General features: G+C 40.5%; 2 protein-coding genes, 2 long non-coding RNA genes, 1 other non-coding gene and 1 pseudogene across 7 annotated transcripts; 2 read left to right on the forward strand and 4 right to left on the reverse strand.

Annotated features, from left to right (window-relative positions):
* Positions 1-14,726: 14,726 nt before the first annotated feature.
* On the reverse strand, positions 14,727-22,346 carry LOC113604057 (uncharacterized). Of its 2 annotated transcripts, XR_003425859.2 has the most exons (4): positions 22,102-22,346; positions 20,178-20,211; positions 17,293-19,646; positions 14,727-14,866 (listed from the first exon to the last, which is right to left on the reverse strand). It is a non-coding gene; the product is annotated as an uncharacterized LOC113604057 (long non-coding RNA). The 2 variants fall into 2 exon arrangements; XR_008296805.1 differs by having other exon boundaries at positions 20,178-22,346.
* On the reverse strand, positions 20,056-20,127 carry LOC113604276 (small nucleolar RNA SNORD93). Its single transcript, XR_003426151.1, has one exon. It is a non-coding gene; the product is annotated as a small nucleolar RNA SNORD93 (small nucleolar RNA).
* Positions 20,894-50,609, forward strand: LOC113604058 (uncharacterized). Its single transcript, XR_003425860.2, has 3 exons — positions 20,894-22,408; positions 35,552-35,665; positions 50,472-50,609. It is a non-coding gene; the product is annotated as an uncharacterized LOC113604058 (long non-coding RNA).
* LOC106982285 (heterogeneous nuclear ribonucleoprotein A1-like) lies at positions 39,679-40,958 on the reverse strand (annotated as a pseudogene).
* A 151-nt stretch (positions 50,610-50,760) lies between the features above and the next one.
* TOMM7 (translocase of outer mitochondrial membrane 7) lies at positions 50,761-109,550 on the forward strand. 2 transcript variants are annotated; one of them, XM_053218313.1, is made up of 3 exons: positions 50,761-50,944; positions 54,783-54,831; positions 109,372-109,550. In XM_053218313.1, the coding sequence occupies exons 1-3, from the start codon at positions 50,842-50,844 to the stop codon at positions 109,409-109,411; spliced, it is 192 nt and encodes a 63-aa protein (XP_053074288.1). In that variant the 5' UTR covers positions 50,761-50,841; the 3' UTR covers positions 109,412-109,550. The 2 variants fall into 2 exon arrangements, with proteins under 2 accessions (XP_053074288.1, XP_014935944.1); XM_015080458.3 differs by lacking the exon at positions 109,372-109,550 and adding an exon at positions 59,428-59,644 and having other exon boundaries at positions 50,768-50,944.
* Positions 109,459-114,550, reverse strand: IL6 (interleukin 6). Its single transcript, XM_015080435.3, has 5 exons — positions 113,262-114,550; positions 112,919-113,097; positions 111,701-111,814; positions 110,839-110,985; positions 109,459-109,626 (listed from the first exon to the last, which is right to left on the reverse strand). Exons 1-5 carry the CDS (start codon positions 113,353-113,355, stop codon positions 109,459-109,461), a joined length of 702 nt encoding a protein of 233 aa, XP_014935921.2. The 5' UTR covers positions 113,356-114,550.
* Positions 114,551-144,179: the final 29,629 nt, after the last annotated feature.

Genomic DNA, 144,179 nt, shown 5'->3' on the forward strand with positions numbered 1-144,179 from the left:
GGTATAACTACGTTGCATTTTAAAAATATTATAGCTGTACTGCTATGTGAGCGGGGGAGGGGCAGAGAGAGAGGGAGACACAGAATCCAAAGCAGGCACCAGGCTCTGAGCCATCAGCACAGAGCCCAACAGGGAGCTCGAACTCACAAACTCATGATCTGAGCTGAAGTTGGACACTTAACCAACTGAGCCACCCAAACACCCTTTTAATCTTTATCCTTTAACTGGAATATTTGATTCATTTATATTTAATGATAACTAATTTTATATTTAGGTTAAATAAGCCATGATGTTTTGTGTTTTCTATTTGTCTGGCTCATTATGGCTTTCTCTTCTTTTTCATCTTCTGTTCTTACCATTAAAAAAGTGTTTATTTTGAGATAGAGCACACGCATGCATGTGCATGTGAGCAGGGGAGGGGCAGAGAGAGGGAGAGAGACAGAATGAATGAATTCCCAGCAGGTTCCATGCTGTCAGTGCAGAGCCTGACACCTGGCTCGATCCCACTACTGTGAGATTGTGACCTGATCCGAAATCAAGACTTGGATCCTTGACCAACTGAGCCACCCAGGAGTCCCCTGTTTTTACCACTTTTTCCCTCAATTTGTCTTTCTGTGTTGTATTGTGGATTTCTCTTCACAGATATCTATAGTCAACTGATTTTTCTTTAGTTATAATGTGCTATATAGAACCTATCAATTGCATTTTTAATCTCTATTGTTACATTTTTCTGGTTCTAGAATTTCTATGGAGTTCTTTTTCAAACTGGCTATGTCACTTTTTATAGTTTCCAATTCCCTGTTCAGACTTTCAGACCTGGCATTTATTTCTTTAAATATAATAATCATTATTTTTTTACAGCCTATGTCTGATAAGTTAAATGTCTGAAGTCTCAATAGGTCTGTTTCTATGGTCTGTCTATTCTATTTGTGTAGATCTTCCTCATGGTGCTTCATTTCCTTGTATGACTGGTTATATTTGATTATGCACTGGGCATTGTATTTAAAAATTATCGTAGGAGTATTTTGAAGCCTAAGGTGATAAGCTTTAAAGAGAGTATTTTAATTGGCTTTTACCAGATACATGGTGGGGACTACCATTTGGGCCAGTTTAACCCAAGTTCAAGGCTTGTGATTTCCTGGACCATCCAGATAAGGTAAGGCCTACACCACAAGTCCAGGAATGAGCTGGTTTTCTTGTAGTTTACCCTTTCTTACCTTTAGGGTAGAGTTATATGGGATCTCAGTTTAAAGCAGAAACTATTTTGTCTTTGTCTCATCTTTGGTGGGCATGGGTTTCTATAACCCGACTTTCTGATATCACCCAAACTGCACTTGCATTTTATAGCATTCTTTTGAATCAGCAGATACCTTAGGGTGACCTGGGCTTCCTTCTTCGGGCTCTCATCTTCTCCGAAGAGTTTATCTGATATTTTCTCATGGGGTTCTTGGCTCTTTTTAAGGTTTTAAAAATAATCTGTCCAGCTTTTTAAGGTATAACTACAGTGCATTTTAAAAGTACATTATAGCTGTACTGCATAAAAGTATAATTTTGATATTCTGATTTTACATCCTGCATGTTACATGTCCTTTAGCAGAAATGCATCTTTCTGGATTTTAAGTTTGTTCCATCTTTTAGGTTCAATAATTAAGACATGATTTGCTTCATTGCCTTGCAAGGAGACCAAATGTGGCACTTTGCCATTTCTGTGTTCCTGATAGAATTATATGGACATAATCTTCTTCTAATAGTATTGTTTGACTTAGTGGTGGCTAGCTCTCTATTAATATTTGGGGTCTTAATTGGTGATTAGATCAACAGGAAACCAAGAAACAAAGGTAATACTTTCAACTATGATGTATAATGATGAGGTAAGTTATGATCTCACGAGCTTTTTTGGTTTATTTAGTGAAATAAAATACAGATATAAACTTAAGAGAAAGAGAGCATAACTTTTAAAAACTAGAAAAAGAGTTATACACTTTTGTATAGTCTCTGATATTATGTTTAAAATATTTTATTGTAGTTCTTAGATTCTTGCCCATCACAGATTTTTAATATCAAACTCCTGGAAAACAAGCTTTCTTTTTAACACTCTGGTACTACCTAGGTATAATATACTTGTGTTATTATTTTTTTTATTAAAGGCAGTGTCTATGTGTAAAAAGTATCTTTCATACCTAGTAATCTATCTAAATTAGGACTTAATATCTGGAGACTTAGTCATTCAAATGTAGATTTACTTTTAATTTTGGGCCCTAATAGCTCTTTAACCCTCCTTTACCGAGGAAGAATGTAGGATTTTTAAAGTTTTTCCTATTCTTTTGATTACTAGTGGACATGACTGTTTCCATTCTGGCTAGGAGGCTTGGAAAGCATTCTCTGAAGCCATGCTGTTGGAAAAGTTAATTTATTTGAAGTTGGTCCTTTGGCCATTTTGATAACTTCAGTCACAAATTAAAGTATGATGTATCAATAGAAAAACTTTATGTTCTTTTTTTTTAAATGTTCTTTGATGTATCTAGTATCTTGCTTTTCATATAATTCTTCTCTCCAAGTGTGTTTTCATTTACTTATAGAGCTCAGTTTTTGTTTTGTTTTGTTGTTTGTTTTGTTTTGTTTTCCTTTGGTTGCAAAGGCTTTGCCTTTAGTGAGCATATCAGCCTGCTCTTTGCCTCCTACTCAAACCCTTGATTACTGATGAAAACAATGACTCTGGTTGGCCCAGAGATTTGGCCAAATGTAGTTACTCTGCATTAAATGATGAGGTAGCCCTAACCTGTCTCTTAAAACCAAGTTGCTCACACCTTGCTCTTCACTCAGAATGCCTCTTTCATGGCCTGCTGTGTCGTCCTGATGTTTGTGCTCTCCTACAGAAGGGAGAAGGAGCAAGTCTGGCCTGGCCAGCTCACTGTGCATGCTGTGCAGTAAGAGTGAGTGTCAGAGACGAGCCCTGAATACCCTTCAGTGAGTCGTCTCCGTATGGCCCCGCTGACTGGTTTTGGATCTGGCTAATCTTTAGTCAGTGTTCTCCTTACCCCTAATTTGTGAGTCAGAGCCTAAATCCCACAGACATGAAGGCAATAGAACAGCAGAGTCTGTGTCTGCAGGGTACAAATTAGCATCAGATCTGGTGCTAATGGAGATGGGAAGAAGAAAATGAGTAGAAACAACACATAACACTTGGCTTCAAACCTACATTGAACTTCTTTCTCCCAAAGATCTATTTTTTTAAAAATTTTTTTAACGTTTTTTATTTATTTTTGAGACAGGGAGAGACAGAGCATGAACAGGGGAGGGTCAGAGAGAGGGAGATACAGAATCCGAAACAGGCTCCAGGCTCTGAGCTGTCAGCACAGAGCCCGACGCGGGGCTCGAACTCACAGACGGCGAGATCATGACCTGAGCCGAAGTCTGACGCTTAACTGACAGAGCCACCCAGGCGCCCCCCTCCCAAAGATCTTTATGTTCATTGTAGATGTACTTGAGCTGTCAGATAAATAACTGTGGAGTGTATCACAATGGGCTGATTCCAAACTCCCTTTACCACCCTTCTGTAGGTGGCCTGCTATGCGGCTGTGATACCCATGGTGGCCTTGGCCACCTGGCCAGGACAGCACTGACCATCACCATTCAGAGGGCCTGGATTGTGAGCCTCATAGGTGACAACAGAGGCCACCTGGCTGGTGAGCTGGGTCACCCTGGGCATCACGGTCCTCTAATCAGTTGAGAAATAGACCTGGCTTAGTGAACAGAATTGATGAGTCAGTTAGGGCTCTGAGAGGGGCAGTAAGTAGCCCTTAACAGAAATGTATCTAGAGACAAACAGACCTAGATTTGAGTCCAGGTAAAACCAACTATGGCTCTTACCAGCTGCATTTACTTAGCTTCTCCAGATTCTACTTTCCTCATGTGTAGAATGGGAGAAATAGACCTGATGCCCACATCCCCTGCCTGCTCGGTTTGGAGAAGAATTCTGTGAGATAAAGGATTTGTAAGGCACTTAGTAGTATATCTGTGCACAGGAAGAAATGGATAACATTGTTATTACCAAAAAGATATATAAACTGTACTTTCAGGAAGGAGAGAAGCCCCTCAGAATACATAACAGAAGTTCCGTGGCAATTTTAGACATGGAAAATAAGTGAATTAAAAATTTTCTTAATTCTGGCCAGTGATAAGCTTCTACTCCCGCCCCCAGAAAAATTCATCCCCAAATCTGACTGTTGATTACCACTTATCACTGACAGTGAGAGGTAGAATTTTTTTCAACAATGGAGCTAAATGGAAGAATCTGGCATCATCTTTGTTTTTTCTTCCGTTTATAAAACTTGGATCATTCACATTGTGATATATTCAAATTGCCAACTTAAAGCTGGAGATCTTGTCCAACCCTCTATTTGTGTGATTGGTACGCTCTGCTAAAAAACGTTTGGAATTGGTAGCCAAGATAAAGGAAGCTCTCATGGAGAAGTCTATTAAAATATACTCCTTACAAAGAGTAGAAGCCCCTTAAATCATGTTTTCGTGGATGTACTGTGGCTTCAATAACACCACCTAAAACACAATGGCTATGTGGGTAAAAGCCAGGTGACATGGTGTTGAAATTGCCCTCTGTCTCTGGGGAAGAGAAAATCTTCCTAGCCTCTGTTAATTAATTTCAAAGAAATCTAAAGTAAAACGCAGATTGCGGCTCGAGGTTCACTATGATTTTTTAAGCAATCCCGCGAATATGTTCTTCAGTGGTGGTGGAATAGTTAAGAGAGTAAGTTTTGGAGTCAGACTGCCTGGGTTTGACTCTCAGCTCCCCCACTCACCTTCTCTGTGACCCTGAGCAAATAAGCTCACGTCTTTGCGCCCCTACTTCCTAATTTGTGGACGGCAGCTATTGTCAACCTCTTAGGGTTGTTGTGAGGGTTACGCGAGCCGGATATCTGGAGAAGGCTTAGAACTAGGCACCTGGCACTGAGAAGCTTTGGTCATTCTGTCCTTCATCCTCCTCTCCTCATTAGCATGTTGTCGTAATAACATTACGACTAGTTAATATTGTTGGGGTTAAGATGGCAGGATGTGATAGAAAAGAGAAGACAGGAGACAGGAGTTGGAATAATTAGCTCTGAGTAACCTTGTCCTCAGCTTATTCATCTATTAACTGTTCAAATTCAATAGGACTGATCTTGAAGGTTTTTTTTTTCAGGTTGAAAATCCTATGATTAAAAAAAAAAAAAAAAGAAAGAAAATCCTATGGCGAATTCATTGTTAGACTGAAAGGGATCTTTTCTGTTTTGACCTCAGTTCACCCAGGGCAAGGCTGACATATCTAGCAAAAATGCACGACGTTACGTTCACCAGGAGGAAGGACTCCGCCACTGAGTCGCAATGTTCCTTTCCCCTCACTTACAGGGATGAATGCAGTGGTCCGGTGGCTGGACCAGATCATCAATATATTTGTTCTCCTGTCCGTGGGCCAGGTGATGACATGGGCATCTCATGTGATCAATTGAGGTTTCATTCTTGGATGGAACTTGCTTTCACTTCTTGTGGAGTTTCTATTTCGGTCCAGGATTTATCAACTAGTTCCCCATTTGGTTGTAAAAACCCAGCGACAAGCAGAGGGGCGCTTCCAAAAAAGGCAACAGGAGGCTGTGAATATTCAAGGTAATATAAACTCAGAGACAGCTCTCGTTCTTTTTTTCTCCTTTATGTCAGTGTTTCATTTCTTCTTTCCAGAGCTTATGTCTGATTATAATCTCCACATTCTGTCTGCAAATGTGTCTAGAAACAGTGAAAAAATGAGAAGGTTCCAACTGTGCCTTTGGTCATATAGTTCATATGGCTGATTTCATTGGTGGGGCAGGTGGGGCTGTCAGGTGCAGTTACACAGGTTTTACACTGCCCAATTCCAGGAGCTGTTTTTAGAGAGACTCCAATGTGAGTAGCACTCCCATGGGACTGTGGGGTAGTCAACCTGCACAACCTATTTCATGGTCCTGGGGGCAAATTACTTCTCCCTTTCTCACTCATAATCTTCCTTAAAGATGCTAAGTTTGAAAGACAACCATCTCAGTGAGTATGGACTGGTCTTTGGGTCAAAAGAATATAATGAATGAACCATCTCTGCTATCAGCAGTGTTTTTTCAATCAGAGATTCCCTAACATTAGGGTGAGGATGGGAGGAAGGAGACCTGCCAATAAATATGACCTCAAGATAAGAACTCTCCTGCCTGCTGACAGTGTTACCCATTTGCCTGTCATAACACCAGGCCTTACTTCTGACATCAGTTTCTTTTTCTGCGCTTCTTTTTCTGCACCTTTTCTCTCAAGTTGTTTTGCAATTGAAGCCCACCAGATCTCACTGCCTGAATAAAATATATGTATTTATAGAGGTAGATAGATATACACAAATAGATAAATAGTACAGTATCTTTCCGTCTGTCACTTTTAGCTGTGTACCCATGCAGAGTCATTCTACTCAGACTCGCTGTCTCACTATCTGTACAGTAAGGATAACAATAGCAGAACTGATTGCAGGAATGCTGTGACAGAAAGATTGCCTAGGCAAAGCCCCGTTTTACTCCCTAGCATCTAGTAAAACAAGTTGATAGCTGTTTTTCATCATTGTTATTATTATTATTAGTTTTTTTTTTTCAAAGCTGCTCTGGCAATAATTTCTTTTCTATAACCAAGAGCTTCCCCCTCCCCATAGTTCCTGGGCTAGAATGGATTGGCCTGACCCTCTCTCCTTCCTTCACAGACCTATTTGACTTCTGTTGTGTTTCTTTTCTTTTCTTTTCTTTTTTTTTTTTTTTTTTTTTTTTTTCAGAGCTTGTCTTAATTTGTGCTAAACACCTCTCAGGATAATGTCTTTTCAATCTGCTTATAGTCATTGCCTGTTCCGTCCTGGAAGACTGAAAGCTATTATCATTCACTTTTTCTAAGTATTTGTTTCTTCAGAAAAATAACCAAAGAAAATATCCATCACTGTTTTTAAGAGTTTATTACCATGTTTCAAGCATGTGAAAATGTGTCTTTCATGCTTTGCTATAATTTCTCTCCTGTCAGTGGCCACCTTCCTGACTTCACTGTGTGTCTTGATTTGGGTTCTTTCAAAAGCAATTATTGAGAGGAGGAACTCAGGGTGGAAAGTAATCTTTTTGGAAGGTGACCCTAGGAAGCATGGAGGGGGGATGGGCAATGAGACAGGGAAGGGAAGAGAGCTGATAAAGAATGTGTTGATGGACAGGTTACTGCCACTGGGGCTCAGTCTTGTTTGGGTCCTGGGACACACTGTGTAGGATTTACCTCAGGATTGTCCCACCAAAGGCCAGGGAAACTGGTGTGTTTCTCCAAGTGGTGTCATTTATTAGTGGAGGATTGTTCCCAGAGGTATGAAGTCTGGGCACTTACAGCCTGCCCTTGTGTTCCTGAGGCTGGAGAGAGACTCTCCATTAGAAAGACATGAGTGCTTGGGATAGGAAGCCATTGTTGCACATAGGAATTGTGCAACAAGGAAGCGGATGTGGTTGGGGACAGGCCGAGGGCATTTGGGCGGGGCACCAATGTAAAGCTTATTGGATTTTATTTTGGGTAAAAAAGACTCTTGGGAAATCACTGATGGATTCATCAACAAGCCCAAAACTTTGGGAACACGGAAGGACCACGAGTCTACCCCTGCAGGACAACAGGCCTCAACTACCGGCTTTCCTCTCTGCCTCCAAAATGCACGAAGGCTGCTGTGCATGTGCCAGGAGGGATGGGACGCATACTGCAGGCGGACTGTCTTCTTGGCTGGCTTGGGCTTGGGCTTCCTCCACATGACGGTGCTGGGATTCAACTGCATCACCACCGGCTATGTCTACACCCAAGGGATTGGAGACTCCCTGCTTAGCATCCTCAGGGCCCTTTCAGCTTTATCCGGCCTGCCGGGCACAATGCTCTTCAGCAGGTTCAGGGGCACTATGGCTTGATCAGCACAGGAATCACATCCAGCTCGCCCCAGGTAGGCTGTCCGACACTGTGTCTTCTTTGTCTTTGCTACCGGAAGTCCTTTAGATCTGACTGTTTTCTCACTTTCACTAAGCCAGAATTCTTCTTCCAACCACGAGTTGCTAAAAGAGGATGAGGTACATGTTTATTTCTTTGGAAGAAACATGAACCAGCCTATCCTTCTGGACTGCTCCTCCATCCATTGAACCAAATCACATTTCTGTTTGAAGGCAGGCAGGACCTGGAGCACCGAGTCTTACATCTCCACCATGTCGTTACTCTAGGGTATGATCCTGGCAAGAATCGGTGAGGATGGGTCATGTGTGACATGGGATCCTGCAGACTGTGATGATGTTGAGGAATCTTAGAGGCATTTGATGGTTTCACCACTGTGCACTGTAAGTCTTTATCATTCATTCACCTAGAACATGTTACATGGAAAGAGCTGTCCTAAGACACTGGAGATACTAGCGTGGTTTCATCAGACAAAGTCTTAGCCCCACGGAGCATACACTCTGGATGGGAGGCCATTGAGTAAATAGTTAACTACAGTCAACAATATGAAGTGATAGGAGCCATGTTGGGGGCAGGGCAAAAGATTGAGGACATTTGGGAGGGACACCAAACCTGGTCTTTGGAGTTAGAGAAGCCTTCCTAGAGGGAGGCACAATTGAGAGATCCCTGAAGAACAAGCTGGACAGGTGACATGGAGAAGAAAGAGTGCTCTAGACCAGACAGGCAGTTGTACAGTTGCACAAAGGCTTTTTGAAATGTGAAGACATGGAAATTTGGGGAAGTGAAAGCTATTTCCTAGCTGTCAAGCACATAAATGCTACAGATGGCATCTACATGAAAGGAGGATTTTGATCTGGATCCTTCTCCATGGAGCTGGGGTGGAGGGACGGGAAAGAGGGCAGCTTGGTGGAGTTCAAACCTTCCTTAGCTGCCTAGGGGAGTGGAGGGGAATCCTTTCCCAGGACAAGGTGCCTAACTTTGAGGCTCTACAAGCTTGCCTGCTCTAAGAAGCTGGTCTTGGAACTTTGCCACCAACCACATGCCGTTCATATGTGGCAGTGAGAACTTACCTAATTTGGTAAGGGTGTTTAGATTAAAAAAAAATTTTTTTAATGTTTATTCATTTTTGAGAGACAGAGAGAGACCTGAGCGGGGAAGAGGCAGAGAGGGAGACACAGAATCCGAAGCAGGGTCCAGGGTCTGAGCTGTCAGCACAGAGCCCGATGTGGGGCTCTAACTCACGAACTGCGAGATCTTGACCTGAGCCATAGTTGGACACTCAACCGACTAAGCCTCCCAGGCACCCCTAAATTTTTATTAAAGTTTGATCAGTTGATGCATGGTGACTCCATCAGTGACATGTTGGGATCAGCAGTGATGGCAATGGAAACAGCTTAACAGCATAAGGTGTTTAGACCCAGCGATTAGACCTGCAGATTCCCAGCCTGGGCAGAATCTGGGCCTTGCTCTTAGACATGGGATCCCTGTTTCCACCCAAGCCTTGTTCTATCCCCCAAATCCAGAGTCATCACCTTCAAAGCCCCTCCCTGAGGTTGCAGCCCAGAAACAGTGGATTCCTCAAGCAGGTCAGAAATGCAAGGAGTGGAACGTGTGGTAGTGGGTGGTGGAAGGTGTGGATCGAAAACCAAATCTATCTTCTTCATTCATTCAACAAACCTCATCTGCTAACTCTAGGTCCTAGGTTTCGGTAAGGTCCCTGACCTCTAGGGACTCAGAGCTTTACCTTCTCACCTCTGGAGCCACAGTGGAGTGAGAGCATGGGGCTGGGGGATATTTGCATTATTTTTGCCAGGGAGACCCAGAAACCCTTGGTCCACAGAAGCTTTGGAACACTGGGAGAGGGGAAATGAGGTTTTTGTAGATCGGATTCAAGAGATTATAGAACCATGGGCTAGCCTGGGAACCTCATTCCTCTGATGTAAAATATGTGTGTGAGAAAGAAATTGTGTTCCTAATTCTAAATGAGTGATTAGAAATCTGTTCATTCATCTGGAGTTTACCTAACCTCTAAAATATTTTAAGGGGGACAGTGCCTGAGCAGCTCAGTCAAGTTAACTGTCTGACTTTGGCTCAGGTCATGATCTCACGGTTCGTGGGTTCAAGCCCATGTTAGGCTCTGTGCTGATAGCTCAGAGCCTGGAGCCTGCTTCAGATTCTGTGTCTCCCTCTCTCTCTGCCCCTCCCCTCCTCACACTGTCTCTCTCTGTCTCAAAAATAAACATTAAAAAATTTTTTTAAAAAGATATTTTAAGTGAAGTACCTGACAAGTAGATTATTATTTTTTTTAGTAGGGCATTTGGCTTGCACTTTTAGCCTTTAATTGCATGAACTACTGAAAGCAGATTGGCCATTTAAGATTTAGGCAATTCACATTGTGAAAATAAACTAGTTCGAAGGGGGGTGGTGGAGTGAAGTCCACTTGACTCTTCCTGAATCAAAGGAAATGATCACATTTGGAGAATGTGAAATATAATCAGAAATGCCTGTAATCTAGAGAGGCAGCATGACAGAAGCTTCCGGCTTTTCTCTACTGCAATAGTGGTTCTTTTTTTTTTTAATTCTTTAATGTTTATTTTCGAGAGAAAGAGACAGAGTGTGAGTGGGGGAGGAGCAGAGAGAGAGAGACACACACACACAGAATCTGAAGCAGGCTCCAGGTTCGGAGCTGTCAGCAAAGAGGCCAACGCGGAGCTTCAACTCACGAACCGTGAGATCGTGACTTGATCTGAAGTCAGATACCCAACCAACAGAGCCACCCAGACACCCTCACAATAGCAGTTGTTTTTTGCTAATCCTTGATGAGGATTCCAGAGACACAGAACACTCTTGACACTCGTGAAGGAGACAGTTTAGGACTTGAAGCCAGCCTGCCTGATGATGTTGGAAGTCACCTACGTTCCCTGTGTCACCATTTCCTTCTCCATCAGACAGGGTGGTAATGAGAGTGCCTACCTGTCAGGGAGGTGACAAGCATAGGAGCTACTTATTAGAATGAATATGAGGTCTCATCTTCAGTCGTCATCATTACTCTATTTTGGCTGTAATTCTGGTGCTTTCACAAGCATTGCTGTGTAAGGGTGGGTGTGGGCTGGGCCACGAGACGGAACCACAATGCTGAGTGAAATGGATGCTGTGTGGTTCCTGCACACTCACTGCCCACAGGTGCCCTTGACATTCATTCCTAGCAGAATCACAAATGACCTTGGGGTTGTGTGCTGTTGAAACTGCACACGTGAAAAGCACCAGTGCCCAAAAGTATACCTTTCTTGTGTGTGGGTTGGCATGGTCAGCACGGTCAGGTCTCTGTGGTGACTGGTTCTCTCACCAGGACGGGTGGCCTGTGGACTGCCTTGGCATTCGACTGGGTATCCCCAGGCCAGGTTCATCCGAGGCATTTGTTCAGTAAATACTTGTTTCCATTCTGATGGAAACTAAGTTACAGAACTCTGGCTGCAACAAGACTGGGCACATTGCCCAAAAGTCACTTTGCTTTTTAAAATCTAGGAACTGTAACTCTTTATGCCTTCACTGTAGAAATAATTCTGTCAGTGCATAATTAGCTCTCACTTCTGTGGGCGCTTCCCATTGTACCACCGGGGCATTTTACAAATGTTTTCTACCTCTGTAAGCACTGCTTGCTAAGGGCTGGGGCTGGGGATTTGACTGGTAAGTTCTAGGTCAGAGTCTAGGGCAGGGCAAGGCCTTTGGCCTTCTACACCCCCAGAGACTGAGAGGCCATGCTGGGTGGTCAGTGTATCCTTGAGGCTGGGGGGGCTGGCCACAGCCAGGTGGTGGCCACAGCAGGATGGCAAGGGCAGTGCAGGAGGACAGAAGGTCTGGCCAGGGCTTTGCAAAGGCAGGTACTGAAGAACACAAGCATATTCAATCCAAATAATTCTTGAGTTCAGAGCTAAGTCCAGGAATCAGGGCAGGGGCAACCAGGAGGCCTCTATAGAGTCAAGGCTGGATCTCTGGAGAATCTAGAAGGCCAGCTGAGTGGAAGACCTACCAGACAGACAGCAGCTGTGACAGTGCCCGTGCAGGCAGGGGTGAGAACCCCTAGCGTCGTCACTCACAGACAGCAGTGGTTAAAAGTGTGGTTGAAAGTGGGGATACGAGGAGAGAGGAGGCTAATCCTTGCTGTGCTAAACCAGGAGCAATGAGGGAAAGTCTGGAATTGGAACTAGGTTGGAAGGTGAAGATGTTGCTCTCTGTCCTAACCATTTTTGGAATGGAGGCATCAGTAAATACACCCCACATGAAATTATATTGCTAGGTAGTGATGATGTGGTGATGGTGATTTAAAAAAATACTTACAACACCACAAATTATGACAGTAACATGCAGAAATGGCCAGGCATGATGCTACACACTTCATAACACCGTTTCATATAATCCTCCAGTGAGACAGTGCTCTAAACGTTCCCATTTCACAGATGAGGAAATAGAGCCACAGAAAGCTTCATTTATCCACAAGACAATGCCATTCAGTGTCAGAGCTGAAATTCTGTCCGCGGTCTCTGATACCTGTTTACACTTACTCTCCCCCAACACTGCTTCCCTGTAGGTCTCTGGTCCTTTGACCTCACTGTGACCCAACTTCTCCAGGAGAACATTCCAGAAGCAGAGCGAGGGGCTGTGAATGGTGGGCAGTGCTCCCTGAACTACCTCATGGACACCATTCACTTTGTCCCTGTCGTATTGGCCCCACGGCCTCAGCTGGTTTGGCACACTGGGGTTGCTATTTGTAACCATGGGGCACGTGCTGTACTTTTTTTTTTATGGGAGGAAGTATAACGTTACAAATGGCTATTCTCAGAAGACAGCGAAGAAGGGCACTTCAGTCTGACAGGTAGGCAGCACCTCTGAGTGCTCAGAGCTCTGGCCCGGTCTCATTCTGAGCGTTTGCAGTGATGTCCCCGCCTTGCTGCCGGGGACCTGCCTTGTTCTACTGCCCCATCGGAGAGCACCCGCATCAAATGCACCTTTGCAGCGATGGGTAGTTGGAAATGGGTCTGACTCACCGCGTGCCTGTTAAATGAACCGAGATTCCACTCCAGACAGCTGGGAGGGGCTTGTTTTACTTTTGCCAACAGAGCAACTCAGTGTTCCCAGGTTTGTATTGTTCTTTGGGGTCTAAAATTAGTCAAAGTCTTTTGGACAATCTTAGAACTAGAGAGAGTGGAGCATGTTTGGTCTCAATTCCTTGGATATGGGGTTTTATTTAAAAATTTTTTTTAAAAGTTTGTTTATTTTTGAGACAGAGACAGAGCATGAATGGGGGAGGAGCAGAGACAGGGAGACAGAATCCGAAGCAGGCTCCAGGCTCCGAGCTGTCTGCACAGAGCTGGATGCAGGGCTTGAACCCATGAACCGTGAGATCACGACCTGAGCTGAAGTCAGACACTTAACTGAGTGAGCTACCCAGGTGCCCCTAATAGGGGTTTTTTGTTTTACAGGTGGATTGAGAATGTTCTTTGATGTGGTAGGGGCTCCTCATGAGGCCTGAAGCTATTTATTGAAGAAGTAGATCATTGTAACAATCTAACTAGGGATCCAAACTAGGGATCTGATGGTACCGCAGCAGACTTGGGCAGGTTCGGCCTCAGTGAGCAAGCTAAGACTTCCGGTTCGGCCAACTCTGGCTAAGAAAAGCACAAATTTGTGATGAGCAAATTTTGAATTTCTGGCTGCTTACAATCAACAGTAAAACTAGCTTTTGAGAAGCTTAAAAGAAAAGAGAAATTATATATATATATATATATTATATATATATATATATATATATATATATATATATATATATATGCTTAAAATAACACTGAATTGCTGTTTTGTAAGTGTTGTAACATACAAGTTCACCTAGAAGTGAAAACAAGGAAGCTGGCAAATAAGCCTCTACAGGCCTGTATGTCTATCTGAGAAGCTTTGTGCGTGTGGGGTCTGGCCTGTAGCACACTCAGTAGCACCTAAGCAGGCTGGTATTGTTGGGAATGACACGTTCTTTTCTTTTTTTTAAAGTTTATTTTGAGAGCTAGGGGGGAGGGGGATGGGAGCAGGGGAGGGGCACAGTGAGAGAAGGGGAAGAGAATCCCAAGCAGGCTCCGCACTGTCAGCGCAGAGCCTGATGTGGCTTGAACTCACCAACTCTGAGATCATGACCTGAGCTGAAATCAAGAGTCAGATGCTCAACTGACTGAGCCACCCCGGGAATGACATTTTCTAAGACAGGGTTTCTTGGCCTCTGCACTATTGACATTCTGGTGCAGACAGTCCTTTGGGGTCTGTCCTGCACATTATAGGATATTTTGCAGCATCTCTGGCCTCTGCTCACAAGATCCCAGGAGCACCCCTCACCCACACAATTGTGAGAGTCAAAAGTGTCTTCAGACAATACAAAGGTCTCCATCCCAATACAAAGGAGGGGGAAAATGTCTTTCCCCATCCCATCTCCTCTAAAGAATCACTCCTTTTTTTTTTAATTTTTTTAATGTTTATTTATTTTTGAGAGAGAGACAGGGTGTGAGTGGGGGAGGGGCAGAAAAAGAGGGAGACACAGAATCCCAAGCGGGGTCCAGGCTCTGAGCTGTCAGCACAATGCCTGATGTGGGGCTCGAACTCACAAACTGTGAGATCATGACCTGAGCTAAAGTCGGATAACTGACTGAGCCACCCAGGTGCCCCCCCCACCCCTTTTTAAGCTTATTTGTTTATTTTGAGATAGAGATGGAGAACCAGCGGGGAAGAGGCAGAGAGAGAGGGGGGAGACAGAGGATCCAAAGCGGGCTCAGTGCTTGACAGCAGAATCACTGCTTAAGAGTAATGTCTCAAGGGAAGAATCCACCTATTGTTAAGAGACAAATGATAAAAAGTCATTGTTACCAGTAAGGAAACTACGAAAGGGGATTTTACACACAGATCTGCTTTTTAGACCTAAGTGAAATGAGGGAAGGGGAGAATTTTGTGGAACATTTTGCTAAACCTAAAGTAGTTTTTAAAAACTGTACTTTATGTAAAGTTCTGGTAATAGTTATGATGTCACCTCCCCCGCCCAGTCTTGACTCTTCCATTAAAAGTGAAAGATACAAGCGCGTGCGTGCACACACACACACACACACACACACACACAAGCCCCAAACTAAGTAGGTCAAGAAACCAGAAACATATGGACCTAGAAATCCATATGTCCTTCATATGGATTCTTCATTAAGGAAGTTTTATTTTGTGGACCTGTAGCACACCAAGTCCCTGGATGATTCTAATGAACACACAAGTACTTGCCCATAGTCTTAGAACAAAAGTATTTAATAAATACATCCTGAAGCCTTTTATTTACAATCCCCAGAAGTGCTAGCAGCCTGAGGGTAGAATTGACGTCAAGTCTGGTAAGTGGCACTGGCTCCCTCCTCCTGCACCCTGGAAAGAATAGCTGCCTACCTATTGTCAGTTCTGTGTTGTAAGTGGTAATTTTGCTCTTGCTTTTCCGCCAGGTCCTGTAATAGGATGGCAACATCCTTCTCTCTATTGGATTGTGGAACCACTATCCCTGTGGTTCCCATGAATGTTTTGATTCATGTTTAAGAAACAGAAATATAATGCAAATAGCATTTATGTAATTTTCATAATACAGTTCCTTTAACCCAGCATCCAAAATATCATTTATAGTCAATATAAAATTGAGATATTTTACATTCTTTTTTTAATGTGAATTCTCCCAAAGCTGATGTTTTTTAGACCTCAGTGCATGTGAGTTTGGAGTAGTCATGTTTCAAGTACTCGGTAGTGACATGTGGCCAGTGCCTACTGTATTAGACTGCAGTTTGGACTCTATGATGATTCCCAAAGTTCCACATATTTCTCCAGCACAGAAGGTCTATAAATAATACAGTGTGCTTTACTCTGCCTTAAAGAGTGGGGGTAACATGCCAGGGCATTTGTTCAACCGGGAAACCGATGGTATGAGGCTCTGATCCATTAACTGCACCATTCTGCTCTGCTCCCAGAAACAAATCATTGTGACGTCCATCAGCCTGATTTGACTGGATTTAGTCTCTTTAACTCTGAAACAGATTGATGTGGAGCTGTCCTTCTGGAAATGCAGATGGCGATGGTGGGGAGTACCTCAAGAAATTAGCCCCTCACAATACAGATAAACTCCACTAGGGGGCCCTCTAGTCAATGGTTGCATAGTCCCCTATTGGAATAAATCACAATTTTATAACAATGTATCTAAATCAGGACTTTTCAGTTCACGAATACGCAGTAAATTTTGGAAAGGGAAACTTTATGAGTGCAAAATAAAAATAAGCCTTTCAAATACATATCTGGCTGTTTACACAATCTCAACATGGCTTTTCTCTGAAGAGGTGTTATCCCTTTGGCTTGGCAAGGAGCTGGGGTCACTGGCCGACTGACCTCACAACTCAGATCCATCAGTCTCTACCATCTCTGTATCCTTGTTTAGTCATGCAGACACCTTTTCTGTTCTACTTTGTTCAAGATACTTGAGATCATGAGGGGGAAAAAGCATTAGGTTTTTTAGGTTTAGGTTCCAGGTTCCAGGGAGCCTAGAATGCAAATGACCCCACTCCCTCCTCCTTTTCCATTTTAAATTTATATTTAAGTGCCAAATAACAAATTTGCCAACTGGCTCTTTTCTCCAGCTCCTAGGAGGCTCAGAGCCAAGCTGGCAGGAGACTAATGCAGGAGGTCTAATGGCTTGGCTTTATAATCCTCCTCTTCCTGCTGAGCTTTTATCCCTTTTTCTAATTATTGTATTGTTTGCTGTTTATTTAGAAACCACCCTAACATTCAGGGAATGTGGTAGTGATGGGGGGGGGGGGGCGGGTAAAAATAGATATAATCATCTCTTCATAGCTTGTCCCAACAATTGAATCTTTCAGCTATTGACTCAGATACTAAGTGAAATTTTTCCTTCTAACAGAAGTTAACGGGGGCACATTCTAACTGGCTTCATCTGACATAGCGATGTGGCTAAGTCATACCATGAAAGCACCATAAAACAGGAATCATCTTTCACAGGGCTTAACCAACACACAAGAGAAACACAATAAATATTTGCCGAATTGTGAAAATATCTCAGGTTTCGGAAACCTCAAAAGTACTTGAGTTTGGAACACTCACTTGAACTACAAACAGTTGTTTTTTTTTTTTTAAGAACCCAAAATTACTTGTAGTAACACTATAGAGTGTCTAGGTCAAAAATGGGATAAACCCATTCTTGAAATCAAATTATGGGGCCCTACCTACCTGAACCAACAAGAACAACAGAGTAACTGTGATATTGGGCAAGTAATATCTGAGGATAGCGACTGGAGTTCTTAAGATACTGCATTTTCAGTGAAAGCATAACGATTGGCATAAAGTTATATTTCAATCTCATCTTCTTTTGTAGTCATAAGGAAAGATTCTCTTCAAGCCCAGCCTCCTCCCTTGGAGTTAATAAGCCCTCTTTGAAAACATTTCATTCAACTCCAGACTTGCTTCACTTCTCAGAGCACTTGAGCACAAACTGGCTGGAAGAACGGTCCTATTGGCCTCGGCCCGTCTTAGCTGTGCTCAACACGCAGGTGTGTGCTGTGCCAAGGAGGGCAAGGTGACTCTGCAGGACTGTGGGGTAGGCTCCAGCTCCTCAGCCCATCTTCTTTGGGTTTTACTAGACTCATTTAGCCAAGGTATTGGGCAACTGTGTTGTCATCATGGAGGGGGTTTGGGGGAGACAGAGCAGGGAATGTTCTCAAGCCTGGCATCTGAAGAGCATTGCTGGCTCTTCCTGCAGGCAACACATCACAGCAACAGCTGTCAGAAGTACACGTGGTCTCAGGGCAGGGCGCAACAGGCTCTGAGATTACACCTCCTCATTATTACCTACAGTAAAGAACAATGACTCACAACCAATAACCCGGCCCATCCTTCCTTTCAAAAGCGTCCTTGAACATCCCCAGAGAAAAAGGGAGAGCTCAGACTGGTTTTTTTCAGGAGTAAACCGCATGACTTAGGCATTAAGCTTTGAGACCAACCCAAGCCCAATAACTTAGCAGCTAGAACCTCACTTCATTTCCCAAATCCCTTGGCTAGTCATTTATCAGTCAAGGCCATTCTAAATTTTCTTGGAATGGGAAATTGCCAGTGTGGAAAGCAAGGCTATCAGGAACCTGAAATGGTGCCGAGCAGGTTACAGGGCAAATACAGGGTAGCAATTTCCACACTCCATGTGGGCCACTAAGAATGAACAGTCCAGAGACTGAAGGCAAAGTGCCATGCCAGACTCAGTGAGACTGAAAATGCAGCTGTTAAGACAAGGAATGTGTTGTTGTCTGGAATATCCATAAGGAGAAATTCTATATCCTTGACAGGCGAACCAACATATACCTTTTGATTTTCTCAGGTATTATATTGTGTGCACAAGTCACTTATGTGACTTACACCCCAAAATGTTTTGATGTTTTTGCCACTTTTAACACCTCCCTAACTCATTCAGGTGCTGACCCAAGACCATCTTTTCGTAGATTTCACTGGAAATGTCATTAAGATGCCAGAAAAGTTAAGTTTTAAAAATCACATTTATTGAAGTGTAGTTTACATTTAGCAAAACACACCCCTGAAATTTGACAAATGCGAGTGCCACCATAATTAAGATATAAAACACTTCCGGGGCTCAGTTGGTTAAGTGTCCGACTTCAGGTGAGATCATGATCTCAATGTTTGTGGGTTCGAGCCCCGCATTGGGCTCTGTGCTGACAGCTCAGAGCATGGAGCCTGCTTGGGATTCTGTGTCTCTCTCACTCTGTGCCCCTCCCCCCTCACACTCTGTCTCTCTCTCAAAAATAAATGTTTTAAAAAAAGATATAAAACACTTCTTCAAAACTCACTCATGCCCCTTTGCAACCTACCCTTGCTGATCGTTACTAAGCCATTAATCTGTTTTCTGTCAAAAGGATCAAATTTAATCGCTGAAATAATGTATTATGGAAAAATTTGTATGCATATAAAATTATTTTTATTTATTAAAAAAAACTTTTTTAAACATTTATTGATTTTTGAGACAGTGTGAGTGGGGGAGGTGCAGACAGAGAGGGAGAGACAGAATCTGAAGCAGGCTCCAGGCTCTGAGCTGTCAGCACAGAACCCAACGTGGGGCTCGAACCCACGAACTATGAGATCATGACCTGAGCTGAAGTTGGATGCTTAACTGAGAGAGCCACCTAGGCACCCCTGAAACTGTATTTTTAAAAGGATGCTTTGAAATGTATCTTTAGGGCAGTCAAAGGAATAGGATTTAAAAATAATCTTTGCAAATTAAGGCACAAGTGACAGTGTTGTTAAGACAGTTGTAGAATAGTCTAGTTACTATGTCAAACTTCAGGCTAGGGCTGGTTGGCAGAAAGGCTAAATAATAGAACAGAATTCTACAAAATTCTCTATGGTGCTGGTAGATATATGTTCTTACAGATATTTGGCACCTTCTCAAAATTCACCCCTGCTACTACCATGAAAGGGACAAAGAGAGCAAAAGCCTCTATTCAATCACCATATGTTCAAATACACTGTATCTACTTGAAAAGCTTCTTTCAAACACCATGATTGTCTTTCGAGCACCAGACCTGTAAAAGAAGTATCACAACAGGTAGTTAGATCGGCAATTATGAAATAAGATGTGCTATTAAGAAAATAAACAGTGGTTTCTAGACCATGTTTACAAAAGCTGTGCAGCAGGTAAGTTAATAGAATTCCCCAACATACTATGCATTGTCAACTCAGACTTAGTAATGTTCTCATATAAAAGTGAATTTTTAACTCAAACCCTATCTTACTAAAAGCTCAAAATGGTCACCATAGGGAAAGATACTTTGAAAGATTAAATGCCAATTACTTAAAAATCCATTAAAAATAACCTTTTCTTGGCATAATAAAGTACTGCCTATTTATTACAGGCTTTCCCCCCTTCATATCTAAGACATACTTTCTAAAGGGAGGAGGGATGTGACTGCAGGTAACTAATTCCTATGAAGTTGGCCTCAGGTAAATCCTTTAACCCATCAGAGAAGCATATCCAATCAGATTAAGAGTTCTCATCCTTGGCCAAGAATTCGATTCAGCTATTTAATAACAAATTATCTCCATTTGGTCCATACCTGAAGTTCATCAGCATCTTGAACTGGACTGTGCCTGATAGAAAAGTGAGAAGAACAACGTTAAGAATATCAATGAACTCTTTATGATTTGGGTTTTTTTGTTTGTTTGTTATGTAAAGAGCATCTTTTATTGTGGTTACCTACTAGTTACCTCGAAGACTAAAAAGCTACCTTTGAATAGAATTCCCATATAAAGGCTTTCTCCAAATTTCCTCACACTTGGGAAATCTCCTTGGTAATTTCCAGCCAGGAGTAAAATAGAACAGTGAATTAAGTTCCTATCATCTGGAATTCTATGTAATATAATGTCAGCACCCACGACATGTCCAACTTGACCCTTATATTAGCATGGAACAGTATCAATTTTAGAAAAACAAAACAAAACAAAACCTGAAATGTTACTGGCAACAGTTTGTACCTAGGAAACACTAAAACAAGCTCTAAACAGATTTAAAAACCAAAGGAAGCCTGAAACTTGTTGACCACGCAGAAGCAGACAGAGCCCAGCAAGTTGAGAACAGTTCTCGGCACTTGCTCAGTTTCCACTACCCTTAAATAGACACTGGCTCAAGCTGCTGTTTCCTCGTCATGGTGCCTGGCTCCCTCAGCCCGTGTTTCTCTCTCACATGGAACTGTTGAAACAGTTTGGCTCAAGAGGAACCCCCCACCACATAAAGCAATTGTAAACCAAAGCCTGACCATTACATTTCCCCGTGTTGCAGTGCTAGTCACCAGACTGAGGGACTCAGGACAGGGAAATCTGTCCCTGTGCTCTGGGGTAATAGATACGGCTGGAAAAGGGATGCCTACAGCACAGCTTGCTCCCCCCGCCCCTTTAAAAGCACGATAAAATGGGATGTCCCATTCAGTTTCCTGGTCAGTAATATCAGTTATTTCCTAATAGGTAAAAAGGTCTTTCATAACTCTACGGGCCAACATGTAACCCCCAGAAGCCTCACATTTCAAGAGATTACTAAGTGATACTCAGGATATCTACAAAGATTCCTTCATTCACTCAACTCTAAATTTAGATCTTTACAAAGTTTACTAAATCCGGAGAACAACCGTTTCTATAGCATGGGTGCCAGCGTCTTGGTGGACACAAATCAGAATCCCAATGGTTCATTTTTTCCCGGGACAGAAAACCATGACGGGCTTCGCACCCTGAAAATGTTGGAAGAGGGTCCTGCGCTGCATACGGTACTGGTCGCTCCAGGAAAGGTGAATCTGGGGCAGAAAACTGCAGGCAGGACTCACAGCAGTTATCAGCCCCCGCAAGACGAACCCCAGACCTTTCAAAAAGCCAAACCACCCTGCAAAGTGGCAACTGAAAGGCATTTGTGGGGAGTGGCTGTCAGAGAGCAATTGCCGCCGTTTGTTGCTAGCACACTAATTAAGCTGCTCCGCACGCAAAGTTAAAGCGCTCAGATCCACGATCTGGCTCATTTTCCAAACTGGTTACGTCGGGGTCATGGTAACACTAGGCAGGCGGGAGCCCGGAGCGAGCCAAGAGCACCGACTCCGACCCGGTTGGGCGCCTTCCGCCCCGCAGCTGCATTCTCCAAAAGTTATTTTTTCTTTGAAAAGGGCACTTGAAACTCCCAGTGGCTTGGAGCCCTTGAGCATCGAGGCCACAGGCACCAGAGATGAGGGGACCGGGGGCGCGGTAGGCTGGGGGCCAGGGGAAGGCGCCACAAGGGTGCTTCCCAGGAAGTAAGGGTCCCCGACTCCACGAAGACGTCCTCACCCCAGAGGAGCCCTCACGGGGGCTCCTTCTCCGGGATCGGGGGCCTCTCCCGAGGGGGCGCCAAGCTGAGGCCGAACCCGCGTCCTGGACGCCCGGGCGAGGCGGGCACAGGGACCCAGAGAGAGACCCCAGACCACGTGGCCGGTTCCGGCGTCGGGCCGGTCCGAAGACACTCACCAAGTCGCACACCGCGTCGGAAAAGGGAGGGCGCTGGAGAGACGAAGTTTAAAAGGGGCTTGGGCGGTCGGCACCCTGAGGCAACCAACCAAAAATTACCCCCAGCGCCCCTCCCGGCCTAGTAACCGCCCCGCCTGCGCCGCCCAGAGGCTCGCGCGCGCCCCCTGCCGGCGACTCACGTACCCCAGCCCTGGCCTCGGAGCCGGTGGACTCAGCACGCTTGCCTGAACACCTCTCTGTGTGGGTGTTCATTTATACCACGCTGCAGGTTTGATGAAGCTCCTGGCATCAAATCAAATAATGTTAGGTATGTAACCGCCCGCCTCGCCCCGAATTCCATGCCTTCCCCCAGGGTGGTCTGCAAGTCAAGAAGGCACTGCCGGACAGGACCCGCAGTCTCCAGCCTTGTGCTTACGTTGAGTTTTATCCTTAATTTGTTTTTCGAATTTTGAGATTTGAGGCTTCCTAAACTGGGGCACTTGAGATTATTTTGGTTGGAGGGACTGTTTAGTATGACAGGTATGTTTTGAGTGTTTACTGTGCCAGGCAATGTGATTGGTGCTGGGGGGTATAAAGTGGAATGAGAAACTGCACCTGCCCTCAGAAAACATAGAGTGACGTTCAATTGTTGATAGAAGCCCACTCACTGTGCCCATGGCACAGCGCAGACCACTGAGCCCAGCCTGCTAAGGGGTCAGGGAGGGCACCTTGGAGGAGGGGTACTGATGGTGCGTCTAGCATTACCAGCAGGAATCTGGCTGCACCTCGAATATTGGAGAATATTTGGTAAAAATCAAAGAGGCCAAGAGAATTAAAGAGGAAGTATAGAGTAGAAGGGACCTAATAAGTCAACTAGAGTTTTCTCTAGTGGAGTAGAGCCAGCCTTAGGGTGATCTCCAGAAGCTGAGTTGTCATGATGGTGGAATGTAAGCTCCATAAGGACTCCGTTTCCTTCTCTGCTGGCTCCCCAGAACTGAGCATAGTGCCTGGAATATACTTGGGTCAGGAGGAAATTACTACAGGAAGAGACATTCGCCATTTATCCCCCCAAATAGTTGAGTATTCATGCTATCAAACTCTTGAAGGCTCATAACGGTGGTAGTGATGGGGTCTTATCCTAGGCTGTAACTTTCCTGGGTCACCTTGAATGTGAATTCATCTCTGCATTTCCAGTACGTGGCCAAGGGCTTGGTGTGCTGTAAGGGCTTGATAAAACATGCTGAATTTCCTTTCCTGGCATGTATTTGGCCTGTCGTTCAAACACACTTATAGAGAAGGTATCCTGGGGCCTCCGGAGGTGTTGGGCATTTCTCTGGCTAGTTTTGCTGCTGCTAGAGGGGAACCTTATCCCCACCACCGCCATGATTCTCTGTGGAGAAACTTCTGCTGGATAATGCCACAAACCTCTACCTATCCTTTTCTCATTCCTTTTCAGAACAAGAAGGAATTTCAATAAAATCCAGTGTTAATATGAATTTTGAGAGCATGCAAATTAGGGTAGGCTTGTTAACTTTCATTCTCTACCTGTCCTCTGTTCTCAATGGAAGAGTCTAAGATTCTTCTCTGATGGGAGGGGAAACAGGGGCTAAGAAGTGACCATTGGAAGCCATTGAGGGTTTTCTTGGTTCAGTATACAATCAATTGGGTACATTGTAAGTGTCATTACCTTTACCTCTGTGCTTTCTTTATAGTCCTAACTAAATGAAAGGTAGTATTTCTCTGTAACCGTGCAGTAATGATCCTGCATTTTACACATTTACAATTTTTGGCTCCCAAGTATGTCATGGCAGATAACATCCAATGGCTCATTCTCTTCAAGGAAGAGCAAATCCATTAGAAGGCTATAAACTGAAGATTCGTGTTTTTTCTTCCCTCACTGCCCAGGATCGGTGTAAGGGAATGGTGACTCAAGGTCTAGACTGGGACCCTGAGAAGAACAGACTAAACTCTGAAGAACTAACATTAGTAAATATTAGTAGTAAAGCCAACACTTCAATTTCCATTCTATGTTTTATTCTGTGTTGGTTCTGGATGCAGAAGGGGCAGAAAGCAACTTATTTATCACCCTCCTCAAATCCTGCAATTGCCTGATCCTATCCCCAGGAGATCCCAAGTCTTACTTGTTCGCAATGAACTGACATCAGACACAGATCTAGGGCATTTGCTTTCACAAATTAATTGGCCCATTCATTTACTTTCATCTTTGTGTTGAATGCACATTTTATTGTGTTGGAGAGTCAGGAGATAAAGCAATTGCAGACATTATTTATGATTTGAATGATTACTCTAGTTGGGTAACATTTTAATTGGCATCATTGGGCCAGTTGCCACATGCAGGTCTCTGCCTATCAGCCTACCTTTTCCAAGCAGCTGTAGGCTTGTTTTCAAGCCAAGAGAGAATGTCTACGCCCACTGAAGTTTATTGGTTTCATCTGCCTAAATAAACTTGTGTGGCTGATTTTGGCAATTAAAAGGTGTACTTGTACATGTCCTGGAAGCACTGGGATATAGATGCACTTGTTTCTTTCCCCACATGGTTACAAAACAGACTATTAAAAAAAAAAAACCCTTTTAGGCTGGATGGTGACATGCAGAAAAATAAAACTGGACCACTTTCTTACACCATACACAAAAATAAATTCAAAATGGATGAAAGACATATATGTGAGACAGGAAACCATCAAAATCCTAGAGGAGAACACAGGCAGCAACTTCTTTGATGTTGGCCATAGCACTTCTGACTAGACACATCTCCGGAGGCAAGGGAAACAAAAGCAAAAATGAACCATTGGGGCTTCATCAAAATAAAAAAAAACTTCTGCACAGTGAAGGAAGCAATTAAAACTAAAAGGCAATCTACAGAATGGGAGAAGATATTTACAAATGACATATCTGATAAAGGGCTAATATCCAAAGTCTATAAAGAACTTTTCAAACTCAACACCCCAAAAATAAATAATCCAGTTAAGAAATGGGCAGAAGACATGAACAGACATTTCTCCAAAGAAGACATCCATATGGCTAACAGACATGTGAAAAGATGCTAAACATCACTCCTCATCAGGGAAATACAAATCAAAACCACAATGAGATACCACCTTGCACCTGTCGGAATGGCTAAAATTAACAACTCAGGAAACAACAGACGTTGGTTGGCAAGGATGTAGAGAAAGGGGAACCCTCTTACACTGTTGGTAGGAATGCAAACTGGTGCAGGCACTGCGGAAAACAGTATGGATTAAAAATAGAACCACCCTGGGACCCAACAATTGCACTACTGGGTATTTAACCAAAGGATACAAAAATACTGATTCAAAGGGGGCACATGCACCCTGATGTTTATAGCAGCACTATCGACAATAGCCAGATCATGGAAAGAGCCCAAATGTCTATCAACTGATAAATGGATAAAGAAGATATATCTTGTGATACACACACACACACACACACACACACACACACACGCAATGGAATATTACTGAGCCATCAAAAAATGAAATCTTGCCATTTGCAACAGCATGGTTAAAACTAGAATGTATTATGCTAAGCGAAATAAATCAGTCAGAGAAAGGCAAATATATGATTTCACTAATAGGTAGAATTTAATAGTTCTAATCCACTAATAGGTGGATGAATATAGGGGAAGGGACAGAAAAATAAGATAACAACAGAGAGGGAGGCAAACCATAAGAGAGTCTTAGCAATAGAGAACAAACTGGGAGCTGCTGGAGGGGAGATACGTGGGGGGATGGGCTAAATGGGTGATGGGCAGTAAGGAGGGCACTTGTTGGGATGAGCCCTAGGTGTTATATGTAAGTGATGAATCACTGAATTGTACTCCCAAAACCAATACTATATTACATGTTAACAAACTTGAATTTAAATAAAATCTTGGAAGGAAAACAAAATCCCCTTTCAGGTATGTTACTTACAAACTTTGGCATTGTTCACAATACTTCTAACAAGTACATGAATAAATGTATAAAATAGAGTTCTACTTGTTTACATTTCAACATATCCAATGTATTACCTTTATTGCTAAGAATGATCTGGTTAGTTGTAAAGCAAAGAAAATAAAAACATTCTTTACTTTAACTCCACATACTTCTGTAGGTCTTTGTTTCTCTTTATAGTGCAACTCCTCAAAAGCGTTGTCTATATTGGTCTTTAATTTGTCTCCTCCTTTCATTTCTCAATCTAATTATATTGGTCAGCCTCTGAGATGGTCTCCAATTCCCTCATCTCCTGTTATTCTTGCCCTTGTATAGTCCCCTCCCCTTCAGTGTGGTCTGGACCTAGTGAATTTCTTCCATTGAATAGAATTGAACATAAGTTATAGGTCGGCATGTGGAGAGATGCCCCACACCATATGTCATTAGGGAATTGCAAATTAAAACAATGAGACATCATTATGTATCTACTGGAATGGCTAAATTCCAGACGGTGACAATATCAAATGTTGGTGAGGATGTAGAACATCAGTAACTCTCACTACTGGTGGAAATGCAAAAAGACATAGCAATTTTGAAGGACAGTTTGGCAGTGCTTACAAAGCTAAACATACTCTTACCATATGATCCAGCAATCATACTCATTGGCATTTCCCAAAAGGAGCTGAAAAAACTTATATCTGCAAAATAACCTGTACATGGATGTTTATCATAACTTTATTCATAATTGCCAAAGCTTGGAAGCAACCAAGATGTCTTTCAACAGGTGAATGGAATGTGGTACATACAGAAAATGGAATATTATTCTGCACTAAAAAGAAATGAACTATCAAGCCATGAAAATACATGGAAGAAACTTAAATGCAAATCTGAAAAGTTTATCTACTATATAATCCCAACTATATGACATTTTGGAAAAGACAGAACCATGGAATCTATGAACAGATCAATGGGTGCCAGAGGTTTGGGGGAGGGAGGATGACTAGCTGGAACACAGTGGATTCTTAGGGCAGTGAAACTGTTCTATATGATATTATAAAGGTTGATACGTGTTATTATGTATTTGTCAGAGCCCATAGAATGTACGACACAGAGTGAATCCTAATGTAATGGACTTAGGTTGATAATGATGTGTCAGTGTTTGTTCATCAACTGTAAAAACTGTTTTGCACTGGTGGGGAATGTTGGTAGTGTAGTGGGAAATCTCTCTAGTTTCTGCTCAATTTTTTCTGTGAACCTAAAACTGCTCTGAAAAATAAAGTCTTTTTTAAAAACGGATGGGATGTCACTTCAGAGATTGTGTTACAAAAGACTGGAGCTACCATCTTGGGCTGCTGTCTCTTACCTTTTCTCTCTTAGAGTCTTTGCTTTAGGGGAAGCAGGCTGCCATGTTGGGAGCTGCTTTATGGAGAGAACTAATTGGCAAGGAATAGATGTCTTAGGCTAATAGCCAACTAGGATCTGAGGCCTGCCAATAGCCACGTGAGCAAGCTTGGTAGTGAATCCTCTCACATCAGACCTTGAGAAGACTCCAGTCCTAGCCAATGTCTTGACTGCAGCCTTGTGGGAGACCCTGAGCCAGAGGCAACCAGGAAGCCACACCCAGATTCATGACCCACTGATGCTGTTTGATAACACGTGCTTATTGCTTTAAACAGCTAAAGTTTGTTGTAATTTGTTATGTGGCACCGGATAACTGATGCATCAATCCATGACTCCATGGAAACAACTCTTTTCAAGGGCCAAGGTGCTTTTAGTCTTGACCTTAGTTGTCTTTTCAGTTCAAGTGTGATCATTCTCTTCTTGAAACATTTCTCTTTTGTCTTCCAGGTCACCATACTTTGTTTTTGTTTGTTTTTCCCAACCTCATGGCTGCTTCTTTTCAGTCCCTGTTCCTGGATCCTTTTCATTTGACCACCTTTACTGTGCGGAGTTCTCCAGGGCTTAGTCCTCAGATCTCAACTCTCCTTGATCTACTCCTATCTAGGTAATGATGTCATCTAGATGTACAGTTTCAAAAACTGTTTTGACTTTGCTTTGTGACTCAAATTTCTCTTCTTTTTTTCTTAAACAATAGAATTTTGTATTCTCACAGTTCTGAAGGCCAGAAGTCCAACATGAAGGTGTCAGAAAGGTTGGTTCCTTCCAGAGGCTCTGAGGGAGAATCTTTGTTTCTTCCAAGCTTCTGGTGGTGATGATCGATCCTTGGCCTTCAGCTGCATTATTGCCCCAGACTCTGCATCTGTCATCACATGGCATTCTTCTGTGTGTCTCTGTGTACCTGTGTCTTCTTCTGACCTTCTTATAAGAACAATAGTCACAGGATGTAAGGTGCCCTAATCCAGTATTACCTAATCTTAACTTTGTTAGATTTTTAAAAATCCTATTTCCAAATAAATCCCCATCATAGGTGCTGGGGTTAGAACATCAGTGTAACTTCTTACACCCACAACACAAAGCAGTGCTCTTTTTGTCCCTTTTCTCTCATGCTTGAAGGTTACTGGAAGTGGTTTTTGGATTCAAAATTTCACTTTTCTCTCAAACTTTTCCATAATGTGTGGTAGAATTGACAGGACATGGTAACTAATTTGAAAAAGATGGAGATAAGAAATGAAGAGTCACATGACTTCAAGTTAATGTGACCACCTCAAAAGCCCACCAATCCTTGGTGATAGGCTTGAAAAAGTGACTGTATACAGGGCACATAACTGAGGTACTCTACCTAGTGACCCTCCATTCAAGCAAGGCATTATTCTAGGACCATGTGTTCCTGTTTTCCTTTTTTCAATTACTATCTTCTACAACTACCTAAATGAGTTACCCCTACCGACCTCTCCATACTCACTTCCTGTGACAGATTTCTTGTCATATAAACTATACAGCTCCTTTTTATTCTTTTTTAAAAAAATAATTTATTTATTTTTTAATTTACGTCCAAGTTAGTTAGCATATAGTGCAGCAATGATTTCAGAAGTAGATTCTTTAATGCCCCTTACCCATTTAGCCCATCCCCCCTCCCACAACCCCTCCAGCAACCCTCTGTTTCTCTATATTTAAGAGTCTCTTCTGTTTTGTCCCCCCTCCCTGTTTTTATATTATTTCTGCTTCCCTTCCCTTATGTTCATCTGTTTTGTATCTTAAAGTCCTCATATGTTTTGTGACTCAAATTTCTGTCACAGGCTTAGACCATTCCCTGACTTACAGTCTTATATGTCCAATTGCACACTCAAGGTTTGCACTTGGGTTTCTAAAAGGCATCTTGAAATGAATGTGCCTGAAACTCAACTCTTGATATTTCATCACTCACAACTGATCATGCCACCATTAATCCACTGGAGTATATAGCAGTTTTATTCTTCCAGTGCCTATGGCAAAAATCTTGGAGGTGTCCCAAACTCCTCTCTTCTCTTGCGCATTTACACACATCGATCCACAGCGTATCCCATCATCTCTGCCTCAAATCTGACCACTTCTCAACCATCCTAGTCCAAGCTCCATTATCTCTCTCCTGGTTATTTTAACAGGCTTCTAGCTGATGTTTTGCTTCCATCTTTGTACTTATAGCCCGTTCTCCACACAATGACCGGAGGGAACTCTTTAAAACATTAGGAAGATCATGTTGCTCATTTGCACAGACCTCTTGAGTGGCTGGCCCCTCCTTTCTTTCAGTGTAAAAGGAAAGTTTTTCAATAGTCTACAAGGCTATACAGGATGTAGCCTCCATTTCTTTTCTGTCTTCCCCCCTGACCATCTCCCCCTGCAGCTGCACTGGCTTCCTCACTGCCCCTACAACATGCCAAACGTACTCTGCCACCGGGCTTAGCACTTGCTGTTCCTCTGCCTGAAATGCTCTTCCCCCAGTTTTCCTTTTGGCCTTCACTGTCTCTTCCTTTAGGTTTCTGTTCATAGGCTCCTTGTTATAGCTGAATTGTGTTCCCCTAAAATTCATGTTGAAGCCCAAATCCCCCATTGTGATTATATTTGCAGATAGGGCCTTTAGGGAGATAATTAAGTTAAGGGAGGTGATGAGGATGACGCCGTAATTCAGCAAGACTAGTGTCCTTATAAGAAAAGAGAAAGTCACCAGATCTCTCTGTGTCTCTCACTCTCTCTCTCTCTCTCTCTTTGTGTCCACATCAACAGAGGCAAGGCCATGTGAGGACACAGCAAGAAGATGCTGTCTATAAGTCAGGAAGAGAGGCCTTACTGGAAATTAACTCTGATGGCACTTTGATCTTGGACTTCTAGCCTCCGGCACTGTGAGAAAATGAATGTCTGTTTAAGTCTCCCTGTCTGTGGTATTTGGTTATGGCGGCCCAAGCCAATTAATATATCCCCCCTAGAAGTGAGGCGTGTTCTGACCACCCTGTAGAAAGTGCCAGTATCCCTCCTATCACCCAGCAGGTCTATCCCCCTAACCCTGTTTTTTTCTTTGCAGGGCTTTAACCTCCTGTTCTTCTTTGTTTATTGTTCCTGTCTCCTGAATAGAGTATCAGTGCTGTGAATGCAGAGACTTGTGCCCACCAGCACCCAGCACTTTGTGTGGCACATCTTAGAGTCTCACTAAATGGTTGTTAAATGCTCCAGGTTGAACTGGGGCAAAATCCTCCGTATGCTGAAATTGCTCCAGATTCCTTGGACAACTGCCAGTGCTCAGAGGGAAGAAAATCCTATCAAAAAGCGGACTTTAATCACAATGGACCCCTAACTTATACAGCCTCACCTGTGTAATTCTTAGAATCAATCAGGGATTGTATATAAATATACTAGGGCTCAACTAAATGGCAATTTTATTTTCCTCACATAACAATTCAGAACTGGTGCAAAGGGACCCTGTTTCTTTCTGTCTTTTTGTTTAGCCATCTGTAGGATATAACTTTGGCTCTTCAGTCACAAGATGGTTGCTGCATATCCAGCATCTCATCCACATTCCAGGCAAGATGACTGGGAAGGGCCAAACAATCAACCAACCAACCAACCAACCAACCAACCAACCAAACAAATGACTGGGAAGGGTAAAGGGCAAAGGCAAATGCCAACAGAGGTAGTTCTTTTAAAAAGCACTTTCCCAGAAGCCTTATTTGGTGACTTCCACTTATATCTCATTGGCTAGAAATATATCACATGTCCTCCTCTAGCTGCAAATGCTACTAGGAAATACACTTTAAAAAAAAAAAGCTGGGCATATTACCACCCTGAAGAAAAGTGGGGTGCTTTTGTGGAAAAGAAGTGACAGAGTAATGGAAATTGTGTATGTATCCAACAGTGTGAGCCTCTTCTTTTGCACAAGAAAACCAATTTCCTCAATTTTCAATCCTGAAAGAATGTAGCCCCAAACACCACGTTCTGTGTTTCTACTTTAATCTGGATGGCGTTTTCTGTAGTGAGAACAGCACATACAGAACTCCTGAATGGACGGTGAGAGCACGGACTGCCACAGAGCATGAACATGTGGGACAGAGAATAATTGCAGATGAGTTTTGTTCAGTTATCTATTTACGTGATTGTTCAAATCAACATTGCCAAGCTGAAATTTCAAGAGGGTAGGGATTGTGACTGCTTAATTTCTGTATATAAAACCCAGGCTGCCTGAACCTTGAGCAGGCAGTTGCTACTAAGTGCTTTTCATAGAAATGATGATAAATATGTGAAGCTGCCTGATTGCATTGTCCTTTTTGATTAACGTGTCTTTGTGACCCACATTTGGAAGCCCAGAAATAGCTGCGAGGCTCATCCAAATTTGTTCTGGGTAATTGAATGCAGCAATGTCACAAATGGCTTCTCCTAAATCATGCTTTGAGCTTTTAAAAAACTATAATGAAACAATGAATAATCCTTTTGTTCTCTCCAGAGATGCACATAGTACGTGTGTTTCATTCCTCACCCTTGATGTGACTGACCATCTGTGCCACTGTAACTGTTCCACCTGGAAGGGAAAAGACAGGAACTGTTTCACTTCTCTTGTGATCACCCTGTGTCCTTTCTTCTCTGCTCGCCAAATGTAGCCTTCATGGTGGGGCAGTGGCATCACAAATGTTGTATCTCAAGACCCCGTGTTCTGCTAGACAGGGAGTGAGGTGCCTAGAGGGCTTTGTGTTTAGTGAGTCAAGAAAATTTATTCAGGTTCGGTAATGTACACGAGCCTTTGAGGTAAACATGTAGTCTGTTTTTGTAAAAGGCCCAGCCTTTCAGGCTTCTGCTCCCCTTCCCTTCTCCGTGACATCTGGTGTGTGTACATGGGGGGTACTTAGAAAATGACACTAATAGTCTGCATTCCAGCTGGTCTCTGCTGCAGTGGGGGCTGTCCTCGGATAGTGACCACTGAGATGTGACTGTTCCCAGTCCTGGCTCTTTGGGGTTTGTGACTGAAACCTGGGGCCTGGCGACTCATAGTCACATCTGCTCTTGATTTGGGCAGGCCTCAGGAACCTGCTCTGGACAACTGCAGTGTCATCTGCCCTGGCCACCCTATCCACCCTATCCACCCCCACCCCATTGCTTTCCTTATAGCACTTATTTATGCATCCATCTACCGGTGTCGACTGGCTTTCTCTACTAAAACTTTAAGTCCCTTTCAAGATACTTTACTTAGGGGTCTTCTGTCCCTTGGAAATGTGAACAGTTACATCCTTCTCTATTACTGTCTGTGTCTCTATGCCCATCTCCATGCCTGTGCCCATATACACGCTAATCTATGTCAATTAAGAACATGGACTCTAAGGGTCACCTGGGAGGCTCAGTCGGTTAAGCGTCCGACTCATGGCTCAGGTGGTGATCTCACAGTTCATGGGTTCAAGCCCTGTATGGGCTCCATGGTGACAGTGTGGAGCCTGCTTGGGATTCTCTCTCTCCCTCTCTCTCTCTTCTCCACCCCTGCTCACACACACTCCCCCATCTCTCAAAAATAAATAAATAAACTTAAAAAAAAATAAAAGAATACGGACTCTAAATTTCACCTTCCTGGGGTCAAATCCTTGTTCTGTTACTGTTAGCTGTACACACCTGGCAAGTTACTCAGCCCACCTATGCCTCACGCTCCTTATTTGTAAAATGAGGATAACAGTAGCTACCGCATAGGTTGCAGTAAACATATGAGCTCCTACCTGGAAAGGGTTTAGCAGAGGGCCTGACACACGGAAGGCTCCATGGAAGTATTTGCCACTATTTATTACCGTCTTTCCTACTAGAATGCGAAGTCCACAAAGGCAGAAGCTTTGCCTGCCTCTTTTATTGTTATATCTCCTCATCCTTATGTAACGGGGAGGCCCTCAGTTACCATTTGTCAGATGAATGAATAAACGAATGGATCACGAAATGAAAAGAACACAACATATTCCAAAAACTATTATCACCCTTTCACACTCCGTCTGGTAAGATTTATGTCGCGCTCAAGATGATTTGCTCCTGTTTAGTGTTCTCCCAGCCTCTAGGAAGGCGAGAACTAGATTTTAGTCATTAATGAATTCTTCTATCCCCAAACTACCCATCCCAGGGCTTCCGAGCTCGCTGGGCAGCCTGGTCCTGGGGGAAGTCCTACCCCTTGGTACTCGGGAGTCCTACTCTTTCCTCACTGAGTTTGGCTGCTTCCTCACACTGACATGAACACTGTTCTCTCCCACTCCGAGGGGAGTGGGAGGGGGTGCTTCAAGTGTCCTGTTTTTTTGTGTGCATCTGTGTCTGTGTCTGTGTCTGTGTCTGTGTCTGTGTCTGTGTCTGTGTCTGTGTGTGTATAAGTGAGGGAAGGCAGATGACAATGAGCAGCTCTCACAGCTTATCAGCAGCCATCTTCCCAGCCATGCCTCCTTTCCTCCTTCTACGGATGGTCTCTTCCTGGTTTCTGGCCTTACCTGTCTGGGCTGCAAAGAGATTTGGTCCTGGCGGAGCTAGCTCTCCCCAGGGCTCTGTGGCACTAGCTGCTGTGCCTTCTGGACTTCCTAGCTAGTACTCTTGTTCCAGATATGCCCCAGGTCACCCCATTAGTGGTAGGAGTTGCTGCTTAGGCAAATGAACTTCCTTTTTGTTGAGGAGCTTAGAACCCCAAGCAATCACATTGAAGTTGAACCAAATTTGAATGGTGATGAATCCTTTGTCCTCTTTCTGCCGGCTTTCCTCTCTTTGCCTCCATGGGACGTGGCACAGCCCTCTGCAGGATTCCTTGGATGGGGGCACCTGGGTGGCTCAGTCAGCTGAACATCCCCCTTTGGCTTAGGTCATGATCTCACAGTCCGTGAGTTCACGTCCCACATCAGGCTCTCTGCTGTCAGTGCAGAGCCGGCTTTGGATCCTCTGTTCCCATCTCCCTACCCTCCCCGCATTGGGCTCTCTCAAAAATAAGTTAAAACATTTAGAAAAATATTTAAAATTGCATGGATGTAATTTTTTTAATGTTTATTTATTTTGAGAAAGAGAGAGAGTGAGCAGGGGAGGGACAGAGAGAGGGAGAGAGAGAAACCTAGGCAGGCTCTGTGCTGTCAGTGCAGCACAAACCCAAACTGTGAGATCGTGACCTGACCTGAGCTGAAATCAAGAGTCAGACACTTAACTGACCGAGCCCCCCAGGTGCCCCACCATGATGTAATTTTTATAGTAGGAGTTTGTAACCAGCCCACGGGACACAGAAGTGGCCTCCACATGTAGCAGGGGAGGGTTTGATCACTGTGTGGTCCCACCCAAATGAAGTGTTAGGGCTCCATCGCTTTGGGTGTTAAGGGTCCTGATTCTGTTCAGGGGTGTCCCGGGGCACCAAAGTTGAGTTCCCATGTGGAAGTTAGGTATGGATCAGCAAAGTATTGAGGTGTAAGAGGTTTTCTTATGCTGGAAAAACCACAGGCATCCTGCCAGCCCTTGTTGACAGAAGGTTCTCACCCCACAGCAAAGAAAGAAATGATTAAATCAACTTTTCCATCCATGGGCTGGTCTTTAGATGTTGGCTTAGTGTTTAAGTTCATGTAGCCAGAGATGGAGAGAGCCCCTCTTCTCATTACCAGAGTTTTATACTATTAATTACTTGTTTCTTTTTAAAAGACAGTGAGAGACGGATTCTCTCTGGGAGAAAGATGTATAAAATTTTCTGCAATCAAAGAAAAATGGTTATTGGGGCACCTGGGTGGCTCAGTCAGTTAAGTGTCCAACTTGGGGTCAGGTCATGATCTCACAGTTTCTGAGTTCGAACCCCGTGTCGGGCTCTGTGCTGACAGCTTAGAGCCTGGAGCCTGCTTCGGATTCTGTGTCTCCCTCTCTCTCTGCCCCTCCCCTGCTTGGACTCTGTCTCTTCTCTCTCAAAAATAAACAAACATTTAAAAAATCGTTGTTAAAAAATAAAAATAAAATAAATATTAAAAATAAAAAAATGTGTTTTTTTTTCCTGAGGGACTATGCATCCCTGCTACTGTGAAATATTTCTATTAGAAATTAGAATAATGGTTATTTAGAAGATGTTAACAACACTGGTGCTTTGCCCTCTGCTGAGGTTTTTTTTTTTTTTTTTTTTTTTTTTTAAGCCTGTACAGTGGAGAATCCCTGTTCTCCATCATACTCCTGTCTAGAAGCAAACGGAAGGTCTTCCATGGGGAGCTCTGTGGATGTGACCTGGCCACTGTTTCCAAAAGGACGAGGTGACCCTACTTTCTCTTTTAAAACCAAAGTTCCCATCTGCAATGACATCTAATTGCAACTTTTCTTTCTTCATTTGGGGTCCTGAAAGGGGAACTTCTGCCTTCCTGTAGAAACATTACCCTGTAGCAAGCTTGCAAAATTCCTCAGAAGAGAGAAAAATGTGTAAGTGATATTATAGAACCTGTCATATTTTTGTTGCTTTCTCATATCTTTTTTGTTAGGAATAGAAAATAAGATCATAGGAACTCTGGTGGTCACGGATCCCCTGATGTGTTCTGTATGCGTTAGGAAGGTTAAGTAAAATCAGGGAAATGGAACAGAGATAGATGGGAGAAGGGACTTCTTATTTTAGACAGGATGGTCAGCTATGAGCAGCTGATCTTCCTGAGGAGATCTGAAGGCAGTGCGGGACTGAGCCATGGGAAACCGGACAGAGGGGTGTAAAGGCAAAGGCCCTGAGGTAGGGAGGTGAGAGCATGGTGATCTCTGGATATGATTCCCCCAAGCTGGGGCCCTGAAGCAGGCCCTCCTCTCTCCAAATCAGGGGTCCTGGCCCCCATCTCTGACCTCTTTTCTTACTCCCGTGCCCTCCCCCAAGTCTCGTGGAAGCAGGGGTCTCTTTCTCCTCTTCTCTCTTCCAGACTCCATTGCTTTGGTATTAGCTCTGTACCTTGATCCTCCCTCCTCCCCACCCCTAAAATTTTAATTCATAAGGCCACTTATAGAAGTTGTTTTAAAAGATGAAATTGTTTCTATATCTTTTCATTTCAGCTATACCAATCCTGCTTCTCTGAGATAGTGTGAATGCCTCCACCTGGCTATCTATAGTCACATACAAGGCAAAGGCTGGGAGAGTGGGACACAGAGAATAATAGCATACTGCCTTGACTTTTCCTGCTCCCAGCCTCCAGTCGCTGGAGATATGGTCTGCATACCTTTAATTTGTCAGATTTGCCTTCCAGAATCATGACCTGTGACTCAACCTTTTCCCAAAGCAATGGCTTTGTTCTTAGTCCTCATCCTACATGATTTATCTGCAGGATCTGACACTATGAGCCACGTAATGCTTCCAGAGACTGACTACCTCGCAACTAACTCACTAATTGATTCAAAGCGCATACACTGAGCCCCAACCATGGAGAGGTGCCTATGCAGATGCTGAGTATGGAGGAGAGTCACACACACACATCCTGTTCTAGGGGGAGTCACAGTCCAGTGGGGATGGCAGCTGAGGCTCAGGGGGAACTAAGGGAGAGTGCAGGAGGCTTCCCCGCCTCGCCTGTGGTTGCTGGGAAGGTTTCCCTGGACCTCTGAGTGTGAGCATGCTCTGCTTCTAATTTCAAGCAGCATTGGTCCTCCTGCCCATCCTTTCCGGGCCACCTGCCCACCTCTGCCATCTTGTCCTACTCTCTTGACTGGGCCCTTTATGTGACAGCTTTCCTGGCCACATTATCTCTCCATATTGTCTCCCTCACAGATTTTATCTTTTCTTCTGCTTCTACCATAGATAAATCCCTATCCCCGTCTCCAGTCTCTCTTTGGCTCCAGAGTCAGCCCTTGACTCACCTTGTCCCTCCAGCTCCTTACTTTTGGACTTTTGGAATCTCCTTCCTTTTGACCTAGTTCAGCCTCATTTTTGAATTGATCTTGACTAAAGTTTCCCTCCTGCTTTCAAAGTGCTGTTGGGAGAGACAGTCTAGCATAGGCATGGAGCATCCCTGCACGTTCCTTCTGAGTGTGTCAAGAATGCCAGGCCCTGATGGTTCTTCACCCAGGCCATCATTCAGGGTTATGTTTGCAGCAGGCAGCCATGAGGGAGGCTCCCAGACAGAGACCAGGCTTGTTTCTGCTCACTGTAAAAACAGTGAATTCCCCAGCTCAGTGTTCCTCTCCCTTAACAGTGTTCTGTGTGTACAGGCATCTTGGATGGGTCAGTTGTGTCATCATTATGGACTCTGGGGGCATAGGGAACACCTGCAAATCAACACAAAGCACTGGCTACTTCTTTTGCCATATGTAATAAAATCTTTGGTCTCTGACCCAAAGGTCTCATGCCTTTTGCCAGCATCCATGGAAAACTAATTTGCAAGCTTGTAAGTACGGTAAAATTTCAGACCTGCATAGTTCTTAGCAGGTGTCACCTCTAAGATCCTAACTCCAGTGTACCTTCTGGTATTGCTAGGCAACCAGGTTGCTTCTTATTCCCTGAGTGGCTTTTGAGCACTGGTTTTTCTCCATTATACCCTTTCTCACCATTGTTGGTCTGCTGCGACTCTCCTCTGGGTTTAATATGAGTGTTCCCCACTCATTTCCTGTCTTGGCATTTTGTCCTTTCTCATTATTCCTGTGTAGCACACCTTCTGATGGTCATTAAGGACTAGATTTGAGAACAGAAGGTCCCAGAAAGTCATTCTATTTTAAATGAAAAATCACATGGATTAGGATGCAGCTCTCTGAAACTCAAGCTGAGGTTGAATTTGCCATGAGAGAACTCCTACCTCTTTTTTTTTAAATTCTTTTTTAATGTTTATTTATTTTTGAGAGAGAGAAAGAAAGAAAGAGACAGAGAGACAGAGAGTGTGAGCCAGGGGAGAGGCAGAGAGAGAGGGAGACACAGAATCCAAATCAGGCTCCAGGCTCTGAGGTGTCATCACAGAGCCCAATGTGGGGCTCGAACTCACAGACCCTGAGATCATGACCTGAGCTGAAGTCAGACGTTCAACTGACTGAGCCACCCAGGCGCCCCAAGAAAACTTCTACTTGTGATTGTAGACAGAGGATTATGATCTAGGCTCTAGGGAATAGTCATACTTGCCAAACCTTTTATTTGCACAATGGATTTTATGTAAGTAGTATTCCACCCATTATCTCCTCTCACCCTCAAGAAACTTGGGAGGTAATCAGGGCAGGTAATCCCAATGTTGTTTTGAAGAGAACCATGACTGGAGGATTAAGTGATCTGCTCAAGGTCACACCACTAGTGAGCAGCAGGACTAGGAGGAGGGCCGGGCGTTTCTGTTGCCTGACTGGGCCTTGCCTACGGAATCTTTATGGCGGTTACATCATTTGGTGTATAGACCACTCTTTTTTTTTTCTAACGTTTATTTATTTTTGAGACAGAGAGAGACAGAACATGAATGGGGGGGGAGGGCCAGAGAGAGAGGGAGACACAGGATCCGAGGCAGGCTCCAGGCTCTGAGCTGTCAGCACAGAGCCCAACGCGGGGCTGGAACTCACGGAGTGGGAGATCGTGACCTGAGCCAAAGTCGGACGCTTAACCGACTGAGCCACCCAGGCGCCCCGGTGTATAGACCACTCTTAACCACAGAGTCAAAGACTGTGCACACTCAGATGGATACTATTAGTGTTTATTAATTATAAGGAAGTCTGAAGTATTTTGCCTACCTAGGGGCAAGTGAAATAAATTATTTTTCTTTATTTAAAAAATTTTTTTTAATTTTTTTTTTTTTTTTTTTTGAAGGAGAGAGATGGAGCATGAGCAGGGGAGAAGCAGAGAGAGAGGGAGACACAGAATTCGAAGCAGGCTCCAGGCTCTAAGCTGTCAGCACAGAGCCCAATGCGGGGCTCAAGACCACAAACTGTGAGATCATGACCTGAGCCGAAGCCAGACACTAAGCCCACTGAGCCACCCAGGTGCCCTGTGAAATTATTAAAAGTGATACTATGCCTCTATAAAAAGGGAAGGCATTTATGTATTGATATGGAATGACCACTAAGAAATATTCCCTTTTTTAAAGATTATTTTGAGAGAGAGAGAGAGAGAGAGAAAGAGAGAGAAACAACATGTGTGTGAGGGGTAGGGGCAGAAGAGAGAGAGGAAGAAAGAGAATCCCAAGCACAGAGCCTGACATGAGGCTTGATCTCACACGAGATCATGACCTCAGCCAAAATCAAGAGTTGGACACTTAACCGTCTGAGCCACTCAGGTCACCCAGGTGCTCTTCTTTTTTTTTTTTTTTTTTTTCTTGAAGACACATTTATTCAGCGTCATGATCATACACTTACAGTTAGTAATCAACAGCATGGGTACAAAAACCAAAAAAATCTACATTAAAACCCTTTGTTGGAGTGCATTACACTTTCCACAGAACAGAAACTAAAATAAACTGTTATATAATTAGTCATGAATATAGTCCTCGGGTTTTAGCCCATACACATGAATATTGTCTAAAACATGGCTCCTTTGTGGCAGCTAGGCCCTGCCACCACCGTGCTTGGCTGAGCTCACAAACCTGTTGTAACCTGTAGCTTCCCTGTCACTTCTCTGGCTCTCCTCTCCTGCTAAGCTTCGTTTCCCGACAGTAATTAAAACCTTCTGCCACTGCCATAGCTACTGCTGCTGCTGGAACTGCCACAGCCACCTTGGTTTCTGGTTTGACAAAGTATTGGCCTCCAGCACCATAGGGCACAGAGCTTCTGCCTCCAAACTTCCCTCCTTGCAGGGGTCCAAAATTTGAAGATTGATTGTTGTAATTGCTAAAATCATTATAGCTTCCGCCACCTCCAAAATTGCTTCCATCATTACCAAATCCGTTATAGCCATCCACACTGCCACCACGTCCACCACCACCTCGATTGCCACCAAAGCCACCTCGCCTGCCACCAAAGCCACCTCGCCCACTGAAGTTTCCCCCACGACCAGAGTTGTCATTCCCACCACAACCACCACCAAAGTTTCCAGGACCACTTTGACCTCTCTGGCTGGATGAAGCACCAGCCATCTCCTGCTTAAATAGGGCTCTCCTCACTTCCCAGTGTGGCCATTCACAGTATGGTATTTTTGAATGACAATCTTGTCTACAGAGTCATGATCATTAAATGTTACAAGACAAAATTCTCTTCTTGCCACTACCTCGGTCAGCCATGATTTCAGTCACTTCAGTTTTCCCATTCTGTTCAAAATAATCTCTAGGATGTGTGCTTCAGGGTCTCCTTTAAGGCCACCGACAGAAATCGTTTTCACTGTTAAGCGGGCACCAGGTCTTTGAGACTCGTCTCTTGAGACAGCCTTCTCTGGTTCTACAACTCTTCCATTCACCTGTGTGGCCTTGCATTCATGGCTGCGTCCACCTCTTCCACAATGGCATACATGACAAACCCAAAGTCTCTGGAGCGCTTGGTGTTGGATCTCTTATTACCACACAGTCTGTAAACGTTCCCCCATTACTCAAAATGGCTCCTCAGACTCTCATCGGTTGGTTCAAAGCCCAAACCTCTGATGAAAAGCTTCTGCAGCTGTTCAGGCCCTTTGGGAGATTCTGACTTAGACATGACAGTCGTGGAGGGGAGATTTAAAGATGATTACTTAGCAGCATCCACAGGCAGAAAGGAGTAATCTGATGAACATAGCTCAGAAATATTCTTAATACTTATTATTTTGACATATTTTAAGACTGAAAAGGGTTCAAAATTTGTACAGAGTTCCTGTCTGCCAGGAACTCTCTCTCTTTACCCAGCTCCCCCAATAATAGCATTGTATATAACCATAACTTGACATTGGTACAATACTATTAATTCATATAAATACTTCATTTGGGTTTCTCAGAAAGTTTTAAATGTCTGAGAGAGTGGAGGTATGGTGTGCATCCTATTTTATTTTAAAAGAGAGGGGAAAGGGTGCATGTGTGTTTATATGCTTCCATATACCTATAAGATTTCTTAAAGTATATATAAGAAGCTAGACACATTGAGTTGCCTCCGGGAAGAACTGGATAGCAGCTCTGGATAGAGAGTATTGGAACCGTGTGTTTGTTTGTACCAATCTATCTATTTTTAAAAAGGGAATGAGGAAAGTTTTTATGTATTCATACAAAATAATCTCTGTTATATTTTTAAATGAAAAACACAAGGTAAATAAGTGTGTACGTATCCCATCTACAAAAAAAAAAAAAAAAAAAAGAAGGGGGGGAGCTGTGTGTTTTCGCCTCCATATGCACAGATTTCTCTGGAAGGATAGGTATGAAACTGGTAACCATTGGTTTGCCTCCAAGGATTAAAATGGGCAGACAGAAGTGGGAGGGAGACCTTTTGTACCTTTAAATTTGTACCTTTTAAATTTAGACTATGTGAATTTATTTCCTTTGCAACAAAATAAAGGAAATTGAAAAAAAAAAAACCCTGAAATAAATTGCTTTTACCTTGTAATTTTTCCCCCTTTAAAATATTTAGCGGCTTTTCAGCTACTCTCTGGCTAAAATTCAGATTTCTTTACTTGACATTTAGGTTCTTTTTAGAACTCGGTCTCATTATTTCCTGCCTGAAGCTTTCTGTTTCACCGACTGTGTTTTGTTTTCTCTCCTCATATAATGCACTTTTCTTTATTCTCTTCCTGCTCCCCAGCCATCAGAAATCATCTTGCTTCTGGGACATTGTCCCCCAGTGGTCCAGACCTCTTGAATTTCTCTCTCTTCCAAATTCCTATAATGTCTTGTCTGCCCTACACATTTGGCCCTTCACCCATATTCTCTTGTCAAGGGTATGTATACTCTGTCCCCAAATAAGATTACCAACTTCTTGTGGGTAGTGGCTGAGTATGTGAGTTTTCTGAAATTCCCCTTTCCTGGAAGAGTCTTACACTAGGTTGATGGCCCAGTGATGTTGACTAAATCTCTTCTTTGTAGCGATTTTATTCTATGCATATGCTTGCCTGATGTGCTTAAGAATTCCTGGCTGTATTGAGACAATAAGACATTGTGTATCCATCCAAAAACACCCTAGCAGATAAAAGAGGACAAAGTATGAGTTAAAATTCAAGAAAGCACCTGGTGTTTGAATATTGATATATTTTTAAATATAACATTCCTGGAAAACAAGATACATGATAACATTTTTTTCTTTTGCATTTTGGCTCATATGTTTGGATGCATTTTGGAAAACAGGCCCTATTTTCCTAGTAACCATGGTGAATTAATTAGCTTTTCTGATATGTTATGAACTGTTCTTGACATCCTCATTTTCAGTAAATGGCAGAATTGGATTCAAGTCTTGGCAGGTCAGATCAGGGAGCTACATGACTTCTAGCCAGTCATAGCAACAGATATTTTTTGGGTTCCTTCCATTGCAAAGCATTGTATTAAGACTTAATGGAGATGAAGTGTAAAATAGATTCCTCCAGGAACTTCCGCTTGATTACATGTTGCATCTGTCTCGCCCTTGCCCATTTGATGGCTATGTAGTAAGTGTAGCCAATTGTCAGGAGGCTCTTCATAAGTAGCCTTGGAATTAGAGAAAAAAATTTATGAAGAAGATTGATCTTTGAATCTGAAACCCGTAAGAATGAGGAAGCAAACAACAAACAAACAGTAACAGTATTAGCTTATCTTTGACGAAATCTTCACTAGACTCTGTATTTCAGCTATATTGTCTCTTTATCTTGACAGCAACTGATTAAGGTGGGCACTATTGTTACCCACTTTTGCAGATGAGATAGGAGACATGACCGTGATCACACAGCTGAGTGATAGAGCCAGGATTCAAGTGCAGAGATTTTGCCCCTGGCTCCCTACGTTTAATTTTGACTTGATGTTATTATTTTCCCAAAGATTAGTCACACGGACAAGTAACTTACCAATATACTTGTCTGACTCTAACTAGATCATGAAATCCTCAAGTGGAAGGCTGTGCCTTATTTTCTTGTTTCTTCACACATAATTATCTATGGCACAGGTTTCTGGACATTGTCTGTACTCAATATCCCAGAATGGAAAAATGCATAAAAAACAACTGTGGCTTATGAATGTGATGTTAATAATAAGATTGAGTCTTAAACCAACTATGTAGCAGGCATTGTGAAGTGGTACAAAGAACATGAGTTTTGGAGGACTGGAAATGAGGTCTGTGGAGTGCCTGGCACAGGGAGGTATCTGATACATGGTACTTAGTTAATACAGTGATACTATATGATTTAATCTTTCTCACACACAACCCGGTTAGGTAGCGTGTTAGCTCAGGCTGCCATAACGGAACACCACAGACTGGGTGGCAACAGAAATTTATTTTCTCATAGTTCTGGAGACTCCTCCACATCCCAGATCAAGGTGCAGACAGGTGAGGCCTCTCTTCCTGGCTTACAGGTAGCTCCCTTCTCACCATGACCGTGTCCTCACGTGGACTTTCCTCTCTGCTTGCAGGTGGAGAGAGAGCTCTGGCATCTTTTCTAAGGACACCAGCCCTATCAGACAAGGGCCCCACACTTACAACCTCACTTAACTTTTTTTTTTAATTTTAATTTTATTTTTTAAAATTTACACCCAAATTAGTTAGCATACAGTGCAACAATGATTTCAGGAGTAGATTCCTTAATGCCCCTTCCCCATTTAGCCCATCTCCCCTCCCACAACCCCTCCAGTAACCCTCTGTTTGTTCTCCATATTTAAGACTCCCTTCTATTTTGTCCCCCTCCCTGTTTTTATGTTATTTTTGCTTCCCTTCCCTTATGTTCATCTGTTCTGTGTCTTAAAGTCCTCATATGAGTGAAGTCATATGATGTTTGTCTTTCTCTGACTAAATTCGCTTAGCATAATACCCTCCAGTTCCATCCACATAGTTGCAAATGGCAAGATTTCATTCTTTTTGATTGCCAAGTAATACTCCATTGTGTGTGTGTATATATCTATCTATCTATTTCATATCTTCTTTATCCATTCAGCCGTCGATGGACATTGGGCTCTTTCCATACTTTGGCTATTGTTGATAGTGCTGCTATAAACATTGGGGTGAGGGGCGCCTGGGTGGCTCAGTCAGTTGAGCGTCCGACTTCGGCTCAGGTCATGATCTCGCGGTTCGTGAGTTTGAGCCCCACGTCAGACTCTGTGCTGACAGCCAGAGCCTGGAGGCTGCTTCAGATTCTGTGTCTCCCTCTCTCTCTGGCCCTTCCCCTCTCGAGCTCTGTCTCTCGCTCTTTCTCTCAAAAATAAACATTTAAAGGGGCGTCTGCGTGGCTCAGTCGGTTGGGCATCCGACTTCGGCTCAGTTCACGATCTCGCCGTCCGTGAGTGCGAGCCCCGCATCGGGCTCTGGGCTGATGGCTCAGAGCCTGGAGCCTGCTTCCAATTCTGTGTCTCCCTCTCTCTCTGCTCCTCCCCCGTTCATGCTCTGTCTCTCTCTGTCTCAAAAATAAATAAAACGTTAAAAAATAAATAAATAAACATTAAAAAAAAACAACATTGGGGTGCATGTGTCCCGTTGAAACAGCATACTTGTATCCCTTGGATAAATACCTAGTAGTGCAATTGCTGGGTTGTAGGGTAGTTCTATGTTTAATTTTTTGAGGAACCTCCATACTGTTTTCCAGAGTGGCTGCACCAGCTTGCATTCCCACCAGCAGTGCAAAAGAGATCCTCTTTCTCTGCATCCTTGCCAACATCTGATGTTGCCTGAGTTGTTAATGTTAGCCATTCTGACAGGTGTAAGGTGATATCTCATTGTGGTTTTGATTTGTATTTCCCTGATGATGAGTGATGTTGAGCATTTTGTCATGTGTTGGTTGGCCATCTGGATGTCTTCTTTGGAGAAGTGTCTATTCATGTCTTTTGCCCATTTCTTCACTGGATTATTTGTTTGTTGTGTGTTGACTTTGATAAGTTCTTTCTAAATTTTGGATACTAACCTTTTTTCTGATATGTCGTTTTCAAATATCTTCTCCCATTCTGTAGGTTGCCTTTTAGTTTTGCTGATTGCTTCCTTCGCTGTGTAGAAGCTACTTATTTTGACGAGGTCCCAGTTGTTCATTTCTGCTTTTGTTTCCCTTGCCTCCAGAGATGTGTTGAGTAGGAAGTTGCTGTGGCCAAGATCAAAGAGATTTTTGTCTGCTTTCTCTTCGAGGATTTTGATGGCATCCTGTCTTACAGTGAGATCTTCCATCCATTTTGAGTTTATTTCTGCATATGGTGTAAGAAAATGGTCCAAGTTCATTCTTCTGCATGTCGCCATCCAGTTTTCCCAGCACCACTTGCTGAAGAGACTGTCTTTATTCCATTGGATATTCCTTCCTGCTTTGTCAAAGATGAGTTGGTCATACGTATGTGGGTCCAATTCTGGGTTCTCTATTCTGTTCCATTGATCTGAGTGTCTGTTCTTGTGCCAGTACCATACTGTCTTGATGATTACAGCTTTGTAGTATAGCTTGAGGTCTGGGATTGTGATGCCTCCCGCTTTGGTTTTCTTTTTCAAGATTGCTTTGGCTATTTGGGGTCTTTTCTGGTGGCACACAAATTTTAGAATTATTTGTTCTAGCTCTGTGAAGAATTCTGGCCTTTCATTTAACTTTAATTACCTCCTTAAAGGCCTTATCTCCAAACCCATTTACTAGGGTCTTGGGGCTTCAACATCTGAGTTTGGGGGGAATACAGTTCAGTCCATAATAAGTAGTTACTTTTCCCATTTTACCAATGGGGAAATAGATATTTAAAGGAATGGTCCTGTTCTTCCATGAAGCCTGATTGTGTTGTCAGATATGTTGACTACTTGTATTTCTTTCCACGGGTTTTTTCCTTCTTACAACCAAAAAGAGCTCAACCACCAAATCCTTCCTTCCTTCCTTCCTTCCTTCCTTCCTTCCTTCCTTCCTTCCTTCCACAGAGAAAGAGTGTGTGCACAAGCAGGGGAGGGGGGGGAGAGAGAGAGAGAGAGAGAGAGAGAGAGAGAGAGAGAGAGAGAGAGAATCCCAAGCAGTCTCCATGCTGTCAGCGGAGAGCCTGATGTGGGGCTTAAACTCACGAACTGTGAGATCATGACCTGAGCCAACTGAGCCACAAGGTGCCTTGCATCTAATCTTCGCTAAAGGTATTTTTTCTAAGAAGAGTCTGTAGCATCTTTTCTTTGGATAGTGCTGTGAAACCCTGACAGTTTCCCCCCCTTATTTTCTCACCTTTATGCCTTCACCTCTCTTGTGCTATTTTATAATTAGATGAGACCACAGGGGTGATAATGTAATTGATTAGTTCCACTTTCTCTACATCACAGAACAGGAAGCATGACATAGCCAGGAGTGTCATGTCTTCCATTCCCAAAGCTGGGAATGGAAGGTTGTTTAGCATACAACAGACTCTAGGTGGCATTATCTTGTTTCCCTCTCACCAGAAACCATGTTATTCTCCCTCTGAAGGCTGTGAACATTATAACTCGATATTGTGTACTTCATGGCTTCTGCATATTCATGTCTTCTACTACTTAATGTCATCTATTCTCTCTGTCTTATCAGTTTCAGTCAAATTGGTATTTTTTTGTGTCTTGAGTTCAAATCTCACTTAGAATCTGAGTCGGTTCAGCCAGTCAAGCATACCTTTAGGTTACTGGCCAGTTTATGATCTCATCACGTATATTACTCCAGTACAATGGAAACAGTTTTTTCATCTATCATGCCTTGAGGGAAATGTTCTTTGCGAATATACAATGACTTTTCTTCTAATGTTGTGTTTATGTCTCTTCTATAAGGCAGTCTAGTGTTATGGTTAACATCCAAGTTCTGGATTAAGAGTTTCTGGGTTTTGCAGTGTCTGGGTGGCTCAGCTCAGGTCACGAGCTCATGGTTTGTGAGTTTGATCCCCACATCAGGTTCTGCGCTGACAGTGCAGAGCCTGCTCGGGGTTCTCTTTCTCTCCCTCTCTCTCTGCCCCTCCCATGCTCTCTCTCTCTCTCTCAAAATAAATAAATTTTAAAAACTTAAAAATTTTTTAATTAAAAAAAAGTGTCTTAGGGGCGCCTGGGTGGCGCAGTCGGTTAAGCGTCCGACTTCAGCCAGGTCACGATCTCGCGGTCCGTGAGTTCGAGCCCCGCATCAGGCTCTGGGCTGATGGCTCGGAGCCTGGAGCCTGTTTCTGATTCTGTGTCTCCCTCTTTCTTTTCCCCTCCCCCGTTCATGCTCTGTCTCTCTCTGTCCCCAAAAAAATAAACATTGAAAAAAAAATTTAAAAAAAAGTGTCTTATTTTAAACTCCACTTGTACCACTTACGAAGTATAACAAGCTTGGGGAAATTTACTTCACTTCCCTGGGCCTCAATTTCCTTATCTGTAAAATGAAGATGAAAATATAGCCTCTACCTCATAGAGCTGTGAGGATACAAAGTTCAGGTGGATGAGCCCTTAGCACAGGGCATGCATATAGTAAGTGCCTGGTAAGTATTAGTTATTTCTAATTGATTGAATATTTTTGCTCATTAGGAAGGAGAATGCCAGTTTTTTGCTAAGGATATCTCTAATTGTAAATTTACAAATGAGCTTTTAGATACATGCTCTGTGACAGATGAAGTAGCATGATTATTAAGGCTGTTATTTCCTGATGAAATTCATTCATCAATTTTATAAGTGTTTATAAATACAGTCATTGGGAATATAAGATTAATTAGAGTCTCTACCTGTGATCTACTTGGGGAGATAGGCATCTAAATGATAATAAATCAACCTGAAAATGGTGGCACAGAGAAACAGAGAAAGTGTTCAACTTGCCCTACACAGGGGCAGAAGCAAGTCAAAGGAGATTACAGTTTGGAGGAGATACTTGATTGGCCGTAAATAAAGAACAGGGTGTGGGAAAGCATTTCTGGCAGAGGTAACAGCAGAGATGAGAGATAATATGATACTTTCAAGAACCCTGTAGGTTGTGCAATGGATCTTTAATCTTTTATCCTAAAGGCAATGTGGAGTCCTTGGGGGGGGGGGTGTGCTTTTGTTTTAAAATCTACCTTTATTGTTTTCCTCTTTTGATAAAAGTCGTATGTGCACATTATGAAAAGACAAGTAACACTACAGAGGTATATGCATGGAAACTGAAGATTTCCAATAATTCCTTCCCTTGTCCCCTGAAATAATTACTACTACAAAGAGTTTGGAGTATATTCTCTATTTTTCTTTCTCTCTATGCACACAGTAACAAATATATGGTGATTATTATTATAATAGGAGAAGAATATCTTCTGTGTGCTTTTTATATATCTTTCAATGATTTAGTATTGAAGTTTTTCAGCAGGATATTAAGTTTGGAGGGAAAACTGGGGGTAGGGTTGAGGCGCCAAGGCTGGAGAAAGGGAGGCAATCTCTGCCTCAATAGATAAAGTTGAGTTTCTGGACTTATAAATACTCATCAAGGCCAGCTAAGTCCCATGCTCCCTATTAAGTTTTTTTATTTTTTTTTCTATGTAATATATTTTATTTTATTTTATTTTATTTATTTTTCAATATATGAAATTTATTGTCAAATTGGTTTCCATGCAACACCCAGTGCTCATCCCAAAAGGTGCCCTCCTCAATACCCATCACCCACCCTCCCCTCCCTCCCACCCCCCATCAACCCTCAGTTTGTTCTCAGTTTTTAAGAGTCTCTTATGCTTTGGCTCTCTCCCACTCTAACCTCTCTCTTTTTTTTTTTCCTTCCCCTCCTCCATGGGTTTCTGTTAAGTTTCTCAGGATCCACATAAGAGTGAAAATATATGGTATCTGTCTTTCTCTGTATGGCTTATTTCACTTAGCATCACACTCTCCAGTTCCATCCACGTTGCTACAAAGGACCATATTTTAAGTTTTTTTTTCTAATCATCTGAGATCACAATGCTAGCTCTCCCTCCTAAAACTTGTCCACTTTCCCCTCAGATGTGTATAATTTACTATGGAATTTAGCACATTCACATTGCATTGGAATCATCTGTTTACTCGTCTTTTCTACTCAAACATGAAATTCTTAATGGCAATGCCTTTAAACAAAATCTTATATACCTAGTGCCTAGCATACAGTAAGGCTCAATGAATGTTTGATGAAGGCAAATGACGGTTTTGTTCAGCCCAATTGGCAGAAATATGTATCAGGCATTTGGATAAAAAGATTAGAAACAGTTCCCTTGTCTGTAAAATGAGACCTGTAATATATTTTTTTTTCTTTACAAGAATTAGTAAAACAAGTTTAATGCAATGCAATCTTAAATTCTGTTAAGGATTAAAACGAACTATTATATTTGAAACACTTAACACAGTGACAGGTGTAGTAGTCACAGGTTATTGTCATGAAGATGAGCCAAATACAGGAAAAGCCATAAAGGCAGGGGGAATTTTCAGGTGTCATTGGGCACCTTCAGAATTTGACAGAAAATGTCATAATGTATCTTGGGGATAATCTAGGAGAGCCTTCAGGGACAAGGACTTAGAAATCTCCTACAGCCTTAGAAATCCAGAAGTCCTGGAGTAGGATCAAAAGTTCAAATAACAACAGAGGTCAGTCAGGAAGCCAGTGAAAAAAAAAATTGGGAACGCTGGCTACACATTAGAATCACCTGGGAAACTGATGGCAAAGGAATGGGCCAGCTCCTATCCTGAAGTAATCAGAATTTCCAGGAGTAGGTCCCCAACACGAGTATGTCTTTAAATTTCTTCAGGTGAGTCTAATGTGCAGCCAGGGGTGAGATCCACTGCAATTCTAAAACCAATGAGGGCAAGATAGGTGAACAGGTGTGTCTTTTCTCCTGCTGATTGTTGCAATACTGTTTGCCAGCTTCTTTGTAAAAGTGCAGATTTCCATGTGAAGTTACCCAAATTTAAAAATGTTGGCAAGTAATTTATAATGTTAAAACGAAGAAGAAAAACAACGAAACACCGCGGGAATCAAAGAAAACATGGATAGTGGCCCAGTTGGCCACCAGTTCATAACCTCCCTTGCAGTTCAACCTTCGGGTAGAAGAAACAAACTGATACTGAAAGTGGTTATTTAACACTTTGCCCAAGACTGCACACCAAATCAGAATGGGAGTCGGGACTAAAACATAGTCCTTTGGAATTTAGTTAATATTCCTTCTTTTTCAGGAGAGGAACACTTGCAGGTGCACAATAAAACACGGGTAAGGATAAAGTGCGTTCCAGGCTGAAGGAAGTCCCAAAGCACTGCCTCGGGCATCCCATAATCAGCAAACCCCAGCGATTCCTAAAACTTAGGAAAGTAAAATCAGGACTCCGGGGGGGAGGGCGGGGAAGAACCAGACACGCATGCGCCGTCCACAGGTAGCGCCGCGGAGGGGCGTCTTGTCTGGACAGGCGATGAATTACGACCTCTGCTGGCGGCGTCACGACTTCTGCCGTAAATGCGGTGTTTGGCGCGTGCGCGTCTTTCCTTTTCGGAGTCCCTAAGCTGCCGCTGGCGTTGAAGTGTTCTCAGTTCGCCGCTCCGGCTGTCGCCATGGTGAAGCTGAGCAAAGAGGCCAAGCAGAGGCTGCAGCAGCTCTTTAAGGGCGGCCAGTTTGCCATCCGCTGGGGCTTTATTCCTCTCGTGATTTACCTGGGTCAGTAGGAGGAGAACCTGGAAGGAGACGGGAGGGAAGGGTATGCGGAGGCCTTGCCTCCATTTTTGGCTTTCTAGGGCGGGAGACAGAAACCGGACCACGCCGTGCACGTCCTTTGATGTTGTCTAGTCAGTGGGGTCGGTCTAAGCTGAGTTCAAGTTCTTGTCTGTCCTTTACTGTTTTTTAAATGGTCTTTAACAAGTTTTTTAAATTCTCATTCTATTTTAACATCTATAAAATGGAGGTGACCTACCTTTGAGGATTGTTGGGAGAGTTAGGCGACCTGATATATTTGAAAGCGATCACTCATTCTGTCATTAGGGGGGTTTTCCCGGCATTTGTCCTCACTTCTACAGGTGGTCCTAAATAGAAAGAGGCCTGTAGACCTCGTGGATATGCCCCGTCTTGAAGCATGATTATGACAGTAGTTTTTGCTTAGTTGCACAGTGAAGAGTTTGCATGATTTTTGTTAGGATCGCATTTTATAGGTGAGGGAATGGAATCAGAGAGAAATTTCTTTCGGAAGGACACACAGCTGTTAAGTGGGGAACTATGAACTCAAGTAATGGGGTATCAAGGCCCGTACTTTTTTTTTTTTTTTTTTAATGTTTACTTATTTTTGAGAGAGAGTGCGATTGGAAGAGGAACAGAGAGGGCGAGACACAGAATCAGAAGCAGGCTCCAGGCCCCGAGTACAGAGCCTACTGGGAGGCTGGAACCCATAGACCAACTGGGAGATCATGACCTGATCTGAAGTCTGAGGTTTAACTGGCTAAGCCACCTAAACACCCCTTCAAGGCCCATACTCTTAATCACTGTGCTGTACTGCAAGCATTTAAGTACTTAGACAAATATTGACACCTAGGGCTGTACATTGGGACTTTATCCTATTTCTAGTCTTGGATAGTTTTTTGTTTTTCTGGGTTTTTTTTGTTGTTGTTGTTGTTTTTTTGAAGTATAGGTGATACACAATGTTATATTACTTTCAGGTGTACAATGTGGTGGAAAGGAAAGGTTCCAGCTCTATCAGTTGAGTATACAGTTTGATATTTTCTAAAACTCAGTTTCACACTTTTAAAACCCTGTGATTTTAACAAGGTGCAGCTTCCTGTTTGTTTTAGGTGTCCTGCATTGTTCAAGATAAAGTACATTCATTCTTAGTCTTGACAACCCTTAATTTTGCTGGATGTTTTCCAGGTAGCTGTCACTCCCATTTCCCCATGCAATGTAAACCTACCGGTAATCTGGGGATACTTTGGTATAAAGACTTAAAAAGATCTTTTTCCTACCTATTTTGAATGTTTTTTTATTTGTTTTTAAGCATTATTGTGGCGTTTAGCAACTTTGTATAGGTGTCAAGGATTAGAACACATAGTTGTGATAGCCTGCTCTTACAAGCTGTGTACCCCCTCTTTCTCTGCCCCCCCCCCCCCAAAGGACCCAGTTTACTTAGCCAAACACTAGGACGAGCTCTCCTTTTAGCTAAGAAAGTTATGAGGACTTAGGTCCTTCCCCTTCTTTGTGCCTCCTTTTTCCATTGATGCATGTAGCGGGTCCTTTTTTTAGCTTGCACTTTGGACCCTCTGATTTCTTTGCTGCTCTATAAATCTTTACATCTATCTTTCGCTCCTCCCTTTTTTGTTTTGTGGTTCCTTTTCTATAGCTAGAAAGTTGTAGCTGGTTGCTACATTCTGTGTATCAAGGGCTTTGGTCCGAAGAGAATGCTTCCCCTACTCCCCCCCCTCCCCCCCCCCCCCCCAGAGTTTATTTTTCCTATTGTGCCCACTGGAGGTATTCTCTTTCTTAGCACTACCATTATGATGATTTTTCACCCTAGCTTCCAACTCAGGTTGACAGTAATGTTAGAGCTATCTTTTTAGTAATTCTTCCTTGTTAATCATTGTCTTTTTCCTTTCACTGCGTAGAAATTTAATTTTTTATTTTCTTTTTATTTTTTTAAATTTATTTAATTTACATCCAAGTTAGCTTATAGTGCAACAGTGATTTCAGGAATAGATTCCTTAATGCCCCTTACCCAATTACACCGTCCCCTCCCCCCCCACAACCTCTCCAGTAACCAGTTTGTTCTCCATATTTAAGAGTCTCTTATGTTTTGTCTCCCCGTTTTTATTTTTGCTTCCCTTCCCTTATGTTCATCTGTTTTGTATCTTAAAGCCCTCATAGGAGTGAAGGCATAAGATATTTGTCTTTTCTGACTAATTTCACTTAGCATAATACCTCTAGTTCCATCCGTCTAGTTGCAAATGGCAAGATTTCATTCTTTTTGATTGCCATGTAATACTTTATTGTACATATATACCACACCTTTATCCATTCATCCATCGATGGACATTTGGGCTCTTTTCATATTTTGGCTGTTGGTTGACAGTGCTGCTATAGAAATTTAATTTTATGTCCAACCTAGTTCCCAGTCAGTTTCTTTTTCTTCTCCCCCTCAGCTCTCAGTAAAACCTAGAACTGTGGATTGAATTTAGGTTTAAACATAACTTTTAGGGCTTCAGGGAGTACATGGGAATATAGTACCATAAAATAGAACAGTGGCATGATGATAATCTGTTTGGACATTAACCAGTAGGAAGATTTTAATGAATTACCTATTGGAAGACAATTCTCCATGGTGTCTTGAATTTCTACAAATCTTGTGAGCAGGGATTCTGACCACCTTTTGTTCCATATTTTTAAGGATGTTTGTGGAGTGAACAGCCTTGGAAAACAGTATTTCCTTTTAGAGCAAAGGGGAAGCAGTGCTCACTACCCATCACAAAAGATTGTGTTTCCTTAAACTCAGGGTTCATCTAAAAATGATGATATTCTGACTAGTTATTGCTAGGAGTAATGAACTGTCCTTTGTTTTTGACTCGCGATCTTGTGTCTTCTACCAGCATCTGTGAAACTGGCAGGCTAGTTTGTTGTCTTGAAAATGGGGTAAAATTTCATACCACTCACAGTTCTTGATGCTTACTTTAATTTTAATGAACAAATTAGATATATGTTATCCAGTTAATAAATATATTTTAAATGATAAAAGGTTTATTTGATCATACTTGTAACAAGAGTGTTGACTTAATTAGATTGTTAAACAATAACTTGGTGTTTTCTCCTTTTTATTTCCAGTCTTTGCTTTATAAAAAGAGGTTTATCCAAAAGAGGATAAAATAAGATATCCTCAATTGTTTTTTTAAAAATTGAGTTTTTTAAATATTGTTTAAAAAAAAATCTTTAAAAAAAAGCTGAGCCTGGGTTGCTCAGTTGGTTAAGGGTCTGACTTTGGATCAGATCATGATCTCCCAGTTTGTGGGTTCAAGCCCTGCATCAGGTTCTGTGTTGACAGCTCAGAGTCTGGAGCCTGCTTCAGATTTTGTGTTTCCCTCTCTGCCCCTCCCCCTCTGTCGCGTGCACATGCTCTCTTTCTCTTTTTCTTTCTCTCTCTCTCTCAAAAATAAACATTAAAAAATTTAAAAAAAATTCATTTTGTTCTTTGTAGTCTTTTACCCAGTATGATGGTAGTTGTGGCACCTTTTTTAAGTAAAGACTAATAATGAAAGTGCGTTCTAAGGGTTACGTGCTAATTGTGTATATAATAAGGATAAGGTTATTTGTCCTCCTTAGTGGTTAGTCCTCGACATAATCTCATATCCTAGTTAAGACTCAAGACTTCTATAGCACACAGGTAAATTTAGATGGTGCTAGTAGATATCATTCTAGCCTACCCTAGGTTGATTTGAAAAGAAAAATTCTTGATTACAAATGTTTTGTCTGCTACGGTTTTAATTGCTATTTATTCTGTTTCTCTCTCCTCCTCCCCATTACCCTCCAGGATTCAAGAGGGGTGCAGATCCTGGAATGCCTGAACCAACTGTTTTGAGGTACTGCTCTTACAAATAAACATTGCAGGGCAAATGTTCATCTGTTAGCACTGAATCACTAGGAAGCAAGAGTTGTAGTGGTAGGCATTGTAAATGGAGCTGTACTAGTCAGTACAGTTTTGGGTTGTTGGGAAATTGCAGCAGTTTGTAGACCAGTCTAGCTTGTGTTATCAGGTAAGTACTTTCTTTCCCCTTCCTAATTTGATTTTACTGTACCGTGTTATAATTGTAATTAAATGTATTTAAAAGAAAAAGAAGTAACGTATCATCCTACCACTTTGAAAGGTGAATAAACTTTTTAATTAGCCATATTTCTGTTTTCATTCAGCCTTTTATGTCATTTTAACAAGAATACATAGGATTTTATTTTCTTCACCTAAAATTACAATTGATGTCTCCTATTTTCAACTTGTTGATCACTTACCATTTAGGTTTTCAATTTTCAGTAGTTTATATAATAGTATAGTGAACGTTTTAAGAAAGATTTTATAGGTTTTGATTTATTTCCTTATAATAAATTCTCAAGGGAGTAAGTCTAAGTGTATGAACATTTATGGCTCTGAAAATGCATTGTCAAATTTCTATGTCAGAAAGTCTTGCCAGTAGTGGATAAGCACTTGTGAAATCTTCACATACCCACACTATACATGTTTGTGTACTCACAAACGTATGTATATGTTCACACATGAACATACATATATACATCTTCTGTATACAAGTGTGTATTTATATATAAAGGCAGAATCTGTAATAGGCAGGTTTGCTGTAAAAGACTGATAATTTGTGGCACGATGATGACCAGGACCTGTCCAGGTGCTGTGCGATTTCATTTTGACTTTCTGTCTTACGGATATTTCTTGTGGATTGCTCTAACAGACTTTTCCTGGCTATTCTAGGTCTTCTGTTTCTTCAAACTCCTACTCTAAGCCTTTTTTTTTTTTCCTAGAATGGTCAGAAAATAATAGTAATATCTCTAACAGTCACCTACAATGCATTAGCCACTGTTTTAGGTGGTTTATATACAGTGTCTGTAATTGTCACTTCAGTACTTGAGAGCAGGTCACAGAGTCGGTAGGTGGTGGAGTGTGTCGGTCTCCAAAGCCTACACTCTTTCCACTGGGCCATGTGGGCTCCCCCAGATAATCTTACCACTTTTCTTAGCACACTGCCATCTGATAATGAATTTCCTTCATCCCCTCTACCTTACCAGCCTCTCCTTTCTCACTGGAAGGGGTTTTTCTTATAAGTTTCCACTGTATATGCCCTCAATTTGTCCATTTCTGCAGTTACTCTCTTCTTCCCTGATAAAGTTCTTCAATAAATGGTCTTCACTGCTGTTTTTCTTCACTTTGCTCTCCCTTTAACCATTTATGGTTTGGCTTAAAACTGGTTTCAAGTGGTCCCCACGAAGTTGCTTTTTTCTTAGCCTCTACATTTTGAACTATGAGATGGGGACTTGAGGTAATGTATCTGCTATTTACTAGCTGATTGAACTCAGACCAGTTATTTTCACAGGGAAATACTAACTACCTTAGGAAGCATCAGAGATGGGATTGCCTACTCACGCTGTGTGAACATTTTCCAAGTACTGGAAATTATCATCAAATACCTTTTTCCAAGAGGCCATTAACTTTTCTAGGGTGATGTTTCCTCTATATAAGTTGTGTATAATATCTGCTTCATAAAGTTTTCATGACGATTGAATAAGTATATTGTATATGAAGTATGAGTACTTGTTAAGTAATATGTAAGCAATATACTGTTAATAATTTTTAATCTTTTCTGTGTTATCTTCTTTACTTCAGTTCTTTATCATGTGAGAACTTGGTCTAGCACAAGCTACTGCATGCTTCCCAGAATAAACTATATTTTTGTGCCTTTGCTCCAGTGCTTGTGCTTCCTCAGCCTAGAGTGCTTTTTCCCTTGTTTCCACTTGATGAAAACCTATGTCTAGAAAAGCCCAGTCTCAAATGTCATCACTTAAATCTTTTCCCCCTTCTCCTAGCTGAGACCTCTCCATTTTTTTGCATTCCCATAATATTCTTTTGTGTGCATGATTCTCTGCCTTATATTATGCTTGTTGCTTATTTAAAGTACGTCTTGTCCTATAAGTACCTAAAGTAGTTGTCAACGAGAGTCGAATTAATTAAATGACGCTGACCTCTTAGTGGCTTTTTGGATAAGAATTGATGTAGGATTGCTCTTGTGGTAGCACTTTTAGAATGGATCTGCAAGCTGGGATAAAGCATTTTATGTGCCCCAGGTCAGGTGATAGAGGATCCAGAGATGGGAATAGAATGTGCTCTTCTGTTGTACTTCTTTTTGGCTTCAGTTGTCCCATCAAGAGTTGACCCTTCACAGCTACCACAGTCTGGATGAAGCAACCAGCCCCTGCTCTTTCATTTCTTCACCATGTGTTGCCTTAGTGCTCCTCTCTCTCTGCTGCTCTCTCATTCTTTTCTGCCATTAGGGACGTCTTCTGGTTTCCTTCCAGGGGTATTTGTGATTTAGATAAGAATTGGTTGAGGGCCTGAAAAGGGTTATTCAGTTAGAGAATTTCATATATCGTGCTGCTTGTGCTACGGAGGCCGACAGAGAGACCTTCCTGGGTTGCCTGTACTATACCCTGAAAGGAACAGAATTAGCTAGGATTTTTATTAATGTAAATGTTTTATTAATATAAAATTTGTTCATTAATGTCAGGTTTATATATAAATTTATTATTTTTTAATGTTTATTTATTTTTGAGACAGAGAGAGACAGAGCATGACAGGGAAGGGGCAGAGAGAGAGGGAGACACAAAATTCAAAGCAGGCCCCAGGCTCTGAGCTGTCAACACAGAGCCCGAAATTTATTTGTTATAATGCTTATATATAGTTCATGATTTACTGGTCTGTTTCCCTTGCTAAGTTATAGGGTTCCTAGGGATTAGAACCATATTTATTTTAGTGTCCTCTTTCACCCAGATGGTGCATTATATGTGGTAAGCAAATGTTGGTTGATAGGAGTCTATATTCAAAATGCAGTACTTTAATAATAAACACAGAGCAGTAATGAGTAAAACACTTAGGCAAAATATACGAACACTGAGGTTTAACCAAGAGGATCATTGTTCCCATTATCTGTGTAAGGCCAAGGAAGATTTTCTTTTCTCTTTATTTTGGATACTCCTTACCATAGAGGAGGAGCCCTTAATAGTTGAATAGTTTTTTGTTTTTTCAATTTTTTAACCTTTATTTATTTATTTATTTTTTAATTTTTTTTTCAACTTTTTAAATTTATTTTTGGGACAGAGAGAGACAGAGCATGAACGGGGGAGGGGCAGAGAGAGAGGGAGACACAGAATCGGAAACAGGCTCCAGGCTCCGAGCCATCAGCCCAGAGCCTGACGCGGGGCTCGAACTCACGGACCGCGAGATCGTGACCTGGCTGAAGTCGGACGCTTAACCGACTGCGCCACCGACAGGCGCCCCTAACCTTTATTTATTTTTAAGGGACAGAGACGGGGCATGAACAGGAGAGGGGCAGGGATAGAGGGAGACACAGAATCTGAAACAGGCTCCAGGCTCTGAGCTGTCAGCACAGAGCCTGACGTGGGGCTCAAACCCACAAACTGGAAAGATCATGGCCTGAGCCAAAGTCGGATGCTTAACAGACTGAGTCACCCAGGGCTCCCTTGAGTAGTTTATTTTTATATCTTAAGTGTATGCAAAAATCCTTGGGGCTTAATGGAAAATTTTAATACACTTTTGAAAATTGGAAATAGATGCATGTTAGTTTTTTTTCCCAGGCAAAGGGAAATACTTTTTAAAAATAGAATGTTGAAGTTATCATTTTGTAATGTGATTTCATTTAATGTGACATATTACTAGAAATCACATTTTTAATCAGCAAGGCATAGAAATAAAACACCTCAACAAAAACAAAACAAAAAACACCTTTTGTCTTCCTCCAGAATCCTCTTAGGAAATAGTTTAGAAGTTTGGGCAAGTTAGTGGCTGGAATGATTAAGGTAAGAGTTAGTTGAGGCTGAAATGGAGGCTAATAATTGCCCCTGGGATTTATGTGGTACAAAGGTTAAGAGCACCTGGGTCACATCCCACTCTGCTGCTTAAGTTAGGTAACCATCTCAAAGCCTTCGTTTCCATGTATTTAAAATAAAGGTCATAATTGGGAGTTGGAAACTTTCCACACAGTAGGGACCCGTAGAAAGCATTCAGTAAATGTTATTTTCAGCTTTACTGAGATGGTATCTAATAGTGATGCCATTTTATATTGTGGGTTCATCAGTCCTTCATGTTAATGAAAATCATGAGTCATTTATCTTTTGATTGATCTCAACTTGTTTTCCTCTTTGTTTATAATAGGTAACCACACTGAAAAGTAGCAAAACTGTGTTTCTTTAAATATATGTCTCTATGTTTGATTTTTTTTTTTTTTTTGGCTCGGTGAGATTGATCCTTGTCTTAAAGTATCTCTGAATTTGATAGACGAGTAAACACAAACATATATGTATAAAATCTTCTAGTTCTTAAACTATGTTCAAGTTTTGTACTTTGGGGTTTAATTTATTTCTCCTCTTCACAAACATTTTAGCTTACTTTGGGGATAAAGGTCATCTGGATTGGAAGCAATCAGTGAACAGGAACAACATGGAAGGTGTGCACTCTGGCTGGGATGAGAGATGGGACATCGTTCAGACATTCACCAGTTGAATGGCACAGGGCTCTTCTCAGATGAATCGGTGGCAGTGGAACCTCTACCGACTTATTTATCATAGACTGTATCTAAATAAATGTTTTTAACAATGTTATGTCTTGAGTCCTTATTGAATTGAATATAATGGACCACTAGGTAAAAATTTAGCCTTTTGTACTTTTTCTAAACAATGAATCTATATATGTGTCTAGATGCTACCTTGAAAAATAAAACTTTCGGGGCACCTGGATGGTTCTGTCGGTTGAGTGCTCAAGTCATGATCCCAGGGTCATGGGATCAAGCCCTGCATCCGGTTCCCCATTCAGTGTAGAACCTGCCTGGGATTCTCTCGCTCGTTTCCTCTGCCCCCTCCCTGCTTGCTCGCTCTCTTTCACTTTCTCAAACAAATAAATAGAACTTTCAAGTTCATTCCTGGCCATTCACTTAACAAGGCGATTCCACTTTCCTTTTGCATTGAATGAATAACTCCCTCTGGGATGTTCTAAGGTAGTAAAAGTAGAAACAGTTCTGTTTTGTGACAAAATGTCCCTATTTCCTGCACTTCATTGAGGTAAAGTTGTCATCGAAAGAAATAGGGGTTCTGCGTCTCTGTTGGTAGGGAATGCGAGTGGCTCTGGGAGTTGTGTGTCTGATATATTTGTCAGTTAAATTTTAAGTCTAAGATTTTCCCCACTGGTGTTCGGAAACTAGAACTGGCTGGGCAAGAACCATGGATAGTTAAATAGAAGAGTAGCTTTCTACTAAAGCAGTTAATGGGGATTAGCTTTCAGTGGTTTCCTGGGACCTTTACCTGTTTTTGAATCCTATTTTTATTTAGCTGTTTCCGTAAACCTAACAAAATAGCTCTACTTTCTTAGTTTTGAGAATTATAATTAACATAGGAAAGTAGGCCTGAAACAAGATACACCATTTGGGAGGAGCCCATTGGCTTTGATGTTTTAAGCATCCAGTGTTTAAGTAGAGAATGATGATGAAATGTAATCTCAGGTGACTAGAGCTATCATTCCCAGAAAGTTCTTTCTTACTCCCGATGTAAAACCCTCTTAGCTGTTTAAGCCTATTTCCTTAAGTTTCGTTACCTTTGCCATGGAGACATAGGAGACTGTTATGGAGGCTTATTGCATAAGGAGATTTTAAAGTGGAATTTTTGAGAGCTAACTGCAAGAAAGTCATTTTTGGCAAGCATTTAATGTAATTGCGTCAACATCTCCTGAAAGCTAAGCACTTAATGCTAAAACCTCTTAGCAGTTTTTAAATCCCATAGAATTGTTTAAGACTGTGCCCGCCAGCCTGGCTACAATTTAATGTTGTTTATGAACTTTTGTTTAGTTAGAATTGTGGTGCATGTTTACTTCCCTTTCTCAAGATTTTCAGAAACTGAGAAAGTAAAACTATGTCAGGTGTCCATTTTGATAAAATGCTAATAGGAATAGCAATTTAGGGTTTTGTGTTCATTTAGGGTTAACTTGTAGCTGTAAAAACCCAGTAGGTTTTAAAGTAAGAAATCCAGAGTTAAGTAGGAAGGGAGTAGTTCCTTGATCTCCCATCTGGGGAAGCTAAGGAACAGAGTTTAAGCACAGGTTCAAAGCACAGGTAAGAACTAAGACTATTACATACTCGAATGTGTGTAGGTCTTAAAGTTTGTGAGATGTTTACAATTAAGCTACATTTTATTAAATTTTAATTGTTAGGGCAATGCAATCGAATTCAAGCAGTGGTCTCTTCTGTGTTAGACACTAGAGAGTCCTTACAATTAAGATGATTCCTGACCTTGATGAACTTAGGCAAAAACACTGAACTGATAGGATCTGGTTTGAGTCCTGTCCCTCTACCTAGTTCCTAGCCCTTGGTGAAGTCACTTAATCTTTAGGCTTCAGTTTCTTCCACAAAATGGAATAATAATAACTTGCCCCAAGGTGCTGTTTTCTAAATTGGTGGTTCTTGACAAATTGGCATCACCTGGAAACTTGTTAGAAGCATATATCTTTAGGTCTGGAAATGTTGAAGCCTTGCAATCTCTGCGATTCAGTTACTTCAACCATTATTTTGAATTGTTACCTTGTTATTTTGAGATTGTCCTGGAGTTGCATGCAGTGTAAGAAATTTACAGAAAGATCCTTGTACCCTTTACCTAGTTTTCCTCAATGGCGACATGTAAAATTATAGCTCAGTGTCAGGGTATTGCTATCGATAAGTCAATTTTTCTGTCACCCCAAGGAAGCCTCATCTTGCCCTTTTATAGCCAATCCTCCTCACCCACACCCCGTTCCCATCCCAAATCCCTGGCAGCTAGTAATCTGTTGTCCATATAACTTTGTTATTTCAAAAGAGGTATATAAGTGAAATCATCCAAATAACCTTTGGGATTGGCTCTTTCACTCAGCATATTTATTTGTAGGGTCACTTAGGTTGTGTGTATCGCTTATTCCTTTTTATTGCTGAGTAGTGTACCATGGTATGGATATACATGGAGGACATCTGGTTTCTCAGTTTTTAGCTGTTACAAATAAAGCTGCTACAAACATTTGTGTACAGCTTTTTGTGTGATCAGTGTGTGTTTTAACAAGTCCTCCAGGTGACTGATGCAATTCAGGTTAGAGAATTCCTGCCCTAGACTTGCAGTAGCCTTCCTCCCTCCCCCACACATTAAAGTCTGTTTCTTACATAATGTCCAGAGTGATCCTTTTAAAAGATCACGTCACACCCTCACCAGAACTTTGCAGTGGCTTCCTATCACTGGGAGTAAAATTCTGAGTTTTTATTTTCCATGACCTTCAAGACTGTAATCCGGCCTTATGTGCCTTTGATGTCTTCATTGCCTAGGACTCTTCTCTCCACATTCACTTGCACTCTTAATGTTTTGCTCTCTCCTCTTTCTTCAGTAAGGCCAGGTACATACTTACCTTGGCGTCTGATTTGCTCTTCTCTTTGCTGGAACTCTTCTTGCAAATATCCACATACTTGGCTTCTTCTCTTTAATCTTTACCCAATATCCAGGGCCCTATACACAATAGCACATGGAGTAGTCAAATTCACATCCTAAATTATTTGAAATTATTAAGTCCTCTATGAGAAACCTTAAACATTTCTTTGTATCTCTCCTTGGATGGCTACATTTATACTGAGGTACATTTTACCTACAATAAAATGAACAGATCTTAAATCTATATTTTGATGAGTATTGTCAACTATATATACCTTGTGACTACCACACCAAGATGGGGACCAGGATCTCTTTGAACCTGGGATCCTTAGTGTATCACACACGATAGGTGCTCAACAAATGTTTTGATACAATGTGTAAAGGCTTTTTGAGACCGATGAATTGTAGGGAGGTTTGAATTAATGCTCTTTCCTGTAAGCAAAGATACTAAAAGGTAAATAATAATGAGAACTTTACTCAAAACTGGGATGATGAAAAAGAACGGTACTGCAGTTCTTTCCTGTTGTGTCAAGGACAGTCCAGAAAAGGAAGTAAGGAAAAGGGTGTGGAAACAGGAAAAAGACCTTTTTTTTTTTTTTTCCGGAAGAAAACTGAGACTTGTTCCACTAAGAGGAAATAAGCTATGATATGTCAGCAGCTCCCTGGTGCTCCCTAATGCTTATTGAAAATGAGGCCAGAGACTGGAAAGAACCTTCTAGGGAGCAAAATTAGAGGCCCCAGAAAGTTTTCTAAAAAGCAGAATTGAAGGCCTCAGAAACTGCCAGGAAAGGCTGTCTCTGTGTCTCACGGAATTTCATTTTGCTGCAGACCAGTCGTCATGGCGGATTTTCCTTTCTCCCTTTTTCTGAATCACAATTTAAATGTGGTTATCTTGCTTCTATGCCACCTTTCTGTACATTAGGTAAGTTGGGGGCAGTTAACTTGTTTTTAAGTTCTTAGATTGCTGGACCATGGGGAGCCATCTGGAGCAGATGAGAGGTTCACATTTCCCTGAATTCCTAATCTTTGGTTGCAATGTCTAGATGAGACTTGAGAGTTGGATTTTCAGGAGAGGATTTATTGTGTTTAATATATGAGAATTAGTATGTATAAATATTTGGTCAGCAAAGTAGATATGTCAGAAAATGTCTATCGAAAGTCCATTTTATGTTTCAAATTGTCACATTTAGCTGCTCACTGCAGTCAAGCTCAAAGGCTGTCAGACTCCTTTGCAGTTAGTTGTGACTTTGTGACTAAAATTTGATTATTGAGATGTAAGCAGAAGTGTTGTGTGGTACTTCTGAGAAGTCTCCTTGGGGAAGTATGTTTCTTGGAATGGACATGAAATTACAGGCTTACAGCTATTCTGGACTAGGAAAATAAAGACCAGGCCCTATGAATGACAGAGTGGTTTGCTGTTAGGAGTCTAGGTCTCAGAAGATTTTTTTTTTTTTAATATTTATTTTTGAGAGAGAGTATGTGTACGTGTGTTGGTGGTGTGGTGGGAGGAGGAGCAAAGAGGGAGACAGAGGATCCAAAGCAGGCTCTGTGCTGACTGCAGAGAGCCTGATGCGGGGCTCAAACTCCCCAACTGTGAGATCATGACCCAAGCTGAAGTTGAACCCTTAACCAACTGAGCCACCCAGGCGTCCCTAGTTCTCTGAAGACTTTAATGAGAAACCCCTGGTTTTTCATACCTTTGCTGACTCATGTGTCCTCAACTTGACTGGTCTTTCCAAACAAATGAAATATGGTGTTTTGTAGTTTTAATTTGCATTTTTCTTATGAGTGGGGTAGACCATCTTTTCATATATTTAAGGACCATTTGTGTTTCCTTTAGCCCATTGTCCTGTTGGAGTGCTCATCTTTTCCATATTGATTTATAGGCACTTGATATTTTAGGGAACTTATATCTGTAATGGGAGTTGTAGACCATTTTCCCATTTGTTGTTTGAATTGTGACCATTGTTGCCACATAGAAGTTTTTAAATTTTACTAATAAGATTATTGACTTTTTAAAATCCCTTAAGAGTTTTAAATCATACTTCTAGTCTTTCTATCTTGAGATTATAATTAATATTTTCCCCAAACTATGCTATATTTTGGTTTACATTCCTATATTTTGTTCCATTTCTAAATTGTAACTAAGACAGTTTCTCATTTTACTTCACCATAACTTCTCTTAGTGATCTTTATCTACTTGACTTATTGTTCCAGGGAGGAAATAAGATCAAATAGATCATTTAGTATAGATAGAATATATTAGAGAAGGTGTGGGCGAAGTAAAGTGAGAAGAGATGTTAGTAATAAATTCCAAAAGAATCATTATATCTTGTGGGCATCATACTGTCTCTTGCCTTTGGGCCTTAACAAATGCCCATTAATTAGTTCTTCCTCACTATTCTTTATCCATCTCCCAATCTTACCCATTTACTTGGATTTCTTACATAAAGGCAAACACCTGGTCAATTTGCTTACTGCTATATCCCCTAACACCTAGACTAGTGCATGGCACATAGTGGGATCTTACTCGTTTGGTAAGCAAAGAAGTAGACATGGCATGGAATATAGTTGTCTACTTAAAATCCATTTTTATATAGTCCCTGAAATCTTTGCTCAGCTCACTTCTCTGGTGTCCCAGCAACTGTTCTGTGTTGGGCCTTTGGAAGTCTCACCCTGTGCTCTTTGAACAGCTTGTGGCCAAGGATTGGAGAAGAGTTTCTATAAAGATTCATCATTTAATATGTTTTTTAAATGAGATGTATATGCAATAAACAGGTGCAGCACTAATGTGAGGAGAACTGTATTTGGGGGTCTGTAGTTAGATACGGGTAAATTAGATGGAAGCAGACAATGGGGAGTCTAGAATGGCAGGGGGAAGAGTCTGGATGTCTTCTGATAGGCATTGGAGAGCTGTTATCTGTTAAAAACTAGAAAGAAGAGCTACAAGTGTGTTTTGTTAGACCTAGAATAAAACTTCATGAAATAATTTGTTCAGTTTAAAAATTCTGTAATAGTATGTACTTACTGTCTTTGTAGAACTTCTTTTTCTGTGATACGACATTAATACTGAATATCTTTAACAGGACCATTTTCCAAAATTCATTTTTTTCTTTTATTATTTGGGTCTTCTGAGTATTAGATTGAAGGAAGGGAAATAAAATACCTAAGATTATGTCATTTGCATTTTTTTTTGATATTAATCAGTTCCAATGCCACGTGGATCAAGAGCTTATACAGAATTAGCATAGTGAAAGGGGAAGTATTATCACTTTTATTATCATTCTCATCCTCATTACCATTATTATTTAAAGTAGTTTCTATATTAAAATTTTGCCGTCCTTCACTGGCATGTCTTAGAGTATCAAATCCCAACCTCAGTAATTTACTCCTCTATATTATGCATTATATTTCCAGGATTGTGACACAGGATGGGCATCTTTTTAATGGAGGGTCTGAGACCCAATTCTGGGAGAGCAGGCAGTCCAGTAGAGGTCCTGAACCTGTTGAAGATGAGGGAATGGTTTGGCTTCTGGATGTGGAGAGGATGGAAAGGGGAAAATTTGAATTGTCCAGACATTCTTTCTGCTTAATTCTATGCCCAAGGCTAATTCTTTTTTTTTTTTCTTTTCTTTCTTTCTTCTTTTAAATTTTTTTGATGTGTATTTGTTTTAGAGAGAGAGAGAGAGAGAGAGAGAGAGAGAGAGAGAAAGAGAAACAGAGTGTGAGAAGGGGAGGGGCAGAGAGAGAGAGAGGGAGACACAGAATCCGAAGCAGGTTCCAGGCTCTGGGCTGTCAGCACGGAGCCCTATGCGGGGCTTGAACCCACGAACCATGAGATCATGACCTGAGCTGAAGTCGGACGCTTAACTGACTGAGTCACCCAGGCACCCCTTCCTTCCTTCCTTCCTTCCTTCCTTCCTTCCTTCCTTCCTTCCTTCCTTCCTTCCTTCCTTCCTACCTACCTACCTACCTACCTACCTACCTACCTGCCATAGTAAGTGTATTCTATAATCCCCATCATCTATTTCACCCATCCTCCCACCCACCTCCCCTCTGGTAAACATCAGTTTGTTCTCTAGAGTCTGTTTCTGGTTTGTCTCTTTTTTTTTCCCCTTTGCTCATTCGCTTCTTAAATTCCACATAGGAGTGAGATCACATGGTATTTGTCTTTCTCTGACTGATTTCACTTAGCACAATACTCTCTGGTTCTATCCATGTTGTTACAAATGGCAAGATTTCATTCTTTTTTTTTTTTATGGCTGAATAATATGATTTGGCTGAATTATATATACCACTCCTTCTGTATCCATTCATCTATTAATGGACACTGGGCTGCTTCCATAGTTTGGCTATTGTAAATAATGCTGCAGTAAACAGGATTCATGTATCCCTTTGAATTCATGTTTTTGTATTTTTGGGTAAACACCCAGTACTTCAGTTACTGGATTGTAGGGTAGTTCTGTTTTTAGTTTTTTGAGATACCCTCATACTGTTTTCCACAGTGGCTGTACCAGTTTGCATTCCCACTAACAGTGGAAGAAGGTTCCTTTTTCCCCACATCCTCAGCAACACTTGTTTTTGTGTTTTTTATTTTAGCCATGCTAACTGGTGTGAGGTGTTATCTCATAGTTTTCATTCACATTTTCCTGATGATGGGTGATGTTGAGCATCTTTTTATGTGTCTCTTGGCCATCTGTATGTCTTCTTTGGAGAAATGTCTTTGCCCATTTTTTAACTGAATTATTTGTTTTTGGGTTTGTGTTGTATCAGTTCTTTATGTATTTTAAATACTATTTATTGGATATATCATTTGCAAATATCCTCTCCCATTTAGCAGGTTCCCTTTTAGTTTTGTTTTTTGTTTTCTTCGCTGTGCAGAACCAAGGCTAATTCTTAATTATTATATTAGATATTTCTTACCAGGTAAGTATTATTTTAAATCCCACTCCTAACCCTACTTTTTCTCTTATTAGAAAAGTAACTAGTTTGGGAGAAAGGAGAAGAAAAAGAGAGGTAAATAAGACAGTATTTCCCCAATAATGGATTTAAGATGACTTGTTTTTTTCTATTTTTTCTCTCTGCTTCAGTGTGGATATTTTTATTGACCTGTCTTCACATCCATTAATTGTGTTTTCTATTGTGCTGCTAATGCATCTGATAAATTCTTAATTCTGATATTGTATTTTGCAATTATTGGATGTCTACTCAATTTCTTTCTTTTTTTAAAATTTTTAAGTGTTTACTTCTGAGAGAGAAAGAGACAGAGCATGAGCAGGGGAGGGGCAGAGAGGGAGGGAGACACAGAATACGAAGCAGGCTCCAGGCTCTGAGCTGTGAGTGCAGAGCCCTACGCAGGGCTTGAACTCAGGGACCACGAGATCATGACCTGAGCTGAAGTCGGACGCTTAACCGACTGAGCCACCAAGGTGCCCTGTGTACTTGATTTCTTTAAAAAGTATTGTAATTCTTGGGGCCTGTGTGCCTCAGTCGGTTGAGCATCCGACTTAAGCTCAGGTCCTGATCTCATGGTCTGTGAGTTCAAGCCCTGGTCTGTGAGTTTGAACCTGGAGCCTGCTTTGGATTCTGTGTCTCCTTCTCTCTCTGCTCCTCCCCGACTCATGCCCTGTCTCTCTTGCTCCCTTTCTCTCAAAAATGAATTAACGTTAAAAAATTTTTTTCATTGTTCAACCTTTTTTTTGTTCTTAGAAGAAAAGGAATGTTTTAATTTTCATACAATTCACAAATCCTTACAGTGTCCTTGAACGTAAAATGCAATGTAATATCACAGAAAGTAACTTTTATTTCTCTGTGGATATTGCCTTTAAAGCAAGACAAAATTCTTTCAGGAGAAAAAAGCTTTGAACAGCATTTTTTAAAGTAAAAAGAGCTCCATCACTAATACTTCCCATCCAATGTATCTCCAAAGAGAGTAGATCAGTGCAGCCAAATACCCTGTTGTATTTTAATAGAAACTTATTTCTTCTGGGTGGACCCCAGCTCTTCCTGTGAAGCTTCTAGGCAGTTCTGAGGCTCTGTTCTTTGTCTTAATGCTTCACTTCTGATATAGGTAGACTTGGACAACTTCATTGCTAGCCCCAAATACTTAATAAAATTACCACATAATGTTTTACTTCAAGAGTTTGTAGATATTTGGAATGCCAGGATCAATAAAATCCCTCAGAGAAATATTTTCTTTTGGAATTCTGATTATTTGAACTTTATAGATGTGAACAATAATTTTTGTTCAGTAGTCCTGATTTCCTAGAATCTGTGAACATGTATTCTTTTATTTTATTTTTTATTTTTTAAAATTTACATCTAAATTAGTATATAGTGCAACAATGATTTCAGGAGTAGATTCCTTAGTACCCCTTACCCATTTAGCCCGTCCCCCCTCCCACAACCCCTCCAGCAACCCTCAGTTTGTTCTCTATATTTATGAGTCTCTTCTGTTTTGTCCCCCTCCCTGTTTTTATATTGTTTTTGTTTCCCTTCCCTTCTGTTCATCTATTTTTTCTCTTAAAATCCTCATATGAGGGAAGTCATATGATTTTTGTCTTGCTCTGACTAATGTCACTTAGCGTAATACCCTCTGGTTCCATCCACGTAGTTGCAGATGGCAAGATTTCATTCTTTTTGATTGCTGAGTAATACTCCATTGTGTGTATGTGTATATATATATACCACATCTTCTTTATCCATTCATCCGTCGATGGACATTTGGGCTCTTTCCATACTTTGGCTATTGTTGATAGTGCTGCTATAAACATGGGGTGCACGTGTCCCTTTGAAACAGCACACCTGTATCCTGTGGATAAATACCTAGTAGTGCAGTTGCCGGGTTGTAGGGTAGTTCTATTTTTAGCTTTTTAAGGAACCTCCATACTGTTTTCCAGAGTGGCTGCACCAGCTTGCATTCCCCCCCCCCCCAAATTTCTTTACATATTTTAATCCTCAGTTGATGTACTCCTATCTTGTCATCCTCATTGTCAATCTTTACTTCAGTTTTCTTTAACATATTCATTAGTTATTTTTAAATCTTCTCTGCTAACAAAAATGTCTGGATCATCTCTGTGCCTGTTTCTAGCTCTTGGCTATTAGTAACTTTACTCTGACAATTCTTACCTGGTAAATTTTTATTTTGTGGTAGGTATTGTGGGTGGTACTTTGTAGAAATTCTGGATTATGTTCTTTTCCTTAAAAAAGCATTGAATTCTTTTCTAGCATCCAGGTAAATTACTGGAGTTTCACTTAAATTCTGATGAAGATTGGATTTAGAATCTTACGGTGTATGTGTGTGTGGGGGTGGTATTTCAGTTTTGACCTTCTCCCTTACTTCTAGAGCATGATCTATATTTCTAGGACATGACCTTTTTTGGTCACTCATCTGAAAGTCTAGGAACCAATATCCCCCTGCCCTGACTGGATCTGAACTCCATTCTCTTCCCAGCCCTGTGCAGCCTCTGAAATTTTTGCCCAGCTCTCCTATTTCCCAGCAGCTATTCTCTGCTAGGCCTCCAGAGTCTTACCATGTGCTCACACAGCTTGAAGTTAAGGACATGAGATTTCTGTAAAATTTTAGGAATTCTTCCTCTGAAGTTTTCTTCACTTGCCTCCTTTCCTTTACCTGACCTCCGAATCCCAGCCACTGCAGTAATCTCAAACTGCAGTCTCTGTTTCCTCTGCCCTATGAGGATGTAACTTCCTGCTTGGAATCAACTCCCCAGGCAGGGTGAGCGTAAAGCTCACTTTGCTTTCTTTCTTTCTTTCAAGTATCATGGCTCTGTTTTTTTCTATCCTAAAAATAGTTATTTTATAAATTTTGTCTAGCTTCTGTCAGGAAGGCTAAGTCTGATTCCAGCCATTCTGTCATGGCTGGAACCAAAAGGCCAAGACAACTTAATTTTTTCAGTTGATACACTTGTTAGTGAGATGTGGGGTTGGTGCACATGCTTGACTTAATCTTATTTTTCTTTTGATTTTTTTTTTTTTTTTTTTTTGGTTAACTTCCTTTCAAGTAAAAAGAAGCTCTAATTAACAGTGTCGATGTGGGTGGGTAGCTGGATTATAAGAATTTTCAAATGCTTTGAAGAGAACTCCCACAAGTTATTTTACATTGAAAAGGTTTCCATAGAACTGTTAGTTCAATTTCTTTTTCTTACAAAGCAAAACTCCTCTTTGAAAGACTGCAGCTGTAGGAAATTCAGCGTACGTCAGTCCTTTTTAAAAAACACAGTTGGTTGAAGGCATATGACTGATTTTGCATTCTGATTAGATCAGAGAATTCCTAGGGTATGCCTATCTAAGAATGGTGGCAAACGAAATAGGTCTAATCTCAAAATTTCTTTTTGAAATACAGCAAATCAGGACACATAGGGATGAATCTAAACACCTTTTTAATGTTCTGCTCTATGAGACTACTTAAGTTCTGAATGTTCAAGAATGTTAATTCTAGCAAATGACATCTCTGCAGATGACTGCATAAATCACAGACCTTACAATTTCCTGAGTACAGGTTAAGATTGCTTTAATGACTGTCAGGCTAGTATTGCATATGGGAGGATGCCAATGTATCCTTTTCTGCAAAAACAGAGGATCCTTCTAAAAGATTATTGCATAAAAGGGCCTTGACTATAAACTAGTCCAATATCCTCTTTGGAAGCTTCTAAAATGGCTTCCAATGATCCTGGCATCGTGATATTCATTCCTATATTAGTTTGCTAGGGTTGTCATAACAAAATACCACTGGCTGGGTGACTTAAACACAGAAATGTATTTTCTCACAGTTCTGGAGGCTGCAAGTCCAAGATCCAGGTGTTGACAGGTTTGGTTTCTCCTCTAGCCTTCCTCCTTGCCTTGCAGATGGCTGTCTTCTCATTGTCGTCTGATCTTTCCTTAGCCCACATGTGCCTGGTGTCTTTTCCTCTTCTTATGACAGAGGATACCAGTCATATTGGATTAGGGCTCCACCCATATGACCTCACTTAACCTTATTACCTCTCTAAAGGTTCTGTCTCCTAATAACAGTCACATACTAATGGGGTTTAGAAACCAATTTTAGGGTGACTCAATTCAGTCCATAACAATGCCCTTGTATATAATTCCTTCCCCTGGAGTGTGGGATGGACCTAGTGACTTGTTTCTAATAAATCAAATATGGCAAAAGTGATATGTTACTTTTGCTATTAGGTTACAAAAGACTGTTACTTCTGTCTTGCTCAATCTCTCTCTGGCTCTGCTTGTTTACTTGTTCTAATTGAAGCAAGCTGCCAAGTTGAGAGTTGCCCTATGGAGAAGCCCACTTGGCAAGGAACAGAGAGTGTCTTATGGCCAACAGCCAGCAAGGAATTGAGGCCCTCTGTCCACAACAACCCAGAAAGAACTGTATCCTGCCAATAACCACATGAGTGAGCTTGGAAGCAGATTCTTTCCCATTTGAACCTTGAGATGACTGTAGCCTTAGCAAACACCTTGACTGCAATTTGGTGACGGCAATTTTGGCTCAGTCCTCTAGACTGAGCTAGAGGACCCAGCTAAACTGCAATACATTTCTAACTCATAGAAACTGTGAGACGACAAATGTTTCAAGCCACTGAATTTTGTTACACTCATAATATAAAATAATAAGATATGATATATATGTATATATATATATATATCAAGTTTCTATAGAGTTTCTATAAACTCTACAAAATGAGAGCAGCATATATACTCTCATTGAGAAGCTAATATATTCTCATAAAATAATATATTTTGTTATACTCTATAAACTCTGTACAATGAGAGTAGCTAATACACTCTCATTGAATGGCTAATACATTCCCACTGAGAATAAATAAGTTACCACTCATGGGCTAATTAGTCATGTGTAGTATAATGCTATTTCTTTCCATACACTATCTTCTTTAATTCTCATGACAACCAGTTTTTTTCTTTTTCTTTCTTTTTTTCTTTTTTTTTTTTTTTTTTTTGGTCCTCAGTTTCCATAAAGGAAACAAGGTTTAAAATGAATTAGGTAATATGCCTTAGGTCATGCTCCTAAAAGGTGATAAGTGGGGGGTCTGAACCCATAGGCTCACTTCAGACCTGGTACCAGGACAGGCTCCCTAATTTGTGTGGCCCAGTGGAAGACAAAAATGTGGGGCTCTTGTTTAAAAATTTTTAGGACAGAGAGCATGAAATGAAGCTGAGGACTTTTTTGAGTGTAGGGCTCTGTGTGACTACGTAGGTTGTTGCCCATTAAGCCTGCTCTGGTTCATATTCTTACTTAATACACAATATTGCTTCCTACCTCTAAGTAGGAAAATATGATAGATAAGGACCCTAAAGCCAGTTAGACAAAATGATGTAGGATCAGGAGTCCACATTTTGAGCCTGCAGTTCCCTTCTCTATATCACATTGCCTTCCTGAGGCAGTAATCCCATGTCCTACCTAATACCTTACCTGGGCTTTGCCGCTTCTATAAAGTCCTCTTTCCAATGGACTCTTGGCAAGGATGATAGGAACACTGAGGCCCTTCCTGCCTGACTGGCCATATTCTGGTGTATGTTCCTGGAGGCATATTGCCTGAATGGGAATGGGGCACACAGAACCAAGGAGTTCTGTGCCCAATTGCAATACTATCCAGTGAGCTTCTTCCTATCTAGGCAACTGTTTCCTTGATGGCTTCTTGTGTAGTAAAGGGTTAATTCATCAGGCCTGGGTTGTCCAAATCCCATACATTCAAAATGTCTTTACGACTTGTCCTTGACCATTACCTGAGAGATAATCTCTAAGCCCTTGGAATATCCTACCTGAAAAGAGTGTATTTATATATCTGGGGTCTTGGCCAGGCCAGATAGTTATATATGAACAATGTGATTTGGTATCTGGTTGTTTTTTGTTTTTTTTTTTTTTTTTTCACCTGGGACCCTGGGCCACACTGTATCAGCTTGACCTCTGGAGGGGATTGGAAATTGCTAAGGTCAGTTATGTGGGTACTCCATAAAAATTCTGGATATCAACTGTTAGGTGAGCTTTCCTGATAGGCAACACTTCACACATGTCCTACATCATTTCTGAGAGAATCAAGCACTGTCCTACTCCACTGGAAGAGGACATCTGGAGGTTTGTATTGGTTTCTCTGGGACTCTGCCCTATGTGCCTTTTTCCTTTGCTGATTTTAATCTCTATACTTTCACTGTAATAAGCCATAACCATTAGTATGGTAACTTTTCTGGGTTCTCTTAGTCCCTGTACTGAGTCATGAAACGTGAAGGTGGTCTTGGGGACCCCCAAAACACTTCCCTGTTACATTTATTTAAACAATGTAAATACTTTAGTTTCTTATTGCTTGTATAGTTTCTGAAGAGAAGTCTGATGTAATTCTCATTTTTCTCTACAGGTAAGATGTTATTTTCCTCGGTTTTTTTTTCAAGATTTTCTCTTTGTCTTTGTTTTTCTGCAGTCTGAATCTGATCTACTTACATATAGGGTTTTTGTATTTATCCTTTTGTTCTCTGAGCTTCCCGGATCTAGGGTTTGGTGTCTGTCATATAGTTTGCAAAATATCTCAGCCATTATTAATTCAGATATTTCTTCTACATTCTTTCTTCTCCTGGTATTCCCATTACATGTATGTTACACCTTTGGTAATTGTCCCATAGTCTTTAGATAATCTGTTCCCTTTGTTTCATTCCTTTTTTTCTCATTGATTTTCAGTATGAGGGGTTTCTAGTGACATATCTTCAAGCTCAGTGATTCTTCAGCCATGTCCAGTTCACTGATAAGCCCAACAAAGGCACCCTTCATTTCTCTTACAGTGTTTTTGATTTATAGCTTCTGCCCTAGAATTTCCAGTTCTCTGCCTACATTAATTACCATTTGTTCTTGCATCTTGTTCACTTTTTCCATCAGAGCCTTTAGTATATTAATCATAGTTATTTAAAATTTCCTGTCTGATAATTCCAAAATTATCTAAAATCTCTGTTCTATCTAAGTCTGATTCTGATGCTTGCTTTGTCTCTTAAGAATGTGTGTTTTGCTTTTTAGTATGTCTTGTAATTATTTGTTGATAGTTGGACATGATGTATTGGATAAAAGGAATTGAGGTTAATAGGATTTTAGTGTTAAGTTTGTTTATCTGGCTAGGAGGCAGACTGCATTTACTATTTTTAACCTTAGCTTCTTAGGTTATGTTTTGTTTTGTTTTTTAATGTTTCATTTATTTTTGAGAGAGAGTGAGAGATAGAGTATGAGTTGGGGAGGGGCAGAGAGACAGGGAGGCACAGAATCCAAAGCATGCTCCAGGCTCTGAGCTGTCAGCACAGAGCCCGATGTGGGGCTCAACCAACTGAGCCACCCAGGCACCCCTCAGTTATGTTCTTAAAGCAATATGGATTCTGAGGGGACTCTTGTGGTTTTCAACAACGGGAAAATATTTATTACAATGGTAAGCAAAACAAAATAGGGTGACTTTTTAAAAAATATTTATTTATTTTGAGAGAGAAAGAGAGAGGGAGGGGGAGAGAGGGAGAGAGAAATCCCAAGCAGGCTCCACACTGTCAGTGCAGAGCCAGATGTGGATCGTGATCTAATGAATTGTGAGATCATGACCCGAGCTGCAATCAAGAGTTGGACACTTGGGGTGCCTGGATGGCTCAGTCGGTTAAGCCGTCAGACTTTGGCTCAGGTCTGATTTCGCTGTTCCTGAGTTCGAGCCCCACATCAGGCACTGTGCTGACTGCTCAGAGCCTGGAGCCTGCTTCGGATTCTGTGTCTCCCTCTCTCTCTGACCCTCTCCCGCTCACACTCTGTCTCTCTCTCTCTCAAAAACAAACAAACGTTAGAAAAAAAAAAGAGTTGGACACTTAACCAACTGAGCCACTTAGGATGACTTTTTATATATGATGTATGTTATATTATATAATTTAATATATGAACATATAATATACATAATATATATCATATATAAGATGTATATATATAATATATATTGTATATAAATATGTTTTTAAATATTATATTAAAAATATGTGTTAATAGGATTATATAGACGTTTTATGTATAGTATATAATATTTTAAAATACATTTTAAAATGTATATATACATTTGTATATAAAACAGGTATATAAACATATGCATACATAAATATATACAAATGAATATATAATATTTACATGTATATATGTGTATATATATAAAATTTGATCTTAACATGCTGCTTTAAAAAACAGGAAAAAGACTAGAAGGAAGTATACCCAAATGATGAATGCATATTGATCCTGGTATATTGGATGATGCTTGTTAGTTTTTTTCCTCCTTAGTTTCTACATTAAACACATATGACTTTAAAGAAAAACTTGCAATATATTGAAGAATATGTTTTCTTGTGGAATTGTTATGGAATAAGCAACCAGCGATCTTAATTTGAGGCATTTGCTTAATGAGATGATGGCTTATTTAAATATGGTAATCATTATTCACATATTAGATACTGTGCTGAAGAAGTAAGAGCCCCTTGCTGTTATAAATTGGCCATTTCATATTTTTTTTTTGTCTTTGTTTTCTCAATTCAGTCAGTAGGGTAAATAATATTTGATGAAGTGAGAATGTTTGCCTTGCATTGGTCATTTTCCAATCTACTTGGAAAAAGCAAGGTAAACTCATTGTGCAGGATGATCGTGAGAGCTACAGGCAGATATGCTGCTCCTCTCATGTGAATCTGTTTTAAGAATAACATAATTTGTAAGACACTATTGAAATTTTAGTCAGAAGCAGATATCAAAGTCATGCATATTGCTGAGATTTATTTCTGAAACTCACCTACTCAGATGCTAAGTAATTCTACCACACTCTGTACTTGTGCCCTATTAATTCTAGAAATCTGTAGAGAAGCACTTTATAAGTTTATCTCACTACTTCTTTTTTTTTGTAGATGACTCAAGAACAGGACCAATTTGAGCTCGTGAGATCTTTCATATTTTTTTCTTTGGCATATGCAAAACCTGAGTGAGAATATGTGGCTCTCTGTCTTTAATACTGTGATTGTAATGTCTGCCATTTATATTTGTCCCTTCCTTATAATTCTTTCTTTGCCCCTGCCCTTGCTGAATTATTTCAGGCCCTCATCTTTCTTTGACCATCACGATTCTTGCCTTTCATTCTTCCCATCTCAGCCATGCTTTGCATTGTCTTCAGTAAACTCCCTCAGACATGCTGCCTCACAAATCCTAAATGGCTCATCCTTGCCTGCTACTAAGTTCAGTCCAATAGAACACTATATTGTTCCAACCTGTCTCTCTAACGTTGTTTTCCACTGTGGTGGAAAACATCCACCCTCATCCCGTGCTGCAGCTAAACTAGAGTTCTTAGTGTGCCCAGCGTTCTCCATTCCTCTGCATCTTTTCACTCACTCCTTCCTGAGTCTGGGAGGCCCTTTCCTCATTTCTGCTACCCCAGATCTTACTTGTCTCTAGAACTTGGTCCATTGTGAACACAATCATAAAGCCTTCTGTGATTCTTGTCCCACCCTCTACCTCAGACAAAAACCAGTCCTTCCCACCCTGGGATCCCATTGTTCTTTTTCTGTGGAACTAATATGTCAGTTAGTCTCTGCTTTGAAGCATAGTTATTCTTGTGAAGGCTCCTTTCATCCACAGATTTATAAAACTGCACAAGATGGAAACTAGCATCATCAATTTCATCTCTGCAAAATGTCAGGCAGGTGTTGTTGTCACTGATTTATTAGCATAGCACCACATCATTTACAAAGCTCTTTGACACACATCTGTTCTCTCATTTGGCCCAGCCAACCCTCATCAGTAGATTGAGGAGGAATTATCATCATTTCATAGATAAAGTCACTGGGGTGCCAAGAAGTTGGGTGCCATTCAGAGGTCATGGGAGAGGAAAACAATTGGATGCCTGCCACAGCCAGTCTGTCTAACAAGTGGTTCATGTCTTTTTCCACTGTGGGGTACTCCCTTTCTCTTATATGGCATTGAAGTTAGTGAAATGTGAGTAGCAAGTGTGGCTTAAAAAACATTGTTTAGTTTATACAATTAAGGGCATAAAGGTGTCAGATCAGCCTGGGTCTGTGGGCTTTGGATAAGTTGCAACAGGACCTGGCTGTCCAGCAGGGGGAGTGGGAGAGCAACATTTTGCCTGGTAAAAAGGACCGAGCTATAGATCCTACAGAGTGTTGTCTTTGCTTTTTCAGTATTTTACTTGGCTCCTAGCTTGTAGTTCATGATCAGTGCTTTGCTTTTGTTTCTCTTTGAGTGAGAGAATTGCCTCTGTCACTATTGTTGGCTTGTCTAAGAAGGGGTAAGAAGCCCAATGAAAAGCCACATGAGTTAAAAAATCCATCTGACATTGGGGCGCCTGGGTGGTTCAGTTGGTTGAATGATCAGCTTTGGATCAGGTCATGATGTCATGGTTCGTGAGTTCCAGCCCTTCATCAGGCTCGCTGCTGTCCGCGCAGAGCCCATTTTGGATCCCCTGTCCCCTTCTCTCTGCCCCTCCCCGACTTGTGCTTTTTCAAAAATAAATAAACAAAAGAATCCGTTCTACAAAAATTGAGTATATCTTATCTTAAGTCATTTCTAGAACAAGACCAATCATAAGTAAAAACAGAAAATAAGAGACAGTGTAAATTAGTCCTTTCCTAGCATGTTACATGTAGGGCGACTGGGCCCCTCCAAGGCAGAGTATAGAAAGCAGATGGTGGAGATGGGCCAGGAGAGCTGCACTGAAGGGTGAGGAGGTAGGCTGATGAAGCCAAGAGGGTCCACCAGGGTAACCATGGACTGAATTACCAAGCAGTTACTGCATGCCCTGGGAGCCTGTAGATCAGGTTTGGTCTGCAGAGATGAGGTTGGAACAGAGGTAGTGGGGATGCAGTTGCTGTTGAAAGCTAAGAGTAGTTAGGTAAGGATGCAAAGGTGGACTAAGCTCAGAACTGTGGTTACAGTTGGCTGTGAGGTAGGGAATGTGAAGTCTGGAGAGATGAACTGAGGTCTAGTCTTAAACTTGCCACGGTGAGGATGGGGGAATGTTTATGGAATATATTTAGGGACTGTTATGGAGTATATATGGAATGCCCAGTACCTGGATGGAGGGAGCTGTCATATATATTATCTCACAGAGGAGGTATTTTGGGATACGGAGCCATTCTTTATACTCCCTCAACAGTGCATTGCTAACTATCCTGATTACTTAGAAGGCTGTCATATGAAGCAAAGGCATCCAAGACACATTGAATTGTCTCTCTGCAAGATCTGTTTTGTTTTTTGCTTTTGTTTTTGTTTTTGTTTTCTCCAGTTTTTGGCATAAATACATTTTTCTCTTGACTTGTGGCAGGCTGAGGAGAACTGATTAGGTTTCTATTATATTCTTGATTGGGATTCAGGCATAGGTTAGAGCCTCTTTGATGACCTGGGGAATGCTTCCAGTTAGTTAGTGGAAATGAAGCAACTCTTTCAACTTATGAGTTCTACAAGATTTAAGGATGGGGAGAGGAGAGCATAGTGCCAAGATTTTATCTTCACAAACAGCTGGTGAAACCATTAAGCTTTTTTGGTGACTGATATTAAATTCAGAAACACATAAGCCAAGATTGATCATTGTTGACTCTTCAAAACCATAGTTTTAAAAATTCAAAGTATTGAAACAATTTTTTGTTACAACAAAACTGAAGAAATGTGTCTAAATGAATTTTTATGATATAAAGTTCATAGTGTGTTTCTGAAAATAATACATTTCTCTAATTTTAAAAGTTATAGATGCTTGTTGAAGAAAAAGATTGGGAAACATACAAGTACAAAAAGAATAAAGAAAATATCACCTGTAATCCTGTACTTAGAGAATACCACTTTTTAAACATTTTAGTGGATTCTCTTTGGCCTTTAGTTTTAAGTGCCTGTACTGTATAATTTACTTAGTTGAATTTGTATCTTATAAGCAAATTCACATTCTTGTCTTTGTTTTTTTCCCCCACAATGCTGTATGGTGAGGATTTTCAAATGTTATTAAGATTTATAAACATTTTAATGATTGCATAAGCACCATTATTTTTTATTTAAAAAATTTTCACCTTGAAATAACTTGTCTTACCAAAAGTTACAAAAATTGTACAGAGGTTTTCACTATACTTTTCACCTACCTTTTGGAAATGTTAACATCTTACATAATCATATACAGTGGTCCAAATAAGAAAATTAACTATGATGTGATACTATTAACTAATCTTCAGACCTTATCCAATTTCACTGAGTGTTCTGTTAATGTCTAGGATCATGCATTTTATTTAGTTGTAGTGTTTGTCTCCTTTAATTTGGTATAGTTCTTCCATCTTTCGTTGCCTTTCATTACTTTGACTTATTTTGTAGAATGTCCTTCAGTTTGTGTTTGACTGACATTTTCTCATGATTAAATTCAGGTTATGCATTTGGGCAAAAATACCACAGAAATAATGTTGTGACCTTCTCAGTGCATCATTTTAGAAAGGTGAGGTGCCATAATTTATGAATCTATTCATCTATACTTGAACACTTAGGTAGTTTCTGATTTTTTACATATAATTCTATATCTCTGTATCTGATTATTTTCTAAGGAGCAATTCTTTTTTTTTTTTTTTAATGTCTGTTTATTTTTGAGTGAAAAAGAGGGAGAGTGCCAGTGGGGGAGGGGCAGAGAGAGAGGGCGAGAGGATCCGAAGCAGGCTCTGCCTGACTGCAGAGAGCCCAGTGTGTGGCTCAAACTCACAAACCAGAACCGTGAGATCATGACCTGAACAGAAGTCAGATGCTTAACTGACTGAGCCACCCAGGCACACCTGTAAAGAGCAGTTCTTTTTTTTTTTTTTTTTTAACATTTTTATTTATTTTTGATACAGGGAGAGACAGAGCATGAACAGGGGAGGGTCAGAGAGAGGGAGACACAGAATCTGAAACAGGCTCCAGGCTCTGAGCTGTCAGCACAGAGCCTGACGCGGGGCTCGAACTCACAGACTGTGAGATCATGACCTGAGCCTAAGTCGGCCGCTTAACCAACTGAGCCACCCAGGTGCCCCTGTAAAGAGCAGTTCTTAAAGATAGGATGATGAGCCTGCAGCCTGTTTCAGATTCTGTGTCTCCCTCTCTCTATGACCTTCCCCCATTCATGCTCTGTCTCTCTCTGTCTCAAAAATGAATAAACGTTAAAAAACAAATTTTTAAAGATAGGATGATGAGTCAAAAGGTATCAATATTTTTAAGGCTTTTGACCCCATATTATGAAATTGTTTTCAGGAAGGTTTTATCCATTTACTCTCATGTTAGTAATAATAGAATCCTTTCCTTTCTGTCCTTGCCAGCCAGCATTGAATGCTATTAACTACAAAATGAAACAAAAAACTCTTGTTAATTTGATTACTATTGAGGCTGGTCAATATTTTTCATTCTGATTTCATTACTTATTTATCTAATTGCTCTCAAGCCCTTTTACATAGTGCTAAGTGCTTTACATATTTCATATTATCCTCCTAGCCACTCCTATAGGATGATGCTCCTATTATTCACATTTTACATATTAGGAAACTGGGACTCAGAATATTTAAATAATGTGGCCCAAGTTCAGGTAGCTATTAACTGAAGAGACAGAATTAGAACTCAGACCCTGTGACTTAAAAGTACATGCAGATAACTCTAACCATTTTTGGGGGTTACAAACTATTTTCATTAATGATGACATCTTTTATATTTAATGTTTCCCACATCTTGCAAAATACTAACAAAAAATATGTGGTGAGCGGTTTAATTCTTAAAATGTGTAAAAAGCTTTAATAAAACAACTCAGGAAAGCTTTTCATTTAAAGTCTGTGATTTGTTGGACTTCTAAAATTGTTACTGAGTCCTTTAAAAATAATTGCAATAAAATCACTCTTAAAAGTTTTTTTTTTTTTTAAAGGATTCTTTTAAAAATGTCAAAAAAACTCTTCTTGCTTCGTTCAGTTTTGGGAATGATATTCTTATAGAAACAAAGAAAATAAATGGCTTGTTTGTTTTGTTATTCAAAAGCATAAGATACAGTATTAACTCTAGACATTGGTTTGCCTCTTCCATTTTCAAAATGCTTATTGTTGAATGACCTACCCTATGAATGAGGTTGGATTTCTATCTCCATGAGAAACTGGAAGCTAAGAAAGGTTGGGTGATATCTCCAGATAAACAGCTAATTTGCAACATATTTGGTACAAAAATACAGGATATGTGAATTCCAGCTTTTTCTACTAGATAAAATTAATTTAGAAGTAAGCTGTGAAATACTGGAATTCTAAACATTCCTCAAATTCCTATTTCTCTTTTGAGTAAGAAAAATCCTTTCCATGAATGTCTTTATTTTGGTATCCTACAAGTACATCTTAAAAAGAACATGTCAAAAATGAAACATTTTTCTTCCTTAACCTTATTTCTCCAAAATGTCTGTAAATGTCTCCACCACCTTCCCATTTGTGTAAATCAGAAACTTGGGTCATTTTAGCTCTTTTCCCTTTCATCCACTCACCATACTCTGTGATTTTACCCTCTGAGAACTCTCCAATCTATTACCTACCTTAGTCTAAACTACTACAGTATAGTCTCTTTCCTGAATTTTAGAAGTTATCCAATGTGATCTGACTCTCCAGTCTTGTTTTCAATCTAATCCCATTCTGCCTCATGCAGCATTTAGAATGACTTGGCTCAGCCCAGTAGTATGTGCCCACTCAGTTGGGGTTTGGGTGGAGTAGCTCCCAGGTGGCCACCCAAGGGGCTTGGGTTTTTTTTTTTTTTTTAAGGCATTCAATTTCCCTTTTGGCCCTTCAGTGCTATGTGCCATCAAAAACATGTTGACTTTTTTCTTTGCATGAAAGTAGGAAGATCATTAAGAATATTGAAGATAGCAGACACAAAAGCAAGACTATTCAATTCAAATCTGTAAGATGTTCTGTCCAAATAGATTTTTTTTTTTTAATTTGAGAGAGAGAGTGAGAGCATGAGTGGGGGAGAGGAACACAGTGGGAGAGAGAATCTCAAGCAGGCTACACCCTCAGTGCGGAGCCTGATGCAGGGCTTGATCCCATGACCCTGGGATCATGACCTGAGCCGAAATGAAGAGTCACATGCTCAACCAACTGAACCACCCAGGCATCCTGATTTTTTTTTTTTTTAATTTCAGGAACACTAAGGATTTATTCATACCTCAGACTTTCTCAATGTTTTCCTCTCAGTGACTGTTATACGTTTGTAGCCATAATACTTCCTTATGATCAGCTTTCATATTGTTATGTAATAAAGAGATTAATAGTGAATTTAATGCATTAGATTTTAAATGACTCAAAATTTTTATTAGGTCACTAAGCATATTTAGTTCTGACATTCTTTTCATAGAGTTTTTTTGGTAAAGGATGCAGTTAATTGACTTTTGTGCATGCCCCTTCGTCTGGGCAACTCTTTGGATGCTTTCCTGTCATTGTGGCTGTGCCATCAGAATGTACTTCTCCCTGAAATTTAAACTCCAAGGCACATTTGTAGACAGTGTAATTTTTTCATAGTTTTATACAGTTAAGAGTTAGTTGTGTTTGTTGGCAAGGAAGCTGAAGACAATTCTTCTTTCATATCACCATCATGTGCAAATTGCATATGTATTTAAAGGCTTTTTAAGTGCCTATCACAAAAAAATAAAAAGGGTGAGAGGAAGCTTTTAGAGGTGATGTTTATGGTATTACTTGTGGTGATGGTTTCACAGTGTATACTTTTCTCCAAACTCATCAAGTCATATACATTAAATACATACAGCTTCAAAAGAAAGACTTTACATGTTAATTATATTTGTGCATTCATCAATTTGCAATGAAAAATACTTTGCTAGTTTTATTTATTCATTAAGGTAGTCTTCTCTATCATTAGCCAGTTTCTAAAAACATCATTCTATGTTCCCCCTAGAAAAAAATGGTACCAGAGCTACCTTTTTTTGCTGTACATTCATGATACAGTTTGAAGCAAATGTCTTTGATTCAGTCCTTCACTAATGTCCTTGACTTAATGTCAGTTGTATACAGTTTGTTAGTTTTCACAACCTGAAGTATTATTTTTATAAGAAGTTCTCAAAGTTCAAATGTTTGTGTATGAAATATTAAACATTTGTCTATGTCATCTTTTTAATCCAATATGCTTTTTCACAGATTACTTTTTTGGTTTTGAAATTAATTTTTTTAATGCTCTATTGCTTTACTAGCTATGTTTCGACAGATAACACACTGCGATTTTAGCCCTTGACCACCAATTATGGCTACAAAACCAAACAAACCCGGTATATGAGGGATCATATTCCAAATAAAATAGGTACAATCTCTTTTAACCTTTCTCTTTTTGGAATCACTCCACTGTCACCATTTGGTTAATGACTATTGCCACATTCAGAAGAAGTATATTATCTTGGGGGCAAAAATGTCCAGTGGAGCTTATTTAGCCATCAGATTTATAAAAAAGGCTTGACTAATATTTAAATTAATTGTAAAAATAAATTATTAATGATGCTTACATTTTCCAGGTTTTTATATACTTTGGGGTTTCAGTTGATAAACTAACCTTAAAACAAATGGTTTTGCATTTTTTTTGCTATACATTCATGAAACAGTTTGAACCACCTGTATGTATGTAACTCATGCCACCTGCACCTCCTGTCGTGAATTAATTCACTAACATTGACTGGCCTATATCTTGCTCAGAAGAGCCATTGATCACATGCTTGGTTGATGCAGCAATGCCAAATTGATGTTTCCAAAGGTTTACTCAATTAACTTTGGTATTTATCATATTGCAGACCTGTAACAAAGGGTTCATGGGCCAGCATCAGTTCATGGACCACACTTAGAAACTAAAATGCCCATAGGGCCTGGCAGGTAATGTAAGGAGGGAAGTAGGTTGGGTGAAATTATGATGAATTGCCTAGGGCACTGTATTTAAATAGGGAAACTGCTGGCTCACCTTTAGTTCCTGTGACCATGCATGACTATGAGACTGGGGCTACTAGATCTTTTGATTTTTAAGAGAAGTTGGAGATCTAGGTTTTTATTAGATTTTTTTTTCAAAGTTGGCAGCAAATTAAAATATTTCACACACTGTGCAGTCCAGTGAAACCCAGCTGCAGGCAGACTGAGCTACCAGCCAATCATCCACTGCTGGCTTTTGCAGAGATTATTGTGTATTCACAATACACAATAGCTGAAGGTTATTCAGTTGAAGGTTCTTAGCCACTTAGGGTCATCAGGAGGAAAGTGAGGTCATAAATTTAAAAAAGATTTTCAACAAGTGGTGAAATAAAGTTTTCTACTCTAACTTTGCTAGAAAATTTAGTTAACAGTGTACCCTTGTGATTACTCTGGTGTTTGGAGTGTGTGTAATCCTATGGAAAAAAATTGTTTTTTTGCATGTAGTCAGATACATGTAATATAAAATTTACCACTTTGACCACTTTTAAGTGTACAGGGGCATTAAGTATATTCAAAATGGGCAGTCCTTTATTTTTGAGAACTTTTTCATGATTCCTAACAGAAACTCTGTACTCATTAAACACTAACTCTTGGGGAACCTGGGTGGCTCAGTCAGTTAAGCTTCTGACTTCGGCTCAGGTCATGGTCTTACAGTTTGTGGGTTCAAGCCCTGTGTCGGGCTCTGTGTTGACAGTTTAGAGCCTGGAGCCTGCTTTGGGTTCTGTGTCTCCCTCTTTTTCTGCTCCTCTCCTGCTCATGTGCGTGCTCTCTCTCTCTCTAAAAAATAAACATTAAAAAAATAAAAATAAAACAGAAAAAACACTAACTCTCCATTTTCTTACCCCAACCCCTGGTAACCCATATTCTACTTTCTGTCTGTACCAATTTGCCTATTCTATGTACCTGATATAAGTGGAATCATACAATATTTGCCCTTCACATCTTCATGTCATATTATGTCATACTTAGCATGTTTTCAAGGTTCATCCATTTTATAACATGTATTAGAATTTCATTGCTTGTTAAAGCTGTATAATATTTCATTGTGTATATATATTTTGTTTATTCATTCATCTTTTGACGGGCACTTGGCTTGTTTCTGCCTTTCAGCCATTGTGAATAATGCTGCAATGAACATGGGTGTAGCAAGTATCTGATTGAAGCCCTGCTTTTGGTTCTTTTGAGTATGTACCTAGGAGTGGAATTGCTGGATCATATAGCAATTCTTTGTTTAACTTTTAGAGGAGCTGCCAACGTGTTTTCATAGTGGCTACACCATTTTTTTTACATTGCTACCAGCAATGCACAAAGATTCCAATTTCTCCACATCCTCATCAACCCTTGTTTTCTGTTTCTTGATAATAGCCCTTTCAATAAGTGTGAAGTGCTGTCCCATTGTGGTTTTGACTTGTACTTTTGTAATGGCAAGTGATGTTGGACATATTTTCATGTGCTTATTGGTCATTTGCATATCTTGGAGAAATGGCTCTTCCAGTCTTTTGCCCATTTTTGAGTTGGATTACTCGGCTTTTGTTCTTGAGTTATAGAAGTTCTTTATACTATTCTATTTTTAAATTATTTTATGTAAAAAAAAGGAACGAGAATTTTGGGGTTATGATGGCAGCTTTAATACATCTATTTAATTTTTGTGCCTCCCAGAACTTCACCAGACCTAACATAAAGGGATTTTAAAATAGTCATAGACCACAAGGGCAGGAAAAACTGGGGGAGACAAAACAAAAATCGTATTTTAGAAGCTGGAAAGCAGGTAGATGAGTGGTAATTGAATGAGTAATCATGAACAGTGAAACTTTGAGCTGTTATTGGAGAAAATTGATAAGATCCCTGAGGTACTTAGGTGTTAACTGGCAACAACAAGATGCCTCAGCTCTTAGGGTGAGTTGTAGAGGAGGAATGAGTGAGAGCTATTTGAAAAGCTTCATTCTATCTCCTACTCCATGCTGCTGGCATCTGCCTGCCCTACCCTAGCAGGAGGTTAGGGGTTAGAGGACGGGTCCGCAGAAGGATCATTTTAAATGAATTCACAGAAGTGATGGTGTGTGGCTGAGACTGACTAATGAGACAATGTGGTATGTTTCTTATGAATGATTCCACCAAAGCCTGGTATTTCCTAATTACCTTAGCAAGAGCTTTCTGGTCTTCACAAACTGACATACAGAAAAAAGACAAATCTGCCTCAGATAAGGGGAATTCTCTTGTCAACCCACACATGCTCCTATATATGTGGAGTATCTCTGGGAGACTGTTTAAGAAACTTGGATTCAGCCAATGCCTCTGGATGGTGTTAATTCATGACTTGGGGCTTGATGTGAGAGAGGCTTTTCACTCTAAACTCCTTCACTCTTCACCCTTTTCACTCTTCAGCCTTGAATTTTATACCATGTGCATTTGTTATATTTTAAAACAATGAATACAAGAAAACACTTTCCTCTAGACCTAAAGTAATGAATACAAAAAACATCAGGTAATTTAGAACTGTCATTTGTTCTGTGGCCCAAGGTAAGCTTTCAATAAATTTTGTTGAGTAAATGAATAAAATAGAGAAAATATGTTCCCCATTCCCATTGCTCAGAGGTAATCATGGTAATGACTTGGTATATATAGCCTTTTAAACTGTTTTTTCTCTATATTTAGGAGCAAACACATTTTAAGCAAAAACGGCATCATGCAATGCATATTATTCTACAATTTTATTTATTTTCTTTTTTTAAGATTTATTTATTTATTAGAGAGAGAGAATGAATATGAGCACTGGTCTTTCTTTCTCTTTCTTTTTTCTTTCTTTCTTTCTTTCTTTCTTTCTTTCTTTCTTTCTTTCTGTCTGTCTGTCTGTCTGTCTTCTCCAGGAATGAATGTCAAATTTTATCGAAAATCTTTTTGTGGAATCTATGATATTTCTTTTTCTTTTTTAAAAATGTTATTTCTTTAACCTATTAATGCAAGGAGTTTAATTGATAGGTTTCTTTTTTTTTAAGTTTATTTATTTATTTTGAGAGAGAGAGAGAAAGCGAGGGAGGGGCAGAGAGAGAGGTAAAGAGAGAATTCCAAGCAGGCTCCGTGCTGTTGGCACAGAGCCCAATGCAGGGCTCTATCCCACGAACTGTGAGGTCATGAGTCAAAATCAAGAGTCATACACTTAGCTGACTGAGCCACCTAGGTGCTCCAACTTATAGGTTTCTTAATATTTCATCATCTTTGCATTTCTGGAATAAATGCTACTTATTTACAATATATTATTACATTTAATAGTCTTAAATTCATTTTGCTAAAGCTTAATTTTTATTCTTAAGTGAAAATGCATTTTTCTCTTCTTTGTCAAGGTTTACTATCAACATTATCTTAGCCTCCATATTTTCCTGTTTTTTGAAACAACTTAAATAACTTAGGAATTATGTATTTTTTCAGTTTTAAAAAAAGAACTTTCCCTTAAGACCATCTAGGCTTCATGTTTTTCAAGATACATGTCTTTAGTAGTCTCTTTAAACTATTTAATGATTCTTGAACTGTTCCATTTTCCCCTTAAGTTAATTTTGGTCATGTGTAATTTCCTGAAATAGAATCCATTTTATCAATAAAAACATTAATTGGCTGAAATTGTACATGACATGTTTTCTTACAATTTTTAAGTCTTTGAAACTAGGTTAATGTTTACTTTCTCAACATTAAGTGTGTGTGTGTGTGTGTGTGTGTGTGTGTGTGTGTGTGTGTATGTGTTTTCTCTTTCTTGTTCTGTCTTGCCAGAGATTTATTTATTCATTTATTGGTATCTTTACAGAACCATCTCAGTATTATCTAGGCTAGGATTATAGGTTTTTCTTTTTCCTTTTTGATTAATTTATGATTTCAGAAAAATAATTTTTCCTATTTTTAAAAATTTATTTTTCTGGCTCCTAGAAAACAAATATTTGTTTTTAATATTTCTTTGAAATAGAGGTTTTCAGGTTATGAATATTTTTCTTAGATTGCTCCCAAACGTCTCTGTTGCTAAGTGCAATATCATTTCTCAGAGGGGTTCCTGCTAGACCTTTCAGCAGCTCCTGGCACAGCTGATCAGTCCTTCCTTTTGAAACATTTTCTTCTCTTGGCTTCTGTGCACCACTGTGTTTTCATCCTGCGACACTGGCTTGTCCACCTCACTCTCTGCTGGTTCCTTCTTTTCTCCTTGGTGATACTTAGTGTTGGAGAGCCCTGAAGCCCAGCCCTTGGTTTTCTTTGCTTTTCTCTCTCTCTTAGTGATCTTTTCCAGCCTCATGGCTTTGCTTGCCATCTGTCAGACTTACGATGGTCATATGTATTTCTTTAGTCTGGTCTTCTGCACTGAGCTATAGACTTACATATCAGCTCTGCAGTATCACCACGTGGATATCCAATGGATATCTCACATTTATCATGTTCAACACTGGATTCCTGATCTTTCCCTGAAAATTGTTTCTCCTGTAGGTTTTCCATATCATTTAATGGCAACCTCATCCTTCCAACTGCTCATGTATATTTCATTTCTATGTTTGTAAGTTTCTGAAACAGTTGTAATAGAGCTTTGGAACATGAGTGATACTGGGAACGTGGTTTCGCCCAATCATGCTGATTTACGCTCCAGTTCCTAGCTGGGGCTGCAGGAATGAACCAAGGCTCCCAGACCCCAGGTGACATTGAATGTCATATGGTAAGTGCCCTTGATTAAGTAGTTTCATTTTGGGAGACTGCACTTAATAAATCTCTCCCCCCCCCCCCTCTCTCTCTGTATGTATAAATTGTAACCTTTATGTTTCTATAAAATAACATGAAAACTGTAGGAATTTTATTTTTGAGATGGATCCATGAGGTGAAAGCTGTGTCTCTACCTGGTCTTCACATCTGGCTTATTCACTGGATTTCTGGATGTGCTGAGTGACAGATCCATCAGCCAGTCCCCAGAGGGTAGTTAGTTCTGAGTGGGCCAGCACTACTGAACTAGCCACACGGGCCATGAGGAGTTGGAAAAGCTGGTAGAAGCCTCCCTGGGTGGAAAGTTTTGTATCTTTTACAAGGGAATGTAGGCTTTGCTAACTTTTTTTGGAATAATAACATAATTATAATTTTCTAACATCAAGAGTGAAGATTTTTAACTTAAAGGACAAGAAAATAATTTAAATGGGGTTTTCAGGTAAAGGGGTGGCATTTTTCTGAAGGCAACTGTAATTCTCTCAGTCATCTTGGGAATGGTTAATCCTATGGCAGGTAAAGAAGTGTCCTTGGAACTAGGACAGAGTGAGACAGAATTCGGGCTCCAAGACTTAATAGCTATGGGGCCTAGGCTTGAGGTCCAGTTTTATCACTGACAAGCTGTGTGGCCTTGGGCAAGTTACTGACATTTAAGTTTCAGTTCCTCTCACCATAAGTGGTAATATTTACCTCACAGAGTTTTGAAAGACTAAAGTAAGTGTGAAAAATGCTTAGCATGGTGCTAGACTTTAGAATATGCACTCAGGAACATATCTGTTATCATTATTGGAATGTATATTGTCTTCAGCTTCCTCTCATGGGTGCCCCTTTTGAGAGGTGTTAACACTTAGAAGAGTGAGTTGAGACAGGATTTATGTGTGTGAAATATTTTTTTTCCAGTTATGTTTGATCTGTAACCCGATCTACATTTGACGTGCCCTCAAATTCTGGTAGGGAGAAACATGCGTGTGTCTACGTGGGGAGACAGGATGGCCGGAGAGGGGGGTTAATATACACTAATCCCTTAATCCCTGACCCATGTGGACTGGGGACTTTAGTGTTTGGAGAGAGTGTTTCTTAGACTAAGATATCCAAACTGCTCAAATTCTGAATTACTAAGGACTACTCTATCAACTATTAAATTGCTGCTTCTTACTTACATATGGTTTACTTGAGAGTTACATGAATATATCAATACACTATAACATCTGAAAATTGTTTATTCAACTAGCTAATTATGAGCACTACTCTATCTTAATCCATTCCACTCCTATAATAAAAGGAAAGTATTGGGGCACCTGGGTGGCATAGTCAGTTAAGCATCTAGCTCTTGATTTCAGCTCAGGTCATGATCTCCAGGTTCATGGGATCAAGCCCTACATCGGGCTCCATGCTGACAGCACAGATCCTGCTTGGGATTCTCTCTCTCTCTCTCTCTCTCTCTCTGCCCCTCCCCTGCTCACTCACATGCGCTCTCTCTCTCTCTTTCAAAATAAATGAACATGTTTTTTTAAAAGGAAAATTTAAATAGTAAAGATAAAATTGATAAAACAAGCAAGCTGGATTGAGTGGTTCACCAGGTTTCAGGGAACATTTTCACAGTATAAATAATGATTCTTGTTTGGATGCCATTTCCAGTGTGCCTCTGAGTGATTCAGGTGGTCAGACACTAGTGAGGTTATCCAGGCTGAGTTATCAGCCCATTACCCATGAGGCTGCTGTGCAGCTGAATTACTTTCTCTTTAGGGGACAATGAGTTCATTATAAAGAGAATAGTATGTGTCATACAGCTTCCAGGAATCTCAAGTGTTTGGCTTAGAATATTAAAAAAAATAAAATAAATCAAGTATTTGGAAGTTAAGCTCTAGGAGGCATTGAGAGGTAAGACACAAATATAGATTCCGGCTAGCTTAAGCCAAAAGGAAATGCATTGGACAGGCACAGAATTATCTCACCCATCTAAGAAATCACTGACCAGGCAGACCTCGGGAAGAGCAGGGAATGATGGTTCAGTAGCAGGAGTTTGTGGAACTCTGCTATCAATGTTCAGTGCTTCAGCAAACCACAGTCTCTGTTTATTTCTGGAGAATTGGATAGACTTGGCTTGAGCCATTATTTGAGTTTCCCCTTGGACCCATCAACTGTGGCCAGGGATAGCTTCGAGTCCAGATAATGCAGCTGAGCACCCAACTCATACAACCATGGCAGCCCCCCATGGGGTACCTACCATGGGGTATTTTACCTTTGAACTACTTTCTTTTTCTTCCTACCTTTAAAGACATTGGTGAATTTTTGTTCCACTCTTTGCTTGGGGAAGTTAAATGGGTCACTGCCCCTATTTCTGGGCACTTGATCAATGATTTTCAGGAAGTTCTATCAGTGTCAGCATTTGTACTTAGTCAATTCAGTAACAGCAGTGTTTGGGTAGTTCCCTTTGTGACATCTGTTTGTCATCAGTTCTTTGCTTACATTTCTTTTTTCCTTTATTCATGTTTTTGCAATTTTTATGTGTATGGTTCTGTGTTGATTGCCATCTGATTCTTGCACATCTTTGAATGGGCTAGCCACCAGATGAAGGGAGTGGGTGGAGTAGTAAACTGTGGTAATCTGAACCCCAACTTGGGTTTATTGTCTCAAACATCCTCTCATCAAATTTGTTACTGCCTTCATCTTAGAGGAACATTTTCCCTTAGTTGTCTTCTCTCCCCCAGACCTTTTCACTGAGAGAGACTATTCAATAGGAAGGTGTTATTTCTTCTTTTTAAAAAGTTATAAACTGTATAATTCATACAGAAGAGTAAATAAGATATATGTTTAATTAGTCTTTAAAGGCTAATAATAAAAGGAACATTGACATAAAATAGAATATGCCAGTGTCTTAAAAACCTTCTGTGGGCCCTGCCCCGATCATACCATTCTTTCCTGGTGGTAACCATTTGCTGACTTTTATGTTCATTATTTCCTCACTTGAAAACAATTTTTAAAGTCACCTATGTATGTATATATGCCTAAGCATACATAAAAACATAATCGGTCAGTACAAACCTGGCTGAATAGGGAAAGAGCTATCCTGCTGTTGTTAGAAAAGTCTCCTGGGAAGGGTACCTGGCTAGCTCAGGTGGTTAAGAGTTGGTCCGACTCATTTTCAGTTCAGGTCATAATCTCAGGGTTTGTGAGTTCAAGCCCTGCGTCGGGCTCTGTGGGGGCAGCAAGGAGCCTGCTTGGGACTCTGTCTTCCTCTCTCTCTTTCCCTTCCCCACTTGCTCTTTCTCTCTCTCTCTGTCTCTCAAATAAAAATAAGCTTTAAAAAAAGAAAAGAAAAAAAATTTCCTGGGGTAAAATAAACTGAACTGAGTATTTTGGACATGCTTTACAGGGGACCCTTCTGGAGAAGTCTTTGGGCAAAGGCTTGAAGGAGTTCCAGGAAAGTCAGAACATCTGGCAGGCCAGGAGTATGGGCCCAGGGTGTTCAGAGGAAAAAATGGATAGAGAGAGTGGGATTCTTGTGTTGCTTCCCAACTCTCCATGATTAGCCCTAGCACTCAAGGGTAGGTAAAAAGCAGTGGTTCTCAAAGTATGGTTCCTTGGCCAGCAGTATCAGGATCATCTGAGAACTTGTTAGAAAATTTCTAGGTCCTGCCAAGACCTATGGAATAGACATCTCTGGGGTTGGGACCCAACAATCTGTGTTTTAAGAAGCCCATCAAAGATTTTGATACATGGTAAAGACTGAGATGTAGTGGATAAAAGCATATACTCTGCATGTCATCAGTTGAGCTACGTTGTAGGACATGGAAAGGAAAGAAGGAGCACAGTTAATTACCATATAGTCAAGATAGGCTGAGTATAGATAATAATATGAGCCAGGCTCACTCGGTATCCAATGGTTGATTAAAAAGGTAATACAAGGCACCTGGTATTTGTGTGATGACAGCCCTCAACATGGCTTCTTTTGGTGACACTGCTTCAATCCAACCACTGTCCTCTAAACCTGATGCACAGTTATTGACCTGGGATCTTTCTTCATCATTCTACCTTGAGATTACCTTCAGTTCTGTCCTCTTTCCTCTACTCCATATCTTCCTTTTTCTTGGTTTACTCTCTTGCTTTGGTGAAGCTCAACATTCAGTAGTGTGTCCCAAAGAGTGCATGGTATATACATTTTTGAACTCCTGGAGTGTCTAAAAATGTTTTCATTCTTTTTTCATACTTGATTGTTTGGCTGAATTTAGTAGAATGCTGAAGACATTTCTCCAATTATTCTTCAGTCTTTTTGTTTTTAGTATTGCTGTTGCAAAGTCTAAAGCCATCTGGTACCTGTTGTTTTGAATGTTACCTGTTTTTTCCCCTCTGAAGCATGCAGAACCTATATTTGTACCCAAAGTTCTCAAATTTCACAAGAATATGCCTTGATATAGTATTTTCTTTTTTTCTTTTTTTTTTTTTTTGAGAGGGAGTGTAAGTGGAGGAGGGGCAGAGAGAGGAGGACAGAAGACTCTGCACTGACAGCAGTAAGCCCGATGTGGGACTCAAATTCACAAACATAACTATGAGATCATGACCTGAGATGAAGTTGGATGCTCAACCCGTTGAGCCACCCAGGTGCCCCAATGTAGGGTATTTTTTTTTTTTAATTAATTGTGTTGTGACCCTTCCAATTTGGACTTGTATCTTTTCATCCTGAAAAATTATCTTGAATTATTTTGTTGATTCCCATCTTTTCATTTTCTCTGTCCTTCTTTCTGTAATTTCTGTTTGTTTGTTTTAGAGGCTGTATCTCGTAGGCTGGTTACCTTTTAAATTTTTTTCAAGTTGTAGCTCCTTTTTGGTCTTTGATGCTTCCCATTCTTGTTTCATGGATGCAATATCTCCTTTTATATCTCTGAGGATATTAATGTTACTTTTGAAGTTTTCTTCATTGCCAATTACCTGTTTCCTTCAAATTGTTGTTTGTTTTTGTTTTTGTTTTGTACCTATCTTCTATATTGGAGGTTTCCTTAGATGTCTGGTTGTTTGCTCATATTAGAGAATTAATAACTAAAAAGCTGATTGCAAGCTCTGAGCAAGTGTGTGCAGGGCTCATTATTCTTAAACTTTGCAAGATAATGGGTGGACCATTTGTTGGAAAGTTCCTGATATTAGCATTTTACATCTTTACTCTTCTATCAAATTCCCCAGACAATATTCTTCTAATATCTTGCCTTGCTTCCAGTATTCTGAACCTTAGTGGGGGATGAGACCAAAGCGTCTTAACATTCAGCTTTTCAGACCACACTCATTCACTCTTCCTTATTTGGAGACCCCTTTCACCCCTAGTTCCTTTGGCTGGGATGCTGAGAGTCAACAGTGGGCATGGTTTTTCCTTTTCCTCTGCCATTTCTTCTCTGCCATCACTGGAGTTGAAGCGGGCCTCTCCATAGGCCTAAAGGCATTTCTGCTATAACACCATTTATACATTACTGAAAGACCTTGTGTTCTGCCAAATCATACTCTAAAAGTAGGGCTTCTGGGAAAGATGAATTAGAACACCACTCAAAATTTTATAATTTTGTATTTAGCACAACATAAAACCAGTAACAGTTCTAATTAAAACAAACAAGCAACAATCCAGTAGCACAGTTAAATTGCCATGTGCATTTGCATCCAGCATTATTCATTAGATCCTCTGCAGCTTTAAACTGAAGTGTAGGTCCTTGAGAACTTTTTCTTCTAACAGTATCCAAATAAATATCTGACCCAGGTGTTTCTTCCCTGATTTTTTTTTTTTTTTTAAAACACAGAACAAATACCTTTGCAGTTTGACATGCATTCTCAGTTCCCTTAAATACTTAATGTAGTAGGAAATGTAGAGGCTTTTGAAGTCACTAAACCAGTCACTAAACTTGTAAAGGATTTGAGCCCCTCTCCCCCTTTTAGGGTTTTTTTAAACTGTTAACGCTTTCTTCTTAATTGTGAGGAATCCTGCTCCTGGTAGCATCTAAACAACCGGGGAAGGTCATATATAAACCCATACAATTTTTGCATTATATCACTTCCCTAATTACCAGTTGTGTTTGAATTAGTTCTCATGAAAGAAACACACACTATATCTGAACAGACTGTATACCTCACTCTGTGGGCCACTGCCACTCCCAGGACTTGTTACTCTGATCTAAAGATCCTTGGATAGGCCCTTCAGAATGCTGGTAATTCCTTTTGGGGACATATGTACTGGCAGGCGCTCCATTCCTCCTGTATCTCCATTCAGACTCCCCAGACCTGGGGCACTCTACTTGCAGACAGCAGCTCTGTTTGTTTCTCTGCTTCACTGATGTACTGTTTTGTTTTGTTTTGTTTTATTTTCCATCAATTTTTCATTTTTGTTATTTTTAGGAAAATTTGAGAAAGGGCAGTGAAGTAGGATATATTACTCCACCTTCTTTACCCAGAAGTTTCACAAGAACAGTAGTTTTCGAGGAAGGTGAAGTCAAAGTTGTCTGGAATGTTACAGGTTGAGAAGGCTGCTTTGGCCCCAGAGACTTAGGGAAGATAGAAGCTATTAGGAGAGGATGTTAGAAGGAGGGGGAGGTGAAGGAAGCATTCTCAGAGAGCAGGGGCTGTGGTTCTTGATCTAGTTTAGTTGAGAGTACTCTAAAGAGTTGTCTATCTTTCAAATCATCAGAATCCCCTAGGAACTTGTGAAAGTTCCTGGGCACCACGCATGAGGACCCACTCTGGAAAATTATGGCTGGGAAAAGAAGGAAAAAGAAAGTCAGTGCATGACTGTAATGTGGCATTTCACATATAAAAGTAGATATACAGGCCCACCTCAGAGATCCTGCAGATTCGGTTCTAGACTGCCCCAATAACGTAGGTTAATAAAGCAAGTTGAATGAATTTTTTGGCTTCCCAGTATATACAGCAATAATGTATATGCTTTGATTAAAAAATATTTATTGCTGGGTGCCTGGGTGGCTCAGTCAGTTAAGCATCTAACTTAGGTCATGATCTCATGGTTTGTGAGTTCAAGCCTCGCATTGGGTGAGCATGAGCTCTGCTTCTCTCTCTCTCCCTCCTTCCCCTCCTGTCTCTTTCTATACCCCTTGTGTGATTCTCTCTCTCTCTCTCTGCCCTTTTTCTCTGCCCCTCGTTCACTTGCGCCCTTTAAGAAAACAATACTTACTGCTAAAAAAAATGCCAACCATCATCTGAGACTTCAGCGATTTTTTTCTAGTCTTTTTGCTGGTGGAGGGTCTTGCCTGGATGTTGATGAATGCTAACTGATTCAGGTGGTGGTTGCCAAAGGCTGGGGTGGCTGTGGCAATTTCTTAAAATTAGACAACAATGAAGTTTGCTGCCTCATTGGACTCTCACAAACCAATTCTCTGTAGTAGGTGATGCTGTTTGATAGCATTTTACCCACAGGAGAACTTCTTTCAAAATTGGATTCAGTCCTCTCACACCCTACTGCTGCTTTACCAATGAATTTTATGTCATATTCTAAATCCTTTGTTGTCATTTCAACAATCTTCATGGCATCTTTACCGGGAGTAGTTTCCATCTCAAGAAACCACTTTCTTTGCTCATCCATAAGAAGCAACTTCTCATCTGTTCAAGTTTTATCATGAGATTGAAGCAATTTAGTTATATCTTTAGGCTCCATATCTAGTTCTAGTTCTCTTGCTTGTTTCCACCATATTTGCAGCTACTTCCTCCACTGATATTTCTCTGACTTATTTCTTTCACTTAGCATAATACATTCTAGTTCCATCCACATTGTTGCAAATGACAAGATTTCATTCTTTTTGACTGTTGAGTAATATTCCATTGTAGATATATACCACGTTTTAAAAAATCCATTCATCAGTTGATGGATGTTTGGGCTCTTTCCATACTTTGACTATTGTTGATAGCACTGCTATAAACATTGGGGTGCATTTGCCCCTTTGAATCAGCATTTTTGTATCCTTTGGATAAATTCCTAGTAGTGCAATTGCTGGGTCATAGGGTAGCTCTATTTTTAATTTTTTGAGGAGCCTCCACACTGTTTTCCAGAGTGGCTGTACCAGTTTGCATTTCCACCAGTAGTGCAAAGGGGTTCCCCTTTCTCCACATCCTCACCAACATCTGTTGTTTCCTGAGTTATTAATTCTGGCGTTGCTGACAGGTGTGAGGTGGGATCTCATTGTGGTTTTGATTTGTGTTTCCCTGATGATGAGTGATGTTGAGCATCTTTTCTTGTGTCTGTTAGCCATCTGGATGTCTTCTTTGGAAACATGTCTGTTCATCTTTTGTTCATTTCTTCACTAGATTTTTTTTTTTTTTTTGAGGTGTTGAGTTTGAAAAGTTCTTTAGAGATTTTGGATACTAACCCTTTTTCCAATATGTCATTTGCAAATATCTTCTCCCACTCCATTGGTTGCCTTTTAGTTTTATTGATTGTTTCCTTTGCTGTGCAGAACCTTTTTATCTTGATGAGGTCCCAGTAGTTCATTTTTGCTTTTGTTTCCCTTGCCTAGGAGACATGTCTAGTAAGAAGTTGCTGCAGCCAAGGTCAACGGGTTTGTTGCCTGTTTTCGTCTCTAGGATTTTGATGGTTTTTTGTCTTACATTTAAGTCTTTCATACATTTTGAGTTTATTTTTGTGTATGGTATGAGAAAGTGGTGCAGGTTCATTCTTCTGCATGTCACTGTCCAGTTTTCCCAATACCATTTGCTGACTGTCTTTTTTCCATTGGCCATACATTTGTGGGTCCATTTCTGAGTTCTCTATTCTGTTCCATTGACCTGTGTGTCTGTTTTTGTGCCAGTACTGTACTGTCTCAGTGATTTCAGCTTTGGTTCTTAATCTCATCTAGAGTGGTACAGCCTTTCCAGGTTTTCAATTTACTCTGCCCAGATCCATCAGAGGAATCACTATCTATGGCAGCTATAGGCTTATGAAAGGTATTTCTTAAATAAGAAGACTTGAAAGTTGAAATTACTCCTTGATCCATGGACTGCAGAATGGATGTGGTGTTAGCAGCCATGAAAACAACATTCATTCTGTCAGAGCTCTTGGGTGACCAGGTGCACTGTCAATGAGCAGTCATATTTTGAAAGAAATGTTTTTTTCTGAGCGCTAGTTCTCAACAGTGGCTTAAAATATTCAGTAAAACATGTTGTAGAGAGATGTGCTGTCAGCCAGACTTTATTGTACCATTTTTAGAGCACAGGCAGAGTATTTAGCATAATTCTTAAGGGCCTTAGGATTTTTAGAATGAGCATTGGCTTCAGCTTGAAGTCATCAGCTCAGCTGCATTAGCCACTAACCAGAGGGTCAACCTGTCCTTTGAAACTTTGAGGCTAAGATTTGACTTCTCCTTTCCAGCTATGAAAGTCCTAAATGGCATCTTCTTCCAACATAAGGCTGTTTCACCTATATTGAAAATCTGATGTTTAGGATAGCCACCTTCACTGATTATCTTAGATCTTCTAGATAACTTGCTGCAGCTTCTACATCAGCACTTGCTGGTTCATCTTGCACTTTTATGTTATGGAGATGTCTTCTTTCCTTGAAACTCATGAACCAACCTCTACTAGCTTCCAACTTTTCTTCTGCAGCTTCTTTACCTCACAGGAAAATTGAAGACAGTTAGAGCCTTGCTCTAGATTAGGCTTTGGTTTAAGGGAATGTTGTGTCTGGTTTGATCTGCTATCTAAACCGTTAAAACTTCCTCCATATTGTCAATGAGGCTGTTTCACTTTCCTATCGTTTGTGTGTTCACTGGAGTAGCACTTTTAATTTCCTTCAAGAACTTTTCCTTTGCTTTCAGAGCTTGGCTGTTTGACACGAGAAGCAGCTTAATTTTCAGCTTATCTCGGCTTTCGACATGTCTTCCTCATTAAGCATAATCATTTTTAACTTTTGATTTAACACGAGAGATATGCGACATTTCCTTTCACTTAAACAGTTAAGAGACCATTATAGGGTTATTAATTGGCCTAATTTCAATATTGTTGTATCTCAGGGAATAGGGAAGCCAAAGGAGAGGGAGACAGGCAGGGAACGACTGGTCAGTGGAGCAGTCAGAACACACACAACATTTATTGATACGACACAGAGACATGAAATGAAAAAGAGCTGTTGGAAACATACTGCTCAATGCAAGGTTGCCACGAATCTTCAATTTGTAAAAAAAGATGCAATGTCTGTGAAGTGCAGTAAAATGAGATATGTCTGTAGTTCCTTTTCTTGCTCTATAGCATTTCATAGAGATGTAAAAATTCCTGTAACCATTTTATCTGTGGCAGTGGTTCAACTGCTACCTAATTAAATTTGATCAATGCCTTCAAGCATAAAGTGAATCATGTGTTGCACCCTTGACAATTATTACTGCTTTTTTTCTAAACAGAGTATTTGACTCTTATTATAAAACTCTTAATTTTCATTTTTCTTTGTGGTTTTTTTTCAGAGGATGGAGATTTCTAAAACCTGAATTGTTGCCACATCAGAACTACTTCTTAGTTTTTATGGTGCTTTGCAGTTAATTATCATTGCACTGGAATAGAGTTTCATTAACAATTGAAAAGTTTGTGGATATGCTAAACAAAAGCTTATCACTAATTATTTGTTAAAATGATTTAAATTTAAATGATTAAGTTAAAATTTGTTAAAATTAATTATCATTAATTTATTTGTTAAAATGTACTTAGTCTACCAACTCTACTAGAAAAACAAACTCTCTTATTTGAATATTTCTGGTAGTTTGCCAACATTTCTTTATCATTTTATTATTCTGTAGATGAATGAGTCGTAGACTCTCAACACAGGTACATAAACCCTGTGTTTTGTTGTTGTTGTTGTTTTGTTTTTTAAATTTTTTTTTTTAACATTTATTTATTTTTGGGACAGAGAGAGACAGAGCACGAACGGGGGAGGGGCAGAGAGAGAGGGAGACACAGAATCAGAAGCAGGCTCCAGGCTCTGAGCCATCAGCCCAGAGCCCGACGCGGGGCTCAAACTCACGGACCGCGAGATCCTGACCTGAGCCGAAGTCGGAGGCTTAACCGACTGAGCCACCCAGGCGCCCCTGTGTATTTTTTTTTAATTGCACATAAGTTCTATGTCAATCCCTCATCTTATAGAAGTTTAACTCCAGCCAAATCAAGGTGTCTTCAGTTAATTTAGGCTCTTGCTTTTCCTAATGCCTATATCTTCCGAGTTGAAAGTCAGTCCCAGGAGCACCAAGACTTCCTAGGGGGTAAGACCGGGGTGGGGACAAGCCATCTGCCCTCTGTCCTCTATCCACAAGGTATTGAATATAAATTGGTATTCATTCATCAGATACAGCCTTGCTCTTGTCTCTGCACTGTCCTGGCCCAAGGCCTCTCTTAGCTATTCTTACTTGTGACCTTCAGACACACACACAACATTTAGATGCCCTTCTCACATATATTTATTACTAAGTAACTTTCTTGTTTTTCCATCTTATGACTCCCTATCTTCCATAGTTAAGGGAGTCTGTATTTTCTCTAGGATAGGAAAAAACTGGATTTTATATAATCATGCATTTTCTCCAGTCCATTTGGTAATGCATACGTTTTGCCATATACTCAAAAGATCAGGGTTTTACAACTGAAGAAAAAAAAAAGATCTACTTTTTACACATCTCTTTGGAAATAGTAGATGCCTTAAAAATCTTAAGTTTGAGTCAAGGAAGGTTCTTGGGGAAAAAAAGAATTACTAGGAATGAAAAGAATACCAGTTTAATATATGAAATATTATCCACAATAATTATATTGGAACTTGTAATATATGATTAATACCTATTGTGTGCATTATAGATTTTAAATTTTGGTTTGGTATTATTTTTACTTTATGAATATTATTTCAATATGTCCTTGTGAGGAAGTGGAAGGCTGGCAGCAATGAGAGATTGTTCACTGGCATGGGCTTTGCATGATGAAGATGTGGCCTTGCAAATTTGATTTTGGCTTAAGAACTAGGAGTACCTGATATTGGTATATATATTCTGCTTCCAGGAAGATGGAATAGACATACTTTCCCCTGCTCTTCCCACTAAATATAACAAAAGCCCTGGATATTATGTATAAAACAAACATAAGAAAACTCTGTAGAGAGAGGAAGCTGATCAACTAGGCACCTTAGGACCTGAGGAATGACAGGATGGTGAGTTCCTTGGGTTTTCTTTCTGTCTCCTATAGTTTAGACTCAATACTGAAGAAAACAGCAACTCAGAATATGCCAGTGGGTGCAGATAAAAAAAAAGTCGTGAGAAAAATTTGATCTTTTAGCCAAAGGTCTAGGGAAGGGACAGTCTCATAAGATGGAAAACTTTCAGATAGTAGCCACTAGACTCCAGTCAAATACCACAGAAATATCTCTTGTCTCAATACACTTTTTCTAGTTGAGAGCAAATGAGGAGCCTAGACTCCCTCCCTCATGAGGCTATAATGAGGCACCCCAACACCAGAAAGAAATGACACTTATCATTGCCTATAGGAAAACAACAACAACAACAATTTAAGTAACAAGCAGATTTCTTACTAGAAACCACAAAACACTGGAAAGGAGTGACACAACATTTTACAAGTACTGAAAGAAAAGAACTGTCAATCCAGAATTCTATATTTAGTGAAAATATACTTCAGGATTGAAGGGGAAATCAAGACATTCTCAGATGATGCAAAGCTAAAAAAAATTGTTGCCAGCATACCTACATTAAAAGAATGACTAAAGAAAAAACAAAACAGAAATGGTAAAAGGAGGAATCTTAGAACATCAGAAAGGAAGATAGAACATGGAAAGAGCAAAAGAAAAAAGAAAAGAAAAAAAAAGAAATGATTAAATACAATAGATTTTCCCTCTATAGTTTTTAAAATTACATTTGATTATTGAAGCAAAAATAATAACTGTCTAACATGGTTCTCAATGTGTGGAGATGAAACAAGAAAATGATAAATGAGGAGAGTAAAAGGGTATAAAGAAAGTTTCTTTCACTGTCTTTTACTCAAACTGGTAAAATGTTGACACCAGTGGACTCTGATCAATTATGTATGTATAATATAATGAATGCATAGAGGAAGCACTAAAGGAGCTCTATAAAGAGATAGACTTGCAGGTAAATCAAAATGGAATTCTAAAAATGTTCAAGTAACCTACTGGAAGGCAGGAAAAAGAAAGCAGAGATCAAACATAATGTAAAAAGAAAATCAAATGGCAGATTTGAGGCTTAACATATCTGCAATTACATTAAGTATAAACGATTAAAAATTTTTTAATGTTTATTTTTGAGAGAGAGAGAGACAGAGAGACAGAGTGCAAGCAGTGGAGGAGCAGAGAGAAAGGGAGACACAGAATCTGAAGCAGGCTTCAGGCTCTAAGCTGTCAGCACATAGCCCAATGCTGGGCTCAAACTCACAAACGGTGAGATCATGACCTGAGCCGAAGCCGGAGACTTAACCCATTGAGCCACCCAAGTGCCCCTATAAATGATTTAAACATACCAATTAAAGACAGAGATTCACACTATATATTTAAAAATGTGACAGAACTATGTGTTGTTTAAGAAGCTCACTTCAAATAGTGCAAATGATATAAGTAGGTTGAAAGTAAAAGGATGGAAAATATATACTATGCAGATCTTAAACAGAAGAGAGAAGTAGGTATATTAATGTCAGATAAAATAGACTTGGAATAAAATTAATAAGGACAGAGACAATTATTACATACTGATAAAAGGGTCAAGCCACCAAGAAAACATAGTAATCTCAACTGTATCACAGTTGCCAAGTATATGAAGCAAACTGCCAAGAACTGCCAAGTGTATGAAGCAAAAACTAAGATAAGTAAAAAGAAAAATAGACACATTCACAGTTCTGGTTGGTAGCATCAATACTCCTTTCAACAGTCAATAAAACAACTAGAGAAAAAATCATCAAGGGTATAGAAGAGTTCTACCAACAGGTGCTAATTGCCAGATAAAACACTTCACCTAACAGCAATAGAATATGTATTCTTTTCAATAACCCATGGAACATATACCAAGACGGACCATATCCTGGGCCATAAAACAAATCTCAACAAAGTTTAAAGAATTGAAATCATATAAAGTATGTCCTCTGGCCACAGTGTAACCAAATTAAAAATGGATATCAGAAAGATGGTTTAAAAACCTCCAAACACTGGGAACCTAGAGAACACACTTTTGAACAATCCATGGGTCAAAGAAGTCTCAAGAGAAATAAAAAAAAAAATACATTGAACTGAATTAAAATGGAAATGCAACATATGAAACTTTGTGGGACAAAGCTAAAGCAGTACTGATGGGGAAATTTATAGCATGAAATGCTTACATTAGAAGGAAGTACATACATTGTGTAATTTTTTCCTGAATGATAATACAACAGGGCAACGATAGAGCAAGAATTGAGTTTTTGAGATCCTGGAAGACTCTACCCCATATAGGCAATGCTACCAACTGGCATGTTCTCTGATTAAAGACCTGGGTACCAAAGAAAGCTGTGCTACTTAGATATTCTGAATCTGCTCCTGTCCTGCACAGTTACTTTGCTTTATGCATGTTTTTCATCCTTGGTTAAGAATAAATCAGGATCTATGTTAGAATATAGGATAAGCTGCTGTAACAAAGATATCCTGAAATATAGTTGCTTAAATAAGATAGGAGTATATTTTCTTATCATCTAACAGTCTAGTAACTGTTGATGATTCAGGTGGGTGAGTCTATTCAGCTCCATGAAATCATTTAGTGGCCAAGTTTCCATTTATCTCTTTGCTGCACTAACCTGTAAGACAGAGCTATCCGGTAGAAATGTCTGCAATGACAGAAATTTATTTGCACTGGTCAATATGGTAGCCCCTAGCATATGTGATATTGAAGACCTTAATTTTTAGTTTTACATAATTTTAGTGAATTTAAAATTAAAATTAAATGCGCATTGGTGGCTACTGTCTACCACATTGGACATTGCAGCTGTGGATATTCTATTCTGCATGAATGAAGCTGATTCACTACATTTGTTTCTAATTCGCAGAAAGGTGAAACACTAGAAATGGAGGGGAAAAAGTATCTTTTTTGACAAATGAAAGTAAAATTACAACATCAACTTTACTCACGTTTCACTGATGAAAACTTAGCCACTCTGTTGGGGGTTCCCAACACCATCCTCGGGTTCAGTGATTTACTAGGAGGGCTCACAGGATTCAGGGCATATGAGTCACAGGACTCATACTCATGGCTATGACTTATTACAGCAGAAGGAGGCAATGCAAACTCAGCAAAGGGAAAAGACACATGGGGTGAATTCTGGAGAAAATCAGGCACAAACTTCCAAGAGTCCTCTTCCAGGAGAGTCACATAGGATGCGCTTAATTCTTCCAGCAATGAGTTGTGACAACACATGTCTACCAGGGAAGTTCATCAGCAACTCAGCACCCGTAGTTTTTATTGGGGTATCCTCTGCTTTGCACATATTAAAATTTCATATTCTCAGAAGGAAAGCAGGTGGTTGGTGTAAACCATATGGTTTGTATAATTTAGGATCTGTTGCCACTGGGGAAAGTTTTATACTGATGTAGGGAACTGTTTACCAGTCAAGTTCCCAGATGCCAGTCAAGGGCCAAGCTTATAAGCAGGCTTTTCTAAAGATAGCAGTCTTTGGCCTGCTATGTTCTTTTTCTCAGCATAGTCACTCCTACCTGCAAAGTCGAATGGGAAATGTAGCCTCTAGATGGGGAGCCACATGTCTAACTCAAACTCTATTACCACGAAGAAATGGAGAATAGATTTGAAAGGATAACTGGAAGTCACCTATGGAATTTGCACACTTTGTGACTTTATACAAGTTGCTTAGACTCCCTGCTCCTTTGGCTAATACATGTGTCTCAGAAATAATACATACATTGAACCATGCTTGGCACATGGTAAGTGCTCAATGACACTTATATTACTATTACCATTTTTAATTTAGTCTATTCTTAGAGCATGTGGGTTGTTTTATCTCTTCCTTTCTATTCTTAATCCGCCAGAAACTTGGAAGTTTTATTAGGGGTGGAATCTGGACTGCTGTCCTCTGTCCACTTTCTCTGTTGCAGATTTTGGGGTCATTTTCATAGTGTAATCTAAGTGTCCCCTAGCCCCTACGTAGCATTTGGAGATAATCCTTTCCTTTAGCATCCAAATATAATAGCCAGTATCCCCATTCCAAGCTGACTATAGGAAATGTAGACTTGTCCCAAATTTTCCTGAGTATTCTTGACTTCTTTTTCTTTTAAAATTTTTACTATTAATCTTTTTTTATTCTTGATTTTCTTGGTGGGGTCTTACATATCCTGATCGTTGTCTGTCACTTCTTGCTTTGAACTCTTACTTTGAGTTTCTCTGTTATCACTTCTTTGAATCTTCTTGTATTTTCAACCTTCCATTGTCCATTTTCCCCCAAAGGTGGACATGAACATCCTTGCTTTCTTCAGAGATTGGCTAGAACAAGGCTACCATAGATTTGCTTTATGTTGGTAAATAAAACTCATAGAACCTTTATGAGTGAGGGAGAAGATAACAGAAAATTCAATACTAGACATCACAGTGTCTGAAATTCCTAAGTCACATCTGCCACAAGGTGCTCCTCATCCTATTCTCTCTTATTTTTATTTTTTATTATTTATTATTTTTTTGCCTCTCACCTCCATAGTACTGTCTTCCCTGTTGCTGGAATGTGCTACAGAAAACTGGATCTTTTCTAGACTATTCGATGCTACTTCTACATCCCAATCTCCTTACCCCATGACACCAGAAGAAACTGAAAAATCCCTCAACATTTAAAAAACAGAAGCAAATACACAAAAGAAACCCCCAAATCAAAAAGTCTTTCCAAGAAAGTTGCTCTTTACTTTTATGTTGTATTAATGATTTTATTTAATTCATCCTCTGTGCTCTTTCATAACAGACCTGCTGCTTCAGCTTCATTTCTGTTAATTCCCTCTTTGTACTTCAGCTGTTTAGTAGGACTCCTTCAGTTTCTCCAACATGCTCTTTCCTGCCTCCAAACCTTTGCCCATGCTGAGGTCACCACTTGGAACACCTCCTGTGCCTCTCCCACTGGCTGAATCCTGTACATTCTTTTAATATAAGCTTAAATGTCATTTTCTTCTGGAATGCCTTTCCTGAACACTTGAGGCTCTCCTACTGTGTGCTGCCCCTGGTAGCTGTGTTAGTTTCATACGGTTCCTATAACAAATTACTACACACCGGGTGGCTTAAAACAACAGGAATTTATTCTTTCACAGTTCTGGAGGCCAGATGTCTGAAATCAAGGTGTGAGCAGGGCCATGCTCTTTCTGAAGGCTCTAGGGGAGGATCCTTGTCTTTTCCTGCCTTCTGCTGATTTCGGCAATCCTTGGTTTGCCGATTCACCTCTCCAAACCTGCTTCCCTCCTTACATGGACTTCTCCCCTGTGTCTCTTCTCTTCTTGTAAGGCCCACCCTAATGACCTCATCTTATCTTGATTACATCTGCAAAGATCTTATTTCCAAGTAAGCTCACATTCACAGGTACTGGGGGTTAGGACCTCAACATATCTTTTTAGGGGACACAACTCAACTCATAACAGTAGCATACAGCAGTTATTTCTTTGAACTGCTTTCTCTAGTTCGTAAGCTTCTTGAGAACAAAGACCTAGTCTGTTTTATTCACCATTATATCCCCAGGGCCTAGCAGAGAATCTGGCACATCGCAAATACTCAGAGAGCATTTGAATAAAGTAATAAGTGAAAACTCTCAAATACAAAATCCTTTGTGTTTTACTCTTCTATTTAATCCCTACTTCTTTCCTCTCTCAAAGACTTGGTGGTCTCGGGGATTCCTGAATCTCAGTCAGCAATCGCCAAATCCTACTGAACTAGGTCCTAGCTATCTTTTGCTAATGGCTGCCATCACCTTCTCTTTTCTAGCCATTACCACCATCCTAATTCAGGGTATTGTCATCTCTTCCATGGACTAATGATGTTCCTCCAATATCCTCTTTCAGCCCCTTTTCTATCCATTCTCCATACTACAACTCTTATATGTCCTACTACTTAAAATCTGTCAGCACATTCTCACCACATAGGGCTTCTGATGCTGTCAGTGATCTGGCCCTAGCCTACGCCACCCCTGCCAACTCCCAACCTTTTAACCACCCTCCTTATTCTTTCTGTACTGGACATAATGTAATTCTCAGTGTCTTAATCACAGTGTGCTCTTTGTTGATTCAGATTTTTGCACGTGCTGTTTCCTTTGTCAGGAGTGTACTTCCCACCATTCTTGGGCTGACTAACTCATTACTGCATATCTTTTACATCTCAGTCAAAACCTCTCCCTAAGACTCCATGACTGCCCTCCCCAGGCTTAGGTTCCCCTGCTATTGGTGCCCCCTGTATAGGTTCTCAGCAGACCTCACATTTCTCTTTTGTAAACCTCATCACAGTTACATTCTTTGCTCAATATCTGTCTTCCATGCCATAGTATAAACCACATGAAGGCTGGGGCTGCATCTAGCTTGCTTACCTCAGCATCCGCAACATTGCCTGACTTCTACAAGATGCTCAACACATTTTTGTTTGAAGAATGGATGCATTCAACTGCCATTTCTCTTTGTTCTTTGATTTGGCTCCCATTTTGGGAAACCCACTGGTTTCTAGAAATCAGAATATGTGTCTCTTTTCTTGCTTGGCTCCTCTCAGTTCTTGGCTCTGTGGACTTCCCCTTATTCAGCAGGAGTCTTCCCCTGGAGGAAGAAGTCTATGGTAGTTAGAGTGGGAAAAGCTTTATTAGAAGGCAGACCTTTCATCTTCCTGGGGCTGAAAAGGGGAAATCTTTACTAAACTCCCAACATAGCATTAAGGTAGGATAGAGGGGCTATGTGTAGATTGCCTCTCTTATCACCACTCTCAAAGGGGGCGAGGAGAGAGCATGCAAAGAATATTGTTGGTGGGAAAGCAAATGGATATAGATATATATGTACTGATTATTCATTGCCTCCTCTAGAAGTTCTTAGAATATTTCTGCCTAGCTCTTGCTATTTTTCTTGAAGATGAAGATACATAAAGACAGTATTTGTAGTTTTTCCACTCACTGACCAACAGTATCTGTCCCCCCAAATTGAGATATCTTATATTTGATCATTTATGTATAGTTTCTTCATTTAACAAATATTTATTGAGGCCTCCTATGTTCAGTTTCTGGGCCATTGGCTCAGAATGCCAAGATGAATACAATAGAGTCTACCTTCTTGAGGAAAGAAGGCTTGCTGGAAAGAAAACTCAATCAGTTTTAAGATGTCATACAATGTGATAGGTGCTATGATAGACAGGTACGTGCAATGTTTAAGGAACCTAGAGGAGGGAGGCAGAGCTTCTAATCATTATTTAGAAGTGCACATTGCTAGATCTTATACAATGGTTATGCCCTTTCAAAGGCTTTTGATTGTATCTTTAAATGTATTTCCTGTATTAACATGTCTTGGGATTTTCTACACCTTTCAAACTGTTGCCTAGGAAGTTAAGACTAAGGGGCCTGGAGAGAATTAGACCTGGATTTAAAATCTGAGCCTGAGTCTTATCTTGCAGCTGGGTGACTTAGAGAAATCACTTACTCTCCCACATCCATAAAAGAGTGTACACGTGCTAGGATTAAATATCACAGATACAACACATTTAGCGCATGCCTGACATGCAGTAGGTTCTCCGTTATATCTTTCTCCAGGTGATTGTAGCTCTTTTTGGGTGGTGGTGGTGCTGGTGACAAAAACCTGTTTCTATTCAGCTTCATGGGACACACAGAGGCTCAGTTGTGGATTTTTTTTAAAAAGCAGTTTATTGGTATAAAAACAATTTAAACATTATATAAATACAATATAAATATTCCTTTTAAAAATATGTATAAGTTAGCCACGTATTTGAGGTAAACCTACACATTCCAAACAATGATCTGGCTCTGAAACGTTGAGGATATTCCAGCTGTGTAGCCATTTCATGTTATCTTTTTCAAAATGAATACATAAAATATTTCAAGTGGCACTTCATAAAAAATATAAATATCTGCTCCTTATATAAATTAACTCAACATCACATGTTTAAATATCAATAAATTAAAAATAATTAAAATAGTGTCCTAACGCTCATACTTTTCGTTCTTCACAGAGAACAACATCAGTTACATGCCCAGTGGACAGGTTTCTGACCAGAGAAAGGAATGCCCATGAACTACAGCAATCTTAGATGCCCAGGTTACATTATCCGAACAGCCCTGAGGCTGAACTGAAGGAAGTCCTCCAGCCTTCGCAGGGTGAGGTGAATTGTTGTGTGCCTCAGCCACTCTTCCTGTGACTGCAGCTTAGCCTGCAGGCCAACTTCTACAGTTGGGACAGGGATGGTTACCTCATCCTGATTCTTTCCCTGAAGGGAAAAGAAAGCAAAAAGAACTATTTAAGTATTGAACAAATCCTTTGCAGTGGTGGGATGCTCTGTGCTGTGGGAAGACGTTCAAATTCGGGGTGAAGGAGCCTGGGTGGGGCTGCCTGCCCTGGCTCGCCCAGGTAGGGGGAGGTGGCTCTCCCCTGAGCCCACCTGAGCCCATCCTGCATGCAGCCCTTTCATGGCGACTGAATCCTACTCCCCACTTTGCTAATCTATGTCTGCTAGACCATGAGCATCTCGAGGGCGGCCATGGTGTCTTGTCTTCCCTTATGCTAAACAGTGCCTGGCACAAAGCCCCATCCATCTGCCATCTATTGAGGGTCCACTGGTCTGTGGTATAAGGGGGACTGGGAAGCACCTTTCCACAGACCCACTGACATGAGGCTGAGTAGTTGTGGGAGGGCTTACACCTCCAGGTGTGGTTCTAGAGCACGGCAGCATGGGCATCCCCTGGAACTTGTTAGAGATGCGAGTCTCAGCTCTCCCCCCAGACCTGTTGGATCAGACCCTGTGCTGTGACAAGATTCCTGGGGATTTGGTGTGTGTTTTAAAGTGGGAGAAGCGCCGGTTTAAGGCAAACAGCCAGAAAAGGCAGTGGCAGTATCAACACCCATGTGCCTGCTTCTCTGTCTAGTGCGCTTTGTTTGGCTCTTCCACATGCTGTGCCATCAAGCCTCCATTAGGTGGCATTTGAATGGCTAGCTGGTAGTGACCAAGGCCTTTGGTACCTGCTCTCCTAGCCTTTAAACATTTTTCTGCATTAACTCTTCCAGCAAAAGGTAAGGGGAAAGAGTTGAAACTACCACAGTGACAACAATTATCAGTTGGCAATAATTAAAATATTAAAATAATTTTTATGCCCTCTGTTCTTTGTTATTATAGATCACTGAGCAGGATTGGATGTGCTTCCTTCTGCCTCTACAGATTTTTTTTTCTTATATCTTAAGCCATTATAGTAGAAGTTGATGTTAAAATCTCATTTAACAGTTTTAAATATAGTTATTAATGTCTTTTGCAGAAGAGAACCGAAAGAAAAAACAAAAAGTTTCAACTATCAGAAAATCTTCCTTAGATCCTTTCCTCTACATGTGGCCATCTCTTTTGAATTGGCTTTGCATTCCCAAGTTGTCTAGGCTCCTTTCTTTGAGCCTGTGTTCCTCGCACCAAGGGAGGGGATGAGGAAATGCTCACCTTACGCTTCAGCATCTGGAGCAGGACGTTAGTACTGGTGTACACAGACTTGGCATTTTCCTTATCACCCTCATACTTGTCCTGGAGGAATTTCAGGTATATCTGAAACTCCTGAAGACCAGTAGTGATTCTTGTCAGGCAGGTCTCCTAAGAGAAAAGATGGGGAAATCAGTTATTGCTAGGAAGGTATAATCAATTTAAAAAGTTAAAATCGCTATAATTCAGCTACTTCTCCCTCTGCTCCTCCAAGGAACTTCAAATACCCTTTAGCATTGTATTTTGAGACATCAGACAGCATCAGCTGCCCCATTTTAAATATCTGGACAGAGACACTACTTAATCATTTTACCCAAAACCTGATAGATGCTGGAATGTGGCAAAGGGGTCTTTCTCTGATTCTCCCCTTAATACTCTTCCTTCTGGCTGCACTCCTGTCCTTGTCAATATTGGGCTGAAACCTCCTTTTATGGAATAATCAGAAGTCAGTGCAGGATATCCCACTGTCTGGAAGGAAGAGGGTGTAGAGAATGACCTCTACACAGAGGGCAGACTGGGATCCTGCTAACAGCAGGCAACAAAGAGAAGGACAACTTTACCCAGGATGGATTAGCTAAACCTACTGGGGTTTCTAACATTTGATGGCCGCAGAAATCCCAATACAGAAGGGCTATCTCTAACCACTGCATTCAAAAGTAAGCTGCCTTCAGAGAGATTCAAGTTGGCTTCCTTGTGAAATTTACATGATGTTCTTTACATTTATCCCCTTTGTTGTCTGCCTGGTCTATATGCATACAGACACTGCATATCAGAGGGAGAACTTTTGACTAAGGAATAGTTAAAAGTGAATGTGATGTGTTCATACCTGATTGAACCCAGATTGGAAGCATCCATCTTTTTCTGCCAGTTTCGGAAGATTTAGGTTGTTTTCTGCCAGTGCCTCCTTGCTGTCCTCACATTTGTTATAGTTGTCACACATCTGGGGAGGAATACCAGAACTGTTGTCAAAGAAGTGCCCCCAAAACAAACACCACTAGAGGGCCGATTCATGTTTTATTTTTACCCAGGCAGGAAGTCCTCTAAGAGAATGGTCACACCACATCAGCATCCAGGCAAGCCAGGTCTCGTGAAGATGGGCACACTTGGGCTCATTTCTGGGCACCTATGACTTCACACTTGTTGCCTATCCTGAGTCTTGGTGTCCTTATCTCTCCAAATTGGGGATAATGAAACTCCTCCTTTGTAAGTTTTTTGTGAAGATGAGGCATACTATTTACATAAAGTGCATGGCACATAGTAGGTAGTCAATAAATGACAGCAATTTTGATGATAATTGGGTGAATGTAATTTGAGCCCCAATTTTCCAGCTAGAAGGACCTTTGAGATCATCTAGTCCAATTCCAAAATTTTACAAATGGGGCCCAGAGGTGGTAGGGAATTTGCCAAAGATCACAAATCTGGTTCAGCAGAACCAGAACTAGATTTGGTTCAGGACTCCCAATACCCCCTCCTGCACTCTTTCCTTTCTACCGGATAGAGCCAAACTACCTTACTTTTAAAGCTTTGGAGCTACTTTAACCTACTTATGATTTTGCCACTTTGGTGGGCTGTCAAGTATGCATCTTATATGCTAGAATGACTCTGGGGAATCCCTAACCACTGAGCTTCCATAACCTAAAAGTTTTGTGATTTTTGTGAGAAGCTCAACATTTATTTCAGGAGGCACTCTGCCAATGCTTCCAAAGTGCAAGAGAGACAAAGAAAATTGGTAGACATTATTTTTTGGTTAGGAAAAAGGAAGTCCTGAGAGGCAGTGACACCCAGCCCATGCCAAGTATGGAGCTGGGAATGGGCCAAGGGGCATGGATTTCAACCCCAGTGTGTGTTTTCCAGGAGGGAAAGGAACTCCCTGAGACCAGCAGCAGAAGAGAAATACAGAAGACGTCTGTCCCTTTGGCCTGAAATCTAAACTGCCCCAGAACCCAGCAAAGACTTCCCAGTGCAGGAGCCCTTGTCCACATCCAGGGCCCAGGAGGTGAATGCCCACACAGGTCCTTTATCACCCTCAGTTGAGCCTACCCACCTCCTTTTTCAGTGCAGAGATTTTGCCGAGGATGTACTTAATGAGTTCTTCCATTTTGTCTGCAGAGGTGAGTGGTAGTCTATTTGAGGTGGCATCTCCTCCCAGGGGTCCCGGGGTAGGGAAAGCAGTAGCCACCACCAGGAGCAGCCCCAGGGAGAAGGCGAGTGGACTGAAGGCGCCTGTACCGGAGGGAAGGGAGAACAGCCAGTGAACAGACCGCACAGCTGGGGGAGCTGTGCTGCTGGCTGTTGGCTGCCTGCCAGCCCTCCCAGCAGACACACACCCCTCCCTCAGCCGGCCCGGCTGCCAGGCAGTTCCAGGGCTAGGGATTTCCTTCACTTACTTGTGGAGAGGAAGGTCATAGCTGGAGTCCCGGAGGGCAGATGGAGCTCTCTTTCGTTCCTGGTGGGCTCGAGGGCAGAATGAGCCTCAGACATCCCCAGTCTTATATTTATTGGGGCTTGAGACTCTAATATTGAGACTCATGGGAAAATCCCACATTTGATAAATCTCTGTTGGAGGGTGGGGGTGGGGCCAGAGCGGGTGGGGCTGATTGGAAACCTTATTAAGATTGTGCAATGTGACGTCCTTTAGCATCACAGGAATCACAACTGGGGGGGGGGGGGGCGGAAAGTGCCGCTTAGGTCATACCAAGCTAGCCTAAGAGGCAGGATCACTCTTCCTTTACTTTCTTTTCTGTTTTTTGTTTTTATTTTTTAAATTTTATTTATTTATTTATTTATTTTTTAGTGACTCAGCATTTTGGCATGTCTTAAGAAGGAAAGTAAAGTTGAAGTCATGCACAAAGTTTTACAGGAGGGGGGGCAAAAAGCTAAGGCTGACTATGATTTAAGAAATGCTCTCATTACCAGATTAACAGGCTAGGATTTAGTATTCCATTTAATTCATAGTCATAAAAACCTAAGACGTTTTGACCTGAGCTTCCTCAGACCACACCATAGCCCACTAGCTTGGGGTTACAAGTAAGATGCTACTAACAGCGAGCCATCTGCAGGACTTTCCTCTCTTTGCTGGCTTTCTTTGTGACCAGCTGTTGCAGAACTGCCTGACTGCCCCCAAATCTCGTGCAGTTGTCTCTAGGGGTTTCCAGACGTGGTGTGAGGTGCACACATAAATGACTCCTCTGTGCCACGATGTGGCATCTGCCAGTTTCTTTCTCACCTCTTCCAGCCCACTTCAGCCAGCTCAGCCTCAGCCCTGCTCTCTCCCTAGTGGCCCCTTGGGGACCCTCCCAGTGAACACTTTGATCTCTCTGCCGAGGGGTTTGTCTTGTGCTGCTAGTGCTGTCCCCACTGCTGGTCAGAGGGTGATCCTGCTCCTCAGGGAGAGAGCCCTGAGGAGACCAGGTGGGTATTGTCTCTGCTGGAGCCCTCAAGTTAGCAACGCCCACTTGGTTCAGAGCAGAAGTGGCAAGAATACTACTCACCTCTTTGACATGTCAAAGGAGGACCTTGTGAAATTTTCTAGAGCTTGTGTTCATCGCTCCCTCCTGCGTAGGACTGGTTTTGAGTCCAGAGGTAGCTGGGAAGAAATCTCCTAACACAGACTTGGGCTCTCAGGCTCTGAATCATGCTTTGCCTCCAGCGCCCCAGGCTACCTTACTGGGTTGAGCTTGTATAGCTTGTACAGGTTCCCTCAGCCCTTATAATGACGTCTCTTGCAGGAGGGTCCTTGGTCTCATGCAAATGAACTCTAGACCAGGCTGCCTTACTAGTCTCCCAGACACCGAGGCAGCTCTGAAGATTGGCTCCAGGTTGAAACTAGGACCCTTGTACAGCACCAAAAAAAAAAAAAAAAAAAAAAAGGAAGAAGAAAGAAATATTTACAAAACACAGTGTTATCACAATCAGCTTCTTTGCAAAGATCTCATCAGGATTGCTAAAACAAGGACCTCTGGTACAGTATTTAAAACATAAATTGATTTACTCAAGTTTTGTTTTGTGAAAAACACTTTAGGACCCGCCTGGTTGGGGAAAGTGAGGTCATTCATTCTTTCACTGACTTTCTAAATGGAGGCAGGTCCTGTGGCCGTAGGGGGCGGGGGTTGTCCGAAAATGAAAATGGGAGAGGATGGTTGGTTGAATGTTTTCGCTTTTACTGTTCTTGGGTATTGAGCAACTCAGACACCCCCAGCCGAGTCCTCTCTTCTGCAATGAATGAACCCACCTCCCCTGCCCACCCTGTGATACATGCAATAGGCCTCTGTAGCATGGGATTGCTTTTTCTCATATATCTATCTTTTAGAAAATATGACTCAGTAGATTTCAAATACCTAGTGACTCAACGACAACATTCGGTATTTCTTTTCAGTTAAAAGTTTTTAAAGTAGGAAGTACACATACATGATAAAATGTGCAAACAGGATATCAGGGCATACAGGGAAAAGTAAGTCTCCTTCCTTTCCAACTCCTCTCCTTAGAGGTAGCTTCTGACCCACAGTATTTTCACCTAAATCCTCTGTTACCCTAATCTGGGTGAGGTTTTCTTGGCTACCTAGGGACTCACCTCTGTATTTACACTGCACGCACACGCATACACATTTGTATGCAAATATCCACACACTTTAATTTCCCATTGTGTGGATGCCACCCAGGCAGTTCTCTATATCATAGAGTACAGACTTTTGAGTCGTACAGCATGGGTTTAAAGCCCAACTCTGCCACTTGTGGTATGACCTTGGCTAAGTTACCCGAAGGATCTGTCCCCTTGTTTGTCCATCTGATAAAGCTGGGATAATAGCAGTTCTTCCCATACAGCTGTTGTGAAGACTGAAGGAGATGACATGTGAAAAATCCCTGGCACATAGGAAGGAAGCCGAAAACATGTGCTCTTTGTAACATTCTGCGGCTCAGGGTCTCTGCGTTGGAGAGCTCCTTCAGCCCAGTTCTGTCAGCCCACGCTGTCCTGCCTGTGAGGGAGGCTATGAATGAGCCCGGCTACTGTGCCAGTGATCAGCTGGTCTCCCAGTCATTTTTCCTCCAAAGAAATGACATTCTGTATTTTGTTGAAAACGCCTTATGGCAAAAGTGAAAAATGCAGGAAAAAAAAGTGGTTTCCCCTCTTTTTTGAGAACATTAAGATCCCCAAACCTGATCTCTCAATTTAAATATTGAGCCCAGCTGTGTTTTTCTCCTACACCATTTCCAAGGCTTGCTGCCAAGTGTTTTTATGACAGAAGCCCTCAGCCTTCCCTGTCCATGGCCCTCATCATTATTCAAAGTCTGGAAAGTGGGAAGACCCTGCAAGGGTGAGGAGATCAGACCTTGTGCTTCTGGCAGCCAGGAAAGAGCAAGTTGTGTGGAGGTGAGAATGCATGTGTGTGGAGAGGTTGGAGGATGCTGCCTGCCACTTTGCATGTTGTTAGCCTCTAGGGTCTATATTAGTGTCAATGCCATGGGCTGGCATTTGCTTGTGGGAGAGATGGGCTCTTTTTTGCTCCACAACATTAACACAACATCTGTAACTCCACCACGATGGCTTCCTTTCTTTGGATCTCAATGGATCTTCCACTTGGAGAGCTCATGCATCTTATTTTAACATGTACAAATGACCAGGAAAGGCCATGTTGTCAGCATTTATTAACTAATAACCTCAGTGGCTGCATTGCTCCACTGCTGATTTAAAGTAGCTGCCAGCTGAGACCAAGAGAGATAGGACAAATGGGAACATATAGGCAAGTAGAAGAGAAACCAAGTAGCTCTGCATCCTTTTCCACCTTATCCAGGCAAGCTAGTCCTGTCTGTGCCCCCTCAGAATTACTGCCCATGACTGCTTTCCTACATGCTGTTGGGATTCAGTTCAGAGAGTTCATCAATGCATTCAAGGTGAGGGAGACAAAGTATCTTCCATTTGGTCTTAGGCTCTCAGGAGAAGAGCTGTTCTCCACATCTCATAGGTTAAAATGTGGTATTGTGCTCTCTTCTTTATTCCAGGTATTGGGGGTGGGTGGGTCTGTAATTTTAGCGGGAGGGAGTGTCCCAAGAAAAAAAGAGAAGTCACTGAGTACTAGGAACTTGCAGTTGCTGTCAGAATGTAGTTTCACTTGTCACTATGTCATAAAAGGTTTGCAAACTGAAACAGTGAGTTATTTAACAGCTCCTCCGGGATTCAGTCTGGCTGAGCAGACTCCAGGCCTGTAGGACTCTGGGAAATGTGTGTTTTAGGAAAAGTAGTCATATTATGTGGAGAGAGAATATTAGGGACATGTGGTATGTCTCCTTGGAAAGGGCTGGCTGATCTTGGAGGACAGCCAAGCCTAGAGACCAGAGCTCTGGACAGTTCCCAGCCTGGCCCAGTCTCAGTCCTATCCTTTGCTGTCTTAACTCTGATGCCCAGTTGTAGCTCCTGGTGACTTTCTAGTCTGGCCTTAGCTTTTCTAAGGGCAAAGGCATGCTGGGGTTGTGTCTAGTTCTGCTGAACCCAAGAAAAAGGCACAGTGGCCTGCTGGGTTCCTGCTGCCTAACTGCACATGGTGGTCAATGAGGAGGCCCTCATTGTTTTGCCTTGTTACCTTCCCCTACCAAAGTGGAAAATCCCAGGCATTTTAGGAGGGAAGTGGACTCTCTTGGGGCAACAATGTAGACTCCCCTTGCCTTGGGGACCACCCCCCTCATCACATCCCTTTTCCTTTGGTCTTCAAACCTGGAAGAGAGTGCTTGGATCTCCAGATGTTAATAAGCCAGCTGCTCTGAAGCTGGTTTGGTGATGAGAACTTGCTTTGCTGATCCTGAAGGAGCCCCACTGGCCTCGCGCTGCAGGGCTGGGGAGGTCACTCAGGCTCAGTTTCAGTGTTCCATCTCTTCTCCATCTGTGGGGTAGGTCTTCTGTGTTGGTGGCTGCTGGTTCTGCTTTACAATTAGGAAACTTCATCATGTCAGAAAGGAGCACAGAGTTAATTTATTCTCACGAGTCATTTGAACCATCTTTGGTTTCTCTAAAGGTCTCAGTTCTCTTGAGTTCAGTGTCATAGGCAGAAACTCACCATGCAAAAGCATTGGTTGGTTTCTTCTACTCTTTCCCTCAAAATTAAGGTACTAAGAACCCATTTGAAAGCATCACATGTAACGGTAAGACCAGGGGATTCTGCTGGGCTGGCTATGACGTTTTTCATCTCCTTTTCCTGCCCTTTTGGCTACTTTTTTACTAAAAAGAAAGTGTCTTTGTATTTCCAAACTAAGCCTCATGTATGTTCTACTTAGCAAGCTGAATCTATGAAGGTAGGAAAGGTCTCTCTAGTTCTTGTGGTGGAATAATTTCCATGAATACACCTTGGACATATTGAACACTCCGTAGTTCTGAGACATTGGGGTTTATTATTCTGAAGAAGGGTCCACCTGGATTAATTAAACTTATCACAGAAGAATTCAGATCCAGGTAAGCAGGTCAAATAATCACAGGTGATTTCTATTGAGTTGTTGAGTTCTATATAACTATGTATGGGTGTGGTTGTATACAGGGAATAGCTGAAGCCTTGACCTGAAGACCATGGCTGTGGCTCCAGGGGATGCTTCCCTCACTGTGAGGGCTGGCCTTAGATGCCTGGGTTCCCAGAAAGCTGGCTGGTAGTCTGCTGTCACTTTGGTCTTTCACTTTGGTCTGCTGGACCTGTAGCTCCTCCTGTGGGTCTCCATAGTGGTCTGGGTCTGAGCAGCAGTATTGTGTTCCCCAAGGGCTCTGTGGGATGATGGCCCTATGTCTCCCATCCTGGAGGCCATGTTTCTTTTGTGCTATTTTACTACAGGTGAAAGGTATTGTCAGGAGGGAAGGCATGGCCTGTTGCATTAGTCAACTTGGCAAGTGATCAAGATGCATGGAAATGGTTTCCTCCACTCTGGCATTTGAAATTGTCTTCTTGGGAGCTGATGAGCTTTTAAAAGGAGAGCATGCATTCCCATAGATTTGTTTGGGGCCTTGGAACCTAAGCAATTGCTACTAACTGCCTCAGCTTTTCTTGTCCTTCAGGACGATTGGCAAAGAGGCTGTAATATATACTCCTTTCTCTGTGGTAAATTTGTTGACTGAGGCCCCAGTAAAGCTATTGAAGGCAGCAGGTATATAATATAGACTGGGGCAGGTCAGGTGTGAGAAGAAATTTGGGTTCTGGGTTCACAGTATCCAGCTGATACTGTGTGGCCCCTCTTTTGACCAAGTTTGTGAAGACCACTCTGGCCTTCTTGACTTGTCTTAGATTGCAGAATTTAGAAGGAGGTTGGGGCTTTTTGCTGCTAGCAAAAACTTTTGTCTGAATATAAGATTTTCATGAATTAGGCTTGTCTTTTCATTGCATTACTGAATCTTTGGTTTCTTGTGTTTCTACAGTGTCACTGCTGGAAGATATGGGCATTGGGATAATGAATAATGGGAAGATTTGGGATGAAGTGCCCTCCCATCTCAGGGACCCATTAGAGGGACGCTCTCTAAATTTCCTTCTAGCTCCAGCATTCAGTGATTCTATAGGTCTTCACTAGCCATACCTAATAATCCAGAGCCTATTCTTCATGAAACTATAGAAGCAGGATACTCTACATTAGGAAATAGTTCTTGGAAATCCAAAAGAACTATTGGCTGCTTGGGGTGCCGCCCATTTTGACATGCCTAGAATCATGGAGGCCATGGGCAGAATAAACCAATTTGGAAGATGTCGAAGGCCCAGACTTTCAATGCAAGGAGGTAGCAGGCTTATTAGTTATCATACAAGCAGAAACAGATCAATATTCAAAATTTTAATTATTTTTAACTTAAAAAATTGCACATGTAATACATGTTCAATGTTGAAAATTGAGAAAATAGAGGAAGGCAAAAAGAGAAAAAATTGCAAAATAATCTTCTCACTGAGTGGTAGTCATTGTTATCATTAGGTTGCAATCATCCTTGCTACCTTTCTATGTAGCTATATATATGTTAACATATGGGAAATAGAAAAATACCATGCATAGTGTGTTATCAGCTTTTCTTTTCAATACTACTTTATGGGCAATTCTCCAAGTAGGGGTGATGTAAATAATGGCTGTTGAGAAACCATCTCAGAGTAAGACCAGGATGGAGCTCAGGTAGAGGTGTGTTGGGGCTGGCCAGTTCAGCTCAAGAGAGCCAACTGTACTCCTTTCTTCCCAACTCTGCATCCAGTGATTTCCTTTGGTAGCTTCATATTAGACAAGGTGGGAGTGTTTACACTATGGAAATTGGCAAATGCTACACACTATGCCCCCCCACCCCAAAACTAGTTGTTAAACATCTTCCAGCACTCCAGTGGGCCCAAGGGAATACATGGATATTTCGGAGGCAAAAATCAATGCAATCCAGAGATTGGTTATTATATGTGTACTATTTAGGGAATGTAGGAAAAGCATATATCAAAGGCATTATTTGATCTTACACTTCAAAAGCAATTAGCCATAAAGATTTTTTTCTTTTTTTAAGGAAAGAAATAGTTTTGGTCAAAGTGTGCTGCTGCAATGTCCCAAAAATGAAGGAAGCAGTTTCTATAAACGTGTAGGCACCGACTATCAGCTGAGTTTGGGGGAGTCAGGATGTGCGCAGGGCAGAATTTCTGTTCTACAGAATTAGATGCCCTTGAGTTTCCCTAGCCAGATACCAACTCATGCCAGTAGATCAGTTCTTGAGCCATGGCCAAGTGAGGGACAGGAGATTTGTCACAGTGAGAGAATTAGACATGGCAAAGTGGCAACCCACAGGCTTAGTGATTTCTGGTTTGTCACTGTCCCATTCCAACCCGGCTGATGAATCAGGAATCCAGCTTTGGGGCCCTTAGTGGACAGGATGAGGAGAGCCCTGAAGCATTCTTAGGGTCCCCAAAGGATTGCTTCTTGGGTCATAAGTTTAGCTGTTAACTGTACCCAAATCACAAGGAATCACTTATCCTGCTGTTATTCTTGGCATTGTGTCTTATTGTACTGCATCCTCCTCTTGATTCATCTCTGTTATAGTCCTATTGCATATTTCTAGGACATTGCACTAAGAAAACAAACAGTGCTATTAAATCCAACCCCTGCCTCCTTCTGAGGACACCCGCATGATGACAGGAACCTGGTTGATACTTGACTGCGTCATAGCCAAACTTCAGAATATTGAGTAAAATGTAAAACTCCCCGTCAGAAACTTGGTTCGATTTATATGGCACAGCTCCCAGGCAGACCACATGAGACATATGCTAATTTTTTTTTTCCTCCCCAAAGGATGTAAGTCTTCTCATAACAGTTTCAGGGCAGGGTAGAATGACATCTTGCGGATGCCATGACATCTCTCAGTTCTGAACTTCCATCAAGACAGACTGTGCCTCCGTCCTCCCGGAAGTCTTCGCTGACCCATTTCCAGGAATAGTGAGGGTTCTCCTCTGGGCTCTCCCGCAGCGTCATGTGCTGTACTAATCCATTTCTAGGCAGTGTCGTGATGACTCTGGAGCCAACCTGCCTGGGTTCAAATCGCTGTTCTGTAATTTTAAGCTGTGGTCAGCTGTGAAGTTATTGAACTCCCCAGCTTCATTTTTCTCCTTCATAAAATGAGGGGTAGCAATCATACCTTATATCATACAGTTGTTGGAATCTATGTAAAATACTTAGCGCTTTGCCTGGCACATAGGAGAGCCCAATAAGCATTGATATTGCTCTCTCTACAATTGACTGAAAGCTTCCCGAGGGCTCTAGCTTTCAATGTCAATGAACAGCAAGCACAGTTGTGAGCACATGCTGGATACTTGGGGCTGATGAATGAATGAAAGGTGGGCTATCCTTTCAATTGATCTGTAGAAAATAATCATCAAGAGTTTAGAAATAGAAAATAGTTTGATACATAAAGCTTTCTTTGTATGTGTGCTTTTTATAGGTCATATAAAATGTTAAGCTCACTTGATTTTCAAATTACAAAGACTGTAATACTTTATTCAATAATTAAAAAAAACATATGTATGTATCTTTATTCCATATTGTGGGCAGTACAGTTTACTAAAAGAAGCATGGATTTCAGAGACAGACTTGATTTAAATGCTGGCCCCATCATTTACTGCTCATATGGCTTTGGGCAAGGCTTCAACCCCCTGTGCCAGAGTTTCCTCATTTGCAAACTGTGGCAAAGAAAACTTCCCTTCTGGAGGTGGTTGTGAAAATTGAATGATATCCACACCCATAAAGTACAGTTATCAGTATGTACAAAATTGCCAGCAGATGCTAATTTTTAAAAAATTGTTGTTATATTCAGGCGGGGCAAGGGACAGAGGGCATGAGAAGGGAAATAGGAAAGGATCAAGGCAGACAAAGCATGATGGAGAAAGACAGCTAAAAAAAATAGAAACAGCCACCAAAAAATAAAGACAAATAAAATGGCCTATCGATTCATTTTGTTTTAAAATATTATATTTTTACTTTTTAGTTTTTGCATAGGCAACGTGTACCAATGGCGCAAAATTCACAAGGTACCAAAGGGTACTCAGTGAAAAATTAATCATTTCCACCCTGCCTGAGCCAACCAGTTTATCTCTTCAGGGGCAAGCAATTCTACTGGTTTTTGTCTTGTGATTCCTTCCAGAAATACTCCATACATTGATAAGCAAAACATTCCTATTTCCCATGATTTAGTCTTATTCTTCTACGTAAGTGGCGGTGTACTAATTACATCGGTCTGCAGCTTACTTCCTTTATTGAATATGTTTTAGCAATCGTTTCTTTTCGAGAGATACAGAACTGACTCTTTCCTTTTGGCCCTTGTATTCCATTTATTAACCCATCCCCCCATTGATGGAACTTTAGGTTGTTTCCAATCTTTTGTTATTACAGATAAAACTACAATGAATAATTTTGTCTGTGATTTCACACATGTGAGTGTGTCAGTGGGATAGTTTCCTAGAAATGGAGATGCTTACTCAAAGGATACTGGCAACTGTGATAGACAGAGGTTGTACCAATTTAATGCTTCCTCTGGTGAGGAGTGAAAACACCTGTTCCTCCTACTCTTGTCAGCACATGATATTATCAGTCCTGATCTGTGCCAGACTAATAAGGGAAAAACATATCTCACTGGAGTTTTAATTTGCTTCTCTCTGATTACAAGTAAGTTGGAGTATCTGGTCAGATCTGTGAGAACAATTTTTATTTCACTTTTCACCAACTGTCTGTTATATCCTTCGTCTGAGTTTTTGTTGGGTTATTGATCCTTTTCATACTGATTTGAAGGAGCTCTTGATATACTCTGAATGGTAAACTTTTGTTTTTCATGTGCATTTTTAATTTATCATTCATGTTCCTATTAGTGTATAGTGGCCTTTTTTTTTTTTTGGCCATGCAAAAAGTTTAGATTTAGATGAAGCAGACTTTATATCCTTTCATTTATGGCTTCTGGATTTTGTGACACACATAAAAAGTCTTAGTCTACTCTGAAATTATGAGAATATTCTTCTAAGTTTTCCTCGAGTATCTTTAAATAATATGTTTTCAAAGTATTGAGCAAATACAGACTATGCTTGTCATGTAACAAGATGAATTAGTCCTGTGCACACCCTGATGTAAATGCACACACACAGGATAAAATGTAGGTCTTGCTAGAAAGTGGTATAGGCAGTACTTTTTCCTCTCTACTTTTGTTTTACAGGTTTTCTTCATTGATCATGTATTACTTGATCCTCAGAAAGATATTGATTAAGTAAAAATGCACTTCAACCTCCTTTAACCATCTTTCAAGATGTCCCTGGGTTACTGGATCTTATGGAATGCTAGTAATGCTGCCTGTTTTGCTTTGGAAACAGTCTGTCTAGCTTCCATCCTGAACAGCTTTGGCCCCATCCTAGTGACTTTGTTGCCAAATCCAAAGGAAGTATTTTAGTGCTGGTCTTACTTTTCCACTATCAGATCTGAAATTCCTGACCATGCCTTCCTGCTTGGCCTCCCTGTTGGTCCTCACTCCTTCCTTCTTGTGATTGATTCTCAGTCTGTGATCTCATACATGTGTACGCGTGTATCAGTTGGGATAGTTTCCTAGAAATGAGTTGCTTATTCAAAGGATACCAGCACCTGTGATAGACAGATAGAGGTTGTACCAATTTGGTTGGTTGTCTTAGCTGATCCCTGAACTTGGTGACATTTGGGAGGGCTCCCTGTGTACCAAGTGCTCTAAGTACATTGCATAGATTATCTCACTTTTGTCCTCACCAGTTTTCTAAGGGAGCTATGATCATCAATTGTATTTTTCAGATGAGAAAATGGAGAGTTAGAAAAGTTGAGTAACAAGTGCAAGAGTGTCCAGTAGGGTAGAGCCAAGATTGGAACCAGAGACTCTGTGCTCCTAACCTCCCCTCTAAACTGCATATCTTATGAGCATGCTAAACCATCCCAGGCACTACCTCTGTCATGTCATCCCTTTGTGGGTTTACTTACCCTTTCACTTTTACACATATGACTCCCAAGTGTATGTCCGTGGCTCAGAACTCCCATGCATTCTAGACTGACAATCTAGACATATTCAGTGTTTGGTGGACATTTCCACTTAGATCTCCTACAGACACTTTAAATTCAGCATGGCAGTATCTCCTAGTTATTTTTCATAGTGCCCAGTGGAAAAGGCTGGCACATGAGAACCCAGGAGACTTGAGCTTAGCTATTCTGTAGCTAAGGTTAGCATTTTGCTTTAATTAAGTTTGAGTGAATTCATTAGCACCTGCTAGGACCAGGGCCCTGGCCCTCAAAGAACTTTCAATGATTCAGCTTGATTTGCATGCCCTTGGTCTTTTAATGCCAATAAATTCGTTTGGAAGATTGGTTGCCTTTTCCCCACAGCCCAGAGTAATTTGCTTATCCTGATGGGAAGGCCCATTCATTTCCTAAAAATGAACAGGGCTTCCTCTCATGGAATAATTAACATTAAAGGCCCAGATCCGTTTAAATCCCCTGAGAGTCTATGTCTAATCCATTAGACTTAGTAATCACAGTGAACTTGAAGTAGAGCATCTGATTTAAAAACATTCCAGTGGGAAGAGGAAACTTCAATCAGAAGAGGAATCTGCTGGCTGGAAGATTGGTTTTTATGCTTTTGCAATTGATGACAATCACCAGAGGAAGGGCATTACTGGTGTTTTATGTATATCTCTCTATTAATTTAAAAAAATTATAAAAGTAGCACATACTAATTGTAACTGTGGCAAGTCTACCAGCCCCTTGAGATGACTGCTGTTAACAGCTGTACCACCTCCCAGATGCTGCCACAGACTCACAAGAATGGAGACAAACAGGTACCATAATTACACCTACAGGAGTGCGTTATTTATTTATTTATTTTTCAAGTAATGAATCATATAATGCATATTACTCTGCACCTTTTTTTTTTTCTCACTTAACTCTATATCATGAATATCTTATCCAGGTCAGTTAACATAGCTTTTACTGTTTTTAATAATATGTAATATTGCATGTTCCATGATTTATTCAACCAGTTTCCTTTCCATGAACACTCAGTTTATTTTCGTTTTTCCATTTCTATAGGCAAGGCTGCAGGATACATCCTTGTACATAAATTCTTACGTAATGAAGCATTTATTACTAAAGAGCTATGAAAGTAAGATTGCCAAGCTACAGAGTTGGCTAGTTTCTAGAACCACATTAATACATGAGCAGGGGAAGGGAAAGGGAAGTGATATACTTCTGTTTGTCAGGTACTACAGTAGGTACTTTCCGTAAGTTGCTTGATTTCGTCTTGGTCTCCTGCCTCTAGTCATGTCCCGGTCCCTCCTCTATGTAGCCCAGAGGTTATGTGAGCACGTCACCCCTGTGCTTGGAAGACTTGTGTGGTTCCCATCCTCCAGGGTAAAGGCCAAGCTACTAACAGGGCCCTCAAGGCTCTCCACAGTTTGATGTCATCTGCCTCCTCAGTCGTGCCTCTCTCCCCTTTGCTTCTCATTCCTGCACATCCCAGCTGTTTGCTGTTACCCACCTTATCAGGCCACTGCAACTCTCTTGGCCTTTGCTTTGCCTTCCTCTCTGTTCTCATGGTCCTTCTTCACCTCTTCCCCTGGCTCTTCTCTCACCCACCAATTAGCACTCAGTCCCTGGCTCCTTCAGAACAGCTTTTGCAGGCTGGTTTATGAATTAGTCAGGCTGGATCATGCTGTAGTGACTTACAACTCACAGATCTCAGTGGCTTAATACACGTTTATTGTTTGCTTAATCAAAGTCTGCTTCAGGTCTGGGTCCTCACTCTCTCGGGCAGCTCCCCTCAGTGACCTGCATGGAGGAGCTGATGGCGGCTCCACTATCCTGTATCATCCAGAACACTTGGCTCTCCTGGTCCACGTGGCAGAAGAGAATACTGAGAGTGTCATGCTGGCCCACTGGCCAATCCTATTATACTGCCCTGCTTAACTGCAAGGGGGCAGAAGCATAGTCCTCTCATGAGGCTAGAAGGAAAGGAGAATTGGATATAGATTAGCACTAGAAGCTTCTGCAAAGGTGAGATGCCACCACTCTATGTCTATTGAAATTATTATGTGGCATTAGAATTATAATTTATGTGTGTCTTCTCTACTAGAGTGGACACTTCTGGAGAGTAGAGGATTTTTACCTTGTTCATCTTCATATCTCTGGCATCTGGCACTTGTATGACACATAGGAAATGGCTGAGAAATTTGTGTTGGCCAAATCCATTCATACAAATCAAATAATCTACACATTTTAGATGAGACACTGAAGTTGAGAAGGGTCAACTAACTCACCTATGATTATGCACCTGGGAGGTAGCAAAACTGGATTCAAATCCAAGTCTGTCAGATTCCAAAACTCATGCTTTTTGGAAAGTTCCTAGAAGTTAAGATTCCAAGGTCTGACTTGGGACAATGAGCATTTCACACACTGGGAATGAATTCAGTTTTACAGACTCAACAACCCTAACAGTCTCTCTCTCTCTTCTTTTTTAAAGTAATTTTAAAAAATATTTATTTATATTTGAGAGAGAGAGAGAGAGAGAGCGTGCTTGCGAGAGGGAGAGGGGCTGAGAGATGGAGACAGAGTCCGAAGCAGGCTCCAGGCTCTGAGCTTTCAGCACGGAGCCCAACTTGGGTCTTGAACTCATGAGATCATGACCTGAGGTGAAGTCAGATGCTTAACCGACTGAGCCATCCAGGCACCCCAAGAACCCTAACAGTCTCTTTAGTGCACCAAGTTTGGAATGCATCTACCAAGGGACCTCCTCTGTGTTCTGGGAGCCAGTGTTGAAAAATTCAGCAACCCTTTGTGACCCAAGATCTCCCAGGTACGTACTTAAAACAGGGCAAGAAAAGCCAGTCCCCAGCCAAACTGAAGGACATTTAAGCCACTATCAGCTCTGATATTCCTCTGTCCTCACTAAATGTATTTGAATTTAAATAAAACCCCCATTTCATATAATCTTTGTGGCTATAGGGAGCTGTAGAATTGGGGTTTGAAATTGAGTTTGAGCCCTAGCTCTGCCACATCCTAACCTCACTCCTGGACCTCTGAGCCTCCCTTTACTTATTTATAAACATTGACTATAAAAATACTCGCCTCACTTTGTGCTCCATTGACTCCAAGTTCTAACAGAGCCTCAGGTAAGTATGCTACTGTGTCATGGTTCTCCAGAGAAATAGAACCAACAGGAGATCTTATGTGTGTCCAGTAGGAGTTTACATATATGAAATAAGGAATTGGCTCACATGGCTATGGAGGCTGAGAAGTCCCAAGATCTATAGTTGGCAAGCTAGACCCAGGAGAGCCAATGATATAGTTCCAGAATCTGAAGACCTGTGGACCAGGTCAGCATAAGTCTCAATCTGTGGATAGAAGAAGACCAGTGTTCCAGCTCAAGCATTCAGGCAGAGCGGGTGAATTCTGCCTTACTCAACATTTTTGTTGTATTCAGGCCTTCAGTGGATTGGATAAGGCTTACCCGCTTTGGGGAGAACAATATGCTTTATTCATACATTAATTCATAGACACTCATGCAGACTTATCCAGAATAATGTTTAAAACTGGGCACCCCATGGCCCAGTCAAGTTGACACAAAACTAACCATCACACCTAACCTTCCTTATGTCCCATAATTTTCACTGTTTCTTAATCTGTAGGACTCATGCTTGCATTCTTTCTATGTTGTTATTTTGTGTTTAAAAAACAGTAAAAGACGAAGTTCTGAAAGTGGTATAATTTTACCTCCTAGAAGTATTTTTAGGTGAAAATTATTTACTAACAGTCCAGGGAAAATTCGGTTCAAAATAATTCCCACTAATGTTCACTATTTTCCCTTACCTTGATTAATTTACATTTTTTAACTTAAAAAACAGTAGACTTCAGTGTTTAGAGTATTTTCTGGTTCACAGTAAAATTGAGTGGAAGGTACAAAGATTCCCCATATAACCCCTACCCTCACATGTGCACAACCTCCACCTTTACCAATATCCCACCAGAGTGGTACATTTGGTACAATCAGTGAACCCATACTGATACATTATTATCATTCCAAATCAATAGTTTACATTAGGGTTTACCCTTGCTCTACACTCCATGATTTTTGACAAATGTATAATGACATGTACTCACCATTAGAGTATACAGAAAAGTTTCACTGCCCTTCAAATCTGTGCTCCACCTATTCATCCTTTCCTTTTCCCATCCCCTGGAAATCACTGATCCTTTTACTGTTTCTACAGTTTGTCTTTTCCAGAATATCGTTATAATTGGAACCAGATAGTATATAGCCTTTTCAGATTGGCTTCTTTCATAGTAATATGTCGTTACATTTCCTCTATCTTTTCGTGGGTTGACGGCTCAGCTCTGGTTTATATTTAACATAGCATCCAGTACTAGCTGAATACATCACTTATGTATTTTTGCATGCATGTTCATTGTTCATCTCTTCCACCAGAATGGAATCTTCTGGAAGGCAGGGGCTTTGTTTTATTTATCACTGTATTCCAGTACCTATGAAAGTATTCAGTACATGACAAGCTCTTAAAAATATTTATTGATGAGCACTGGGTGTTGTATGGAAACTAATTTGACAATAAATTTCATATTTAAAAAAAATAAATAAATAATAAATAAACATTAAAAAATTAAAAAAAATTTATTGAATGAATAAATGAACACATGAATCTTTTATGACTATAAACCTCTCATTTGGGGAATTATTTCTGATACATATTAAGTAAGAGCTAAACTTATTTTGTTTTCTCTCAAGTTAGTTAACATACAGTGTAATCTTGGCTTCAGAAGTAGAACTCACTGATTCTTCTCTTGCATATGACACCCAGTGCTTATACTCAAGAGTGCCCTCCTTAATGCCCATCACCAATTTCACCCACCCTCCCACCCCGTACTCCCATCAACCCTCACTTTGTTCTCTGTATTTAAGAGTCTCTTATGGTTTGCTTCCATCTCTGTTTTTATCTTATTTTTCCTTCTCTTCCCCTATGTTCATCAGTTGTTTCTCAGATTGCACATATGAGTGAAATCATGATACCTGTCTTCCTCTGACTGATTTTGCTTAGCATAATACCCTCCATTTCCATCCATGTTGTTGCAAATGGCAAGATTTCATTCTTTTTCATTGCTGAGTAGTAGTATTCCATTGTGTGTAGGTGTGTGTACACACACACACACACACACACACACACACACACACTATCTTAATCCATTCATCACTTGATGGACATTAGGCTCTTTCCATAATTTGGCTATGTTGGTAGCACTGCTATAAACATTGGGGTGCATGTGCCCCTTCAAATCAATCAGCATTTTTGTATCCTTTGGATAAATTCCTAGTAGTGCAATTGCTGGGTCATACGGTAGTTCTACTTTTAATTTGAGGAACCTCCACACTGTTTTCAAGAATGGCTGTGCCAGTTTGCATTCCCACCAACAGTGCAGTAGAGTTCCCCTTTCTCCACATCCACTCCAGCATCTGTTGTTTCCTGAGTTGTTAATTTGAGCCTTTCTGACTGGTATGAGGTGGTATCTCATTGTGGCTTTGATTTGTATTTCCCTGATGATGAGCAATGTTGAGCATCTTTTCATGTGTCTGTTTGCCATCTGGATGTCTTCTTTGGAGAAGTGCTATTCATGTCTTCTGCCCATTTCTTCACTGGATTGTTTTTTGGGTGTTGAGTTTGATAAGTTGTGAGAGTTAATCTGCTACTGCTATTTCAGTGGGATTTAAATATGATGTACTCTTACAGAATTTGAGTCCCTTTTGGTTTAAATATGGGATTGGAGAGCTCATCAGTGACCAATAAAATTAAAGAAATCATTATTTTCCAGTAAAGTACTATTTTCATTTTTTTAAATGCAGAAGTAGAGTATAAATGAAAGTAGACTATTTAATTTTCTATCACCAAAGGTGCTTCTGGTGATAACTATCTAAAATGTTTTAAAATTTCCTGTTATAAAAGCAATAAAGTTTCCCTCTCTGCATACCCATTGACCCCCAGTCCCGTTCCCCAGAGGTAACTTCTCCCAAGAGTTCTGGAAGTTTTGTGCAATATATAATATTTTTGTGTAGTTGTTCACAAATTAACTTGGATCTACAAAAGGCAGCACTTCTGTGTTGCTCTAATATGTTATCTTTTTTCCTTTGCAAGTCCTTCCCCATTGGGTAGAAAGGAAGTCAAGTAATTCTGCCAAGTAATGGGAGCTCAGTCTCTTCTTTAAACAGTCTCCTGTTGCTTTGATATGGCTCCTTTCAAGGAAAGGCTTGGCCCTTTGGCCCCCAACTCTCCTGCCTTCTCCTGTCCAAGGTGACACTGTGGGGAATTTGTGTGGGAATTAACCGTCCTGTGGTGGGAGTGTTGGTCACACCTTGTCCCCATGGTGAAGCTGCTAGTATCTGCTTCTGAAGCCTGCAGCTAGCAGCTGTGAGGCCTGTGTTCCCTTAGATTGGCCCTTCTGCTGACCTGGCCCATCTAGGATTCCACTGGGGTTAGTGTGGGGGTTCTTAGCATAGCAGTCCCTCACTGTCAGCCTCGACAACTTACCACTTCCCTGGAGACCTCCTTTGTAAACTGGCTAGCCAACACTACCAGGTAGCTTCTGTGCCCCTTTCCAGGGTACCGTGGAAATTGTGTACACTCTCACAGCATGTGGAGCTAAAACAGCCCTGGGCCACTAGATTCAGTCCCCCTTTTTTTTTTGCCTTATCACATCTCTTGGAGGATTTTTATCTCTGATGCAATGTGCAGAGGACTATATGAGGCAGTATCTTCCCAGCCTGTCAAGTGGAAAAGGAACAAGAGGCCCTCTGCTTTTAACTTTCCCCTTAACCTAACACTTACCATCTGGGATTTTGGCTTGGGAGGCAGGATTTCCACAACACACATGCCTGACCCTCTGCCTCTCCTCTCTCTCTCTTCTTCCTAGAGCCTACCAAGCCTGAAAGTTGAGCTTTTATTTTCTGTCTCCTTCCTGTCTGCTAGGCACTTCTATGGCATATTCTTCTCCCTGCCAACTCTAACCCTACGCCTTAGACTAAACAGTAAATGTAGAATTCAGGGAAAGAAATTAGCTGATAAGGGAATATACAAACTTTGGGAAATTCTTAAAAAATGGTACCTGTTATATGTATGTATCTTTTATTTAGTTTAACTAGGCAAAGATGAGGTCATGCTATATACAATGTTCTGTTTCTTCTTTTTCAACTTAATATTTCCTGAAGATCTTTCCATAGTCCCACAAAAACACACATCTACCTTCTTCTTTTTTAAGAGCTACATAATAGTCCATAAAAACTAGCATAGTTTACTTATCCAGTCTCCTCCTAAAGGATGCTTTAGGTCATTTCCAGTCATTTTCTATAAAAATATTGCTGTAATGAACATTACTACATATAGTTTTGGTTTTCTTGCATATTTGTGTGAGTATATCTTTTGGCTCTATCTCTAGCAATGGAATTGCTGAACCAACTGGCATGTGAATTTAAGATTATCTAAGAAAGTTCTAGCACTTTTCAGTTTCATCTGTGATAGTAAAGTCATCATTTTTCCTTAAGATAATGGCTTTTATAACTATGCCAGTGATAAAGAGAGCATGAGAATACATTTGGAAGAAAGAGAGGACGAAATAGGAAGGAAAGAGATGAGTCATTTGGCAAGTGCCAGTGTTACGTGGAACTGAGTATAAGGTTCATGGATATTGGGAACCATAGAGACTTGGGTGATAATTTGAGTTCTGCCATTTGTTAACTGTGTGACCTCAGTGTCCCCATTTATATGGGTTGTTGTGAAGATCAAATCATGTTATACATGTATAGTATTTAGTATTTGATAACTGCTTATTCTCAGAACTACTATTATGTACCTGGTACTATGTTAGATGTTTAACATTGTACCAGACAATGAAGGGAATGCAAAAGGAAGTACTAGACTTTATTCCAGATTAGTTGGAAAAACACAGCAAACCTGTCGGAAACCATGGGGAAGCAATGAAGAAGCTTCAAAAGCTCTAAGTGCCCTGGAAACTCAGATCTACTTTGGAGATTGTTTGTGAGGATAATGGAAAAAAAAAATCTTTTCCAATGAGATACTTTCTTCTCAGAAGTTTGATGCTTTGAAAAAGAGCCCTCTTTAATTTCACATGACTTTCTTCAAAGCATCTCATAAAACATATGACAGGCTGATATGTCAACCTCATTTTTCAAAAGTTCAATTACATGTTTGTCATGGTTTCTGTAGAGTCAGCATCCTGAAACTCTTTAAAAATGTTATTGGTATCTGCGTTGAAAAGTAGCTTCAGAGTAGAGTTGAGGTCAATTTGGTTCTTCCAGTTGGCTTCAAAGGGAAATTTTAGGCTTCTCTTAAGGATTGTTTTGTAAAATGTCAAAGTCTTGTGTGTGTCTCTGGTTGAGGGTGCAGTGGTGCCTGCCCTGGGTCGAAGGGGAAATGATGAGATAATGAAACTTAACTGTGGCTCTGCTCAACTAGGAGATGGAAGGGCAGATACAGTCCCAAAACTGGCCCTATTACATCATGACATTCACTAGTGATACTGTGGATACACTGTTTGGGACCTTCTTAAGTCTCTCCTCTATTACTCATCTCTTACAGTTTTAGGGTGAGTCAGACCTGGATTCGAGCCCTCATTATGGCTCTTACAACCTATATGACCTTAGGGAACTCTTTTCAGTTTATGATTTCTCTCTTCAGTTTATGCACATTGAACACAAATGTCCATAAATATGCATTTTAATGCATACTTCAGGAGATTCTGATATGGGAGGAAGGGGCGAGGACCTTTTAAGGAACTAAAATCTTGGAGAGGTGGGGTGACTTGCCTAAGACCATGCAACCAATCAGTGGCAAAGTCCAAAATTGATCCCGAGTTTCCTGCCTCTGGGTTCAAGCATTTTGCAGTGGCCTACCAGGGTTTGGGGCCAGGGGTGGGGGGGAGGAGGGTGGGTAGGAGAAGAATCCTCCAGTGTGGTCTCCAAATGTAAAGCAGCTCAAGACAGAAAGACAGACCCTAGACCGACATACCCATTTAGTTCCAAGGTGCACTACCTTTCTTGTCACTCCTTCCTTCCAGTTTTCCCAGTGCTATGCCCCTCTTCTTCAAGCTCCAGGGAAAAACACAGGAGTCATTGCAGATACCTTGCACTCTCTCATCCCACATGTAATTTTCTGGAAGTCCTATCAATTTTCCCTTGTAAATTACATTCAAATTTATCTGCTTCTGTCTGTCTTCATAGCTACCACCTCAGTCCAATTTTCCATCATACCTCACCTGGACTCTAACTTTCTGTCTGTTGTCAGACTCAAGTTCCCACAATGTGATTCTGCTCTCTCTCTTTCTCCTATCAGTTTTTAAAACTTTTAATGACACCCTATGGCTGTTAAGTTGGAGGCACAACATGATGTGACCTCCAGTGCCCTGCAAGGTCTGGCTGTTCAGTCTTATCTTGTGCCATTCTTTTTCCTCTTTTTGCTCCTTCTTCCAGCTCCCTGACTGTGTCAGCTCCTCCTTGCCATAGGGCCTTTGTACATGTTGTTCTTTTGTCTGCAACACTCTTTTTCTCCCTTATTCCTTTGCCCAGTCAGCTCCTACTCATCCTTCAGATATTAGCTGAAGGCTTCACTTTCCTAAGAAAACCTTTCCTGCTTCCAGTTTGTCAAGTTCCTCTTACAGGCACCCTTAGAACCATCCCCCCCAACCCATACAGATGTTTATCAATCTGTAATTCATACATTCATTTGTCAAAATACTTGATTAATTTCAGTCTTTCCCACCCTGTCATATGTTCCATGAGAACAGGTAGCATGACTGATATTGCTCACTGTTGTTCCCCTCGTGTATAACATGGTACCTGGCACATAGTAGGTCCTTAGGAAATATTTAATGAATGAATGAAACTTGTGTTCAATTCTTCTTTATATCCCCCCTTGATCTACATCTAGCTCCAATCACCCAAGACCTATCTTTCATATATTTACATTTAGTTGGATACATGTATATACATGTATGTCTTCTATGTTCTCTTTATCATAAGGTAACTTCTACATTCCATCTCAGCCATCTTCATCAACACTTTCTAAGCTGAGTGTCTCAGATAGGAAATAGCATGGGCCTTGTGACTGTAGGGAAGGGAAGTACTTAGTAAATTACCCTTCCTCTCTCTCTTTTACTGAACTACTGGGGAAATCCCTTTGACCATGAAAGCAAGAGACAGAGTTAGGCTGGAGGCCACAGACTAACATGGTTTGTATAGAGCCATGAACACTAGATAACTCAGGAAAAGAAGATGGAAATCCATAGCTATTCCTAGTCCATTGAATTATTTTACCTGTGACAATAGTGTTAGGTTGCTCTCTGAGACCTTGTGGTTGATCATCTCAGGGATTTAATATTATTATAAATCATTATTGCTAATTGCTTTCAACTATAACTTAATACCTAGACAGGATCTAAGATTGGTAGATGGTCGGGTTCCATGGTGTAGAGCATATCACCAAGTATGTGTTTAACAGGCCAAACAATTAGCCTGAGGTGGAGATGGGGTGGGAAGGCTCTGAGATCTTCCCTGGGGCATCTGGAGTGTCCCCAAGAACCAGAAAGATGGCATTGTGAAACTAGGGACTATCCAAGACCGGGCATGCAGTGCCTTTGCACTTAGTGCTTAGTAACGCCATCAATTTTATTATTGCTATAGAGAACAAATAGGCATGTTTTGGCTTTAGTGGGGGAGAAAATAACATGCACAGCTCTCCTGTTCTCCAAGGCATAGACACATTGGAATCTGTCTACTTGTTTATTGAAACATTCCAATATCTTAAATATGGGACCTTTATTTTAAAAGACAATCCTAAGTAGAAAAATCTATAACGTGCTTCAAGTGTTGGCTAAGAGGAAGCTTTTTCTAAGTGCCTTTTGTTGTGTGACCATTGAATTCCTGCCTGAGCTATGAGAATTAATTGAGAAACTGGTCTCCTGTTGTAACTTTTACCACGTTTTTACTCTTCCTTTAGAAATCTTAGCACAAGGTATTGTTATTTGTTATTTGTGTCTTTTTTCTTTTTTTAACCAAGTTGTGCCCTTCCTACTAGACCTTAAGCTCCATGGGAGCAAGAATTTCTATTTTGATGATTCCTGTGTATCCATCTCTGGTACAGGATAAGTGCTCAATAAACATTTACAAGTATCAATTCACTTAGTCCCCCTAGGAGCCTAGAAGGTGGCTGTCATTATCATCTTAATTTTGTCAGTGAGGAAGCTATGGCATAGACAGGTTAAGTAATTTGCTAGTAGAAACTATAATAGAACCAAATCAGTCTGGATGAGTTAATCATTATGATCTACCACAATTTTTTTTTTCAAGAATAAAAGCTCCATGGGAATAGACTTGGAGCAGCTTTGCATATGTGATATATGAATCATTCAGCAGACATGTTAAGGATGCAGTCAGCTGGGAACTACATACAGTGTGTGCCCAAATGTGGGGGAAGGAGTGGAGGGAGGCAGACAGATGAGGAGATGGTAAATGGAAGGGGCAAATCTGGCCAGAAGTACTCCAGGAGCTAAGGTGGTCTGGCCTGGTCTGTTTCATAACACTCTTCTTTTTCTGGATTAGAGGTCAAGATCTGGGTTGTTTCTATACTTGGAAGCAGGGGATGTATTTTGCAAGATTCTCGAAGCCAAACATAGAGCTTGTGTGCTTTCTAGCTGCATGATTGATTCTAACTCTCTCTGATACATTGACGAGCTAGAGCAGGTAATGGGTTCAGGGAGGTTCATGCTGGCCTATGGCATGCTCTCTTTCATTAAGATACTTTATTTCATAGAGCTAGGTCTTGAAAATGTAATTTTAAGTAAGTTCTTTAGCAATCATTTATGCTCATGGTTTTAAAACGGAAATCCATCAGTCTAGAGGGGCAAAAAATGAAGAGTACCCTTATCCAGAATTCTTTTTTGCATCTGTCAGCCTCCGTAGAGTCTCATCTTTTTTCCCTTCTCTCTCTCATGTAAATGGGAGTATACATATAATGTGCTCCAAATTATTTTTTTAAAAAATAGATTTAGTTTGGCAACTTCTGGGTTAATAATGATAGATTGAACATAAATTTTTTCTGCCTCCAAAACTACTAAAACTACAGAAAGGGATTTTCTTTTAAGATGAAAAGTTATAAAAATGAGACAAATAAAAGAGGAGTTGGGACACCTGGGTGGCTCAGTCAGTCGAGCATCTGACTTGATTTCGGCTTAGGTCGTGATCCCGGGGTTTTGTGATCAAGCTCTGCACTGAGCATGGAAACTGCTTAAGATTCTCTCTCCCTCTGCTTGTCTCCCCTGCTTGTGCACTCTCTCTCTGTAAAATTGAAAAAAAAAAAAAGAGGGTCAACAGTTGTTAGCATTCTGGAAGCAGAAAGGCAGAGTGGCAACTGATATAGACCCAAGAAAGCTGAACCATAAACTGGCCATGGAGAAAGCTTAGAGCCATCTGCTTTAGGTCAGGATGCCCAAAGATTCAGCATATGACAGCCAGAACATGAATTTAGGGTGATGAGAAGCAGGGAGTTAGGGATGTGGGGATCAGGGTGTCTAGGCTGGGAATGCAAGGCATAGGTGAAGGCATGGACTCTATACCGAAAATGGGGGGATTATATGCATAATAATGCACACACTGAAGATGTTTTCCCTTTTGGCTCTCTGGGCATGACAGGCCTTTATCCTCCAAGTAGGAACTTGAAGGGTATACCATAGGGAATCTGACCTGTGCAAGCAGAATGACATAAAGGCATCGATACCGTATCAGCTAGATTACTGTACAGTGAAGCTCAAAGTCAATAAGCCCCATCCCCAGGCTTAAAACTTCCAATCAGCCCTTTCTTCATCTTCTTTAGAACATGAGTAGACAACTGACTTTGTGAGGAAGCATCTAACATGAGAGAGTCCAAAATAAACAGAAACACAACAGAAGTAGAAACAGATTGTACAGTTAGAAGAAAACCTGAAAATAAAATCCTCAGGGAAAATATTTCTTCCATGAAAGAAGAATGAGATGCTATAAAAAGTAATGGTTTGAAACACAAATAATCCTTGGATATTAGAAACATACCAGATGTGAAAAACTCAAAAGAAGGGTTGAATGAAAAGGTGAGAAAGCCCTAGAAAGTAGAGCAACAGTTGAAAACAGAACAAAGAGAAGAAAATTAGAGGATGAGTCCAGGAAACCCAACAACTGACAGTACGAATTTCAGAAAGAAAGGAAGTGTAGAGAACGTGGATGGGAGAACATTTTTTTTAGAACTGCAAGGACATGAATTTTGAAATTAAGGAGGCCCAATATTTGTCCAGAACAATAAATTAAAAGATGTTTCCACCATAATTGTGAAATTTTGTTACCTTGAGAATAAGGAAGATTTTACAAGCTCCCAGAGATAGAAACAGGTCACGTACAAGTGATCAGCAATTAAAAGGGCTTTGAACTTCTCAACAGCAGTGCTGGAAACTAGAAGACCATGGGCAATACTTCCAAAAATATGAAGGGCATTCATTTCCAACGTGATGCCTACAGGAACCCAAACTATGAGTCAAGTAAGAAGGTGCACAAAAGATACTTTCAGACAGGCAAATCTGTAAAACTTACAAAAAGTTCCCCTTTTCAGGAAGCACCTGGAGGATACACTCCATATAAATGAATGAAGAAGCCAAGAAAGAGGAAGGCATGGAATACACTGCAGAGAAGGGAAGGGAATCTCCTGGAGAGTGAAGGGAGATCCCAGGACAATGATTGCACATCAGATGTAGAGGGCAAGCAGTACTGATTGGAACTGCATGACTCAAGAAGAGGATTGAAAGCTGTCATCACTAAGTCTCCCGCTATTGTAGAAGTCTTTTTTTTTTTTTAATGTTCATTTATTTTGAGAGAGAGAGAGAGAGAGAGAGAGAGAGAGAGAGAGAGAGAGAGCATGTGTGCTCAAGCAGGGGAGGGGCAGAAAGAGAGGGGGAGAGAGAGAGAGAATCCCAAGCACGCTCTGTGCTGTCAGTGCAGAACCCCATATGGGGCTCAGTCTCATGAAGTGTGAGGTCATGACCTGAGCCAAAATCAAGAGTCGGATGTTTAACTGACTGAGCCACCCAGGTGCCCCAGTCTTTTTTTTTTTTTTAATTACTATTGTGATAAAAACATAAAATTTACCATCTTGACCATTTTAAGTGTACAGTTTAAAGTAGTGTTAGTGTTTCACATTGCTGTGAAATAGATCTCCAGAACTTTTTCATCTTATAAAACTGAGAGGTTCTATAACCATTAAATAACAACTTCCCCTCCCCCCATTCCCTCATTATTTTACTTTATGTTCCTATGAATTCAACTATGTTAGACACCTCATATAAGTGGAATCATACAGTATTTGTGGTATTTTTAAAATTTTTAATGTTAATTTATTTTTGACAGAGAGACAGAGACAGAGTGTGAGTGGGGAAGGGGCAGAGAGAGAGGGAGACACAGAATCCAAAGCAGGCTCCAGGGTCTGAGCTTTCAGCACAGAGCCTGATGTGGGGCTTGAACTCACAAACTGTGAGATCATGACCTGGGCCAAAGTCAGATGCTTAACCGACTGGGCCACCCAGGTGCCCCTGTGGGGTTTTGTTTTTTTTTTAATGTTTATTTATTTATTTTGAGAGAGAGAGAGAGTGACCACAGAACCCAAAGTGGGGCTTGATCTGACAAACTGTGAGATCATGACCTGAACCAACATCAAGATTCAGATGCTTAACTGACTGAGTCACCCAGGCGCCCCCAGGATTTGTGTTTTGTGACTGGCTTAGGTCACTTACCACAATGTCTTCAAGGTTCATCCAAGTTGTAGCATGTGGCAGGATTTCCTTCCTTTTAAAGGCCAAATAATACTCCATTGTATTTGGTTTATTCATTCACCTGTTAATGGATGTTCGGTTTGCTTCCACTTCTTGACTGTTACGAATAATGTTCCTATAAGGATGGGTATACAAATAATCTCTTTGAGACCCTACCTTCAATTCTTTGGGATATATACTCAGAAGTGGGGTTCCTGGATCATATGGTAGTTCTATTTTTAATTTTTTGAGGAACTGCTATACTATTTTCATAGTAGTCACACCATTTTACAATCCTATCAACAGTGCACAAGCGTTCTAATTTCTCCACATCTTTGCTAACACTTGTTATTTTCTGTTTTGTTTTTTAATAGTACCCATTCTAATGTGTGAGGGGTGATATTTCATTGTAGTTTTGATGTGTGTTGCTCTGACAATTAGGTGACGTTGAACTTCTTTTCATATGCTTGTTGTCCATTTGTAGATCATCTTTGGAAAATGTCTATTTATGTCCTTTGCCCGTGTATATGGTATATATATAAGGGTTCAACCACTGTTTTCCATGTGGATATCCAGTTTTCCAAGCACCATTTGTGAAGGAGATTGTCCTATTTTCACTGAGTAGTCTTGACACCTTTGTTGAAGATTATTCAAGTATTTAATGAAAGTTTACTTTGGGGCTGTCCATTCTATTCCACTGATCTATATCTCTGTCTTTATGCCAGCACCATATTTTTTGATTGTGGTAGCTTTATAGTATGTTTTGAAATTAGGAAGTGTGAGTCCTCCAAATTTTTTATTCAATATTGTTTTGGCTATTTGGAGTACCTTGAGATTCCACATGAACTTTAGGATGAATTTTTCTATTTCTGCAAAAAATGCTGTTGGGATTTGATAAGGATTATCACATTGAATCTGTAGATTTCTTTGGGTAGTTTGAACATTGTACGACTCTTTTAAATTGTCTAAAACTCCTAGAATATGAGTTTGATCAAAATGAGTATATCAAATAAGAAAGAGGATGGGACATCTCTGGGAACTGATAGATTGCCTGATGGGATTGACCAGTGGAACACTTTACTGAAAGGCCATTGGACAGTGTAGAAGAGTTAGTATAATAGGTATATGGATATTCAAGCTAATAAAAAAGGTGATTATTTAATTAAGGAAAAATAAAACAAGAAGGGAAACACTATTACAACCCATTATAGTGCTTGGCTGTCATCAATATTTGAATGGGCATATAATGTAAATATTGAATAGTTAACCAAAAAGTATAATGTATATAAAGTTGTGAGAGTGAAAGCAGTGTTGATAAAGCTAGACCTTCATTTGCCCATAATGGGAAGTCAATAATGAGCCAAAAGACAGCAGTATTCTATTTTTTTAATTAAAAAAATTTTTAACGTTTATTCACTTTTGAGAGTAGGGGAGGAGCAGAAAGAGAGAGAGACACACACACAATGTGAAGCACGCTCCAGCCTCTGTCAACACAGAGCCATCAACACAGAGCCCGATGTTGGGCTCAAACTCACGATGATGCCCTGAGCCAAAGTCAGACACTTACCCATCTGAGCCACCCAGATGCCCCTTAATTAATTTTTTTTTAATTGAAGTACAGTTGACATACAATGCTATGTTAGTTTCAGGTGGACAATAGTGACTTGACAGTTCTATACATTATGCTATATTTACCATGCACAGTAAGTATAGCTACCATGTGTCGCCACACAATGTTTTTACATTATTGACTACATTCCCCATGCTGCATTTTGCACCCTGTGACTTACTTATTTTATATCTAGAAGTTTGTACCTCTTACTCCCCTTCACTTATTTCACCCATCCTCCTGCCCCTTCCCTCTGGCAACCTCCAGTTCTCTGTATTTATGATTCTGTTGCTGTTTTCATCTGTTTGTTCATTTATGTTGTTTTTTAGATTCCACATGTAAGTGAAATCATATGGTATTTGTCTTGCTCTGTCTGGCTTATTTCACCTAGCATATATCTCTAGGCCCATCCATGTTGTCACGAAGGGCAAAATTTTCATTCTTTTTTATGGGTGAGTAATATTCTATTGTGTATGTAAACCACATCTCCTTTACCCATTCATTCATCTATTGGTGGATATTTCCATATTTTGGCTATTGTAAATGATGCTGCAATAATCCTAGAGGTGCATGTTTTTGAATTAGTGTTTTGAATTAGTGTTTTCATTTTCTTTGGGTAAATACCCAACAGTGGGATTATTGGATTATTTGGTATATTTTATTTTATTTTATTTTATTTTTATTTTATTTTATTTTATTTTATTTTTATTTTTTTTATTTATTTTGAGGAAACTCCATACTATTTTCCAGTGGTTGCACAAATTTACATTCCCTGCAACAGTGCATGAGGGTTCCCTTTTCTCCACATTTTTGTCGACACTTGTTATTTCTTGTCTTTTTGATATTAGTCAACCTGATAGGTGTAAGGTGATCTCTCAGTGTGTTGATTTGCATTTCCCTGATAGTGATGTTGAGCATCTTTCCACATGTCTGTTGGCCATCTGTATGTCTTTGGAAAAATGTCTATTCAGGTCCTCTCCTTATTTATAATCAGATTATTCTTGTTATTATTATTATTATTATTATTATTATTATTATTATTTGTGTGTTGAGTTGTATGAGTTATTTATATATTTTGGATATTAACCCCTCATGAGATATATCATTTGTAAATGATGTATTATTTGCCTTTTTGTTTTGCTGATGGTTTTCTTCACTGTGCAAAAGCTTTTCATTTGGTGTAGTCCCAATAGTTTATTTTTGCTTTTGTTTCCTTTGCTTGAAGAGACATATCTTGAAAAATGTTGCTAAGGCATTTTAAGGAGTTTTATAGTTTCAAGTCTTACATTTAGGTCTTTAATCTATTTTGAGTTTACTTTTGTACATAGTGTAAGAGTAGTCTAGTTTCATTCTTTTGCATGTATCAAGATAGCAGTATTCTTTGTTTAGTGTCATGCTATCCAATATGATAGCCACTAGCTATTTAGCACTGAAAATATGAATGGCCCAAATTGAGATATGCTCTTAGTGTGAGCTACACATTGAATTTTGAAGACTTGTCCAAAAGGAGAATATAAAATATCTCATTAAGAATTTTTTATAGATTACATGTTACAATGATAATATTTTATCATTTCACTTGTTTCTTTTACGTTTTTAAAAAATGTGGCTACTAGGGAATTTAAAATTACATATGTGGCTTGTATTATATTTCTATTGGACAGCCCTGGTTTAGAAATAAAGTGATGTGTAAACACCAAAGATAAGCTAAGGTAGAGAAAAGTGATTGGTTGTCTCTGAGGAAAGACTTGAAGGATTGGGGAAGGGTGGAATAGAGAATTAGTGTATTTTGTTTTAAATCACTGCATATATGATTGTTAAATACAATCTAATTAAAATATATTTTTTTGGACAGTTTCTCCTATTAGTCCATTTAGATTTACCTCTTTTAGGAACTGTATAATATTCCACTGTATGAAGTTACCATTATTGCTACAATTAGTTCCCCTTTTTTGTGGATAGTAAAATTGTTCTAGATTTTTTTTTTTTTTTGCTAATATCTCTGAACGTAGAAGATTTTGCCATATTTTACTTGTAAGATAAACATCCGTAAGTAGTCTTCTGGGACAAAAGGTGTGTGCATTTTAAGTTGTCATTAACTTATAAAATTTCTCTTCTGAGAAATTACACTAGTTTACCCTTTGACCAATAATACCAACTTCTCCACATTTTGATCAAAATAGAAATTACCAATTTTTTAAGCCCACACTTTTTTGTAATTATTCATGATTTTGAACATTGTGTGTATGTTTTACTGGCCGGTGTCCTCACTCTGTTCATATCTTTTGCTCACTTTTATTTTGGGTTGCTGTCTTTTTTTACATGATTTATAAGAGTGGATACTTTCTTGATGGATTCCAGGGGCTGTAGTAGATGGAAAAGATGTTTGTCCTCCTAAAAGAAGACCAATCCAGAAGTGTCTAACGAGGGAACAGTTGAGAATGTTTGTTTTTGTGACATTTTGTAATTGGCAAAAAAATAAAAAATAAAAACATCATTTAAATAAATAGAGCTACATTTGTCCCAGAAAGAAAAACAACCAATCAATCCTGTTAAAATAGTAGCTAATGAGGGTAATAAAAGTAGCTAATTAGGGTAATAAAATAGTAGCTATTAGGTTAATAAAAGATTGTCTTGAGGGGAAAAGTAATTGTGTGGCAAGAAAAAGACTGCTTTTTAGTTTCTAGTCTGTGCCACCTCCTTCCTGACCACTTTAACTTCCTTCTAAGTTTTTGTAATTCTTCAGCCCTAACCTTATAAAAGTAGTCTCATCCAGTCTGAATTTTTACATACCCACATACTCTGTTTATATATTATATAAACTATGAAATGGTTTACCCCCTCCACACTGTTCTTTCCCTTTATTCCCTAGCAGCCTGTCTTCAGGAGCAGCAGCTACTGTGAAGATAGGGTTCAAACACTTGACAATGTGCATGGTCTATTGAGTTAAAGTAAAGGACACATGTGGGTTGTTAATAGTCTCATTATTCTGTCAGAGGAAAGAGTTGTTTCTGATAGCGCGCAGCTAGCGCTAACTTACCTAAATAACTTCTCTTTCCTCTAATTTAATAGTAAAATACCTGCGCGAAAATAAAGAAGAAAAATGTATCAGAGTGGGGAGAAGTATGTGAGGGAGGTGTGTAAGGTGCAGGTCAACATAGAGAATAGCTTACGATCTAAAAATAAGCATCTCTTCGTTGTTTAAAGAAACAGAGGACCGGAAGCCCCACATACTGTCAGAGAGTACATGTCTTTATCACTAGGAAGTTTTTTCCTCAGCCACCCCATTTTGCATCCTTCTCTTTAAACATCTCTGGAGGATGGAGGCACCATCATTATTTTC

This window comes from Acinonyx jubatus, chromosome A2 (assembly GCF_027475565.1).
Source record: "Acinonyx jubatus isolate Ajub_Pintada_27869175 chromosome A2, VMU_Ajub_asm_v1.0, whole genome shotgun sequence".
Lineage (NCBI taxonomy): Eukaryota > Metazoa > Chordata > Mammalia > Carnivora > Felidae > Acinonyx > Acinonyx jubatus.

Coding starts and splice junctions, on each gene's coding strand:
- TOMM7 (XM_053218313.1), top strand. CDS start 50,842: ATGGTGAAGCTGAGCAAAGAGGCCAAGCAGAGGCTGCAGCAGCTCTTT. Junction 50,945..54,782: donor TCCTCTCGTGATTTACCTGG/GTCAGTAGGAGG, acceptor ATTACCCTCCAG/GATTCAAGAGGGGTGCAGAT. Junction 54,832..109,371: donor CCTGAACCAACTGTTTTGAG/GTACTGCTCTTA, acceptor CGTTCTTCACAG/AGAACAACATCAGTTACATG.
- IL6 (XM_015080435.3), bottom strand. CDS start 113,355: ATGTCTGAGGCTCATTCTGCCCTCGAGCCCACCAGGAACGAAAGAGAG. Junction 113,098..113,261: donor TATGACCTTCCTCTCCACAA/GTAAGTGAAGGA, acceptor CCTCCGGTACAG/GCGCCTTCAGTCCACTCGCC. Junction 110,986..111,700: donor TCCAATCTGGGTTCAATCAG/GTATGAACACAT, acceptor CTTTTCTCTTAG/GAGACCTGCCTGACAAGAAT.